The sequence below is a fragment of the Eutrigla gurnardus genome, assembly GCF_963514095.1.
Source record: "Eutrigla gurnardus genome assembly, chromosome: 8".
Lineage (NCBI taxonomy): Eukaryota > Metazoa > Chordata > Actinopteri > Perciformes > Triglidae > Eutrigla > Eutrigla gurnardus.
The window spans coordinates 10,864,998-11,009,176 of record NC_139922.1 but is presented as its reverse complement, the minus strand read 5'-3'; the positions used below and the strand labels follow the sequence as shown (position 1 = coordinate 11,009,176).

General features: G+C 42.1%; 1 protein-coding gene across 2 annotated transcripts; it reads right to left on the bottom strand.

Annotated features, from left to right (window-relative positions):
• Positions 1-65,992: 65,992 nt before the first annotated feature.
• On the bottom strand, positions 65,993-110,862 carry ntsr1 (neurotensin receptor 1 (high affinity)). 2 transcript variants are annotated; one of them, XM_084015283.1, is made up of 4 exons: positions 110,112-110,862; positions 85,373-85,574; positions 78,062-78,146; positions 65,994-70,009 (listed from the first exon to the last, which is right to left on the bottom strand). In XM_084015283.1, the coding sequence occupies exons 1-4, from the start codon at positions 110,772-110,774 to the stop codon at positions 69,754-69,756; spliced, it is 1,206 nt and encodes a 401-aa protein (XP_083871409.1). In that variant the 5' UTR covers positions 110,775-110,862; the 3' UTR covers positions 65,994-69,753. The 2 variants fall into 2 exon arrangements, with proteins under 2 accessions (XP_083871410.1, XP_083871409.1); XM_084015284.1 differs by lacking the exon at positions 78,062-78,146 and having other exon boundaries at positions 65,993-70,009.
• Between the last annotated feature and the right edge of the window lie 33,317 nt (positions 110,863-144,179).

The window sequence follows — 144,179 nt, the reverse complement described above, 5'->3', positions numbered from 1 at the left end:
TTTTGTGAGCCAAATCCATACGATACCCTAATATATGACACAAAAATCGTCCTAGAATACAGGGGGAAGTTGCTGTTTGTGGACCTGATATATGAAGAACAACTGTTACATAAGACCACCAGCCCCAGGTTAGGTTCTTCAAAAGGCAAACGCAAATAAATTCAAGAATACTTATTTTGTATTAACCATAGACTGTATAAGAAATGGACATAGTCATGCTGACGTCACCTATTGGTTTGTGGACTATGGTTTTGAAGCCTTGAGTTTTGGCCATCGCCATTTTTCATTTTTGCAACCGTTGAATAGAAGTGACCATATTTGGATTGCGGAGGAGCGACAGGTGGATCTGATGAACACAAGTAGCAGAGCGGCACCCAAAGCAAAAATGAAGCTGTTAACAAAGTAAGCGTCATAACTCAAGGTCAACTTTACGGCTCAGTGTTAAAGTAATCTGAGTAGCTAATTGTATTGGTAGTGTTTTAGTGTTGCAGACAACCTGTCAATCGCAAGGTAGCCCCGCCCTAAAGCATCCCCTGCTTTATGGTCGATTTGATTCTTAATGGACCATCATTTACTAAATGAACATCATGCTGTATTTAAGAGTACCTAAACTAGAGATTGAGACCATAAACTCAGGTTTACAATGTTTACTGAGATAATAAATCAAGTGAGTAGTAGGGTCATTTTCTCATAGACTCCCATGCAATCAGAATTATTTTTGCAACCAGAGGAGACTCCCCGATGGCAAGTAGAGAATATGCCAGTTTAAGACACTTTAGCATTGACTTCACATTTCAGAACTGGAGGTTTTCGCCTGGCATTAACCTATTTTATTCATCACTGCTCACGAATAATTAGAATTTCACATACAGTATCTGGGCATACAGGTGAGAAACATACAGGAAAGAGGCTGGCGTTCACATTACAGAGACATCCCCCCTCGTTCGCCCCGCTCCTTTGAACCACCATTGCATCTTGTCAAATTGCAATTTGGAAGGTCACAGCAAATAACTTCCCAAACAAAAAGAAAATAGTCTTTCCTTGAGATGGATTACTTAATTTTGTTTTCCATCATCTTGCTGGAGCTGGTTAACCACCTACAATTTGTTTTCACTCTGTTCCTGCCGTCGAGAGCTCCTTCGTTTCCTTCCACATTACACTGTGGGAGAAAGGCATCCACCAACAACATACTCAGCCAGTCAGTCGTATTTAGTATGCATGCGATCTGGTTTGAGTATACTCCATCACTTTTAACCAAAACATCGTAGTTGAATTTATGATTTTCTAAACACTGAAAAGCCTGTTCATGCATAATGATGTCTTATAAAACAACAATAACTTGTAACAGATCAATACATAAAAATGTCACATTAGCTCTGCTTCTGATGATTTGACTGAGTCAGTTTACCTGTCTGAAGTGGAGACAAGTACATAAGGTTCACATATGCCCTGAATTCCTGTCTCAAATTAATTAAAATGAATTAAAAATGTACAGCTCAAGTTATCACTCATGCAGGCTCCACGCTCTAGACTCTAGGTAAAACTCTCCTCCAATCACAAGCATACATATGCTCACTGAAAATTTGCCAATCAGTAGTACCACACAGATATGTACTGACCCCACAGTTTATAAGGCAGTCCATATATATATATATATATATATAATATATATATATATATATATACACACAGTATATACACACACACACACACACACACACACACACACACACACACACACACACACACACACACATAACTTCTCCATCACCTGCTGAGCTTCAAAACTAGCTAGTAAGAGTGATAGAGAGCACAGCGAAGAACATGATGACGAACATTGTGTATTAAAATTGTTAAAACCAATTTCCTTCCTGGGACAGACGATCGATCTAGAGGAAAAGCCATAAGTCTAGACCCAAATAATACAGAAATGGTCAAACGCTACACTGAGCCAAAGAGGAGCTGTATAATATCTGGTCATAACATTAGTTCAAACACAACATTATCAATATAAGACGTTATGTCAAAGACGTCTGTCGCAGAGATGTCTACTGAAATGTCAGTTGAAATGTGAATTTCTGTCACTTTGGATTTAATCAAATGACCAACAATGAGAGCGTCCACTGACTGATCCCCGGTTAGTGGCACAGAAAAGACAAAGATGGCTAAGTATAATATGAAGATTAGAAGAAAGAAGTGTTATTTTGCTCTCATAGTTTCAGAAATTTGGTCCAATATTATGTATGCGCATTGCTGGCTTTTTTTCCAACCAAAAATGTTGAAAACCAGATAAATACTTAATAATTCCTCTGCACCTCTGAGCATTCTGTTGGAGGAAGAGAAAATAGCAGGATTATCGTACATTTCCCTTGAGGGTTAGTGTTTTTGATGCATCCTTATCGCAGCCCTTCTCGTTTAATCATTTGGGGGTTTGATAAGTCCAGATTTCTGCATCAGTGTGGGGGTGTGTGCGTTCAAGCTGGAGCGTCTGACAACACCTGTTTTTTTTTCATTCCCGCGCACCGTTTAGATACATCCCACCATGTCCCATGGTAGGATTCAATTTCATGGCTGATGGCTGTTGGATATTAGTCCCAGGAACAATTCTGTGATCATACCTATGTGAATGTGGGTTAAAGGGGGCTATCAACAGCAAGGCCATTATATCAGATACACAGGTTCTCCTGCACAGAGAGGCTATTCCCTTCCTCATTCAGCTGCCCTGGGCTGTCTCTGAGAGGCCCTAAGGGGCCACCTAAGGGAATTGAACTGTGGCAGCATGGAAGTAACAAGGATTTCTAGTTTCACTTCTTTCAACACTCAATACCTGTATGATAATACTCACTGGCTTTATTGTTGCTGAAAAAGGCATCAGAATACTAAACTAATACCGCTATTTCGAAATAAATTCACAGAGATCTTATGTGGAGACACGGAAACAATAACACGTGAATTTGAGCAAAAACTGGCTTGAGTCCAGAGAATGCCTTGATAACAAAAATGTATGAACTCACGATATCAGATTTCACTACACAATTGTCGTGTCCAAAATAATTCATGATGACAATATTATTGAAGTAGGCCTATATATAGAAAATGTGAAAAAACAATAATAATAATAATGCTATTAGTCAAATTGATATTTAAATCTGTTTATACTGTATGTTTTGTCTTGTTTTTAGTAATTGTGTAGGGAGGTGATGGTATAGTCTAAAACACTAAAAGGTGTGTTCACACCAAAAGCAATGAAATTCACTGAGCACCCTTGGGTGATGTTATGAAATCAGACAGGATGGCGTTTGATTAGCCAGTGTACCTGGGACTTCACAAAGCAGCAATAAAATTGTGTATTAATAGCATGATGAGCAATTCAGAATTTAATTTTCAAATATCATGGTCATATCATACATTTAATTCAAAGTGATTGACTGCGACACATTCATCTAAGTGATTCATCAGCGTTTACACATGGGGGTATAAAAGCAATTCACCTTCCATCCATTCAAACTAATTAAGAAGTCTACTTGAATATTATGACTGTAATAATAATAGCAATTACAACTGATCAGAGGGATGCAGGTTAATAAAACAGAGGGTGCTTCCATGGGTTTAAGAGGAGGCAATAAGGTGCTAATTAAAGTGGAAGGATAAATATCAAACTTATGCCCACTTAACTTACGTTATTTACTTATTATTTTGAAAGACTGCAGAAAAGGGCTGTAGGAGCAGCTCAGTTGACTCACCTTTCAGCTTCAAAACAGACACAATCTCAGCTGTGTAATCTTGAGTAATCTGTAATCTGAGGTCAAACATTTTACAGAAACTGTCGCTCGTCGTGTTTGCAATGTCAACTTTCCACGTGGAAGTCCCAGCTGGCAGCGGGCTAAAATGTGTGGAAAAAAATGATCGACTGTAATACAAACAAGCACTAAGAAATGGTGTGAGTTCACTGTGCAAGTATCCAGGTGGCCCATGAGATGCCGCCGTTTAGTTCAAATACATATAGTTGGTATTGACTGACCCCATTATTATGTTTACGGAGTGAGAGAGAGAGAGAGAGAGAGAGAGAGAGAGAGAGAGAAGATGTGATGTAGTCGAGAATGAAAATAATCCTGTACATTGTCGGAACACATTACCTTTTAATTGGAAGGGTGTGAAACACTGTGGTGCACAAGTTCAATCACAAGGATGGTTTTTTTTACCATAAGAAAAATAAAATAAAATAAATAATCAAACAATATCCTACCAGATTTTTGCATCATTGAGTATTTAAAATTTGAACAATTTAGAACAAGAACAAAAATAATTAGATACAAGACTTATTCGCATATAAGAAGGGGGTGACATAGTCATGGTGACGTAGTCATGGTGAAGGAGTCATGGTGAAGGAGTCATGGTGACGTAGTCATGGTGATGTCACCCATCTGGTTTGTGGATTACAGGTTTTGATGACTTGAGTTCGGTATTTTGGTCATTGGCATCCTGAGCAGCAACCTTTCTGGATCTGGATCCATCTGGCAGCTGGTGTGTAGCTGTTAACAAAGTTAGCTAATTGTATTGGTAGCGTGGTAGCAACAGTACTGATGCCGTGGTAGTGACCTGTCAATCACAAGGTAGCCCTGCCCTAAAGCATCCCCTGCTTTTTGGTCTATTTGACTCTAAATGGACCATAATTTAAGAAATGAACATCATGCTGTATTGACTTGAAACTAAAGCTTGAGACCATAAACTCATGTTTATTTTTTTTACTGAGGCAATAAATCAAGTGAGAAGTCTATTTTCTCATAGACTTCCATGCAACCAAACTTATTTCTGCAACCAGAGGACTCAGATCCGGAGGTTGCCACCTGCTTATTCCACAGCATGTATGAGATAAGGAATTCCACTGAAGATCATATTCAAAGAAATTTTCACATCACATCCAGTTCCTTAATCTCTGGTGTTGGGGTGTTTGAGATATCCATAGGGTCCGAGGGGACGTGGGGGGAAACTGGTGAGGAAAACCTTTGGTGGCTCTATCTCATCAGCCTGGCCAGATGTTTTCTCTTTTTGCTGTCTTCATTATCAGTAAGGTTGGTGTTACAGAATGTGCCTGTCTAGGGTGGAGGCAGACTATAAGGAGGGGGGTTTAAGATGCCTGCTTCCTCAGTGAAGTCATCAATATAGCTGATCCCTTTCAGAACACAGTTTTGCAGAGGCATGTATTCAGTGATGTTGGCAGTAGTCCACTAATAAAAAAATATTCAGTAAATATTCAATAATAGTTCAGTGAAATCCTGCTTTAGCACTTGATAAGGAGTTCTCTCTGCAAATATCATTGGTCTCCGCTTAATATGATTCATTTTGTGTTGTTTATTTATCAGTTTTAGTATCTGGAATTTAGAATGTATTAATTGCCTTACCTACAGCATTGCATTATGGTATTTCATTAAAACGTAATGTAGCCTGCATTCTATGGACACTACAGTTATTATGCCTTTGTGAAGTTTTGACTAACTAGTGCACAAATTGTACACTTAAAATTCTAATCCCATCTGCTACAAATTACATGTATAAACAACTCATTTGTTTCACTAATTGCATTGAAGGGAAACACTGCCTGGCTAATGGTCACTGAGACATTATTGAAGGAAGTGCTGCATTCCTTCTATAAGCTACAAGCACTTTGAAACAAGAGACTAGTCTAACATCCTAAGTTCTGCCTGTGGTGAGGTTTAGTCAACAGAAGGACATGTTGAGGGAAAGATCATGGTTTGGTTTTCATGTTAATAAGTACATACTTTCTTGTACCAACACGTTATGATCCCCAACTCGTCAAAAACAGCAGCTTTGTCACTGGCCCCAAGATTCAAAGTATTGTTGTTTGAGACCATGACATCACCCATGGGTTTGTAGACTACTCATAATTATAATAAAGTAGGGTCATTTTCTCATAGACATCCATACTATCAGACTTCTTTTTTCAAGCAGAGGAGTCTCAGTAGTGAGAATGCCTTTATCAGCATTGGCTTCACTTTTCATAAACGGAGGTTGCTGTCGGTTGAAACTGAAATAGCTCATCAATTATTACAATAAATAAAATATTGTCTGGTCATAACATTTTGCATAGTTATTCACGGTCCCAAGAGAGTCCTGTTGACTATGGTGTTATCTGACATTTCCTTTTCTGCAAACAGTTGTGTGAGTTTGACATCTTTGTACTGTTGAATGGATTGTCAGCATAGTTGGTAAAGACATTCATAGTTCCCATGAGGATGAACCATGGACATATGGATGACTTTGGTTATCCCCTGAATTGTCTGTCTAGCGTCACCATGAGATCACTTGCTTCCTGTCCAATCAGGGAAACATTGTCCATCAACTTTGATGTTTAAGCAACAATCATTATTGATGTAAACACAGAGGGCCCTAGTTTCGTAGACCAGGCGCAGTCAGCTCTCAGTGCACCTGCGCCACGCCGACGGGGTGTGTCCGCCTGGACTTTGCAAGTTTCGTGGACCGCGCAGGCTCGCGCAGGCACGCCTCCCGTCTCGCCCACCCGCACAAGTAGGAAAGAGGGAGGAGAAGAAGGCGTGAGTGGGAGACGAGGCGTGGACTGGGATTAACACAGCCGATTCAGATCTTCACCAATCAAATGAGATCCTCTCCTCACCTGCGTTAAGGTGCGTGTCCACAGGCAGCGGTGTTTCCCCGCGTCCCATTCATTGTCTATGTGAAAAGCCGTGCAATGCATTCTGGTAGCGTCGCGGCGAATGTCGAGACGGTACGTGTCCACAGGGGCGATTTTAAACGCGAGTGGACGCGCCGCTTCCCAGTATTGCACGCTTGGCAGGCTGCCACGAGAGGATGATTGACAGGTGCTCTCCTTCAAACAACCACGCGCCCAGTTCATGGCTGCACCTGATTGGATGAACGCTTTCACAGCTGTCTTGTCTGCTCCGGAGTTCACGCAGACCAACATGGCGGCTCGTTTGGAAACTTTCTCTTCTACGAAAATAGTTCACCGAAAGGTGTTTCTGAAAACATTTTAAGCGAGAAATAAGCTATGCAGTTGCTGAATCTGTCTTTGTTTTAGATCGACAACATTCAGTTTAGAAGATTTTCGCGAGCGTTCCCGAGGCGGCGATTTGAGCCCGGCGCCTCTGATTAGCATAAAGTAGATTCGACTTCAACTTTATGCAAATGAGGAGCGGCCAACTCGCGTGGTGTCTCTCGACATTCGCCGCGACGCTACCAGAACGCATTGCACGGCTTTTCACATAGACAATGAATGGGACGCGGGGAAACACCGCTGCCTGTGGACACGCACCTAGAGACGCCGCGCGAGTTGGCCGCTCCTCATTTGCATAAAGTTGAAGTCGAATCTACTTTATGCTAATCAGAGGCGCCGGGCTCGAATCGCCGCCTCAGGAACGCTCGCGAAAATCTTCTAAACTGAATGCTGTCGATCTAAAATAAAGACAGATTCAGCAACTGCATAGCTTATTTCTCGCTTAAAATGTTTTCAGAAACACCTTTCGGTGAACTATTTTCGTAAAATAAGAGAAAGTTTCCAAACGAGCCGCCATGTTGGTCTGCGTGAACTCCGGAGCAGACAGGACAGCTGTGAAAGCGATCGTCCAATCAGGTGCAGCCATGAACTGTGCGCATGGTTGTTTGAAGGAGAGCGCAGGCAATCATCCTCTAGTGGCAGCCTGCCAAGCGTGCAATACTGGGAAGCGGCGCGTCCACTCGCGTTTAAAATCGCCCCTGTGGACACGTACCTTCAGGGGAGGTTCAGTGCAAGATCCGTCACCTGACAACCCGATGACAGAAGCACACGCATCACGCGCTGTGCGCGCGTATCATAATAATAACAATGCCGATATTATAAAAAACAGGAGAGAGAGAGGGAGATGTTTTGGTCCGAGAGGCTGAGTATCCGTTACGCGTGCCATCCGCCTTTGATCTGACGTCAGATGTGACGGGACAATCTATATAGATATAAATTCACGTGTTGATTCAATTAGTTGCATTAAATAGTGTTTGTTGTGATTATTTATTGCATTTAAATGTGCCTGGAACTGTGGAAACATTTACATTTACATTTAGGTCATTTAGCAGACGCTTTTGTCCAAAGCGACTTACAATAAGTACATTTGTCAAAAGAAGGAAACAAGGAAACCACAACGAATCATTGCCGATAAAGTCAGAGCTAAAAGTAGAACAAGTGTTAGGTCCTCATCTGAGTAAACTGGTAGTTCAAGAGCAACAGTGCTACGATCAGAGTGCTATAGGCAAGGGTGTTTTTTTTTTTTTTCTTTTTTTGGGGGGGGGGCTGGGGTCATGCAGGAAACCTGCCTGTGAGGTCTCGGTGACGTGTGCGCACTGCGCGTCGTCAGCCAAACTTCCACTCCGCCAGCTGTGATTCGCATTGAATGAACGGACTTTATTTACGCCTTGTGCCTTGCGCTGAGAGTAGACCAGGTTGGAGCTGGCGGGCTTTCAGCGAAGTCTCGGCGAGGCTTTTTGCCACGAAACTTCCGCTACGCCAAACTGAATCTGTGACGCCTCCCACTGCTGCGCCGCCACACCCATCTTGGCGCAGGCGATCCACCAAACTGCCAAACAAGGCTGCGCGGGTCGAAACTTGCATTACGCCGGCTCCGCCACCCTGCGCCGCCCTGCGCTGCGCCACGAAACTAGGGCCCATAGTCTGCCTCATCTGGTCCCACCACAGTCATATGTGGTAAAGATGGTAAATAATGGAAAACATTATTACTGTTTAACATCACCAATCGGCCGCCAGGATGGTGCAGACTTTCCCTCCTGTTATTTTTAGTCATTGGTGACATTTTCCATATTAAATTACATGTTGAGCTTGACCGGCTACCTGCTGCTGCTGGTGATTGGATGCTGCAGAGAGTGCATTAGAGGAAACACAATTGCTTGTTACTTAATAGATACATTTAAAGTATCTTTCTAATGAGAATGGTCAGAATCTGAATACAGAGAGAGCTGAAGTGAAAAATAAACAGCTCATCGCACAGTCCAATATTGTACCAAACATGAACATTGCAGGCAGGAAAAACAAACGGGTATAATCTCAGATTTTAGATGCAAATCTTTTCAGTCCATGAAGCAAAGTGCTGAGAAAAATCCAGAGACTTTGGAACAACACAAGCTAATCCCCCTGAGCATCCCGGGAAACTTTTAACCTGATCTTTAGTCAGGCCCGAGGTCGGGCCGTTTCGCACTAGTTTCGCATTCATTCCGTTTAATCGCATATTATTTTAAATGTGTCTGCGTCATATTACACATCATTTGAAAGCTACGAGTCTCGCGAATCGAACAAAGTAAGCCGTTTTAGGCTCACGGAAAACACATCAAAAGCAAACACAGCATGTGTGCAAGGAGTGCACAGAAAAATAACAACAACAAGCCAAACGTTCCCTACCTTTCGAGCTGTCTGGAAGTCCAAAAACAAAATGTAGCATGCTAATCCTTATATCCAGAGAAAGGTAAAAGTCCAACGAACAAAAGTAGCCACTTTGTTTAGTCCCACGAGCACGCTAACTCCGGTAGTCATCCATAACACGCCATGTGTTGACGTTGTGAGTTTCTGAACAAAAGATTGTTTATAGCTAGTTATCGCTCTTCGATGACGGTTGAACAACAAAGCTTTGCTATTTCCGTGTATGGCGGCTTCTTGGCGACAAAACAAGCCCCCTTCCACGATTCTGCGATCTGAATTGGCTGAACAATCTGTCCATCAAGAGAGCCAGTGCTTCACTGGCTCTCGGCTGACCAACCACGAGAATCCCCAGGCAGAGAGCCAATAGGCAGAGGAGTACATTTTTGACTGACAGGTCTTATAGCCAATGAGCTTACGATTCCAGCGGTATGTTACATGGGGGGAGGGGGCTTGAGGGTGAGAGTGCAGCAGCTCAGAAAGGTCAGACTGTGACCTGCAGATATGATAGTTATGCAGAGTCTCATTACAGAAGGCTGTTATGTAAAAACATTAAACAAATGTTGGTTTTATTAGTAGTAGCTGTAGAACAAAAAAAAGTAGAATTATATACCTAAAAATACCCATAATCTCATCTGGAACACTTGTTCCAGATGCAGCTCCGTCTGACATTGCCCTACAACACTGCACTTGCAAAGCTCATTTTTGGGTGTCTTTTCATCTACTTTCTACCAGTTGTTGGTCAGGCTTGTGGCTGTGGCTTCATTCAACTTTTAGGCCTAAATATAAGAGCCACAGCTAACTTGTTTCATTCAAAAAGAAAAATAATTTAGGCGAGGCAAAAAATTGCAATTTCCACTATGTTTGAGCTGCAGTAACTCCGTGTCAGTAACACTTAGAGTAAATCTGACACTTGCTGAAGAAAATTCAAAGGGTTATCTTTCAGGAATGCTCAGCTTTGTGCCTGTAGTCATAGGGGTTCAAAAACAGTAACCATTTTACTTTGGGTATGTCGTTTTCAGCCTTTTCTTCAAAAATAGGACGGCCATAATTGAATAGAAATGCAAAAGGTTGTGATATAATCATGTGCCATAAAGTGATAAAATATGGAAATTAAGCAAACCCGTCCAGGTGATGGGATATTTTCAGCATTCTGGTAAGTTGAAGACATACACCTCTAAATATTCTAAAAGCATGGATCACTCCGTCATCGCAGGATTATAAACACCTCATATTGCCCTTTTGTTTAAATATGCAATGTACAAGTTGTGATGTGTTTTTCTGTCTTAATATACTTTAAAATCCACTTCAAAAGTAAGAAAACGTATTCGTATTGCTACGTATAAGTACAGCATAACCTCGACAGGCTTATTATAACATTCCTGATGAATGAGCGATGCCCCGCTCCTAAGCAAAACCAAGGACACCAATACAAAGCAAAAGGAACAAAATAGGTACTGGAAATGCAATAGAAATGAAGAATAAAATATTATGGGATGCTGCAACCATGCTAACCTTCAAAATGATTATGATCAATGTGTCTCAACCTTCATTTTCAATGTGTTCATTTTGATCCATGGGTCTGGGGGACTTTATCAGTTTCTATGGCAACGCCTTAAACAGTTTGATTTCCACTCCTGAACATGCCTAGGATTGCTGAAGCGACGTGAAAACGGAGCCTTATGGCGAACAGGTGGGCGTATTAATCTGCCTGTATATCCTTAAACAGAGGTGTCATGTGAGCATAAAGGCTTCATTCAGGAGAGCAGGGTTCTGTTTAAAGTCCCAGCAAAGTGATAATCACCCTCCGTTGTTTCTCTCCACGCTCAACTCTTTTCTCCACCTCTCAATTGGTTTGGAGGCACAGAAGTTCATTCGTCTCAGGTTTTCCGGTGTGTGTGTGTGTGTGTGTGTGTGGATGTGTGTGTGTGTCTGCCTCTTCTTTTTTCTTTTTTTGTCATCCGATCAAGATGTGATAGCTGTTTTAACGCACTGCTGAGTATACTTTAGTCTCGTGTAAAACGTGGTACATGACGCATGCGTCTTTTTTCTACAGTAATCATGTTGATGTGATGTAGTGTGCGTGCGTTGGTGTGCAGGCACATTTGACATCACCAGCCTGGACGTTGTTGGCTTGTTCACGTCACCTGGACGGACTGAGAACAGGATTTTCTCGCACTTCCATTTGCCACCTCTGTGACAGGAAAACAAAAACACAAAGAGTAATATTTCTGCTGTGTCGGTCTGAAACTCTCAGATTGAACTTGAAATTGAATCCTTGACTCTTGAATTGAATCAAAAATGAAACGTTAAATAAATGGAAGTTCACAAAATACATTCCACAGTGATCACACATTTACATACAGACTGGACTGGCGATGATTTCACATTCTAGACGAGAACCTGAAGGAGCTCTGTTGGGTCGAGGCTGCAATAATGCCGCATACAGAATCAAATCACCTACAAATGAATCAATATAACATTTCATATAGCAGCAGAGCAGGTAGGTGCAGCCACATTAAATACACCAAATCTGGCCAACAAATGGTCCTGTCTGATAGGCTCAACCGTTTTCAATATGGAGACCCGACGACTCTCATCATCCAAAACTCTCATTTAACAGCGAAGATATGTTTTTGAAAACATTTGAGAGGAGAAATTGGCAATGCAGAATATTGATTCAGATTTCATCAGAATGGCATGACTTGAGTCGCGATGATGCAAATCCAGATATGACAAGTGGTCAGTCAACTCCGAGCTGCAGCTATAGTGCAAGATTACATACTGAGCCAACATGTGTGTCTGCCCTGCATGTAATAGTCAATTAAAATGCTTTTAGTCCTTCATCCCCTTTTATAACTACTAGTTGTATGAAATGTAACACAATTAACCAAAGGCTTACAAGTGTATGTGTTAAAGTGCACATTATTACTGTTAATATTCCATACCTACCCCCATATATATCAATGCACGTTTCTGCTTCTTTGCACTCTGGTTAGAGGCAACATTTTATTGTAATGATGATAAAGTTGAATCTCATCTCATTTCCAGTATTAGTGTTTTATCCCAAACACCATGCATCTGTTAGCTCTGTAGTCTGTTTTCATCTTTTTTCTTGTACTTCTTTCCTTTTTTAGTATTATTCAAATTTAAAACCCATTGGTCACATATACTGCTCCTCTCTCTTCACATGCACTTTCAAATATGTTAACAATTCTGCAATTCCTGGTCGACCTGCAGACCCCCCCCTCTTACGTATGTGATGAGAGTACAATAAATTAAATACAGATGACACAGACTGGGTTAGAATAAAATTCTTGGCGAGTAGTGATGCCATGATGGCAGCCTTACAATCATAAGGTATCCCCGCCCTAAATCATCCCCTGCTTTATGGTCTATTTGACTCTAAATGGACCATAATTTACTAAATGGACATGCCGTATTGAAGAAGACTTGAAACTAGAGATTGAGACCATAAACTCGTATTTAGAGGAGAGCAACAATATAAAACACAAAAAGACTGAATGGGAATGACATGACCTAGCTCAGCGGTGTGTGTCAAGTGGTACTGTAAAAGGTCACTGAAGTGGCAGTTCAAATGTGTTATTGCATTGAAACAAGAAAAGGTGCCAGTTGGTGTCCATTCAAGTGTGAGCTACCTTCTGTGTTGTTTTACATCCTTATTTGCAGTTTGATATAGTAGATATGTAGATCCGATTCAAGCACAAACACACACACATGAAATATGGACATACAGTGGGTCTAGATATAATGTCCACCAACTCAGAAGGTCAGACAATGGAACATTCTTCAATGGATGTGTCAGTGGTGCAGTCTGGTAGCAATGATCTATGAGCTGTCGCCTCCCTGCGTTTCAGCATCTGGCCCTTTGCTTGGAGATTGTTGGAAATCCAAGAAATCTTCAGGTGCTCCTTGCTCCTCTGTGGTTCATTCCTCATCCAAACAGACGACAGGAAGCGTCAGAGTGGAGGAAATGTAAAGCTCATTCCTATTGCCATCTTGCTGCTGTCTAATCCATGAAGCAAATCAGTAATTTAAGTGTTTCCTCATCATCTTTAGTTTCACTTCTGTATCTTCTGTCTCTCAGCTTGGCCACTCGCAATTCTCCACCTGATCTCATTCCCCCTGTTGCATTATTCCAGGCTGCAGCTCTCTTTTAACATGGTATCAATCATGGTTTCCAGGGGTAAAATGGGAATATGAATCGCCCTGGGACTTTTGACTCAGACTGGCTGACCGAAACCCACCTGGAGTTACAGCACCAACCATACTGTCCATGTCACACCAAATTAAGTAGTAAACGGAGATTACTATGTTAAATAAATCATATTACTGTTAGCATTGGATCAAATGAGGTCCTATATGTAGGCACAGGAGTGGATAAATGAACCTGTAAATCAGTGGTGGGCCCATTGATCCAGAAACTGTTGTACAGCCAAAGCCGCATCTTGTTTTGAGTTTTGAGAGCATATTTGTACAAAAACAAAAAAATCACATTACTCACATGCACTGGAGGCTACTTCACTGCTGATACATACTGCAATGTATGTAAGGGGCCATTTGTTTAAGCATTTACAGAAAACCAAACTGAGAGAAGTAGAAGCTGCAACACAAATGCAGGGACGAGGAGGAGGAGGAGGCAGAGGAAGAGGAGGTGGAGGAGGGGAGGCAAAATTCCCCAGTAGCCGAAACTGTCTCTGTTGTCAAATCCATGTGATTAAGTGATATAATTAATAAGTTATTTGGCAAATAATTTGCTAGTGCTGAATATGTGTTCAGAGCAATTATGCATACTTCTCAAATCATGACACATGGCTCTCTCTCTTATTAATTCAAAAATATTGGGAATCCTGGCTCTGGTATGACTTGATAACGGATCAAAAGCAAATTCTGTGCAATCAGCTCACAGCAAAACTGGGTACCTTGTTCAATCACACCATACCATATGGTATGATTGAACTATATAGACAGCAGGACATTTGTGTGATTGAAACTGTTGGCTGTGACAGTCTGGTCACCTAAAAATTCCCTTTGAATGAAACTACATTGTCAGTCATGTTTTGATGGAAATGTATTTTCTGTCGGATTACATTTGTTTTTGACACAAAATATGTCTGCATAATTAAGAGGTAGGGGTGGATGGATGTGTCAAAAACATGAATATGTATTGAAAGTGGGTCATGTAGTTGAAATGTAAAATAAATTTAAACTTGACATTGTCCAAAGTGACTTACAATAAGTAAATTTTTCAAAACCACAACATATCATTGCTGATAAAGTAAAAGTGAAAAAATAGAAACAATTGGTAGGTCCTCATCTGGTTAAAGTAGAAGCTGTTCAGCAAACATACCTTAAGAACAACAGTGCTATGAACAAAGTGCTATAGGTAAGAACATAGAAGTGCAGGGGGGAGTGCAGTCTAGGTGAAGTCTGAACAGGTGAGTTTTGAGCCTTTTTCGGAAGATGGCAAGTAACTCTGCTGTCCTGACATCGGTTGGGAGTTTGTTCCACCACTGAGGCGCCAGAACAGAGAAGAGACGGGAGATGTGAGAATTTGGGTAGATTGAAGACAAGGCGTGCTGCAGCGTTCTGGATACGCTGCAATGGTTGCCAAGGCTGGGAGGCTATACATTCTTTTGACAAATGTACTTATTGTAAGTCGCTTTGGACAAAAGCGTCTGCTAAATGACCTAAATGTAAATGTAAATCTCAGACAATTTTATATAAGTGATGCTAAATCAGCAGGGAACTGATTTTTTTCCACTTGGTTTATTAACCTGATATTGTGACACGGTACAAAACAGACAGGACCACAGCTTAATCACAGTGCAGAGGGTGCAAGGGCAGAGCCCAAAAGACTCCATCTATAATGGATTTATGATAAATGTCAGTCAGGCAGTTTAATATCACCAGTTACATCTCATAAATTCAACGATGTTACAATCAAATTCTCTCCACCCACCTGAGTGGTTTCCAAATGTCTGTCTGAGTGTCTGGAGAAATAACCATGCATGACAAGCAGTGTTTTCTGCTTCATAAACTATCAACATGATAGCTTTCTCAAACAAACTTTCAAACAGATGGAAATAAAAGGCTCCCTATGTGTATGTGGGGGTGTTTGTTTTTTTGTTATGGGGAAATCTTGCTCGTGTGGATACTACTGCTCTACTTGATCAATACAAATAGCCTAGTACCACTGAAGTGTCCTGCATTATGTCCTGAAGGTCATCAAGATATGTAGGGCTCCATGAAGCAAACATGCAATGAATCCATTAAGATGTGATACATCAGCTTGAAGCTCTGTCAAGCACATAATAGCTTTCTACTGTTTAATCTCTGTTTATGTGGACAGAAGCTAAGGGAGGTATGCAAAAATATCAGTCAGTCAGTCTCAAATTCTATGGAAAGCATGGATTCCCATGTGTATCTATACCAGACTGTTACTGTCTTCTTTTTTCTGTCTTTTCTTTTTTAAACTCTGATCCAACTTAAAACTCAATCACTATGGTCACATGTGGAAAAGGCCCAGTTTCTACCAGCCTGTCAGGCTAGGCAAGAAAGAAAGATTGGGCAATTGAGATTCCATTTACATGTACTATTAGATTCCTTCTCAGCAAGAAGCCCCCCTTACAAAAGGAAACTCATTATGTGGCCTAGTCGTAGTTGAGCTAATCACAGGGAAAATGGAATGAATCAGATATTTCAATCTAAATGGTTATGTTAAATTACTCTCTATAGGTTTCCAACAAGTAGCAGGATCAGAATTAAGCAAGTCTGATAATAATCTCAAAAGATATTACCAAAAGTAACCTTTAACTGAAAGTCAACCCTCATATTTGTGGCATCAGAGAGTCAGTTGTTTTCCACCCCAAATATATAGTTAAAAAACCAAAGAGTAAATGTTATCCCAGTAATCAGTTGGATGTGATATAGGGAAGCTAGAGATGACACAATGTATCCGTGGTATTATGTCCACTGGAACAATTGACGCACAAGCTTGTAGTGATTTTGGGATGGAGATCTGATTAAATTCTTTCATAGATGCTTTATAATTTTTTGTTAAACATTTTAACTAATGAACTAAAACATTTTACCCCCAAGGAGTTTAACTGTTTGACAGTTGGAATATGTTGGACTGATGTCCAATTCTGAGTTTAATGGAAATAAACTGATTTGGGCCAGTTCATTTTCAAACAGGACATGAGGTACTGAGGTGACAGCATTGTTTAAGTACAGCAAAATGCCAGCATACAAAGCTATGGCATGAGTGGTGTTATTAAAAAAAAGGTGGGGGTTACAGAACGGTGTTTTCTGAGCATGGGGCTCCAGTGATAAGGCAAATAGGAAGGAGCTTAAAATTGGAACTGGAATGACTTTGGACTCTATAATAAATAAGATTGTCCGACATTTATTGTGCATACCTTACCTCATGCAAATTGGGGTGGCCAGACTTTTGTCTCTGTGCCATGCAGAAAAATAAATAAAGGGTTCTCTACCACCCTAATGTGAGCAATGACCTCAGCCTGATCACCCCTAAAAACTGTTTTGGCTCCGCCACTGTAAACAGGTTGTCAGAACGTGTTGATCCAACTAGACATTTCTGTAACTACTGAGGTTTCGGTTTAATGAGCCGTCAGAATAATGGCATGGCTGCAACGGAGGAACTTTTTTTTTTACATGGGGTGCCACAGGGTTCAATTCTGGGCCCCTAATTATTTTTGATTTATATTCCTGTATTATTTGCTGATGATACAAATTTGATGGTAACTCATAGTGATTTCAATTATTAGATGGACTGTCTGAATGGTGAATTCATTTCTATTTCTAAATGGTTTCAACTTAATCAAAATTAATTAACACTAAGGGCCCTAGTTTCGTGGTGCAGCGCAGGGCGGCGCAGGGTGGCGGAGCCGGCGCAATGCAAGTTTCGACCCGCGCAGCCTTGCGCACGGGCAGTTTGGCAGTTTGGTGGATCGCCTGCGCCAAGATGGGTGTGGCGGCGCAGCAGGGGGAGGCGTCACAGATTCAGCTTGGCGTAGTGGAAGTTTCGTGGCAAAAAGCCTCGCCGAGACTGCGCTGAAAGCTCGCCAGCTCCAACCTGGTCTACTCTTGGCGCAAGGCGTTAATAAAGTCCATTCATTCAATGCGAATCACAGCTGGCGGAGTGGAAGTTTGGCTGACGGCGCGCAGTGCGCACACGTCACCGAGACCTCACAGGCAGGTTTCCACAGTTCCAGGCACATTTAAATGCAATAAACAATCACAACAAACACTATTAATGCAACTAATTGAATCAACACGTGAATTTATATCTATATAGATTGTCCCGTCACATCTGACGTCAGATCAAAGGGCGGATGGCACGCGTAACGGAAACTCAGCCTCTCGGACCAAAACATCTCCCTCTCTCTCTCCTGTTTTTTATAATATGGGCATTGTTATTATTATGATACGCACGCACAGCACGTGATGCGCGTGGTGGGAGCGGCGGCGCTGCTTCTGTCATCAGGTTGTCAAGTGACGGAACTTGCACTGAACCTCCCCTAACGCATTAAAGGTGAGGAGAGGAGCTCATTTGATTGGTGAAGATCTGAATCGGCTGTATTAATCCCAGTCCACGCCTTGTCTCCTCCTCGTCTCCCACTCACGCCTTCTTCTCCTCCCTCTTTCCCACTTGCGCGGGTGGGCGAGACGGGAGGCGTGCCTGCGCGAGCCTGCGCAGTGCATGAAACTTGCAAAGTCCAGGCGGACACACCCCGTCGGCGTGGCGCAGGTGCGCTGAGAGCTGACTGCGCCTGGTCTACGAAACTAGGGCCCGTTATGTTACAAAATGTGATCTTTTGCAGAATAAATAAGTCCTGCCCCAAAGATCTACCCAAAATATTAATTCATGGATCAGAAATTATGCAAGTAATAGCTACTTAATGGACAAACCACATAGACCTCTTCTGCAAAAAGTCCATAAAGACGATGGGCATATTAAGAAAAGTGTGGCCTCTAATTCATCCTTCTGCTCATTTAACCCTTTACTGCAGCTTTTTGTTTCCTTTTCTGAACTACTGTAATATGGTCTGGGCAGCTTCATATCCTAACCATCTCAAGACATTATGCATTATTCAAAAGAGGTTCTTAAAGGTCCCATATTATACTGTTTTTCATCAATTTAACACAGCTGTCAGAGGTCAAACAACACTGTATTTGATATGCATTGCCCCAAACCCATCCATGGTCCTGAATTTCAGATGTCTAAAAGTTGCTCAAATGTTTCTGTGCCTGCACGTTTAAATGCTAATTAGCTCCGTCTGTCATCGCCTACTTAGAGAGCGACAGATACGATGCTGCTTACGCTAGCGGTAACATGTGTTACACCCCTGCAAAGCGGGAAGAAATAATCACGAGAGTGATATGGTTTTGTTTCCTCAGCAAGGTCTTTACTAGATTAAGGAAAATGCCGTGAATTCCCCTGGTATGTGGGCGGAGGCAAAAGCAATCAATCTCAGATTCTCCCACTGAGACTACCTTAGAGATCACAGAGAAACCATTTTTACATCTTAGATCACATCTTATTCAACAATAGAACCCAAAAAGATACGTTTTTATGGATTGTCACATTTCAACTTGTCACACATGTGCGAATGTTTACGTGCAGTGTGCGAACTATACCGCGGCTTTCGGGGGGGCTCACTTATGTTGGCGGGGGGGGCTTGCGCGTGCCTCAGAGCGAGGACTTACTCAAAACACATCCATTATTACAAGCCTGTATGCCAGCACATAAGCACATATCACATCCAACCTCCACACGCATCAAAATCAAAACATGCCAGTCTGGTTACAAGGAATCAAGTCCGCATTAAGACGTTTAAGACATAGCGCCCCCACGCTTCAATGGTGAGGACAAGAATTGCATGCAGGCCGGTATCTTTATTAAAGTGAAATAGTGATCAATCACCCTCATGCGCAAATCATACATTAAAAATAGCCCAATTTTACACATGATCCATGATTATGACAAAAAAACAAAACAAAAAGGAAATGCATTGGAAAAAACAGCATTTTGCCAATATTTTAGAGACCCCCCCAAAATTTCACTAATCATGTTTTCAGGGGAGCTCATGTCTCATTAAGGGGGGCTGAGACCCCCCTGGCTCCCCCGTAGTTCGCACCCTGTTTACGTGGATGTATCGCTATGGCTCACCTATGTGGCTCAGGTGAAGTTGCTGGGTCCCGTATGGTTGGGACAGATCCTTTTATGAGGGTCAGTGTCGAGGCAAAGCCAGCTTTGTCCTGACCCTTGTTACTGAAGCAGTCCGATGTGAAGTGATTAGCACACACATACAAGCTAACACGAACCATAGCCGGCACATTATCATTAAAAATGAAACGCAACCACCGTCTCTTCTGTTCTTCTGTAGCTGGGACAGAATATAAGCACATGTTGAATTGTACAACCAACAACAGAGCAATTTGCGTGTCTAGCTGTGAGCAACAACATTGTGAAACACCGCTATCTCACAGTCTCACTGCAGGACACACCAAACTTCACCTCGTGATGATGCCTCCTCTCGGATATCTCCTGTCATCGCACAGAGGAGGTCGGCCCATGCAAATGAATCGCTTCATTACATAACGACGAGAGCTGCATCTGAACAGCCCGTAGGAGCGCTGTTGTACCAGTGGGGTGGTTGCAGAGACCATGCAGGAGTCGCTTGTTTTCCTCATTCTGGGTGTTGGCAGGATGAGGGAGGACCAGTTTATAGGTGTAGAGACCAGAGAAAACGTGTTTTTCATAATATGGGACCTTTAAGGTTCATCTCACATTCAAACAGATATGCTCCATCAGCACCACTTTTGATTAATTTTTCTATTTCACAAATTGAATATCTATCAGATATGTTTGTTCATTCATAACTTCATTTACAGAAACCAAGATCATCCGGAATGTTTTCAATCTTTCTTTACTCTGTCATTAGACATACATTCAAATCATACTAGTATAATATAATAATCTATTTGTACCCTTTACCCGCTCATCTCATCATCAATTTAACACGCCTTACAGAGGCCCCATGCTATGGAATGGAATACCTTCCCTATTAAAATCCATAGCTTCCCACTCACTCTTTAAAAAAACAGCTCCCAAAACATCTTCTCCTGTCATCTAGTTAATTCCTGCCCTCTCCATTTCCTCTCATCACTATTTTATCTGTCACATCTATCTATCAACCATCTATCACATCTTCATCCATCCATCTTTGACTACTTTTGTATTTTGCCTCCTGATTTTTTTTTCATTTCCTAATTACCATAGATTATTTCTGTACTTTATCTCCTTTTTTTGTCAAAGTTTATTTGTCAGCGTTTAACATTTAACTGTGGTTATTGAAAGGGGTGGAACTCTTGTACAAGCCCATTGGGCTTCGTTCCCTCTTTGCACCATTTGATGTTAATGTGTGCTAAAATAAACTAAACTAAACTGATCCGTGGGAACATAGACAAACTCCAATTTTGCAATGTGACAGTCACAGATTTTGGATATGAATGCGATTGTTTGAAGTATTACAATTAATCGAGGTTATTGGTTGCTGTAAACATTTCACATTTGCTTTGAAAATCCCTAATTTGTTGTCAACAGAGATATTTTAATTGAATATGTTTTTGCCTGGCTCTGAGGGGGAACTACATGTTTCATGGTGAAATGCTGCCTAAATTTGACTAATTACTGTTTTCACAGTTGTCAGTTCAGCTTAACGGGCTGGAGACCTTGTTGTTGATCTTCAATGAGAAATTGACTGCAGTAAGTAGTTTCAGCATCTAATAAACAGAACATAATTTGTATGAGGTATGAAACAGCTATATAGTGAAAGCACACATATGCAGCATATGGGTTTACTTATGTGCATGCAGATTTCTCCCTGTCAAACCAGTGTACATAATCTGTCAGATGAAACAAGAAGTGTAGTACAGAGAGTTTCTAAGAACAAAGATGTTGCTCAATTATGTCTTCTCAAAGAAGATCCAGATTAGGTAACAGATGAGTGAGCTATTCATGGTCTATTCTTGTGAATCCATTTAAAACCAGGAAATAGAAAATGGACATAATAAATTGAACAAAACATTCATTAGAGAGGCAATTCTGAATAAACTAAACTAGATAATTCACATACAATCGATCAGGTATTCACAGAGAGTGATGCAACCTTTTTTAGGATTTACATTCATTGTAATAATTATATTTACATTTACGTTTACATTTAGGTCATTTAGCAGACGCTTTTGTCCAAAGCGACTTACAATAAGTACATTTGTCAAAAGAAGGAAACAAAGAAACCACAACGTATCATTGCCGATAAAGTAAGAGTTAAAAATAGAACAAGTGTTAGGTCCTCATCTGAGTAAAGTAGTACCTTAAGAGCAACAGTGCTATGATCAGAGGGGGGGGGGGGGGGGTCCTGACATTGGTCGGGAGTTCGTTCCACCACTGAGGCGCCAGAACAGAGAAGAGTCTGGACTTTTCTGAGCAACATTTGTTTGATTTCAGCAATGGTGGTACCAGCCGGCCAGCTGAAGTAGAGGAGTGAAGTGCTCGCTTCGGGGTGTGTGGTTTGACCAGTGTTTGAAGGTGGATGGGTGCTGTTCCATTGATGGCCCTGAAGGCCAGTGTCATCGTCTTGAATTGGATGCGTGCTGCAACAGGGAGCCAGTGGAGGTCACGGAGGAGGGGGGTCACATGGGAGTATTTGGGTAGATTGAAGATAAGGCATGCTGCAGCGTTCTGGATACGCAATGGTTTAGTCGCAGAGGCCGGGAGTCCGGCCAGGAGAGAGTTGCAGTAGTCAACGCGGGAGATGACCAGTGCTTGGACCAGGAGTTGCATTGCATCCTTTGGGAGGAAGGTCCAAATCCTGCGGATATTGTAGAGGGCAAATCTGCAGGATCGGGCCACAGCAGTGATGTTGGGGGTGCAGGATAGTTGGTCATCGAGAATTACACCCAGGTTCCTCGCAGTTGAGGAAGGTAATACTGTGATGCCCTCGACAGTGACCGACAGGTCCATGCGAGGGCAGTCTTTCCCTGGGATGAAGAGGAGTTCGGTTTTATTCAGGTTAAGCTTGAGGTGATGTGCAGTTGTCCAGACAGAGATGTCAGCCAGACAGTCCGAGATGCGAGTTGCAATGTGAGTGTCAGAGGACGGGGGAAAAGAGAGGAACAGCTGGGTGTCATCTGCATAGCAATGGTAGGAGAATCCATGCGATGTGATAACAGAACCTAGTGATCTGGTGTATAGTGAGAACAGAAGCGGTCCTAATACTGAGCCTTGAGGGACACCCGTGTCCAGAGAACAGGGTTGGGACATAGAGCCATTCCATGTGACCTGAAAGGTGCGATTTGTCAGGTATGATGTAAACCAGGTGAGAGCAGAGTCGGTTATGCCAAGTTCAGACAGGGTGGAGATTTGGTGGTTGACTGTGTCGAATGCAGCAGATAGGTCGAGGAGAATGAGAACGGAGGAGTGGGATGAGGCTCTGGCGTCTCGCAGGGACTCGGTCACTGTGAGGAGCGCCGTCTCAGTGGAGTGAGCAGTCCTGCATCCTGATTGATTAGGGTCAAGGAGGTTGTAATGCGAGAGATAGGATGACAGTTGGTTGTAGGCGGCACGTTCCAAGGTTTTAGAGAGGAATGAAAGAAGAGATACAGGTCTGTAGCTTTGGATGTCAGCAGCGTCTAGGGTGGGTTTTTTAAGGAGGGGCTTCACTGTAGCATATATAAAATTAAAATTATATATTCCAGTAAAGTTTAAAAGTAAGTGGGTTTGCAATCATCAGGAATACAATTGCAGCTTTTGAACTGCTGAAATCTACTCTTATTTTTGACATTTACAGTTATAATGCTACTTCATTGTCTATTTCAAATGTCTTCTAAGAGAAGAGTTGGATTCACTACATTACTTAGTAATAAAATCATCTCAAATTAAAGAAAAAATAATATAAGCAAAAGTATGACCACTGTTCCTGATTAGCAAATAAGCAAACAGCAAAACTATGTTTTTTTCAATGTCTTTAGCCAAACAGACTGTGAAACAACACCTTTTGAACAGTGTAATCTTTTATTAAATCTGCCTCTGTTGTGTTTTGTTGTGGACCCGGATTCAGAAACCAGAGACTGGCAGGGAAAAGAGTTTATTTGAACAGATATAATTCTGAGTGATGGTGCGGGCGAGGAGGCCAGACGGGCAGGTTGGCTGTGAGGCAGGTAAGGAGACGAGAAGGCAGGCTGGCAGGCAGAAATCCGAGCAGAGGCGCGCTGGAGGTTTCCGTAGGGATGGAACAATCTGGCCCCGAAGTGGTGGAGAGACCAGGGCTGCGTTTCAATAACAGTTTGAGTCGCCCTCGCTCACTTGCCCTCAGCCCTTGCTATGACGTCACACGGAGGCCACTTGGAGGGCGGAGGGAAAGAGGGCGGAGGGGGAGTGAAAGAGGTAAATGGAACACACCTGCCCTCGTTCACTAACAGCCCAGACAATCATGGATCAACCACACGTTGTTGGAGTAGCGCTATACTGCCTATTCCAAATTACACAAAATATGCGGAGACTCATTTCATTGAGACGAAGACGTATTCTACGCTTGATGGCAATACGTCGGCTTACTTACACTTGTAAACGGTGGGCTCTGCCATAACTCTGCAACAGACAGTCTAATTGCACAATTTAAGAAAATGAATTAAATTTAATTAATTTTCTACTTTCTTCTTTCTTCTTCTTCCTTGGTGGTGAATAGACAGCAGACACTGGTGTTTGAGGTTCATTATCGCCACCGCATGGACATATTTTTCGTGCACCACTGCAATGCATTGTGGGTGATATACAGCTCTGAAGTGGCCATCGTTGTTCACTCGATCACTCAGCCCTCAAGGGTCGATCTCACGGAGTTCACTTCAGCTGTTCAGGGAAATGGAACAGCCCTTAAGATGGCGGCGGGGATTCCCCCGAGGGCAAGTGCTTAGGGCAAGTGAGCGAGGGCGACTCAAACTGTTATTGAAACGCAGCTCAGGTTTATGTAGGCTTGAAGTTGATGAGCTGATGAGGAGCAGGTGCGCCACTCTGCTGCAGCCGCCGACACGCCCACCGGACACACCCTGAGGAGGAGTTGGTGAGGAGCCGGTGAGGGAGAGGAAGGAGGGGGAAAAACAGACAGGGAAAACACAACACACCACAAAACAACCAGGCTGTCACGGCCGAACCGTGACAGCTTCATTGAACAACTCCTCAAGGGGCTAATGGCAGTAACTTTCAATATGTGACATATCAAATTTAAAATGGCATTTGAGTCCAGAGAGGCACAGAGATGACAACATAAAGACAACAAATGAGGTTCATCTTTTGATGATTGAGTTTTAATGTGTATGGCTCATTGGCCCAGTGTGAAAATGCAGTCTTGAGAGCAGTGGAGCTCAGCACTTTTGAAAGGAATTGATGGCTAAAGAATGAACTTTATCTACAGGGAGTAAAGTAGATGGCGAATGATAACATCTTTGATTCGACAACAGGATAAAATCTTAATCCCTTTCTCCCTCTGAGAGTTATGAGATTTGAGAGGGTAAGATGCAGCATGGTGTGACTGGCAGAATTCCTAGCAGATATTTTAGCATTTACTCACCATGTGGCCTTCAAAACCTTTTCATTTTCATCCGTTGCTCATTATATCTCCCATTTTCAACCAAATGCTTCCCCTCCTGTCACTTGTGATTTTCATTGTGGAGGACTTTAAATTGAGTGAGTGAACCCAATTTTCCTGTTTAGCCCATAGGACATTATGGTTCAGCCTATTCCCTGCTGTAGCTACTTATTTTTGCTATGTTTATGCATTTGAAAGAAGGAACCTTGATCCTTCCGAATCTGGTTAACCTATTAAGATTAAATAGGGTGATAAAGAGCCAATTGTACTCTATTCAGTAATTTTCTCTCAGGGCCCTTCATACAATTAAGTATAGGCTACATAATGTGTCCTTGATTTTACATAGAAGTGAAAGCTGTTGCTGGCAGACTGTATCAGTTTTACCAAGCTATCTAATTACACGGTACCTCAGAGCGTTGGTCGTAAACTGTGCTGACTCCATGATATACATGATTAAACACATCCTCTTACCGAAATGGCAAAATGAATAGGTTACCTGCCAGTAACACCTACAACAACATGACCATTCCATTGAACACAGGAAAATGGTTGCACGGTGGCAGTCTGAAACACATGGCGGTTCCCGTTTGTGCTACTCTCTGAAGCAGTTCCTCTGCAGCTGCAGACACAGGCCCACATTAAACTCCTCACATTGCCAGGGAGTGCTCCTTTTGCAAATTGTGCACTGTCATCGCCCCATGCTGTTCTCTCCATGATTAGTCCTCTTTAAGGGGACAGGAAAGTGGTCATAACGGGTGATCTCCGTGGACCTTCCATTAGCTCAAAGTCCTAGGACTTTGATTAGCTGTTCCTGGAAATCCACAAGACTTGTTCTACTTCTGGCTGGAACATAAAAATGTTTTTCAAAGTCATTTTCCAGAAAATGATAAAAAAAGACATACAATTTTTTTGTTTTGTGATGCACTTGAATGGGTGCCCAGCATTTGATCTGATGTGTCCACTTCTCCCAGGTGTTTGTCATTTAATGAATGCTGTGGGTCTAGGGATGGGGATACTTTGATAATGCCCATCATCGGTCTGCCAGAGCATCCCTGTCTCCCCACTTTACACAGGGTGGATGTTGGTCTAAATAGAGACCTCTCTGGTGACCATACACACACATAAAATGGCACTGTCCCAAATCTAGTGAATCTAGCCTCTTTGTGACTTCTTATCCAATGAAATTTACTGTGGGGATGAAAGACCATCTCTTCTGCATTCAATTCCCACAAATCCCAAATCCTTGCTGTCTCAAGTGTCATAGGAGGAGGTGACTTGTGCAGAAGTTGTCACAGTAGCCCATGTAGCCAGACCCCAGGAAGACCAGCAGTGCCACCACATCATGGGAGAGCCCCTTCCCTGATTGGAACTTGACTGCCCTGTGTGTAGCTTTAACCCTTCATGTAGCCTACTACTTGGCTGCGGTCGAATGGTCTATTTTGCTGAGGAAGGTTCCTAACTGAAAAAGTAACCCGGAAGTAAACAAGTGGCCGCCATGATAAGAGCCGTTCTAATTCTCTAAATGCAAAGGAAAGGAGCTCCAATGCTTCCTTTCAGAGCTCCTTTAGCATAGGATGCAACGGACCAGTGTTTCCCCCAGAAAATGTGTTAGTTAAGGTGGTGTCTGTCAGGGGGGGGGGGGGATGATGAGCATCACATTAATAGCTACAGATACTGTAAAACACTACAACGACATATGAGTGCACGTCTTATTTTATGAAGTAAAATATAAGTTATGGGTTTACTCAACAGCTTAATAGTTCATAGAAATTCAGGTAGAAATAGGTTAACTCAGAGTTCCACAGCTTATCAAAAACAATCCTCCCCCCACAGGGGGTGTCTCCCCCCCATGTAAATGATTATTGATTTATGAATGAATTGATAGGTGGCTTATTTTTGGCATATATTAATTTCTTTTTGGCCTGGAGGCAAGGGCGTAACTTTGAGTTGAACATTGGGGGGGTTGAGATTTCCGCCTGTGAAGCAGGTGTATATATATATATCTTTGGAGACTATGGTGGGGGGATTGCGATCCTGTAGGGGGGTCCGGGGGCATGCCCCCCCGGGAGAAAATTTTAAATAATTTCATTTTAATGCATCAATTTGGTGAATTCTGAGAAACAAAATATGACATATCAATTACTGACCAATTTCTTACAAACTGCTGGTACTGATACAAATGTTGACATACTAAATGGGGTTGATGAGTTTAAGCATTCAAGAAAAGATGAAAACAAAAATGACTAAAACACAATTTGTTTATTATTATTATAATAATAATAATAATAATAATAATAATAATAATAATAATAATAATATAAGTGGGTGACTATTCCTCAGCCTTCCTTGGTGTTTTGGTTTTGACTGAAGCCTCGTTCACATACGTCGCCACTCGCCCATCTCTGAGAGACAGCTGTCAATTAATGTGAATGTGTTCTAGTGGAATGTGGTCAGGACAGGCGATGCGATGTGGTCGATCGGAGATCAAATTATTTTAACTTTCTGCGATGTGAGTGAAGCGAGTACCAATCACAATGTAGAATAGAGATGATCGACAGTTGACGTCAACAGAGAGTTCCACAGATAGTTGCCGTTTGAAGTCGCCGGCGGCAGTGAATTTTTTTTTGCCAGCGAGTAGAATTCAGCGAGAAAGCGAGTGGCGAGTAGTGGCGTATGTGAACGGGGCTATACGCACACGCACTGTCGAACTCGCCGGCTGGGGGGGGGGGGGGGGACAAACTAACTTTTGTTCAGTAACATGATTTGACTCGTGAGAGGTGGCACTGGAGCCCTAGCAGTAGCTACCTCCTGTTGGGAAGATACTTTTATTCTTTTGCTTTTTTTCGCGTGCTTTCTTCATACCACCGCTGATGCGGGGAGAGACCGGAGAGACAGTAGAGAAGCGCAGGTCCGGCAAGGTGGGCGAAACCAAATCTCAGAGCGGGAGGGGGCACAGACAAACGTCACTATTTTTTACTGGTAAATTGAGAAAATCTACCACACTGTTGTGATTATAATGCTTAACATTCAATATCAATAATTATGGTATCAAATTGGGTGGGTTGTGGTGGCTGGTTTGGATTATTGGGTGGGTTGCAACCCACCCATCCCCCCCATAAATTACGCCTATGCCTGGAGGCCCTGCCCGGCCTGTACAATGGTAGGGGAAACACTGCGGCGAATAATGCTAGTATATGGATTTTTTTTTTTTCTTTTTTTTTTAAGACGTTAGTTTAGGCGGCAGCCCTTTGTTGTTAAGGCGGCCGCCTTAACAGGAAAGCGCTGCGGGAAACCCTGCGGACCTTCCTTTACGAAAGGAAAGGAGATCACGCCGCCCCACAATTCTTTGCGAGAGCAACATTTTAAGTGCCGCACACCTCAGCCGTTCATGAACGACGATATGTGCATTTGCATATTTAACAATTGCTTTCATGCAGACATTTAGTAATTGGAATTGTGTTGATTAATGCGAGTGGACAGTGATAATGGTATTATTTATTTATTTCAATCATGTTACAAACTTGACAAAAACGAAACTAAAACCACAAATGAAATACAGCAAACGGTCAAACAGGAAGGAGGAGCTGCTGGACCTGAAGCTGGTCAGTGAACCAGCTGTTTATAAAACCAACAACATGGAGAGAAGTGGACAACACGCTTTTTGTAGTCCATTATTGTAGTTTCTCCAGGGGAGACGCACGTCAATCATCAGCGGCCGCGTTATAATGACGTAGCTTAGTGAAAGTCCGGTCGGATTCTCTGAGCACCGCAGTCGACTTTTCCTGAATCCTTTTGAGTTCTCCTATCGCCTTTCCTTAACCCTGTGATGTTTTCTCCAAAGGTCAAGGAATAGCAGTTAGGAATAGGAGTTAGGACCTTATTTTTTGACTATTCGACTGCACCCTTTGATTGCCAAGCCTTGATAGCAACCCTCCTCATCAACTTGCAACATGCTTCTTGGAATGGTAGATGGTCATGCAGTGGTTTTATATAATGTCTAAGATGGGCTTCCCAAAGGTAAAAGGTAAAACCACTTCTAGATTACCCCTAAGGGGCTAAAACCCTACTGATAATTAGAGAAAAACAGTCATAGTAGAATAAAGTGGGTTGCTTTCAAAGCATAACATTGAAGGGGGGAAGGGGCTAGAGGCTGTTGTTGCTGAGGCCAGGTGCAGATGGGAATAAACTATTCTTGTGGCATGAGGTTTTGGTCTCGATAGACCTCAACCTCTTACCAGGGGGTGAAGATTCAGTGTTCCCTTAATGTTTTTGAGCAATGTATAACAAATCAAAGGAGAAGGCCAAAGCAAAGTGCGGAAGGTGGCTGCAGTGAGCATTACCTTGGACATCTTCAACATTAATGCCAACTGGGCAGTAACCAGTCAATTTGTGGACCCCTTTCGGATTAAAATTTTATTCAGAATACTACAATTTCCCTGCTTTAGGAAGTGTGAAAGACTTTCTTATAAATGAATGGTGTGGCATAGACCGTTGCCACCCTGGGTTCGTACAGCTCAAGAGAGACGCAGGATACTGCTTGACCTTTCATTAGTTTGTTTTTATTTTCAGAGCTACACAGACATGCAGACAACCATGCAACACTCGGGCCTCTCCTGGGGCCTTTACTACAAAGCGAGTTTAACATACCCAGAGTATATTTCAGTTATCCAGCTTAAGTAACCCTAACAAAGGCAATCAGAGATAAGCAGTCACATAAAGTTAACCCAAGGTTTCCCTGTCGAGCTATGAGCGCGTGCACATGAAAGAGGTGGCATTTGCAGCATTTGACCAATCACAAACATGGATCAGTTTACGGGCAGCGGAGCTGCATATTTCACGTACGAGGATCGAATTATAATCTTACGGAAAACTTACAGAAATACGAAGAAGTTAATATAATACAGGCAAAAAGCAACAGTTTCATCTGCCAAATGCAGGAAGGACAGCTGGCAAAAACTCAACAACTGTGTGAATGCATAAGTCGTATCAATACTATTAGTAGTCATATAATATTACTGCCCTATCATGAGGGCACTAGTAGATCTGATTGATTAAAATAATGCATTAACTGTGCTGATAGCTCAGTGGTAGAGTTACAGCCCCATGTACCGAGGCTCCCTGCAGCGGTCCCAAGTTCAAATCTGCCCTGTGGCCCTCTTTTAAAGTGTCACTCTCTCTCGCCCCTTTATCACTCATGCTGTACTCACAATACAAAGCTGAAAAAATAACTTTAAACAAATGAATATGTTGCTGAGTTGTATTTTTATGGCGTGGTGTATGACAATATCAGCCTCATTCTTTCAGCTGCAATCCCGGTAAAACGGACTTGGGAGCAAATCAAATAAATATAAAAACATAATTCAAAGTGGTAAGTTGGCTGTACGCTGACAGAGATAAGTCATGCCCTCTGATGATAAGCATCCCCGGCCCGGGGCTTGCTTGAGGTCTTATTGCATGCACAGACAGAGCATGCTGCGACGAAACCCCGGGTGTCCTTGTTCATTGTCGGCCACCAGAACCTGTGCTGCAGGAAGGCTAGGGTACAGCGATCTCGGTGGCAGGTGAGCCGGGACGAGTGCCCAAACTCTAGTACCTCAGAGCGGACTGCGTCCGGAACGAACAGTGGACCTGGGGGGCTGGTAACTGGATCAGCCTGGTGGGCTTGGGCCTGGGTCACCAGGGACTCGATCTCCCACATCATAGCAGCCACGAAGCAGGAGGATGGCAGAATGGGTTCAGGTTACAAACTCCCCTCCTCCACCGAGTGCAAACGCGACAAGGCATCGGGTTTGGTGTTACGGGATCCTGGGCAATAAGACAAAGAAAAATTAAATCGACCAAAGAAAAGCGCCCACCTGGCCTGCACGGAATTGAGGCGTTTGGCTGACTGTATATGGCTCAGGTTTTTAAAGTCTGTCCAAACCAGAAAAGGCAGCTCCGCGCCCTCCAGCCAATGGCGCCATTCCTCCAGTGCCAGCTTGACGGCAAGTTCCCGGTTGCCCACATCGTAGTTCCGCTCTGGAGGAGCGAGCCTGCGAGAGAGGAAGGCACAGGGATGGAGCTTACGATCTGTAGCAGAGCGCTGAGACAGAACCCCTCCCACTCCGGTGTCCGAGGCATCCACCTCCACCACGAAGTAGAGCTTGCCGTCCGGCTGGGTGAGGACGGGAGCTGAGGTGAAGTGACGGTTCGGAGTCCAGCAGAAAGACACAGCCGTGGAGGTGAGAGCAGTGAGGGGAGCTGCAATGTGACTGTAGTTCCGGATGAACTGGTGATAGAATTTAGCGAACCCGAGGAAGCGCTGGAGCTGCTTACGGTTGGTAGGGATGGGCCACTCTTCCACCACGGTCACTTTCCCCGGTTCCATCTCCAACTTCCCTTCGCCAATGATGTATCCCAGGAAGGTCGTAGAGGGCACGTGGAATGCGCAACACTAAGGACCTATTATCAACAACACCACAATAAATTAAGCCCTTTGGAAAGCATGTAACTACAAAGCTTCATTACGCTTCATCTGGTCATCACTCCTGCCAGGGGCAGGTGCAGGAAGCAGGAAAGAAAAAAGAAAAAAAAGTTTGTGAGGTGGGCTTGAATGTGCTTTAGTGTGTTTCAGATCTAAAGAAAAAACGACATCAAAGCCTCACATTTTTACCAGAGAAGGCCAGCACAGGAATTTTGATCTAGTTGGGACTTAAAAGGATTTAAAAAAGAAGAAGATGTTCGGGAAATATATTAGGATTCAACCCGGGGACAAAGCCTGTCTTGCCTGTGAGACCAATCTGGTCAAAATGTCTTTTGTGGAACCATTTTCCTTTTGGACTTGGTTGGACTAACAATGTTGGTGGCAAAAGTCTGTATATATTACTTGTGTCTGGTTTGGGTTTATGGGATGAACATTTTCGGCTATTGAATTTTTCCACAATACAAGTGGTTTAGTGATATTTGTCTGGCTGATTGTGTGTGTGTGTGTGTGTGTGTGTGTGTGTGTGTGGGCTTGTATGGTTGGCTTATTCAACTCTTACATTATTCATATGTATGTTTCTTGAACAAAATAGCACAGCATCCAGCTGATAAGAGGGTCAGAGGGAAATTACGCATGTTAAGTGGCCTTTTGTGTTATTTTCTTCACTCTTCCTTTTTTGTTTTTCTGCAGCTGCCTCGACATTCTATTTACTTCTGTGTTCCAAATAATGCTAAGGATAATGTTAATGTACACAGTTTAAGAATGTCACAATGATAATCATATTTATAAATTACAATTAATTATCATATTTTAATGCTTCCCTGACTATAAAGAAGGAAAAGTACCAGATTGTGAAAAGGCAAGAGACACCCATCTCTAAATAATCTATATAACCATAGTACAGCGCATGTGATTAAAAAAAATGAATTACATTTGTAACAAAATAGCCAGAAATCAAGCGTAGCGTTAGTTCTGGCAGGCCACAACGTCAAGCTCCAAATCAGCAACAACAGCGTAGCTGTCAAAACTGAGGAGATCAGCTGATGGCTCAGCTGACTCCCCGTGCCCGCTTCCTATTGGGAAATTGCATTCAGAGCACGCTATTTAAACTGCTCTAGCCTGACCTACCTCGCTACTTCCTCTGCTGGCTTTGCAACCCACCTCCACCCCAGCTCCTCCCGTCATCTGTTATGTACCTTACCATTGTTCTTGTTGGTTGCTCTGCTCTGTCTGGGTTTTTCTTTGCTGCTGCGCTCCCTGCTTATGCCGTGATGGCTCATGAAGGGCAGGAAGGTGTGCTCTTCCTGCCTCAGGCTTTCCACGCAAGCGCGTGGAAGAGCAGGGAGTCCCAGAACAGTACCATACCGCCAAATGAAACTTGTGCAAGTAAATAAAGATTCTTTTTGACAAAGTGGTCCTGACTGAACCATCAGTTTGTACGGTCAGGTCAGGTTCTATATTAATTTTAGAAAATGCATTACAATTATTAAAAAGGAGCTGAAACCATGACAGTGTTTTAGTTTTCTGTCAACCAATTGTTTTGTATTAAGAGTTTGGTACAGTTGTTTTAATGATAGCAATGGAAGATATTTTATAAGCCTTTCATAGGTTTTGTTCATAATTCTTTCTTGAAATGTTTTGTTACTAGTAATAGAAGTGTTGTAAAGTACAATATCTGCCCCCAAAATGTGGTGGAAAAGTTCCTCAAATTTGTTCTTAAGTAGTAGGCTAGTAATGGAACGTAAGTAAATGTCCATTAATGCCATGGGAGGTTTAGCATTGCTGCAACCTGCCTCGACATTCTATTTACTTCTGTGTTCCAAATAATGCTAAGGATAATGTTAATGTACACAGTTTAAGAATGTCACAATGATAATCATATTTATAAATTACAATTAATTATCATATTTTAATGCTTCCCTGACTATAAAGAAGGAAAAGTACCAGATTGTGAAAAGGCAAGAGACACCCATCTCTAAATAATCTATATAACCATAGTACAGCGCATGTGATGCCATGGGAGGTTTAGCATTGCTGCAACCTCTGGTTCTGAAAAGTGAAGCCAAGCAGAAGTGCCTTAAACTTGCATTCTCTCTAGTTACCATTAGGTGGCAATTCCTCTGGTTGCAAAAAGGATTCTGATGGTTAAAGAAGTCTATGAGAAAATTACCCAGTAGCGTAGTGGTATAAGTAGGTATACGGGTTATACACACCTCTTTTTTGTCTGGCAGTCATTAGCTACTAAGATGATTTTAAAACAGCAGTAAAGTTGACCTTGAATTATGAAGCTAACTGTGTTAACCTTTCAGACCAGAAGCCAGATGCGGTCAGATCCAGTAAGGTTGATGCTCAGGGTGCCGGTCTGCCGGTTTTGTTCATCAGATCCACTGTTACTCCTCCACAGTCCAAATAGGGTCACTTCCGTTTACTGGTTTAAAAAATTCCAAGTTGGGGACGTTCAAAATTCCAAACTCTAGGCTTCAAATCTAGAGTCCATAAACCAACGGTTGACGTCACAATAACTATGTTTACTTTCTGCGTCGCATACAGTCACTAAAGCAGACCTCCGTATTGATCTGCTATGCCGAGGGGCACTGACCGAGCAATGGTATTTGACGAATGGAACAAACCAAAAACTGTTCCAATGTGGAGATGGGGGCTTTTTGTGAGTATTGCATCAAGAAAATGCCAAATTTGATATTCTGTGTGACTCGCTCTCTTTTTACATTCCGTTCTCTGTTGATGACAACAAAGACTTAAGTCTACAATTGCTTGGAAAAGCAGTGTCTCCTGCTGCAGACCAGGCTGACCAGCTTTATAAATATATATTCTCAGCTGAGTTAGCCTGTGGGGACACCAGACAAATAACCAAGAGTGAGTGCAAAGCATACTCATGATTTCTCCGTAAATGAGAAAAACACATGTATTCATCAAAAACCTGAAAGCATGCTTTTCTCAAGTTGCTTTTAAGATGCTACATTAGCTACACTTAATGAACTGTCATGTAAATCTCTATGGTATATTTTACACTTGAATGAAAGAGATAATGATACCAGATAAATAAAAAGGAAATATAATTAATTAAAAGAAAAGGTGGTAATCATCGCCAATATTTTTATTTCCTCCTTAGAACCACCTTCTGAGCTCATAGCATGTTCTGCATATTTCCAAATGTCCTTAAGGGAATACATTGAGAGCCTGTATTGTTATTGAAATCTGCCTCTGATAAGTGTAGCATCTCATCAGGATCCCTTGTTCTCCACCTACACCCCTTTTTCCACCCTTTTTCATTCAGTTCTCTCAAATGCAATTTAAATGGAGTGTAATTCTAATAAGCTATGCATGTCAATGCCAGATAATTCATTAATAATTCAAGTGTGTGCAATCTAAAAGATGTCCATCCTGCCACTTGTGACGTAATTTCTGTGTGTGAGAGTGGAACACTCAGATATAACAATCGATATATCGGCTGAGCTACTAGGAGAGTGATACATTAACACACACACACACACACACACACACACACACACACACACACACACACACACACACACAGTAGCAGCCGAGCAGTGCTGTCAAAGGACAAACTAAAGCAAATGAAAAACACAATTCTTAGTTTCAGGAGATTATACACTAATGAAAACATAGTTATCAATATTACAGTTCTGCGAATAAACCCCCTAAATCATACACACTGGACCTTCAAAGTCAATCTGAAATGAAAAGACGAACACATGTCAAGCTACGGAAGTACTGTTTCAGCTCATCTTTAAAAGTATAAATTACTAGTACACTTACTCTGGTGGGTGTACTTGGTAAAATGCTCAAGTGTGCTCGAAAAGTAAATAGTGATGAATAATTAGTCCACTTTGTCAATAATATGTTAAATAAAATCCTGACGTCTAGCCGAGTCTTTGAACGATTGGAGCTAGGGTTTGCTGATAAAGATAATTAAATTGTCTGCATGATTGACGCCTCATGGGAGACCACTTGAACAGAACCTAACAGCGTGACAGAGTGTGTGTGTGTGTGTGTGTGTGTGTGTGTGTGTGTGTGTGTGTGTGTGTGTATGTGTGCATAAATGTATTATTTCATATTGTGGGTGAACAGCTGTGTGGTTTAAAACTTCATTGATGCTGTTGGATTGCTAAAATATATTATCTGTTGAAAGCAGGAACGGAGAGAACAGTGAGGCAAATTGTATGAGATATGGGAATTTGCACGTTTGTCTGGGCTGAGAGCCAAGAACAGGATTTTATTTTGCTAGTTCAATGAATTTTAAGAGGAAGACAAAAACACCAAAGACACATTAACTGGAGGCAGAGCCTCACTGCTCTGGGTGCGATTGTTTTTTCTCATTTCCTCCTATTCTTCCCCACAATCACGGCCGTATTATGTTACTTGAGGGAAAGGAAGGCAGGGTAAAGGAATGAGATTAGGTAATTAGGTAATTAGCCCCAGTTAAATTATCCCCAAAGCCAAAAAGAATGTCTTCTTAACACCAATCAATCAAATCACAAGTCAATTATCATGTTGTATTTAAGATTTATATGAAATTATAAAAATGTTTAATAGAACATCACAGCTATAAACACATTGTAGGACCAACAGCTCCATGATTCTCAGATTTAATTTGATTAATGAACAACAGATGAACTATTCACTCCTGGACAAAATAGTGAGGACACAGACGAGAGTCTCCTCACTCCAGATGAGAAAACACTCACGTCCAGATCACTGGACTGACCTGGATGGAATGTGAGTTAGAGGATTTATGAACCCCTAAATCAGAGCATCAACAACATTTCCACGCATCTTTGAATGTGTGGAGGACACAGACCTTCAGAGACACCAGACTTTGAGGAACCACAAACGACTAGAGACTGATTAACACCTTTGTTTTACAGAGAACCCTGATCGGATTAAGAGATTACGACCTCCTTCTTCCCATCAGGACTCTTCCCAAGGATATGAAGTTTGTTAGATGCTATGGGGGGTGTCTGCTCTGTATCAAATACCCCCCCTCCCCCCCTCAAGTGGCCCGAGGTAAAACGAATCATCTCCCAGTCACCTCGAGATATCATAAGAGTAACCAATAGATATTGATTCAGACATATACATAGCGATATACAAAGACGTGTGTATTAGCCAATTTACGTAAGACTAGCTTGATTGAGTGTTATGTTTCAACAAACTTCCTTTCAAATCTATCTCGAGTGGTTCATTTAAAGTGGTTATACAAAGTATGTGCTAACTAATGTTTTATTTCCTTTGACATGATTCTGTTGTTATTTGCAATGTGATCCAAGGAACGAGCTTTGACCATAATGGCGAGATTATGTGTTCAAATGTATAGATATAGTATTGCATTTATAACAGTTTAAGATTTCGGACTGTAACTCGAACGGGTCCGTCCCGGACACGCCCCTTCGGTCAGCATAAAAGTTGTGTGTTACAGTCACACGTTGCGCTGGCCACCCGGCTCTTGCCACCCGGCCTTTGCCATTCCCTCTCTTGCCCTTTAAATTTTCTTCCTTTTTCTAGTTCCAAACTTTTACTACTTTTTATTAGACTAGTTCCGTTCGTCGTTAGAGTCTTAATTTTTGCATTTTTAGTCTTTTACAGGCAAGAATGTTTGTTAAACGCTAAATCAACCGACGGCCGCAAGATTGAATATATTGACTGATGCTTCTAACTAGTCACCCACGGCTGAGCTCAAGGAGAAGACAGCTCATTAACTAAGACGAATTTCGGTGAAAACGACACCCGTTACGAAGCTAACACAGATTGGGGCTAATGGTTCAAACCAACCCTCGGGCCCCGGCACGGAGAATCCCTTCGTGTCCACATCACTGACGGAAGAGTGACCGCTTGGAGTTTCAGTAAGCTGAGAAGAATCGTCACAAATTAAAACCGAATCCGCATTCAACACTAATGACCGAGTTGCAGGGTGAAACTAAGTATTAGCGTCTGTTAATACCTAATATCTGTGAGGCCCTTTTATTTCATTAGTCATCATTCTATCTTACTAAGAAGTCCAAATTCTTAGGAAGAACACACTCGCCTTTATCACCAAACATGCTAGATGTGCTGGTAATCATTTTCCCAGTTATATTTCTTGTGTTGTATTGGTGCTTTTGTTACATTTGTTTTTATTATTAATTTATTCACTTTGTTTAATCCTTAGTTAATCAATAAATTCCCCTAAAGTCGTTGTCCGTGGATATTTCTCCTGAGCAGAATACAAAGATCCCTATTTCAAGAGCTTAAGATCTGAGAAAATGAGACTGATTTATTAAATGATATTGATTAATTGTTAATTAATTAATAAGTGGTCATTAAAGTGAGCACTATAACGTTCTGTCTGACCAACAGATGGTGCCCCTTTTTACAAGAGCAGGTATTAAAATTGTATATTAATACAAATTGATGTACATATTTTAATATCGTTACATAGTTTCCTTAGTTACATAGTCTTCTACAACATTTGCTCATGAAGTTAATCAAATTTACTGAGATGAAATGTTGCTTTAAAGTAATTTTCAGTGCACGGCTCATTGTAGGTAAAAAAATAAAATTTATAAATAATACCAGCGAAGGGGGGTAAATCAATGAGACGGAACTCAGACATTGTCTGAGATGAAAATGGCAAGATTGTAAAAGGCACACATTTATGATAAAAAGGGAATTAGTTATTTAAAAAAAAGCATTAACATTTCTCAAGTTTGTGAGTTTCTCTTAAATTTGCCACATCATTTTTTTTGTTCATTTTATGATCTTGCAAAGTTGTGTTTCTCTCATGAATGATCACCATGTTTTTTCTCATAAATGTCTTACTTTATAATCTCGCAAATTCCCAATTTATCTCTTGTAAGTTTGACACTTTATTCTCAAAGAATATCATTTTTATGTTTCATAAATGTACCTCTTAATCTTGGGAGTTTTTACTTTGAACATTCCCACCTCCCCAGGCTCTTTAATTGTTAATATTCATCCCCCCTTTTTCTAATATTCTGTTGTAGGTGTACCTCTTTATATAGGTTTATTTTGTAAACTACCAAACATGTTTGCACTATTCAAGGGGTACTTGGCTGAAAAAAAAAAGAATTCTAAGGGGGCATATGATTGAAAGAAATTTGAGAAACACTGCCCCCAAAGCATGCGATGCTTCATCATCGATTTTGAACTTGACTAGAACTGGACTTCAATCTCGTGATTGAGACTCATGTTTACTGGAATAATAAATCAAGTGAGAAGTAGGATCATTTTCTCTTAGACGTATATGCAATCTGACTTATTTTTGTAACCAGAGGAGTCACCCCCTGATGGACAGCAGAGAGAATGCAACTTTGAGGCAATTTGGCAGCTTTGGATTCACTTTTCATAACTGGAGGTTGCTAGTCTGGTTTTCACCATACTAAGGTCAATCTTTTAAGATTGAACATTAGTCTGGGGAAGCTGCGCTTTGTTTCTACTGCTCAAGAGGCGGGATCAATGGGCATCGTTCAAATGAACGATGCCCATTGTGTTTCGTCATCGTCACGTCACCGGCCAATAGCGTGCCAGGAGAGAATGGCCGTTTCTGATTGGAGCCAAAGATTCTGGCAATGTAACAGCGAAAGTAAGCCTGAGGGTGTCCAGCCTAAACTGCCGAGCGAAATCCAAATTTCCCGGAAGTTCAGGCAGGGTTCACCCAGCCTAGGAGGTTGCCCCATGATCCCAACTCAACCCTGTGTGAGATTTCGGGATTTTCCCAAAATGGAAAGAATCAGAATCTTCCTGTAGTCTACAGTTTGAAAAGTCATCAAGTCCTTGTGTCCCTCATTTGTTCATGAGCCTGAACTAACTTTGTCACCAGCTGGTGCAGAACTGCAGCAAGTCTTTTCAGACAAACCAAGCACATAGTTGTTGTGACCTCCCTTAGAGTGGGATCCACTTACCATTCTACGTCCATGTCTATGTCAGTAAAAAATTCATATCACACAGCGCTGCTTGTGGATGGCCTCCTTCAATCAAGGATATGCTTTAATAAGCAGAGAAAAACAATGCTTAAATTCTAATGATAATGATTTCTGCTTTCATTAAAACTAAATTAAAAACATTTTTATTCTGAAGGCATGTGACCATTTTAGGACTGATAACTTTAATGACTTTCCCCCCAGTGGAGCGTCTTCCCCGCTCAGCAGTCTAATGTAGTCAACAGATTTACTTTGTTTGTCTGTCATTAACCTGAAGGAATGTGACACTGCACCTTCGGGATTTCAACATGAGTCCCATTATCAACTCTCCACTGCCGCTTATGTACACATCTATCATGCAAACAGGATTTTCTTTATTCATTAGTTTGATTCATAATGCATACTGTTTATCTTTCTCAATCCTCTCATTTGTGAATCTGCTTTTTTTTTTTCTTACTGCATGTTCTTTTGCTCAGCAGGACATTTTTCTTTATATATTTTAATATTTGTCAATCATATAGCATGGTTTGTGAACACAATGCCAAGCCAAACAATTCATCACACCCAGTCGCTGTCTCATTAGTGCCATATGAATGTGAGATAGACTGCCGTAGTGAAGGTCAACCAGGCATTTCATATCCAAGGATTATACAAGACTTGGCATGAATGGGCCTCCATAATTGATTGATGGATCATCGCTTCATCCGTCTTCTTCCATCTGTTTCTCTGTCTATACAACCTTTGCATTGTTTTCCGACACAGTCGGCATGCCTGTTGTTGTTGTTCAGATCAACTGCACTTGATTGTGATTTATTTCATACTCGTTGCCTTCATACCCATCTGTTCATTTCTATACATTTTCTCGTTTCCTCTTTCTGCAGCTAAAGCACTTAGGGTGTTTAGAGCAACAAAATTCCTGTGTTAACTTTAACCTGACACCCAGGACAATAAGTTGTTTTGACCCAGCCTTTTATATTAATGCTGGCTTGTCTTCCTCCAAGCAGCCTTTTTTTTTAAATCAGATTTCTACATTGGATTTGTGGCCACAAGGGCCACTGAATACTGTTATACATCTGATTAAGGAGGACAAGAGGGTTGTGATCTGTAAAAAACTATCACCGGCTGCAGAGTAGCTTGGAAGCTTTCCTTCCCAAACCAAACTGTTAGTGGAGCTGTGGAGGTCTGTCTTTGACGGACACAAAACATAAGGCACAAACTTCAGTAGTCAAGAGCTAAACAGAGGAAATGGCATAGCTCTTGCTAGTAGGAACATGGAATTTATTGATGGCGATCACCTGAACATCTGCTGAACGCACCTGGCCCTGACTGTCTGCTTGCCAAGATAGATGACTGTTGCCTTCGCAAACTGTCATGCATTGCTCTGAAGGAAAAATGACAGATGGATGAGAGTAGAGAGAGCAACGCTGGGACTTGTGTGGTGCGAAAATACTATAACTGATGTGACCAGTGCATCACAACACAAAGAGCTACAAAGTATTTATTTAATAATTTGTGAAAAAAAGCTTGCGTTGCCATTGCTATATAAGGAGGAAACAAGTTGGCAGTCAGATAAACTCTTTCTCCAAATCAAGACTCTGAAGATGACATTCCTTGGTCCACAGATTTATACAGATGTACAGAAAGGTGAAACTAAACATACAAGAAAATATGGCTGTGTATTAATAGCAACATAAATACACAGTGAGCCATGGAAATATACTGGCTACTCATACGTTTTCACAGTGTTCCTATTTTAACACATTTATAACATTTTAACCTCAAATAAGCTGCATCAATTACATTCAAATATCTCATGAATTATTTAAATTTCACTTGTATTTAAACTTATATGTATCATGCATAGTCTGACACAGTCCCCAAACAGTTTAAATTAACAACACAAAATATCTAGCGTGAAACTCCATAAACACAAGAATCACACCCAAATAAACAACAGAGAATACAGAGTGCATGAAACCAAATCGTACATACCAAAGATGCAACCAAAAGATGTTTGCAGATGGAGCTGGATTCATTCAGCAGTCTGAAACACTTTCTAATTACCGTGGGTGCAGTCGAATAGTCAAAAAATAAGGTCCTAACTCCTATTCCTAACTCCTATTCCTTGACCTCTGGGGAAAACGTCACAGGGTTAAGGAAAGGCGATAGGAGAACTCAAAAGGACTTAGGAAAAGTCGACCGCGGTGCTCAGAGAATCCGACCGGACTTTCACTAAGCTACGTCATTATAACGCCGCTGATGATTGACAGCTGATGATCGGCACCGGCGATTGACGTGCGTCTGCGCTGGAGAAACTATAATAATGGACTACAAAAAGCGCATTGTCCACTTCTCCACATGTTGTTGATTTTATAAACAGCTGGTTCACTGACCGGCTTCAGGTCCAGCAGCTCCTCCTTCCTGTTTGACCGTTTGCTGTATTTACATTTCATTTGTGGTTTTAGTTTAGCTTTTGTCAAACATTTGTGACATGATTGAAATAATTAAAAATACCATTCAATTATTATCACTGTCCACACACATTTATCAACAAAATTCATATTACTATATGTCTGCATGAAAGTTAATGTTAAATATGCAAATGCACATATCGTTTGTTTTCATGAATGGCCGACGTGTGTGGCACTTTAAATGTTGCTCTCGCAAAGAATTGTGGGTCGGCGTAATCTCCTTTCCTTTCGCATAGGAAGGTCCGTTGCATCCTATGCTTAAGGAGCTCTGAAAGGAAGCATTGGAGCTCCTTTCCTTTGCATTTAGAGAATCCGAACGGCTCTTATCATGGCGGCCACTTGTTTACTTCCGGCTCACTTCTTCAGTTAGGAACCTTCCTAAGCAAAAAAGACTATTCGACTGCACTCCGTCACTCCCTGATGCAGACACTTCCTGGATCTCCTGAAGGGGCCGCAGTGCAAATACAGAGACGTAGAAAATTACCTTGACAAAACATACACTTCTTAACTGTAACAAAACAACGCTCATTGCCTCCACATTAAAGGAGAAATCCGTTTAATGTGGAAATGTTGTAACATAGTCAGACATATGGACGTAACAGCTTCATGGATTTAGTACGGACAGGACGACTGCACTGCTCGATCGTTTCTTTATGGATACAAAATCAAAACTACATGGAAAACGTTTTCGTTTCTGCGGTGAGTGGGATGGACGAGCGCCCGGCACGTTACTAGCTGAAGCTATAGTTGCTATGTGTAACATAGTCATACATATGGACATAACAGCTTCATGGATTACGGACATGACGACTGCTCAGCTCGTTCGTTTCTTTATGGATACAAAATCAAAACTACGAGGAAAACGTTTTCGTTTCTGCGGTGACTGGGAGGGACGACAGGCGCTCGGCTATCTACTGCTAATGTCTACGGGTGATTTGAGGTGAGTAACTCCATGCAAAAACACACATTTATGTCGTTTTGCCACACTATTTGAGCTAAACGAGCGCCGTGGTGTCTCGTACGGACCCAACCTGTGTTGCATAGGTCTTGGAATTGTTTTCTGAGGCCCAGGAAAGCAGATAAAACGTGCCCCAATGGGTTAGCATTGGAGCGAGTCTGGAAGGCTGCCAGGCAGGTACAGATCTCGGGCTAGGCAACGTCAATTTTTGTCAGGTTTTTTGCTTCTAATAAGTCGGGATGACCCTGAGGACAACGGAAATGGGGTCAAAAATGACCAGATTTCTCCTTTAACAACGGCAGCATATACGCTCCTTTTATTCTTTTTTGTTTCACAATAAATTCATAGACATATACACCACATCACTGCTTACCAGGGGAATTTCAGTGACAACAAAATTGCTTGTAATATATAACAAAAAAAAAGTATTTTTGTTATGGATGGTCTAACATTGATCTGGCACGTTTAAATTGTATGACAGCAGTGAAAATGACGAGAGTAGTATCCAAAAGTGCTTTTTCATATTGCAGATGAGCTTTGGATTTGGACTTTCCTCATAAAGGATGCTACCCAACTCCTGGTCCAAGCACTGATCATCTCCCGCCTTGACTACTGCAACTCTCTCCTGGCTGGACTCCTGGCCTCGACGACCATTGCAGTGTATCCAGAACGCTGCAGCACGCCTTGTCTTTAGTCTACCCAAATTCTCCCATATGACCCCTCTCCTCCATGACCTCCACTGGCTCCCTGTTGCAGCACGCATCCAATTCAAGATGATGGCACTGGCCTTCAAGGCCATCAATGGAACCGCACCCATCTACCTTCAAACACTGGTCAAACCACATGCCCCGACGCGAGCACTTTGCTCCTCTACTTCAGCTGGCTAGCTGGTACCACCATTGCTGTAATCAAACAAATATCGCTCAGCAACGTCCAGACTCTTCTCTGTTCTCTTGTTCTTAAGGTATCCTTGCTGAACAGCTACTACTTTATTCAGACAAGGAACTAACATTTGTTTCCATTTTTTACTACTTTATCGGCAATGCTATGTTGCAGCAGTGACGACGGGGGGGGGGGGCAAGCAGGGTCAAGACCCTCCTGTCAAAGGCTGCGCCCCCCCTTTTGCCCCCCCTCCCCTTGAAATATTTATGGATTACAAACTATAACAAATATAGAACAAATTAAGACACTGAGACATTAACAATCAATCATCTGAAGAAATATTGTTTATAACGTTCCTATGGTGATAGAGGAGAGGAAGAGGAGGAAGACAGGAGTGGAGAGTGAAGGAGAGGAGAACAGAAGGGGAGAGAAAACATATTTAGTGAGTTAAGAGACAGTTGTAAGAGTATACTGTATACAACTATACACTGTGCTACAATTCTCAGTTACACTCATGTTAATCCACAGATGTTCTCTGTGGTGGATTTGTATTGTTTTTTGTGCTTGTTGTTTGGCACTTCATTTCATTAAAAGTAGTTAAATATGCTTGTGTTTGTTTTATGATAAATGTTTAGTAACATGCATTCGACAATATGTAGTGTATCAGCAAGGCCACGGGAACAGTACATCTATATCTATTATAGTATTATTTGTTGGTGTCAGAATTCACTAGCACCTCCTATAAACAATCGGACCCCCTCATTGCCCCCCCCAATAATAATTTTCTGGTGCCGCCGCTGTGTTGCGGTTTCTTTCTTTTGACAAATGTACTTATTGTAAGTCGCTTTGGACAAAAGCGTCTGCTAAATGCCCTAAATGTAAATGTAAAATAACTCTTCCAGTCTCTGTGTATCTCTTGCAACCTGCTGATGACACTCTTTGACTCTCTAAGCTCAGTGGCCACTTCCCTCTGACAGCATCCTGTTTGAAGCAATGGCGAGGTGCTGTTGATCACTTGTTAGGTGTTGTCTTGGTTTCATGATGTCAAAATGTGAACAGCATGATGAAGAGGGCTACCATTTCTAATTGAACCAGGACATTGATTGGTTGATTCAAAGATGCAACACATGTTGTGAAATTTGCCGTTCAGCTCCGTGTTAGAGAACAGCAAGTTGTGCAAAAAGTACTGAAACATTGAACAGTTGGACATGTGCATTCAAAAGTATGGAAGAAGAACAATAAAGTTGGTAACCACCATGGTGGTACTTGTTAACTCTGATTAGGTCTTAGGTTTTTTCAAGCCAATTAAGGCCAGTCTATGATCTGGTCTAGAAAGCTATGTCAAGACTGCTCTGTAGTGCATCCCAGTCAGTTTTTGTGGGCAGAGATTGTGTTGGATGTTGCAGACTAGAGTGCTGCACATTGCTATGGATGGATAAGATAGCAACCTTAACTTTCTTTGTATACACAGAAACTCCACCGAGCACCATTAATGTTTCAGGGGCCCTGTGGTGGATGTCAAGCTGGACCGGGGTCAAAGATTCCTCACTGTCTTCGAGTGTTTCCACAGCATATACAACTCACATAGTAGACTGTCATGGTCTAATCTAATAAAAACAACACACCAAGGTCGAACACAAATAAAGAAAGACACAGCCTGCATGACACACACCTGGACACAATTTAAAAAGAACAACAACTCAATAAAGAAGCCTGCAAAAAGAAAAAGAAAGAAAAAAGTGTTGAAATCATCAACATGTTTCTTTCTCCATGCCCTTCAGGTTCACGTCTGCCTAACAATCGAGTGAGGGTTGAACATCTCCCAAGCCAAATGTGGGAACAGCCAGCGTACTAATGCCTTGCACCGTCTTTCATCATAACACAAGTGACTGAACTTGCCCTGACTCTTGACTGTAGCGGTTGAATAAAGGTTAACTCAGGCAAATGTTTCACTTTACATACATTTGAAATGCCCACGAGAACAGCAGGGTCACCTGAGGTGAAAACAAGGATTTCCTTGAACAATTTAGAATTGAATGAAGTGCAAAAGTCAAATCAATAGAGAATTAACCGAGCCAGGCTGTGGCTTATCATCGGTAGTTGGTGTTTGTACAGGAAAAGCTGGAGGACAGCTCTCATTGGTGCTTTTAATATTCATGAATTATGTTTAAATATTATTAATTACTGTATAGCTTTGGTCAGCTGTAGGTGTTTACAGAAATAATTGCTAAGACCAGAGTTTAGGTTCTAGTTCATGACCAGGTATTTCCAGGACTTGAGGTGTTGTGTTTTTACAAATGCTAACTCAGACACAGAGGCGGGAGTAAAAGGTCAATAATGATTTAATGAAAGGTAACTATGCAACAGGAGCATCCAGATGATCCAACAAAATGCTAATAAACGGGCTGAGAGCAGACAGGCAGGTAGGAATTTGGATCCAGATAAACAAACTCACTCACAACTGGAGCAAACGGACAGTATGAACCTGAGGCAGGCGAGAAAAAACAGGAGACAGGGTTTCTTGTAATCTGACAAAAATAGAAAGGACACTGGCTAGAAACGTGTTGAGTTTGAACTGCCAGCTTATTTATATAGTAAATTAGTGGGTAGTGCACATGTGCATAAGTCAATAGCAGATTGCAAATTCTGTAAAAAGTAAATGTGCATTGAAATCACCCAAAATCTCACTTTGGTTTGACTGAAACATATTGGGCCCTAGTTTCGTAGACCAGGCGCAGTCAGCTTTTAGCGCACCTGCGCCACGCCGACGGGGTGTGTCCGCCTGGACTTTGCAAGTTTCGTGCACCGCGCAGGCTCGCGCAGGCACACCTCCCGTCTCGCCCACCGGCGCAAGTGGGAAAGAGGGAGGAGAAGAAGGCGTGAGTGGGAGACGAGGAGGAGACGAGGCCTGGACTGGGATTAATACAGCCGATTCAGATCTTCACCAATCAAATGAGCTCCTCTCCTCTCCTTTAATGCGTTAGGGGAGGTTCAGTGCAAGTTCCGTCACTTGACAACCCGATGACAGAAGCAGCGCCGCCGCTCCCACCACGCGCATCACGCGCGCGTATCATAATAATAACAATGCCCATATTATAAAAAACAGGAGAGAGAGAGGGAGATGTTTTGGTCCGAGAGGCTGAGTTTCCGTTACGCGTGCCATCCGCCTTTGATCTGACGTCAGATGTGACGGGACAATCTATATAGATATAAATTCACGTGTTGATTCAATTAGTTGCATTAAATAGTGTTTGTTGTGATTATTTATTGCATTTAAATGTGCCTGGAACTGTGGAAACCTGCCTGTGAGGTCTCGGTGACGTGTGCACACTGCGCGCAGTCAGCCAAACTTCCACTCCGCCAGCTGTGATTCGCATTGAATGAATGGACTTTATTTACGCCTTGCGCCGAAAGTAGACCAGGTTGGAGCTGGCGAGCTTTCAGCGCAGTCTCGGCGAGGCTTTTTGCCACGAAACTTCCGCTACGCCGAGCTGAATCTGTGACGCATCCCCCTGCTGCGCCACCACACCCATCTTGGCGCAGGCGATCCACCAAACTGCCAAACTGACTGCCAAAACTTGCATTGCGCCGGCTCCGCCACCCTGCGCCGCCCTGCGCTGCGCCACGAAACTAGGGCCCATTGGGTTTAAGAGAACTGTTTCTCCTTTATTTTTGTTATTTATATATTTTCTATTGATAATATTGAAGTATGGCCAATAAGCAACTGCTAAATGTTTCTAATTTAAAAAATAAATGGACAAAAAGTTACTTTTTTTTGTTTGTTTTCCATGTTGTTCCAAACCATGACCCAACAACAAAGTACAGAACCATGAATTTGTGTACTGTTACTCCCCTACAATCTATGATTTCATGCATAATTACCTTTCAAAAATAAGTGTTCCAAGGAAATGTACAGTTTCAGCCTGTTTCATAGTCTTTTTTTAAAAATGAACTACTAAGTAGGCTTACTCGACAGTTTTAACTCTACAAATAAATGGTTAGGATTGTGGTTAAAGTAAATAACTATGTGTAACCAACATTACTTATGTTACATAACACAACTATGGTAAAATAAGTCAATTTTGACTCATGAAATCCAACGTAGATAGTCTGTGGCTGTATATAATGATGCGGTTTACGTTAGAGCTAGTTAAAAGCCAAAGAATGCATCAGTGTGTCGGTGAGGGCCGCTGGCCAAGCGTTGATGAGTTAGGATGGGTTGCCATATCCAAGATCAGTACCAAGGTAAGGATCAGAAAAAAGGAGGAAAATTGGCAAGATGATGCAACACTCAGTAACATCTACTTGTGAGGCAGGTCGAGGAATCAAACTACTGTTTCCCACTTTTTCAAAGAACCACCCCCGAAACTACAAAGCTGCTTGTTAAGTGTATTATTGACTAAATGATTTGGGCAGAAAAAGGCAGGCGAAAGTAATCCTGCAAGAACACACAAGGACAGAAAGTGAGAAAGGAAACACAGACAAACACGAACAGACAGGTAATGCAGGGCTCCAGAGTGCGACCATTTTGGTCGCATATGCGACCAAAATTTTTATGAGTGCGACTGAAAAAAATTGTAGGTCGGAAAACGGTTCCTCTGGGTGCTGATGGTGCTGCAGTTAACCTAGGCCATAAGGGGGTGTCATTATGTAAAAGGAGAGCGATAAAAAGGTGACTTTTTGGCGCGATGAAAAATGTGGGTGCACCTAAATTTTGTGCTGGTGCACCTAAAAAAAAAAGTTAGGCGCACCAGTGAAACCAATGCAAAAAGTTAGTCTGGAGCCCCGTAATGGAAGCTGTTATTGACTTTGTCTCAGGTTATAAAGACCTGTGGTGACAGTTCTCATTCCTGCCATGTCAACAACACAAAACATGTCAACATTTGCAGAGATCGATTGACAGATCAGTTATGTTGCAAACATTACCCCTAATTGTGGCCTTTAATATTAGATAGATATACGATTAATAACATTAACAAGTGTGCTAACCACAGAGCTGGTCTCTTAATCTTTCCTCTTTCTGTTATTATTAAACTTGATTTGAATTCAGAGGAAACATTTTCAGACATTCTGTTTGGTAATTTGGTAAATTACACAAATGTCCTGTGGCTCCTGTTCTGCTGCTATAATTATTTCTTATCAACTATATAATCATATTTTACAACCCACACTCTCTATCCATCTCTCGATTGCTTTCTCTTTATTTATTCAGTTGTCTTTTATGAGGTGACTTCATGGTGCTGAAATAAATTTGAGTCAAATGTGGTGCAGAGTATTATTTGGTTGAATTAGAGCTTTAACACATTGTATGGCTTTAAAAAAACATAAACATTACAAATGATCAGCATTCATGATTTTCCTTCTGTCATAACCAGGCAGGAATCCCAAATCTGAAGATTCTCCTGTATGGCCTTTGAGTGTTGGGACAAGTTGCATATAACAGTGACTTCGGATTTTGCCAGTGAAAATACTTTTTCTATGGAAAAGGAAACATTTGCAAGTTGTAATTACACCTAAAATCCCAACAGATTTTCACGTGTTTTTCAATCTCAGTCTCTTTTTCACACACACACACATCAAAAAATTATGTGAAATAAATGTCAAATGATGGAGATTTACGTATTATATACATATATTACGTAAGTGTGTTACATGTTGTGTGTGTTAACTTTATTCATAATAAAATCCAACATAATGCTGAACAAATTGATTTATAGTGATATTTGATAAATTCTATGCTATTTGGTTATTCTGCATAGCCTAATTACCCTCCAAAGTTTTAGTTTTAGAAACCCTGTAGGCCAACACAAAGTGAATTGAAATAAAAACAGAAATAAATAAGAGGAAGGAATGTTAGCGAGTGTTTGGTCCTCGGTGAGAGGCCATCTGCCTCGTCCGATCTGCCTGGGTTTAGAGAGAGAGCTATTATAATATTATAGGACTTATGATTATAGTAGCTGTGGATATAGAATGATGATGATATTACCATGACTACACACAAGTCAAATGAAGATGCTTGGAGATAAACATCTCACTTATATGTCACAAAAGAGGTGATCTTACTTGAGGTCAGTTGGTAGTGCTAAGCCTCACTGATTGGGGTTCACGTAGGGTGTGAATGTTTTCATTTGTGATGTGTTGCACATTCTAAATATGTTTTGCATTTTGAATAGAAGTGTTTTCAAAAATGATTGCAAGTGATTTCATTCTTCAACGTTTAGGTCTAATATAAGAAACATGTTTTTAATGTTACAGGTGACAGAAGGCAGCCATGAAAGTGTCTTTTATGTGGCAGATGAAGCACATGTCCTAATTTAAAAAAATAACTATGGTGCTGCTGGATGCCAGGGCAATGCCACCTAGAGTAACTTCATCATTATATGATTTGTTTCAGAGGTGTTCTGGGCCAAGTACAATGACTTCAGTTTTTTCATCATCACATCAGGAAATTAAAAGCTATCCAAGTTGTTATGTACTTAAGGCATGCTTGGAGCTTAGATAAATTGCTGCTTTGGACAATTTGGTTATTGCATGTGTAGAAGAAAATGTGTTACCTTACATTTCTTATTTGTATCCCATATAATGTTCCTTTCTCTCGGGAACATCAAATGTCCTGCTGAGCTGCATTCATTGTAAGTAACCCTTGCCATGTTGATGAAAAGACCCTTTGATCTGTCCCCCTTCCTGGACCGTCTCCGAAACACCTTCATCTCACATACTTGATCAAGGCCTTCATGAATGGCCCCTGTTGTGACACTATGTAGAAAGAACCCAGCTGTTCCGAGGGAAGTCACACCTTTATGTTGTCTCAGGACATCTCTTCCTCTTGGGAGAGACGCGTATTGAATCTATGTAAATCCACTGGTTAGACCTGCCCCTTTGGTTCTGTGTATAAAGTAATCCCTCACCTCACATAATTTAGAATGGACTGTGTGGCAACGCGACATTGTCCTTTCTCCACTGTCAGTGATTGAACCTCATTTGAACCAGCCACAGAATTGGACCTGAAGAGTTTTCTTCTACACATGACAACAAAAGTTGGTCCAAGCAATACACATTGCAGAACTGTGTTACTGTCACGACACATCAAAGTGGTTGAAACAGTTCTTAGGCTTTATTGAGCAAACTTAAACAGCACACAAGTCCAACGTCGAGATAATGCAACTGAGGTAGTCATAAAACGTCTTAACTGAGGAATCCGTAGGACATGGGCAGGGGAAATCCATAGAGTGCATAGCACGAGTTCTTAGTGTCATTTGCTGACGAGATCAGACACGGAATGCTGGGGAAGTGAGGTGAAGTAAGTCCGTAGGAAACGACTGACCTCCTGAATCTTACGTTCCGCCTGTCCATTGGTTTCAGGGTGATAGCCAGATGTTAAGCTAACTGTTACCCCCATCAGACGCAGAAAGGCCCGCCAGAAACGTGAGATGAACTGTGGTCCTCTATCCGACACAATGTCCTCAGGAATTCCAAAGTTACAGAAGATGTGTGTGAAGAGGGCATCAGCAGTCTGGGAAGTGGTTGGGAGACCCCTCAGAGGTATTAATTTGCAGGCCTTGGAGAATCGGTCCACAATGACGAGAATGCACGTGTTACCCTCGGAAGGAGGAAGGTCAGTGATGTAGTCAACTCCCCGGTGTGACCACAGTCTTCTGGGCACAGGTAGGGGCATCAATTTTCCCGCTGGGAGGTGGCGAGGGGTCTTAGCTATAGCACAATCAGGGCAACCGGCCACGTACCTTCGGACCTCTCCAGCCATGCCTGGCCACCAGAAACAATCCTGGAGAAGAGATAGAGTTGTTTGTGTTCCTGGATGCCCAGTTCCCAGAGAGGTGTGTGCTGTGGTGAGGAGCTGGGTTCGCAGGCTTCGTGGAACATAGGTGCGACTTGCGGGAGTATTCGGTGGTGCTGGATCGGTTGTGGTGGCATGGGCCAGTTGTTCCTCCAGATTCCACTGGATGGGGCTCACGATCACCCTTGCCGGTAGGATCCGCTCCTGAGGCTCGGTTGTGCCGCTGGGAAGGTGGACACGAGAGAGGGCATCAGCTCGACAGTTCTGAGATCCTGGTCTATAACTGATCTTAAAATCAAAGCGAGTGAAAAAGAGTGCCCACCTTGCTTGACGTGGGCTGAGACGCTTGGCGTCATGGAGGTACTGGAGGTTCTTGTGATCGGTGAGTACCACAAAGGGGTGCTTGGCTCCCTCTAGCCAGTGACGCCACTCCTCCAGCGCAAGCTTGATGGCCAACAACTCCCGGTTGCCAATGTCGTAATTGCACTCGGCCGGGCTCAGCTTCCTAGAAAAGTAGGCGCATGGATGGAGACGTGGTGGCTGTCCATGGTACTGCGACAAGACTGCACCAACTCCTGTGGTGGATGCATCCACCTCCACCACAAACTCGTGGTCAGGATTTGGATGGCGGAGTACTGATGCTGAGGTGAAGGCGTCCTTAAGGCTCCTGAAGGCTTGGGACGCCTCTGGATTCCACTTCAGGGTCTTGGCTTTCCCTTGGAGAAGAGAGGTGAGTGGAGCAGACATCTGGCTGTAGTTGTTAATGAAGCGTCTGTAAAAGTTTGCGAAACCTAGAAAGTGTTGTAACTCCTTGAGGGAGTGAGGAACAGCCCACGACAGGACAGCATCTACCTTCCCATCTTCCATACTGACCCCCTGGGCGCTGATGTTGTAGCCCAGGAACTGAACTGATGTCTGGTGGAAGGTGCACTTCTCAGCCTTTACGAAGAGCTGGAATTCTCGTAACTTAGCCAGGACCTGGGTGACATGCTGGACATGATCTGAGAGGTTAGTCGAATAAATTAAAAAGTCATCAATGTAGACAATGACAGATTTATGTAAGTACTCACGGAATACTTCATTCATGAATCATTGGAATACTGGGGGGGCATTTGCTAAGCCATATGGCATCACCAGATATTCATAGTGTCCTGTTGGTGTTATGAATGCTGTCTTCCACTCGTCGCCATGGCGTATGCGAACCAGGTTATAGGCACTTCTGAGGTCGAGCTTGGAGAAGACGGTGGCCCCACGTAGTTGCTCCAGCGCAGCAGGGACGAGTGGCAGGGGGTACCGAAACTTTACTGTGACATTATTTAGGGCACGGTAGTCAATACATGGCCTCAGACCACCGTCTTTCTTGGACACAAAAAAGAATGGGGATGCTACAGGGGACTTTGAGGGCCGTATATAGCTTAGTTTGAGGGCCTCTGCAATGTAGTCCTTCATGACATCCTCATAGGCTGAGTAGGCAGGAGGGATTGCGACGGAGCACTGGACTGGACTTTCAATAGTAGTGGCATTGAGGTCTAGGTTGGGGTTGAGGGTACGGCGTAGAGGAAGCTGTGGGAAACAGCGATTGTGACAATTCTCCCCCCATTGCAATATCTCACCCCTCGACCAATCAATAGCCGGTTGATGTTGAATTAACCATGGTCTGCCTAGGATTACATCAGCAGTAGAATGGTCAAGCACAAAGAAGGAAATCTGTTCCACATGAAGACTTCCTACTTGCATGTCAAGACTTTGTTTGATACTGAACCCGCTTGCGGCCTATAGGCTTACCCACTATGGAGTGGACGTGGAAGGCGTTGGCGCAGCGGGTCCTCGGGAGCTGGAGACGGTGGCAGAGAGGGGCCGAGATGAAGTTCCCTGCTGATCCAGAATCAAGGAGGGCAAAAACTGGGTTGTAGGCCTCGACATTGAGAAAAACCACAGGCATGACCAGGGGTGTTAAATGAATACCAGGGGCACTGGTTACCCTCACCAGAGGACGAGGTGGACGGGTCGGACATTGGGTGATGAGGTGCCTGGAGCTGCCACAATAGAGACACAAGCCCTGTGTCATTCTTCGACTTCGTTCCGCTGGTGTAAGCCGCATCACATCCACCTGCATTGGTTCACCGGTGCTCTCCGCCCAGGCTCCTTCTCGGCGTGCTACTGGTGTGTGCGATGCGGGGGAGCGCAGCTCCTGGAGGCAGTCCTCCCTTCGATTTGCTACTCGAATAGCCATTGGGATGAATCTCTCCAGACCCATTGTGTCGTCATAGGTGGACAGCTGGAGCCGAAGTGTGGGTTCTAGCCCCTGGCGGAAGGAGGTGAGGAGGGTGGCTTCGTTCCATCCACTGGCTGAGGCTAGCACGCGGAACTGAAGAGTATACTCAGCAAGAGGCTTGTTGCCCTGTCTCAGTGCATGCAGCTTGGCCTGGGCAGAGTTATCTCCCTCCGGAAGGCCAAACACCTCCTTAAAATGGGTGACAAAGTTGTCCACTGTCTGTGTCGCAGGGCCGTCGAGTGTCCAGAGGCTTTCGGCCCATTGCAAGGCACGTCCAGTGAGTAGTGATATTATATATGCAATGCGTGAGCGCTCGGTGGGGAATCTGTGAGCTTGCATCTCTAGAGCCAAGGAACATTGCAACAGGAATCCCTTACATGCCTCAGGTGAGCCGGAGTACGGTGTGGGGTTTACCAGTGGGCTTGCAGGCATGGATTGCATTGGTATTGCAGCTCTGAGAGCATGGCGCAGCTCATCCACCATCTCCTGGAAGTGGTCTCTTTGTTGCAACATTGTTGGTCTGGTCTTCTGTCACGACACATCAAAGTGGTTGAAACAGTTCTTAGGCTTTATTGAGCAAACTTAAACAGCACACAAGTCCAACGTCGAGATAATGCAACTGAGGTAGTCATAAAACGTCTTAACTGAGGAATCCGTAGGACATGGGCAGGGGAAATCCATAGAGTGCATAGCACGAGTTCTTAGTGTCATTTGCTGACGAGACCAGACACGGAATGCTGGGGAAGTGAGGTGAAGTAGGGCTGGAGTCCAGTGAAACACAGGTGTAGGGGATTCAGTAATCAGGGGAGAGTGAACGGGAGATCTGAGCTGTGGGAGACTGATTGCAGGGTGTGGCTGAGGAGGAGTGAGTGGGTGTGGCTTCTGGGGAACATGGCCTGGCTGTGACAGTTACTAAGAGGTGCAAGGAGGATCCATATTTTACATGTAAACAGGGATCGAGCAGTGCAGGGGTCTCAAACTTGCGGCCCGCGGGCCAATTGCGGCCCCTGGAATGATATTTTGCGGCCCCCTACCTGAAATCAAAGCTTGGTGTTAGTGCAGCCCGCACATTTTTTTCTTCACTTTATCTGCATGAGTCGTTGCCCTGTGCATTTTGTATTTTTTAACACTTGTGAGCTACCATAGCTCAGGCTCATGACAACAACACAAATTAGCAACGTTGGTCGCTTGTACCATAATTTTCCGGACTATTGAGCACACCTGAATATAAGCCGTAGCCACTAACATTGGTCCCCCTTTTTTGTGGAATACTTGATGTGGCCCAGCCTCACCCAGACTCTTCCTTTAGCGGCCCACAGGTTAGTTGAGTTTGAGACCCCTGCTTTAATGCCAATAAATTGTTCATTATTCTGTAATAGACCAGAGTGCTGAAAAAGAAACCTTGGGTGTTTCATTTTTATTCTTTTAATGATGAGTGAGTTCAGGCCCTGAGTTTAGAGCTCTCTCCTCTAAGCTTTTTTTGAAGCTGTGCAGTGTGAATGTAATGATTTGAAAGATTTGAAAGTATAACCAACTCGTGGAGTTGGCTCCTTCTCCCTGGTGTGGGGGCCACATATGCTGGTCTCCAGATGAGGAGCACCTCACCGGGCCACAAGTGGATTTCATTGAAACTTCGTTATTATAACTGATGCAGAATGATTTGAAGGATTTACATTGTGTGTTAAGATGTTGATGATTTAAAGACCGGATCCAATTTCTTCTGATTGCGTTGCTCAGTGATGCATTTACCATAACTGCTGATGCTCACGTCCGTGCTTGTATTGCCGTCGCTTGTGGAAGATCGGCAGCTTCCATTTGAGAATTAACAATCTGCATGTGTTTGTCTGAAAGTGTGTGTGTTTGTGCATTTGTCTCTGCAAGCTGCTAAATGTGTGCATCAATAAAATATTTTCAGCAGCACTATCAAGCTAAAAGACATGCATTAGTCCTGATAGATGAGCTCCCTAGACCTTGTATTGTTGCCAGTGTTGGGCAAGTTATTTCAAAAGCGTAATGCATTATTTATTACTTGTTACTGTCATTTCAAAGTAATTAGTTACATTACAATATTACTGTCTTTGATTTGTAAGGCATTACTCTACTTTTACATTACTTTTGCATTACTTTTCGCCAAAATAAAAGGAAATATGGACTTTTTGTTCTCAATAGATCTTCTTGTGTTCAATGCAGCTCATTACACAGCAGGATGTGATGTTTTTCGCTTCAAAATAAAAGAACGAAAAATGGAAAATGACTCGTATCCTGTTAGCCTATTCGTTTTAAAAACGGAAAACGACCCGTTAACTGATATTGTGTTCATGAATGGGATTCGGGGATGAAATAACATTGCCATTTTTCATTCCAGATTTGCCGTACGTCTTTTTTAATGACCTGGAAGGCGCTGTGTTATGCTGCGAAATTACCTGAAAGCCTACCCGAGACATTTAGGGGGAGCTCTAAATAAACGCTCCGACAGCGTCTGACGCTCGTGTTTTGAAGTAAACCTACTGTTTTAAACTCGCACCAAAAGCGTTATGACGCGGACTTAAAAGCGGTCCAAAACCGCCGCCCCTCGGTGTGCCGGGGTCGGCTGCGCTCTGACCGACCGGGAGCCGCTCCGTGAGTCGGTGTCCAGCTCATGGAGCCTGCTAACAACAGCGCTTAATTAACATAGTGTAGAGTTACACGGACCGGCTTTCACACTTTTCCAAAAGTGGAGCGTATGCCCATCTCGCGATCGCGAATGTAGAGTCAATTGATTTCGGGTTTAAAATGCATTGTAACGCGCGTTACTGAGATTTGTACCGAGTAAAATATTACCAGTTTTTTTTTTGTAATGCCTTACATTACCGCGTTACAGCAAAACGTAATGCATTACAGTAATGCATTACTTTTGTAACACGTTACTCCCAACACTGATTGTTGCTAACACTTCCTGAAATATCTTGATGGAACACTGATAAACACGGCATCTCTCTGAGATTCAGTCTCCCGAGTGACGTTTATTACAGGGTTTATGCTGCAGGAGAAAACAGAAAACAATCTCTTACAATGTTTTTTTGTGTTTGCAGTGACATTGGTTTTATGTTGACACTGTGCCATTATAGCCACAGATATATAGAACATGTGACCATGAACAAGTGAGTGTCTCACCCTTGGGACTGGAAGAATGTTTAGTACTTGGGAGAGGTGAGGCTTTAATTCTCTCAATATGCTGCCAAATCGATGACCACCGATACACTCCCTTATCTGTCAGCTCTTGAGAAATGGAAACCTCTCCATAATTTTCACAAGCAGTTTATGTGTCAGTGGCACTGAGGACAGTCCACTGAGGATGACAGTCGCCCTGGGAGTGGGTGAGCACTAGTCCAACGCCTCGAGAAGAGGCAGAGTCCGGGCCTCTACACACAAGCCAGATTAGACACAACACTTGGATGTAAACATCTCACTTCTATGTCAAAATGAAATTCTGAGATCAAAACCCCACAAAGAAGAGTTTCGTAGCACCCCAGGCCGGGACCTCGCCACTTTCCAGGGCGTCGGAGAAGCGCCACTCACTGCGCCCCCTCTCACTGCGCCCCCTCTCACTGCGGGGATGTACGGGGGCTCCCGGCATCGACTGCAACACTGAGACATTAACTGGTTCTGAAGAGTTATGTGGCAGTTTTCCATTTGTCATGAGCTCACAGATAAGGGACTTTATCAGTGCTCAGAGTAGGCAGCATGTCGATAGCAGAGAGCTGAAGCCTGAGATCCTCCAAAAACATCAGCATATTCTAAACATCTTAGACGTTTCCAAGCCGGCTTACTAGAGCTGGTTGCTGTGTGGGAGAGGGAAATGTGCCCAACGGGGGCCAGCCAGCACCAGGGAGAGGATCCTCCCACCGAGCACCGTCTCAGACTTGCCAAGTTAAATACCCCCTGCAGAATGCACAAATGGCCACCTGTTGGGAAGTATGAACATATATATGGTTCATTATGAAATTGTAGCTGGTCTAACCTATAAATAATTAATGGGAATGAGATCTGTGGTCTGAGTATTCCTCAATTATCAAGCGGCAAAAAAGTTGTTGCATGGATGAAATATCTGTCATGGGAAACTTCATATTATCCATAATGTTGCCTTGCATATTTGTGTCCCTGTGATTTCACTGAAAGAATGAAAAAGGCATTTTAAGTACAAACCAGTTGGGTATAAAAATGCAATCCATCCAACAATCAATTTCAGTTACTTTACAGCTCCAGGCTATATATGGCATGCTGTAGCACTCCTGCTTCTTCGAGGGCTGCCATTAAACCTGTGAATAACCCCATCACACAGGGTAACAGGTGTAAAATACCACTCAATCAGGAGACTTTATGGGATGTTAAAAGTGGCCACGTGTATTCCATAATTCAAACTCCTGCACACATTATTCAAGCTGTGCAGGACAGCGAATTGTAGTAGGAGCTTGTGTGTGGGAGTTTCACCTGTGTCTGTGTGTGTGTGTGTGTGTGAGAGAGAGAGAGAGAGAGAGTGTGCAAGGGTTTCTGGGTAAACGTGAATTTATTATTGTAAAAACAAATGGTTTTTCACAGACAGGAATGTTACCACAGTATTCTGACCATTGAACTGATAACAGAGGTCTGTACTGTTTACACACCTGATAATTGTACTTATGAAGCTCAGTGAGGGAGACGATCCCGTTGCACACTTAGGCCAGCTGTGACTTCTCACACTCCTTGTCATTCACTCCTCTCATGCATGCTCACTCATCCTTGCTGTCGTAGGTTGGGTGTGTCAATCATGGTCTCAGCTGTCTGTCTCTTCTATCCAATAGCACCATAACACGCCTTCAGTGCTTCAGAGCTTGTTGCCACCTCTTCTTAAATTTGATCTTGGTCTGCCTTTAGTAGGTCCATGCTGCTGCTCCATGTACCCCTCCACCTCCCCATCATAACTCCCCATCATTTACAGTTTGACAGCCGAACCAACATCCACCACCACCACAGTTCAGGGTTTATCTTGCTGCTACTCAGACGCCCCTCCACTATCTCCCTGTAGAGTCGTAATGCCAAAGACTTTATCATCACACATTATCTGTTTATGATAAGAAATATAGTTTTTTCTTGAATCTCCCATTGGACTAAATTTCCCATATTTGTTTTATTATACAGATTTACTTAATTGATTGTATTCATGCACAATACTTTCTTTTATTTAAATATTTACCGACAATAAACCACTATCCAAATGGGGAAGCAGCTGTGTGTTTCAGAGCTTACAATGGGAAGAATTATGTGTCAGCACATGAATGGCTGCATTAGCTGGTATCATCAAATGATATACTATTACATTTTGAATTTATCCTTATGACCAATGGTTACAACATGGTCATTCAATGCATTATAATATAATTTATATTTAAATCTTTAAACATCTCCTTGTCCCGAGACAATCTGGCAGAGAAGTGATGTTAGCAGTGTGTGTGTGTGTGTGTGTGTGTGTGTGTGTGTACTGGGTGACTGATTGGTGATGTGCTGCAGATATGGTGAGTGCAGTGGCAGAACCCTGAACAATGGGAGGAAGTGAAGCTGGAGTCAATAAACAGAGTAGGTGAAAATCAAAATAAAGCTAAAGTTCAGTCTGGATGGGTCGTTAGAGCTTTATTAAAGTGATGGTTCGGAGTGAAATGGACAGTGTTGGGAACGTTACTTTAAAAAAGTAATTAGTTATAGTTACTCACTACTTGTTCCAAAAAGTAACTGAGTTAGTAACTGAATTACTTTATAATAAAAGTAACTAGTTACCAGGGAAAGTAACTATTTGCGTTACTATAAAAAAAAAAAAGTTGCTTTATGTCAAAGAATTTGGATTTTTCTTGTAATGAGATGGCAAACTGTAGTCTTGTAGTCTACTCCTATAGTCGCGTAGCGTGTAGTCTTGTGTATAATAATTCTCCGCAACTCGCATGCGGGAATAATTAAAACTTGAGGAGAAATTATACAGTGGGAGACGCTGTGTCTGTCATATATCACAAAACAGGGTCAGAGCGCACAGCAGTAGACATAATGACGGCGAGACCCCGGTGCCTCGAGCCGCCGGGCCGTTCATCATCATCATCATCACCACCGTCTTCACCATCCGCGCTCCACAGCTGCACCGGATTCCCGTCCAACACCAGAACGGCGGGACACCGGGGCCCGCGTGGCCCTCGCGCGCTGCTCAGACCAGCAGCAGCCCCAACTCCGGCTCCCGCTCGCGGCAAGTTTGCACGTTTCTCCACGGACAACAGGCTGCCGAGACCAGGCACGAGCGGCGCGCAAGCAGAACACGATCCTGACTTTTTTTTTTTAACCGACAACCGACAAATTAAATTCATAGTAACGAACTGCGTTTAACGTTCAGTAACGATAAAGGCGTTGTAACGACGGAAACATGAATTAGTTAGATTACCCCGTTACTGAAAAAATAACGGCGTTACCTAACGCCGTTCTTTTAAACGGTGTTATTCCAAACACTGGAAATGGACCCTAGGTAATTTCCACCAAGACATCCAGCCAAACACCCCCTCGGAAGCATTTTTAGCGATGGTCAGCAGTGGTCAAGATAGGGCGATCAGCCGAACGGCGTATACCCAGCTGTTTCCGTGAACGTATCCGTATACGCCGACTGACATTAAACACCAACGAAGAAGAAGCTGTGTAAACACCGACGTGCCGTCTACGCAGACAGCGTAGCTTTAGCAGTAGAAGCTATCAGGCAAGTGTTCTTTTAAATAAACTCCTGGTGTACTTACAAACTTTAAAATGCCTCGTTTTGTGAGTACAGACCCTATGTGTACTACTGCAGAAGTTTGGTAACATTCCATGCATTATGAGTGGGGAAATTTATGACATATACTGTAAGTACCATCGCGCTATTACGAAGCCGTTCGGCTGATTGCCCTATCTTGACCAATGCTGACCATCGCTAAAAATGCTTCCGAGGGGGTTGTTTGGCTGGATGTCTTGGTGGAAATTACCTAGGGTCCATTTCACTCCGAACCATCTCTTTAAGTCACTAACAATCCAACCAAACAATTCCCACATTAAAAGACAATAAATAACTACAATAATATAAATCATAATTAAATTGGATATGAACACTCACCATGTCCAACCACCACTTTGTGACTTTCTCTCTCCCCATGAACTCAACCACGTCCCTCCCCTCTACGCCTCGAACTGTCACCAGCCGCCGCAACCTGAAAACCCTGTAGGCCAACACAAAGTGAATTGAAATAAAAACAGAGAGAAAGAAGAGGAAGGAATGTTAGTGAATGTTTGGTCCGTGACCCAGCCATTCTATCTGACTGCCTTCCCTCTTCTGTCTGACTGTGGCTAATGAGAGCGACGGCTCCCCCATGACAACCTGTGGGAAAGCCATCTCTAAGCTCCTGTATTGGCTCTAAAAACAATTTGTTGTGCAAATTCCCAGAGATTGGATTTGGATACCTCCTGTGTTGGTTTACCAACCTCCAGTGGCTGGGCAGTAATGTGCTCTTCATACGCTTGACCTGATCTCTCTCTCTCTCTCTCTCTCTCTCTCTCTCTCTCTCTCTCTCTCTCTCTCTCTCTCTCTCTCTCTCTCTCTCTCTCTCTCTCTCTTTGTCTGGTTTACTCTCTCTGTCTACCTTCCCCCATTTCTCTCTCTCCAACCCATTGCCTCTTGTTGTTTCCCTGACTCCTTCCTCACACACTTTTCTCAGTTTTTCTGCAGCAGTTCATCTTTTTCTTTGGGCGTTTAAAGGCAGTTTTCTGCTGGGCTGTCATTTTCGTCACTGTAAATAACTCTTCCCGGGGAGATGAAGAGGCGAAGTAGCCCAGTCATGGCGAATTCACACAGCTTGTGAGGCAAATAAAAAGGAAATTAAGAAATGTGGCATGCAGTTGACACTCCTCAACCAGAATATAATTTATGGCAAACTATTCATTTTAGTTGGACTGGATCCAGAGTTATGACGGTAAAATCAAACTTTCACACCGCATATAAAATCAGGCTGACATCTTGACAGGAAGAACTAACCCATGGAGAACCTTTCAGATGAAAACTTTGGGGAAACTTTGGTATTCTGGCTGCAAAGCTGGCTGCAATGTAATCCGTCAGGTAATTCTGTCAACGTGATTCACTCAAGCAGATGTTCGGAAATCTTCCGAGATGACTTGTAGCCCTAAAATAACAAAGTTTTATAACTCGGTTAGGGAACAAAGAACAAACCTCAAACGCATTCCATTTCTGCACAAACATATTTGAGCACACCTGATCTGTTCACTTCCCCTTGACTCATCTCCCCCCCCCCCCCCCCCAGGACCACTTGTGGCTAATGAGAGACTGTGTTGATGATATAAGTCAGATGTCATCCTCCTCCCTCCACCTGCCCATGGCCTGATTCCTTCCCTCATCCCTATTCCCTTTATCCCTCCATCCTTCTACCCAACCCCTTCCTCATGCTTCATTCCTTGACCCCTATCTCTACATCCATCCTCATCCTTCTGGACCGTTAATCCATCAATCCAATATCATGATGTTGAAGAGTGGAGTGCTGGGAAGAGTTTATTTTGTTTGATTACAAAAAAGTGCCAGCACCAACCTCTGGTTCTGAAAAGCGAAGGCAAGGCAAAAGTTACTTTAACTTGCATTCCCTCTGCTGGCCATCGGAGGGCGACTCCTGCAAAAAGAAGTGCATGGAAGTCTATGAGAAGTTTTCTCATTTGATTTATTATCTCAGGAAACATTGTAAACATGAGTTTATGGTCGCAATCTCCAAGTCTTCTTCAATACAACATGATGTTCATTTAGTAAATGATGGTGGATTTAGAGTCAAATAGACCATAAAGCAGGGGATGCTTTGGGGCATGGTTGACTGGCCACTATCAAGGCGTCAATATAGCAGTCTTTTACTTTAAATGATTTTGACATGTCTCTCTTGCAAGACTTCAGAGTGAAACTTCTTCTGGAGCTTGGTTAGATGCAATTACAAACAGGCAGATCAGGTGTAAAAACATTTCATAATGTGCTCAGACTGAATGTGAGCCTGTTAGTGGCAAAAAAAAGAAAAACAGTTTTAGTGAAACAACATTGACAGTGCAGAATTACCAGATAATATTAGACTGCTGGTTTTGTGGGTGCTGTGTTCTCGCTCAATACTGGACCTGAAATGGTTGTCTCCCTTAGACACAACAAATGGGAGAAAGTGAGTTAACTGCATTAACACAAAGGGAGACTTAACATTCAGCAAAACTAATGAAAGGTTTGGATGATATTTTAGAAATCAATGCCCAGTCAGTTTGAATAGATCTTATGCAGAGCTGAAGCATAGAAGTGGGAGGAATGTGTTGGATGGGTAATGTACAAAGTGAAGATAATATTTAGTTTTTAGTTTCTATTTTTCAATGTTCAGTTAACCTAACAACTGCTTTTACCAATCAGATGCCAACTGATGCTTGAACTGATTTGTATTTGTCAACTGACCTTCCACCTATACCGTTTTACATTTGAGCTGATATTTTAACTGCCGCCAATCAAATGGCACATTTACAGTTGACAACTTTTTCCAAAGCTTCAACATCAATTGAAATTATAACAGCTTTTATGGATTACATTTCAATTGCTTTCAGCTTCTTTAACGACTACAATTTAATTGATAATTGAACACCTTAAATCTTCAACTGACACACATAAAATTACATTTTAACTGCTTTAATGCTGCATTACTTTCTCTAAGAGGCTGTAGTGGGCTTAATCCTAAAGCTGGAGGGAAGCTACTGGTGTCATATGAAATCAGGTGACCTCATGGATCCATGTCATGCTAGCATGTCCAAAAGGGGGCTGAACTTCTCCCCTTCACAGACATGCCCACTTTATGCTTATCCCCACCTGGGGTCCCAAAACAGTCCAGGAGTTACATATGCCTGGAAAGCTGAGGCACTGTGTGATTACGTCAGTCCCCATAGTGGCCATTTAACTTAGTGACACAAGGATGTTTGGCTCTCCGATTAAGCCCTGCAAAGATTTCACCATTAAAATCTATTTCGAAAATGTAGAATTCATTTTTGCAAATAAAATACATTTCTATATTTAGAAATATACATGATGATCCACAGCGGGAGATTCATTAAATGGAAAATAAAAGCGTGTGCTACTTTTTATTTAATGTGACTTACCTGTGATACATTGTTGGATAAGTATGTCTGTGCGACAACACAGGCTACAGTGAATCATCCTGAGCATCTCACCTCAGTGTCAGCAAGCTACAGTCATTACTCACATGCTGTGCAGCTGCTTAATAAACTGTCATGCCGAAATACCTAACAGCAGAATGTGTGAAAGGTGTTCCCCAGGGCTGGGTGAGCAGGACCAGCCATGTGAGTGACATACTAAGAATGAAGGGATTATGGTTCCTCCTATCTAACTAAAGAGCAGACTCTGCCCAGCAGGCCAACTTTGATCCACGTTTCCTTATTTGTGGAATCCTCCCCCATTGATGATAAAATGCCAGATGGAATTCATACTGAAGGTCAGATATGAGGAAAGCTAGTTAATATGGGAAGCAGTAGGCTATCCTCTTGCAAAACAAGCAACCAAAATGGAAAGAAATTCACGTCAGCCATTGCTTTGGAGAAATGTATAGATTATATGTTTTTGCAGTAACATATTTTCTCATATCTTATACTGGCATAACCTTGAGGATGCACACTCAAACATGGTGACATGATATTCTTTAACCAACCAAACTATTTGTTTGAACTGAAAAATCTGTTTGAATCCATGGGCCATCCATTGACAACCAGGCTTCACTCTTCAGAACTGGAGGTTGCCACCTGTTTGAGACCAGAAGGCAAATAAATAAATAAATTAAATAATATTAAAAGCAAAAGCATACAGAGCAAGAAGCTGCTTTTAGTTGGACCAATGGTTTTGTTTAGTGTCCCTGTTACCAGAGATGTAATAGAAAACTAACACTTTCTTATTATAGACAGTATTCTCCCACTCAGAAGTGATATATGGCCTAGTTAGTTGTGTTCCGTCATGTGCTTGAATTTCCATTTGGCAGAATGCAATGGAGTGGACCGGAAGGGACAAGGGAGAAAATTGTCATTTCATAGCTGCTCATGGCTCAGGAGGAAAACATAACTCCCTATCAAACTGGATGGAGTAATGCTCTATAACAAGGAGGAAATAATCAAGGTAAAATGATTACAATTAAAAATATAATAAATATAATTATTGAAATTTTGCAAGATTTCAAAACAATGCTGATTCAAGCAATATATTGCTATTTTAGTTCAGTTAACTCATGTGAAAAGATAAACGACCTAGATGATAAATGTTAATATATAATGTATATCAACATCAGGGATCTGCGACTGCTCCCTGCAAAAGAAGCAGCCAACATATTCCACATGTGGATGTTGGTCCAAGCATGGCAGAAAATCTGACCTGAAAATAAGTATGAAGAAAAGCGTCTTTAAATTATATTTACAGTTACAGGAACTATTTGTCTCTCTTGTTCAGATTCAGGTCTAAACAATATAATCCATGACTTAATATAGGACTCCACATGATCAAAATGTGATGCAGGGCAATCTGGGTTGTCCTTCCAGTGGAGAAAACTGGAATTGGAACTGAAATTGTAAGGAAAAGCTCAGATAGTTTGTAAGCTAAGCAGCCATACAATGTTACCATAAAATGAAATAACAGTCTGATATTAGTTTTTTTCCTCATTGTACTAATTACACTAAGACAAACTAGCTTAACACTTATAAGCACAATTCAGAACAATGCTGGGACTTTATTGTTATACCATTGAAATGGTTAATTTACCAGTTGACTTCTCTCATGTTATGCTGACAAATATTATATTGTTTTGATGTCTTTATTTACATTTCCGTAAAATTCCAGTTAATATTCTTTAGATGACGTGAGAACAATTGAACCACAATAACAACTAGGCTTTTCTTCATTATTTAAATCTGTGGTTTTGTTGGCCAGGCCACCTGCTGTAAATCTGACCAAAATACAGCCACAGAGATGGGTACTTACTCTGTAATGGGGTTTGATTGTCTGCTTCACAGAGGAGACCTTGGTAATGTCCCACGTTATTCCTCACTTAACATCTTCAAGTTTATGGCTCTGTTTTTTCATAGGGCAACAGTCTTCTGCTTTGTGTAGCGTGTCTCGGACCATTACATTTGTGAGTGACATTTCGACAAAAGTAATGGTGCTTTTGCATCCATTGTGAACCCATAAGACAGGAGAGACACATTATATAATGTGATTCCTTTAATATTTCTTTTTGATATGAAATGAAGTAACATTCTGTCCGTGAAATGTGTCATATACAGTTAAACATGGCTGATTGGAATAATCAGTTAAAATAAGCAATCTATTTCATGGATGTAAATACAATGAGCACTAGACTGAGACGCATTTTGGTTATAATATCCACATCTGTGCAGAAGAGTGCAGAAAACATCATTTGGATGGTTTGAAAAATTAAATGGATATACAGTGTTTTTTCCATATATTTCATTCAGCATGTCTGGTGGATCTTAGGGAATCTGATGATTGGCTGAATTTTGATTTTTAATGGACAATAAAGTGGCTAAAGCCTCCACAGATTCAACAAGAACACAGATACTGCACAGTAACACAGAGTAAGATCAGCCAATACAAAGCACAGCTAATACTGTAAGTGCCACCAATAATAAGAAAGTACATTATTTAAAACAACCAGTCATGGTGTACTAAAAATAAAACACAAAAGTTCAGTTTTTTTTTCTTTTGTTAATTTGCTGCTGGGATATGCATGGAGAAGTTGGAGAAGCAGTGCCAGAGCATATTGTAGATTTACTGGGCAAAAACGTAAGCACCTGATCATTTTATTTAAAGTTTGCATCTATTTATTTGTGTTGCTCAGCAAACACCAATGAATGCTAATGTTCACTTAACACAGTGGACGCTACCTAATAATAGTTAAGTTAAAACTATTGAAAATAACTTACCCAAAATCTCGAATACTGCATTAATTTGCCTCCTGCTGTTTTCTGGTAACTACAGCTGGTAAAGTCATATAGCTCTGGGTATCCAGAAAACATGAAGGTGTCAGGTGCTTTCCCACTTTACATAGATTTTTTTCTTCAACTTGAGGCGTTCAGGGTGCTCCTGCAAAAACGTGACATGCATTAAACACAAAGAGAGGAAAAAGTGAGGTGCTGAGCAGGCCAAAGCTCTTTTACAAAAAGCCGCCCCAGGCTGCTAAAACATGCTCCGTCTGACTTGGACCTAGAGCATCAAGAGGGTTAATACTGAATATACAGAAGAAGAGAGATTCCTGTAGTATTTTAATGCAGGTATCCTTTTTTTTTTGCATTTTCAGTCATGCTAACATGGCAATGTCGTTATGTCCAGACTGATGTACCGCAACAGCAATTGGAAGAATTGCTTTGTATAGACATTCTTGCTTTCCAGAAGATCCGAAGTAACTTTGGTGATTTCCATTAGCACGGTTATCTTGTCAAAATTTCAACTTGTCCAATTCTTTGGTTTATGACTACATACTTGGCGAAAATCTTCCTGATATTTCCATCAGCCTCAGTTGTACTTTGAAATTAAAATGCAAAGTGTGGTAGCATGCTAACATCGGGAAATCGTTAGTATTGTCACTGTGAGCATGTTAGCATGCTGATGTTAGCATTCAGAGCTTAAAGCAGATCTGAGCCCAAGTACAGCCTCACACAGCCGCTAACATGGCTGTTTCTCTGACAATGGTGAATACATTGTCAAGTGCTGGTGATTCAGTCATGGTATTTGTATTTAAAAGCAAAAACAAAAAACAAAAAAACAAAACAGACATAGAATCTGTGATTTGTTCAGAAGCACATTCACAAGTACCATAAAGTGTAAATTACATGCACTCTATGGGGGTAAATACAAGTGCAAGCACAAAGACGCATTAAACTCACACTCTACATACTATATGCCTTAGAACACTGACAACACAAGCCACTGGTAGTCTATTCATTTTCTACATGGGAAAAATCTACTAATGTGAATCTCAATGACTCTGACTCATGGTCCCGAATATTTTTTTATTGAACGGGATAAGAAGTCAATACTTAGCTTTCTTGTTCTCATTAGTTAGTGTGTATAGTCAAAATATCGCCAGGCAAGAAAATCTATATATAATGCTTATGTTAAAGTATTTTTTGGTTACCGCAAATTAACTCTATTAAAGGTATGGTTAATGTTGAGGCAACATTATGCTTCTGAACTAAAGTGATAGTTGAAAAATGTATAAAACCACCCCCTACACCCCTCTGTAACTTTTTGGACATATATAACTGCTGCAGCTTTCTGAAACCAACAACCAAAATTGTGCCCCCTTCATGGCGCCATTGGTCAGGTTAGAGCTAAGAACATAGGATGGTTTGAACTATCTATCATATCTGTCCCTTTTAGCACATATAAACAATTCTCCTGTTTTTATACCTGCAGGTTTCAAGTGTACTCCAGCCTTACGGCAACTAAAACACTTTAGGTAAGGGAATTGTGAAGGTTGGGGAAAGGTGGTGGTTATGGTAAATACACTGTTAAATTGTGGTTAGGGTTAGACAACCTTTAACATCACATGGTTACGGTCATGGCAATATCATGGTAGTAAATAACTAGACCCTCACTTTCCACCTAACCCTAACCCTAACCACATAAAGTTCAAAACATGCTTTGTACTGGCACTGAAAGTCTCCACTGGACATAAATCATGAGGCGCGCAATATCAACATTATTCCTTAATATATATTGGGCTGGTGAACTGGGTGAATAATAACTCTTCTGGTTAAGATTGGATTCAGAATAATGCAATCAAAGCATGTTGCGCTCCCCAACATCATTGAGACGAGTGGCCCAGCACACAAGCTCCATTTTCTTGGCCTTTTAAAATGCTGTTGTTGAATCATGGCTAAATGATGGCAGTGGCATTTCTCTAATCCTCCGTAGCACCTTTTGAGTGCCTTAACTGAAAGATGATCCAGATTGTCCCACATCTCGGCATTTCTCCTAAAGGAGTCCCCAGCTCTCTCCCTCCCTGATTGCTCCAGCAGCAGCTGGTGGAGAGGCCTTCGAGTAGCTTCTCTGTGATTGCTGAAGTGCTCCTTTCTCTGCAGCCCAATCAGGTATGTTGGAATCAGCTGGAGGAGAGCTAGTTACTGTTAGCGTTTTTTTTTACCATTTTTTTTATGTGTTAGAGCTCACTCTGTCTACACACTTGACGTTTTTAAGTGAATGCAGAAAACTATTACCAGAAAAATTAAGAAATGCAGTCTGCACTATCTATAGACATTCATATTTCAGAGTCTAAGGACCCACGATTTTACTTGAGACAAAGCCAGAAAGGCAGGAGAAGTTAAGTGATGCTTTCCAGATTTCACTGCAATTTGGATTCAAGACAGAAAAATACCAACAAAAAAAACCCCAAACTGAAACAATAGTCATGTACACTGTACAGCACCAAGCATGTGTGAATGATTTGTCCATTAAAAACATGTAGTTACTGTATAAAACATTCATATTTGTTTATGGAGGTCCTTCCTTCCCTTTTTTTATACTTCCATCATCATAATTACTTGGTGTTTTTTATTTACCATTCTCATGTTGAATGAATAAAGCCTCTGCTAACTGTCCCAAAACCAGTTCCAGAATCTCCTTGATGAAGTAAGACCAGTATTCACAAGGTGGCAGTGGATGGGTTTACAGTATGCAAGAGTATATTCCATTGCAGCCCAATCAGTACGCCGTCTCTTTGATGATGTTGGTGGAGAGGGTGTGGTTGCTGGAAATACTGATGGAGTGGCGGGTTAGTGGGTGGGGGTGCCTCCTGGGTGTTTGGCGACAGGGCATGCAGATGTAGCGCAGCGTTGAGAAGAAGATCTGGCGGTAGGTTGTTGACACCAGGTTGTAGAGGATGGGGTTGATGGCCGAGCTGACGTAAAACAGGACATTGGTGAGCATGTAGAAATAGTGGTAGAAGTCAAACAGGTCCCTGTGAGGAAACAGAACACAGGCCACCATTGTTATGTGTGTTAAAGATACACATATGACATATTAAATATAATTGTCAAATACACACTTCTAATTTGAGCTGTAATAATCTGGGCCACCAAGAGGTACATGTAAAATATAACCATGGGGTCCAAAAAGGCATCTTCTTATTTAATTTACTTCACCTGGGAGCAGCGTTTTGGCTTTGAAGCAATTTGAAATAGCAGCCACAAACCATGGGATTATCACATGATGCCATTGGGCCCAAAAACACATTTCCCCATAGAGTTATACTGGATAAACTTAACTAGCCCTTATTTAAATCATTATGTCCTAAAAGGCACTAAAAGCTGACTCCAGAGTTATTTTTCTCAGCATAAGGAACACGCATAACCCCACTGGACTGAATGTGCTGCCCTGCACATATCTGCTGGCTTCATGCGAGCTGTATAAGGATATAGCGACTATAATTCATCACTTTTATTATCTTATATATTACCATGGATTGTATGCTGCAAAGCCTGTACCATGGATTCAGGGGCAGAGCTAGACATTGTAAAACACTCAGGGTTCAGCCCAAACCTAAGGATGGAAGGGCATTCTTTTCCATTTATGGTAGCTATCCACTATGTTCAGCCTTTTCATCTGCAGTTTAAATAATGCAAAACACACACTATACACTTTACATTATCTAATCAATTCTTAGTAAAACAAATTATTATTTTAATTTGACTTCAAGTCTTGAATTGGTGGAGCCAAAAAGCTCTCATACTGTTATGGTTAATATGCCACCAAGCTGTCTCTCAAGAACCACACTGTATTGTATTTCTTTATGTGTGCATTCAAAGCAAGGGTGAATGGATATAAAATGAGGGTATGTAAACTAAGAAACAAGAGCCTATGACAACCTAAATCATGCAAAGAACGAACATGAAACAGAAACATTATAACATCCTTGCAACTTAAGAAGGAGATTGATGCATGTGTCCAGTTCAATAAGTCCACTGATCCCGTGGATATGGCACAGTTGTGTGTGTGTGTGTTTTTTTTTTTTATCAGAATGTTTTTTTGGAGGAGTGTAAAAGAAGAGCTTTTCACCATGTTTCAATTGAAAGGAAACACTAGAGGCTAGGATAGAAGATATTTTCTGTGCTTTCATGGAATTAGTTAACAAAAGCCAATTGCCCCCCTTCAATCTCATCTCCATCACAACGGATGGTTCTCCAGCGATGGTAGAGCGCACAAGGTTCATTGCATTGTGCACAAAAAAGTGAATCTTTCCCGGTCTTCCTTAATTATCATTGTATAATTGTCCAGCAAGCACTGTGTGGGAAGATTCTGAACATGAATGATGTGATGGATTGTGTGCTCTGGAGTCTACAGAGGAGCTTATTTTGTGCTCAGTTGGAGGAGACTGGCCCAGAACACACAGACCTGCTGCTGCATGTTAGATGGCTAAGCAGAGGTACATTTTTGGCAAGATTCACAAAGTTGTTTCCTGAAATCAAATATTTCCTCACTGACCTGCTCAATGAATTTAATTTGGAGCTGCAGGGTAAGGATCAACATGTAATCAACATGATCAGTTGAGTGATCACATTCAAAAGCTACAACTTTCCCCACTTGCAGTCAGAACTTCAACGTCAAAGTACAAATCCACAAAGACAAATGACCATCTGGTGCCCAGCCTAAAGGCTTGCAACCAGCCCCTACTGCCTTGACCAGGACAAACTAGCTGCCTTCTCCCAGTGCCAGCGATCCCACTAAGGTAGAGAAATACATTTATTTATTTATTTTTTCCCAACTTAGAGCATTAAATTATATCTGTTTTCTGTTTGTTGTGTTTATTAAATGGTTTATTGTAGATCTCGGCAGACTGGCACCTTTAAAAGTTGATCTTGGTTCAAAAAGGTTGGGCACCCCTCGTGTAGATATTCCTTAGCATCATCTCAGTTGGAATCTGGTGTTATTGATCTGTTCTGCTCTTGCAGTGGACAAGGGTCACTGAAGTGTGCAGAAAGTCAATGATGTGCATGTCTGTCTGCATACAGGGACACCATTAAAGATGAATGAGAGGAGGACTGAAAGGGCCAATGGAGATAGTTGACCTTTTCAATATAGAGTATATACACAATTAACTCAGGACTGATTTCCCTGCCATGAATTTATCAGGGAGGATTACCGGGAAATATTTGTACTGGTCCTGACTGCTACCAGTACCTACAGCACCAATTGATCCCTGCAAATCCCAATCCACATCCAAGTCTGTCAAAGTGGAAATGATATTCACATTAGTAACAATTCCATCCATCGTCTACCGCTTATCCTGTATTCAGGATCGTAGGGTATATCTGAAAAGAATATGGTTGTTTGTGCAACATATACAAAATGCAAATTGTTAATATTTGAAATGGGAAATTAAATTTACACTTCACAATCCTTGTGGTATCATGTAGGATTCAGCTGAGGATATCTGCAATGGTTATTCTTAAAAGTTAAAAAAGAATGATGGATATCACTAATTGGATAAAAGTTAAATCAGTTTTTACCATATAGTTACTATGGAAAATTTAAATCTAGATTTGAAAGTATTTTTGTAACATGTCAAAATAGTTCTATTTCATTTCTACTGACCGCCAGAGGCAGTATTTCAGCACCTGGATGTCCATCACATGCATGGCAGGTCGAGTGTGTATATCATGTCACTTGTGACAGGGGTGACGTATTCCCCCGCCCCGGTACTTAAGGTCACCCCGGAAGCAGGTTTGCTACGTGACTTTCTATTATGTGGAGTCGTTTGGGGGATTTCGCCTTCTAGCGATCCAATGTATAGCACGCTTCCTTCAAGACAGTTTCATTGAAAGGCCTTTGCGGTCTCGCAGGCTTAATGAGTTTAAGGATTGATCGTGTGTTTTCCACAACATCCCCCCCCCCCCACACACACACACACACACCTCCCCTCTGTGCTCCTCCGAGCTTGTATGGTTCTCCCCTCGCAGCCTCCCACCTCCCTCTTATTTTACAAAAATAGTTCACCGAAATGTATTTCTGAAAACATTTGAGGCAAGAAATAAGCTATGCAGTTGCTGAATCTGTCTTTATTTTAGATTGACAACGGTCAGTTTAAAATATTTCCGAGAGCTTGCGGCTGCGGCGCCGTCTCTCGAAAGTCTGACGCGACAGCATTGCACGGCTTCATACATAGACAATGAATGGGAACATTCCCTCGGCTTATGAACTCAGGCAGGACACCATTTAATTTCCCAGGACTTCCACAACATGTACAAAGCAGTAATAGTGTTTATTACGGCCATGAATGATGAAACATTATCGGTGTAAATGCAGCGGGTGCCGGTCGGATTTCTCTCTCACCCCGACTGCAGAACTTCCCCGATCCCAAACTGCTCGGTGATCGCTCACCACAATCCCCTTTTAGCCAATAGTAGCCATGCGGACTGCATGGCTACTATTGTCTTTTCCAACTGACTTTGACATCGTCACCTTATTTTGTTTGCCCTTTTACCAGACATCACACGAGCTGTGATGCCAAATAGGGCCGGGTGTGTGTGGGGGTGGGGGGCAGTCATTGCAGCTGGTAATAACAGCCTTTTACATCAGAAATGTAGCTAAACTGAAGAAGGCTGTCATTTTACAGGTCAGAGGTGTTGATTCATGCTGTTTTCTTGATGGCCGTGCTGATGCTGTACTCTGCTGTGTAGGATGCCTGAATAATAACAGTACTTGCTTCTCAATAATGCCTCAGATCAGGAGCATAGCCATCATTTAAGAAGTGAGGGGGACAGATTGTTCAGGAGTAAGCGGACATCTATTGATTGATTTATCATCCTTGTAATTGCGGTGCTCCTTAGCAGCTGAAGATCCTTTGCCACAGTATGTGCAAAGACATTTCAGAGTAGAAATAAGAAGAGAGTAATTGTGAAATAGCTGTGAAAATTATTTTCAGAGTCACTCTTATCCTATAGAGAGTTCCTTGGCCAGATATAAATCTCTCCTCACCTGTGAAGCCTTGGACTGATGGTCAGTGATGCTGCCTGGTCCCTGTGTGCTGCTCTCTCTATTGCAATTATACGTATTAAAAATATATTTACAAAGCATTTTTTTGTATATGATTGAGAATAATAGTTTCTCAGGTAATTATTATCTCGCTTAACCTGTGAAGCCCCTACATGACTGTCAGTGCCTTCTTATCCACCTTCTCCTTCCTGCTTTCTATTGTAGCAATATAGATCACAAAAATATATGTGCAAAGCAATAGTGAGTCTATTCCTAGCATTAAGTAATGCTGATTCTTGCTGATTCTAGTTTTAATGGTGCTATACTGGCATCTAATTAATTTGACATAATTAAGCATGGGTGCAGATCCCCCCCAATTTCTGAAAAACATGTATTGACGGATGGTGACTTGGCTTTGTTGCTGCTGGACTTGTAAATAATACCAGTAATAATTTTTTTTCCAACAGTGAGCATCTGTGTACAATACATTGTCGATTATTTTATTGGCTAATCTTAGCTAAGGCGTTAGCTACTCTACCTTGTCACTGGACATCGTTCAAATCGTTCATCGTTTCCAGAGCCGGTTCTGCATACAAACAAATAACGTGCGTGCGATGGTAGGCTGCAGTAGGCTAAATTATTTACGACAGCAGTAATGGACAATTCCCTTCCAACCTGTCGGGGGACCGAAGAGGAAAAGTTCTTAAGTGTTGCTTTAACAAATGTATTTTCAGACTTCACATTCTTCACATTTTAGATTCACATCTAAAAAGAAATGATTGAAATGTTGGGTTGAAAGGAGGCGAAAGATAAGAACATGAGTAGACATACACGAGACCCTTAAAATTATGATTTACTAATATAACAATTAAGTAAGCAGTGATATGCACTGTTGGCTGTTCCGGAGAAACACCCACGCGACACAGTAGAACTTACTGTGCCGCCCTATCTTTTTTTTTTTATAATATAATATTAATTTGGGGCCAAATTGTTTTGTTGTGGGAGGAAACCGGAACTCCCAGGAAACCCACGCGACACAGTAGAACTTACTGTGCCACCCTATCTTTTTTTTTTTATAATATAATATTAATTTGGGGCCAAATTGTTTTGTTGTGGGAGGAAACCGGAACTCCCAGGAAACCCACGCGACACAGTAGAACCCACGCGACACAGTAGAACTTACTGTGCCCTTTTCCTCCTCTCAGGGGGACACAGCACCGGTACGCTTCTTGCGCAGACCGATACTGTGTCTGAATCTCTTGAAGAGAAATTTCTTCTTCTTGGGGAGCTGCTCCTTTTTGTACCTCCTCTGGCAGCTCCACACAAGGAAGACTTTGCTCCAGGCTTTTGACCAGGAGCTCCTCTGTGACTGGGATGAGCTCTGGTTTGAGGCTTTGATTGTCTTCCTCAACAGCCTGGAGCTCAGTCACCAGCTGGTCTGATGGGACCTGGTTCAGCTCGGTCACCAGCTAGTCAGCAGAGACCTGGTTCAGCTCCTCAACTTCTTGCTGAGGAGCTTCACCATTGTCTCTCTGGACCTTGTTGTCTGCTGGTGACTCCTGGTTGGCAGTGACCTGTTCTTCAAGGACCTCCTTCTCCTGCTCCTGGGCCAGGGTCTTCTTCTGGAGCTCTTCTTTGTGCTGAGTTAACTCAGCTCGGAGGCCCTGATTGTCTTCAATGGCAGTCTGGAGGTTAGACACCAGCTCCTGGTTGGATGAGACCTGTTTGTCTTTTAGGTCCGTGTTTTTGAGGAGTGCAGTTTTCAGCACCAGCTGTTTTTCCAGAGCCTCCTTCTGCTGCTCCTGCTCCAGGGTCTTGCACTGGTACTGTTTTTTGAGCTGAGCTAATTGGGCTCGGAGGCCTTGAGTAACCTGCTTCTCAGCATGGAAGCTAATGTAGTTCTTCCAGCAGGCTGCGCACTGTAAGTTCAGGCTCTCAATCATGTCATTTAGGCCTCCTCTTTCTCAGAGAGGTCTTCTTTCAGGGTCTGGATCTCCACCTGCAGCTGGTGGATAAGATCGGCCTTCTCATCAACCAGCTGCTTCGTGGCGTCCAGGTCCTCTGACAACCTCTTTTCTGAGTCCTTGAGCTCATCGTGTTTGCTCAGTTTGGCCTCATATTTGGCCTTCAGTTTCTCCAGCTGCTCATCGCGGGCCTCCTTCCCCTGCTCCTGGGTCTTCTGCTGGAGCTCTTCTTTGAGTTGAGCTAACTCAGCTCGGAGGCCTTGGGTGACCTCCATCTCAGCCTGAAGGTTCATGAAGAACTCCAGGCTCGTTGAGGACTTCAGGTTCTCCAATTCACCCTTTTTCTGGAAGTTCTCCTGCCTGGGGGTCTGGATCGCCTCCTCCAGCTGTTGGAACTTTGGCAGGAGGATGATGTGAGAGACCTTAAGGTCCTCATGGTCCTTCTGGAGCACCCTCTTCTGTTTGGTCTTGATGGTGCTCCAAGCTTCGGTGGATTGGTGATCAGGGTCTCGGGGTCACTTGCCCTCTTGAGCATCCAGTTCCTCGCGGATGGCCTTCGCCCGATTGATAAACATTTCTTTCAGGGTCTTCTGCCATTTCAGCTCATGTGGGAGCTTCACCCTCTTGCTGTGCTCGTCAGCGCTTATTTGCTGCTGCTGATGCAATAACATGCTCAGCTCACTGATGGTCTCCTAGGGCCAGTTTGGACTGGATGCCAACTGTTATTGTTTCCCCGCTGCATCTTGACTGCTGGGGTGATGGTTTACACAAATGAAAAATGTAAACTGGCTGTCGCTAATGAACAGATGGACGAGAAGAGCAGACTGGTGGAGATCAGCCTGCTCCAGATGAAAAAGTTCTGTCTCTATCTGTTTGAACGTAGATTAAATTTCGTTCTTCTCACAAAGTTGTCTCACAAAGTTGTTAAAAGTTGAAAAATTCACGATCAGTCTCAGTATCAATCGAAACTCCAATATCTCCACACCGCAGTCTGTTCGCCATCTGTACTTATAGACCCGGGTCTAGGTTTCCATGGTAACCGCTGCTCTTTTCAAATTTTTTAATTTACTTTGCATCGAATTCAGGACTGCACAAGTTCGCCATACTTTAACTTCAAAACGTGATTAAAAGTTTAAAAAGTTCACAAAACTGTGGACTTTATTGGGTCAAACCGTTCATGTGGATGGTGTGTAGAGTTTTACAGATATTGCAGTTTAAGTTTGGTGAAGTTTCTGATGTTATAATGGGTGTGTTTAGCACGGAATATTCAGAGCTAGAGTCGATATTAGTGGTTGACCGATTAATGACATTTTGAGATGATCGGCATTGGCCAATGCCTGCGCTCAAAAAATGTCTGCAGACACATCTGTAGGCAGCCTTGCGGAGCTGTAGCACAACACTCCGCTCGCCGCCGGCCCCATGAGCTGCCTGCCCCTCGTAAATGGAGAGTCCGCTCGGTGCCGGCCCCGCAGCGAGTGCAGGGGCAGCTCTCGTGGGGCCGGCACTGAGCGCGGGGCGATGAGCACAGGGACGCCGAGCGCAGGGGCAACTTAATGTAAATAATCAACCTGGGAAGTTTAATGGTGATGATTTTTTTTTTTACTCTATTCAGCTGGGGTGCTCAGAGGAAAACCTAGAATTGAGAGACATGCCGTTTGTCCATCCTTCATATAAATTAGAAATATAGGCTATTCCTAGCACTAACACTCATTTACTGATTTACTGAAATGGTGTCTGTTCCATTTAATTAGGGAAACACTAGTTTGTTTGGAGTAATCATTAGAGAGAACAAGAGAGACTGAGAATGCTAAATGAAGGCAATCTAATCAGGAAGATGTATCTGTTCTGCTCCTCTTCATCAGACGCTCTTAACTGATGACCCTCTAATTGATGGCTGCAGCCAATACTTGTGGCTGTGTTTGTGCGCATGTGTTAGGGTTTGTGCATGTGTGTGAGTGATGTGCATATGTGTGTGGGTGTGACTGCAGCATTGGTGTGTTTCTCCAGAAATCAAGTGAGCAAACAAACTACTGGAGGTTCCCTCGCGTGAAAAGCTGAGAAGAATCGTTACTCACTCAGACCACTTAGAGACGTAGCAAAACATCAGGCGGCGAGCGTGATAGGGCAGCCAGCAGACCACAAAGGCTACGACCACCACTCCTGGACACAAGGGAGAGAGACACACAATATAATACTACAGATATACACACAAAAACATGAAAACTGAAAAGGCTTATTAGCATTTGTGCACTTTGTTCAGAAGGTTTATTTCGGTTTAAGGACCAGGCTCAAAGACGGCAACAGCAATCAGGCACCATTAAAAATATGCAAAATTAACAATAACCACTTCCGGTTTATAATGCACCATCAATAAACAGACATCCAACTATCAACAGGACGCTAAATATAAAACGTTCTCTATCGTCTCTGCATGTTCAGATTTGACAGTTATGACTCTAATAAGAAGGCGTGTGATTTCTGACACAAATTGCAGCAACTGGACACTTAATATTATATCAGCTGTGTGCTATTAGACCTGTGTAATGTTAATGGTCCAGCTGAAAGTTAATCGTGGAAATAGAATGGGAGCTCTTAACAGAAGGAAAATGCATGATTTCTTGTTCAAAGGTATAATATGGAAATCAGAGCATATCTATGATGATTGTTGTTTGCTGCTACATTAATGCTCTGCATATCATATAGAGAATCTTTAAAATCTGTGCGTTGTGTTTATAATGAGGATGAAGTTCAGATGAAAAAAAAGGCGGCTTTAGTCAAGCTGAAACGTCATTTCAAGAGTATCTAGCTTTTTTACCGTGATATATTATTCCGTAGAGAAGATTAAAAAGGCATTTTTCTCTCTAGCTCGAAAAAGCTGTTTATTTGTATTTGTTCATTTACATTTTGAGTTAGTCCCTAACTTCAGTCACTTTTTGTCTACTGGCCATGATGACAACATATAAAGAAGAAAAAAAATATTAATAGCAGATGCAGAAATATATTCTCCTTCACTGCTCAACAAATCTGATAAAAAACGATGAAAGGTTATTGAGGATGAATCTCACATGAGTGTCTGACCTTAAATGAAATCATCTCAAGCTGATTATCATGACACATGATCTGAAGTTGTACGACTGACCCTGGGATCTCTGAAGTGGTGCATAAATCAGCTCACAAAATAAATTCAATCCAATGTATCTGTTGCTATCTGAATAACCTAGTATTTCTTTACATCCCAAGTAGGTGCCCACATGCATGACAGCATTTCTCATTCAAACTGAAGTTAATTAACACAAAAATACACAACGCATAAAAAATAGCACACGAGCACCAGAGAGGAAATTAACCTGTTTTAAAAGGTTTGTAATTAACGGTTTGAGTTGAAACAGATGAATGACTCATTCAAACAACTGTGTTGTGCTTCTTTGAGAAGATTCATTCAGGCATTCTGGGTGCTTGTCTTTTATCTCTATTCCTCTCCTGATTGGCTGACGGGGCGGCACATTGTGTCAGACGACAGCTTTTTCAACTGGAGCTCAGCCTTCTCCTTCTTCATCTTCTGTTTATACAACTCAATCAATACAATTTTTACAGCTGTCAACACATAATTTACTTCAATATATACATCAATATATTTTGCTTTGCAGAATGGGATTCGTATTGACACTGGAAGAATAGGCTCGGAAACCCCTTAACGCAGGTTGAAAGAGCTAATTAACTCCTGTTTGTGGTGTGCGGCAATCCACTATCTTGAAACCTGTAGCGATAAGCTGATTGTTCAACTACCAACAACAGCTGTGATTGTAATCTACCAAAACACCAAACCTGTAACTTCTACGGTGTTTCCAAAGTGAGTTATGTTGGCTGCAGAACAGCATTCTCTGAGTATGTGCCTCTTTGAATTGTGTGCCTTATACACACAAAGCACATAAAAGCATACAGAGATGTATCAACTTGTTCTCTGCTGCTTGGATAAGCTCAAGTGCGTCACATACCTTGTGCTTTGGTACACCCTCACATGGTCTCTTTGCTGATGCCCAGAATATTATATCTTTAATACTTATAATAATATGTAGCCAAACCTCCTCTCTTATCTCATCCTTCATGTCTTTTGTCTTACCGCTTCAGCCGCAAAACTGTGACAGGTGAATTGGTATCGCTGAGTCTAATCAGAAAGATCACTAGGCTGAGATGACTGACTGGTAATAAAAAATGAATGAAAAGAAATTGTTTTTTTCCCCTCTTTGTTTGTCCATCTTGCTCCAGCACACAGGCCGCACGCCTCGCACCAATCAACTTGAATAATGTGTGCTCTAGTCCTGCTCTGTGATAAGAGTGCTGAGATAACTTGTGTTATGATATGACAGTATAAATCAAATTAATTGTATTAGAAGTGCGTGGTGGTAAAGGCTGCTACTGTAATTTGTGGTTGCTGGTTTCCCAGCAGCTCCTTTAAAGAACCCTGCTGTTATCCCCAGAATTCAAAGCAACAAAGTCCATGTAACACTAAGAAACGGCAATGCCATTTGGCTATTCTGAGAAACTACTGTAAGAACATCATCTGTGTTTACATGGATGTTGCTATTTCGGGGCCAGGTCCAATCTTAGATGTTGCTGGAAACTCATCCGGTTCAACTTTGGAAGGGGCGCTTATCACTGCATGATAAGCCGGCTTCACAACACAGACGATCGAACAGAGATTTGGGTGCCAATTTGTATGCCTGTCAGGAGAGATTACGTCATAGTCTAGTGTGCATTTCCTCTTCGTTTCTCTAAAGGCTCTGTGGTGAGATCCAGATGGTATTCTTCAGGTGACACTTTGGGATGCAGTAGGAAAACATTCGTAGAGCCAGCGCTGCCATGCTTTGCACTCATTATTTTCTATTCTGTGGTGGATGAAGGAATGTGGATTACTACATCTTAAAAGGTTATCTTGAGCTATTAAATAACATCAACATACCAGTACAGTAAAGGAATGCTTAAACATATAAGACACACTCAAGAAGTGAAAACAGTGGGAGAGGATGGAGCCAGCATGGGTTCCATTAGTGTGTGTGTGTGTGTGTGTGTGTGTGTGTGTGTGTGTGTGTGTGTGCGCTGCACCCACTCAGTCCATCAATAAGTCTGTGGTGGACAGGGATCTCATTTGACCAGAGTCTATTCCAGCATGGCAGCTCATATCTGTCATTGTCAGACGGTCATCACACACACATACTAGTGTTCCAGAATTACCGTTTCTGATAAATGGCTGTGTGAGTCGGGCTTCTTACATCTTAACCATAGATCCATGCACATCTATCCATGACTGCAATCTGACATCACTCCAACTTCAACTTAACATGTTCCAACAAGCCTGGAATCTGAAAAGTCCATTTAAGGATTTGAGTTCAGCCAACTAGTTTGACTTCTGTCCATTTTAAAACTGACTAACATCCTACATGTTGGTTAGGGGAGTTGGATTTATTGTGATTGAACAATTTTCTAGATCCAGATTCTAGATTCCCTTTTTCTGGCTCTTCATTTCATTACAGTGTACATTTCAACTGAGCCGTTTTACTTGAAGCCTTATTCCTTTATGTTGAAGCATGATCTACAGTGGACATGTCATTTGGTCCACTAGGTATACAGGTGCACACACACACACATGCACACACACACACACACACTTGCACACACACACACACACAGAGAGAGAGAAAGAGAGAGAGAGAGAGAGAGAGAGTAATTCATTCGAGAAAGGACAGAAAGAAGGGGGAATTTATCTATGCTGTTCTGGTCAATGTCTCAGTCAGGCTTCATAATTGATAAGTACAGAACGTGAGTCATATTACAGTGAAGATTAGTCACTCTATATTATCTGCAAGATAAAGATGGTAATCAGTGAGAGTATGAATCCTCTTTCCATAATCACAATTGTATGGCTTTATTAATGTAGTTACATTATTGATAAGGTCCAACTCTTGTAGGCATCAGGACAGATTTCAGCAACATCTGAAATGTGTGAACTGTACAAAAGTGGACCCATCTGGCCAATACGTTAATAATTTTGTTGAAAATTAGTGAACAAACAGTGCCAGGAGATAAAACACAATCAACATTGTTAGATTTAATAGCTGGACGTGGATCATCGTCAAGTGCATGGAGCTGGTTTGGCCAGCCAACCAGCTACGGTACCGGCAAAACAAAAACACACTCAGCAAACTTTGGCAGTGTCACTCAGCAAAAGAGTACCTTACAAAAAGACGGGCAAGAAGGTTTCACATTTAGCCACTTTTGTGGTTGAGCAGAAGATCCGAGCCATACCTCTCATTGACAGTACATTTCATGGGCCCTAGTTTCGTGGCGCAGCGCAGGTGCGCTGAAAGCTGACTGCGCCTGGTCTACAAAACTAGGGCCCCATGTGTTTAAAATGCTCTCATAATAGTTTTTGTTGGTCTTTGTGCAATATTTTACAAAGTAAATCCACTATGAAATTGTTTACTCATACTTTATTACGATGCTAACAACCAGCATCTATGCTAGCTTAACACAATTTTGGGGGATGAAAAATATCATCAATTATCTTTATCTGCAAAACCCCCCAAAATATCGAGATATTATTTTTTTGGCAATATCACACACCCCTACCTACACTGCTAATGAATTTGATTATTTTGCAACTTCCTGTTCGACTGGAGTTCAAAAGTGTCAGAAACAAGTCAAGCTGCGTCTCAAATCCATTCTACATACTAATTGTCATGATATATTGCATATGTAACCGGATGGTTTATAGTGTCTGTTTATTTTGGTTCTCTGGTGTCCCTTTTAGTCTGTTCGGTTGTTTTGCGACAGGTATGGCGATCGCAGCAGGTGTGTGACACGCCCCTTGCCGGCACCTGTAGTGCTGCTGCCATCTTGGCCGCTAATGCGGGGTGGTTCAAATACCCCCTCCGGTTGTTTAGTCTCTCTCACTCTCTCCTCTGCCGAAGCAAGTGCTGCGGGTTTGCAGCTCCGCCGAGCCATCGTGTCCCGGCGTCTGTGCCGTGTGTTCTGCAGGTATGTAGCGCAGTCTCATGACGTGAAGAGGTACGATGCTGTGCTGACAATCCTCTGTTGTAGGGTTAGGGTTGCTGCTGCCGTAGCTGCTAACAGCTATAGGCACTGATGCGTGCACGACGCAGGTAACCCGTGCTATGAGCTAAATGCTATTTTTGTCTGCTAGTGTGTTTAGGTGTTGTCACTAACAGTTGCTTTTGTGTTTTTGAAGCTTGTCTGGCGTTGGGCTGCTGTTTGCCCTGCCTTGCCTCCAAACTCTTGCCTCCAAGCTCTTGCCTCTTTCTTTTAGCCTTGCTCTGTTTAGTTAGCCTCGCTCTGTTTACTTAGCCTCGCTCTGTTTAGTTAGCCTCGCTCTGTTTACTTAGCCTCGCTCTGTTCAGTTAGCTGTACCAGTTGCTTTGTTCTGCGTACTTAGCATAACCAGTCGCGCTGCTCTCGTCGTATAGACGCTATTTGAAGTTACTGGTTTTCTATCGTTGCCGTAATCACACCGTGAGTTGTCAGTGAAAGGTAAAGGGAAAGTTTGGCAGTAGTGACAGTAGAGGACCTGTTCAATTTATACATGTTGCATGATTTTTAAATGTTTTTTTTTCTTTCTTTGGTTTGAGTTTATTTTGAGCAGTGGCCTCTGCTAGAGCTAGCTGTTAGTCTGCCCCCTTTCTCTTAGCTGAACCACTACGGATTGGTGAAAGTGGAACACCGTATGTGTCCGACATTACAGAAAATAACTATATACATGTTTTAGAGATATAACTTAATAAATGAAATTGTTTAATTGTGAGTAATAAAGATTGTTAACTTATAAATACTACGTGCCTGTATTCATTTGTGTGTGGACCTGTGTACGGGTTGTTTTTGGGAAACCCTCTCAGAGAAATTAAAGTTAAAGGAGTATACTCTTTAGGTGCAAGTCTTAAGGTGGCGTTGTCGGTGTTAGATAAATTCTCTAGATCTGCCACTTGCAGTTAAACTGGCCAAGTGCACGCCACGGCGGCGACACATAGTAGTTAGTATAGAAACAAAATCAAGATAATTAACCTCTTTATATTAACAGGAAATGGTACAATATGTGAACTTTAGTTTAGTTAGACGTCTTATGAAATTGTGATTTTAGATTCTATACTTATTCATCACCCACAGTTTATTTTACCTTGGTGGATTGCATTGTGGGAGAATGGTATCCATCATTAAACAAGCAAGTGTATCCATGTTGCATTTTGTGTGGTTGGAAGGAGCAAGCAGCCAACTCAACAACGCTGCAAGCAGTACATGTGGAGGCCAAGCCATTCCCATACCCTGTAATTACAATGTGAGAAACTCAAACCCGTTCAAAAACGGGTCAGCATGTTTTTGGTATATTCCACCATAGTGCCTCCCATGCTTTCAGTAACTGTACCACCAATAATGTTTATGCCATGTTCATCCTCTTAGTGTATCATGTCACCATGCTAACATTAGCTTTTTACATCTACACACAAAGCACAGTTGAGAGTGATGGCAAATTTGACCCACTGTTACTATGAGGTGTCACTTGGCAACCGTTCTGCTCAATGGTGCTGAAAAGCTATGCTGCTGGACAGAGTGATTATTATTTCTTATTAATAAATTACTGCCATAAATACATACATACATATACCTGGCAATATTTTGCATGTATGCATATGATATAAGTCAATCTGGACCCAGCACACACCTCACATTAGGAATGCAATAATACAATGTAATGAAGTGTATGCTTCCTACTACGAAAAAAAAGTTTTATACTCAATAAAATGCTAGTTTTGAAGAACAGTCCATTTGAAAATCATTACAGTGGCAGTTCCAGGGTCGTTTAACGGGCACCCGTTCAAAGTTAACAGGCATTCTGTCCTGCGGGCAGGAGAAAGTGAGACTTTGGCATCTTCTGTCAGTGTAGGCTAATATTACTTCGCCAAAACGGTGAGTTAATGACTAAATTATAGATTATTACACATTTTATCGCGCTTGCGACTTTTGACTTAAGTCAAACATGACTGTAAATCCTCTCCAAAATAACTGCAGGCATTAGCTTATGGACTGTTAGGAACTCCTTACAGGTACGTGCAATCCAATCAACATGTAAGCATAACATACAACACAAAAACAATCTATTCTATGATTACTATTTTCTTAAAATATCACAACTTCTCTCTCTAATACTATGACTTGAATTCCCCAAATCAAAGATTTTCCTTCTCTCCGAACAGTAGCCCTTATATGCCATCATAGATTGTGGATGTGCGTGTGTGTTTGTGTGTGTGTGTATGTGTGTGTGTGTGTGTGTGTGCGTGTGCGTGTGTGTGTGTGTGTAAAGTGATAGGATGTTCACTTACGGAGAACAAGAACTCCATGGCGAAGCGACTGAGCCCGGTTGGGCTCCACCGTGACATTCAGCGTGGTGGGATTTCCCCCAACAATGCAGACGCGGTTTTCTTGGTCCGCCTCGCGGAACATTCGCAGCAGCTGATTGGCTATGACTCCATTCAGTACAGATATGGCCACCATCGGTATCACAAAGGACAGAAAGGCATTTACCTGTTTAGGGAGGAAAAGCAGAAGTTTTTACAAATATGCTTCTATATTAACTGGTGATTCAAATAGTTGCAGATACATTTCCTCTCAAATCGTTAATCAATTATTTAGTCAATCATATCAGGTGAAGTCACATGTGTGCATAACTTCATTTTAACAGTACTCCCGTCTGTTTCTCCAAACTGGGGTTGTACCGACCATCATCTAGTAATACACACACTATGGAGTACTCCATCAAAAAATATATTTTCAGAACACCCAAACTATCCCTTTAAGAAATTTAAGACTGTTTTAATGATGCATTTTTATGCAAATATTGCAGATTATTAACTGAAAGCCACCAATGTGTGGAATCATGGATAATCTAGTAGAATAGACTAATGAGAGATTTAGCCAACATGTGAATACATCAATAGCTTCCCTGCTTTGCTGTCTGTGGTTAAGATGAACAATGAAAACATATTGACTTCCCACTCATTATTTTGCAGTTCAAATGTTCCATCAAGAAACACTCAAATTAAATTAGACTGCATTCTCTGGGTGCCGGCTTTGATCAAAGTCAGAATTGGAAAGGTTTTGTGCAAACCATTTTTGTCACAGTCTGATGCCTCGCTGCTGGTAGAACATAAGAGAGGGAATAAATTGAACAGTGAAGATTAATGAGAGAGAAGAATGGAACGAGAGGTGGAAGGGGGAGAGAGAGATAGAGGGTGCTGCGAGACATCCGTTATAACAGCTGAAGCCTGACTAGAGCCGGTATGAGAGCTTGTTGAAGAGAGGAAACGTGAATGGATGTGTGGGGTGTTAATCTACAGGTATTTCCTTAATCAATGTAACAGACAGCTTTGACATCAGTTTCCCTACAGCATCCCTCCACTTGCTACACACACACACACACACACACACACACACACACACACTGCTGCTGTTGTTTTTCCAAGGGATAATCACGGATGAAAAATGTTAATGGCTTTAACGAACAGGCGGGCTGACTTCTGAGGGTCCCCTGCCTCCGAGACATTGTTGACTAATTAAAGCTGAAACGGAGAGTAGAACAAATGCAGCAAAGCGTCGGAGGGAGACAGAACCTGTGCTTGGGTGGATATAAAAATATGAAAAGCAGCCAAAAAGCTGTCAGAGCTAATGTGGATAATTGGGTCTGACGATGCAAGGAAACTGAGATATTAGACAAGAATGATTTGAGGCGAAAGGGTGACACACAGGGAAAACATTAACTCTGGTGGAGCTACAAGTTGACATTTTGATGCATACAGAGTGAAAATACAGACGGATAAGGTTACAAAATGTTCAAATTAATGTTGTAGGTCTAGAAGACTAAAGGACTTTGCCAACTGCTGCCAGTGCTTCAGCTGCACAATATATAACTCTTATTGGACGTTGAGAACCCATTTTTCTAATTCACCTCCCTGTCACCAGAGATTTACAACTAACAGATGTAGCACCCTGATAAGACCATCAATATATTTTTTAATGAAATGCTTTTTTTCTTATGAAGCTTGAGCTTCAAAAAGGTAAAAAACAACAACAACAAAAACATCATATGTTTGTGGGAGCTAAGCATCACTTGCTTGGAACAAGGTTTGTACAGGTAAACATGTGTGCCAGAGGTGTGCAGAGGCATTTGGTGACCAGTTTTTATTTCCCGTCTAGATTATTATTATTGGGTGTCAGGGATATAACACAAAGAAGACTCAATGCTGTCATAGAAGGAACGCACAATGCAAGCTAGAAACGGAGATAAGATGTGACAAAATCTCTGTCATACATTATTACAATATGGAGTCATGATAGCTGAATATTTAACATTGATACCATACCAGTGAAATTCCATGATTCTCACTTCCCAATTTGATATCAAAAAGAGAAGCAAATCCCATACTTCACATAGACGCCTCTATTACCGTTGTATCCCTGATGATCTGTCTGATTTCTCACCAAAATACATTTTTCAAATTTAAATTTGAACACCTCATGATAACATTTACTTTACCTTGCCCAAAACTAATATTTACTGAATAGAGCCAAGTCAATTCTGAAGTAATATAAGGACTGGATATGGTGCTGCTGTTCAGCTTTGGTTCCTGAATTATTTTTCAGTGGCCACTCGTGGTATTGCAGCAAAAATCCTTCCGAATTCTCCCCATTAACCATCATTATAAAGGAGACATCTGAAAGACAGGACACCGCAAACTGAAAACAAGTCAAATTAGGACTATATTTTTGTTCATCCATAGAGATTTTATAAAAAAATAATAATAATCTGTGACATCATGTCAATGGAACTAGTTTAGGCTGAGTGGAAATTCGCAGGTGGGGCAAGCAGGAGAAACAAGCCGCCTACTCAGTGGGCTATTATGTAGCTAAACAATTAGACATTTTTTAAGCACCAGGAGAGCAATTCTTATTGGCATGAATAGGAATGAATCAACATCTTGAGTTATGGTATGTTAGCTGCATTATTTTGCCAAGCAGGATTGTCCCACCCCCCGATGCTAACAGCTAACATTGCTAGCTCTCCTCCTAATGAAACACACATTTTGTTGTACTTTGTGCTAAATGCTAAAATTAGCATGCTACCTTATTTACACAAAGTACAGTTGAGACTCATCTGGGAACCATTTCTGTTGGCCTACCGCATGTAATGGCAACCAAAAATGGCAAATCCAATATATATTTTGAATGATAAAATAATCCCTAAAAAAAAACAAATATCTAATGTCAACCTCTTGGCTGCACAAGGCCCTCTATGTTTATGTGAAATGGTTGCACAGTATTTCATTAGAGATGTTCAGTCGACCTAATTTACTGACTGACTGACATCACGGCCCCTACAGTGCATTACTAAAAATAAAAACTGATCATGAGAATATTATCAAGTTGTTATCATATCCCCCTTCGAGACATACTACATATAAGATGAAAAAAGGAAAATTAGCTTTAGCTACCACCTTAGAGTTTTATGTACCTTGTTTACTCAGGAATGATTCAAGTAGTGATATGGACTTTGGGGCAGTTCTCACAAGAACTTGAATAGATTGTTTTTTAAACATACAGACCTGAGAAAAAGAAACATTCACAAGAACCCAATCAGCAATAAATAGACAACACAACTACACACTAATTCAAAACAATTACTAGAATCATGAAAAAATGTCAGATAATAAAGCTTTAAAATCCCCAGGGGAAATGCAAGGTTGCTATTAATATGTGAATCAGCCGATAAGAAGTAAACATGTACCCACACAATTCCATTGAAATGCACTTAAACTGAGTACATGGTGAAAAGAGGTATATTCAGATAGTATGATATATATATATATATATATATATATATATATATATATATCATACTGGTGCAGATGTTTCTTTGTTGCCAAAAGGTTAACCAGTCCTCAGGGGTGCCGTTGGATGAAGCGTTGGTCCAGGCTTTTCTATGTTGTGGATGCCATTAGAGATTTACTATGGAGAACGGAGGACTGTAACCATATTTTTATAAGTGGCGTCACTGTCAGTAATAACATTTAAAGAATATTCCCAGTGCAACTGCAGGAATCACAAATAGAGAAAATATCATTTCTGGATATAATTATGATAATCATAATTGGCAGATCATCTGAAAAATCCTGGAGGTTAAAATCCATTTAATTTTTAGTAGTGATGATTTGAGATTCACGGATGTCAGTGTCCGCCGAGGACGAAGGGACAGTGATCATTAATGTCTAAGACAAAAACTCCAGAGGCTGGGTATTTATGTGGTCTGGTAGTAAAGATTAATGTGGAGTTGAAGGCTGTCTGGTCTCGTGTGTAAATCTCAATGACAATAATATTTTAGTCCACCTTGAAAGAATCCAGTCATAGGAACGCTCTCTTGACAATAAAGCTTTGCTCTTGAATCCATTGTCACATCTAAGCTGTCATTAAAAAAGGAGCAACGATTTGAGTCAATGCATTTGATATATTAAACTTTCAGGTGCTTTGTATAGTATGCATAATGTATTTACAATATGGCTGTATATTACAATGCATAACGTGTATTCTAATGTGTTATCTGTGCAACAGAAACTATTATACACTCTGCTCACATTGTAATGTGTGGGTGTAAACCCTGAGAGTCTGCAACTGGCAACGTGATTTGACTGCTGAACGGGGGTGTGAGGGAGCCGCGCTCCTAACAAACAAGAGCCCTAATGCTTTTGTATCTCACATGTTGAGCAGATTACATTATCGGCAAAAATTATCACCCGGATTATCCATTGAAGCAGGTAACTGGAGATAAAAAAGAGCATCTAGTTTTCCAGGAAAATGTAACGTGTGGCACAAATTGAAACACCGAAAGCAATAAAATCAGGACAACCCAGCATTCAATGCTAGTATGCACATGTATAGAAACCAGCCTGATCTCCTAAAAAGGACGTTCCCACACAACATTGTGAATTACATTTTGAGGGAAAGAAATTTTGTTGTGTGAATTACAGCTGCTCTTGATGCAAGAAAAACATGTCAGAGTGGTGGAGAACACTGCTGTCCGTGTCCTGTTGGAACCATGTAGTTTTCTTTTCTTTCAATTTCGTATAATCTAAACTTTGTGTAGTTTTGATTTGTTTTGTTCGTTAAACGCAATCATTCAAACTGTGACCGTTGGGTCTGGGTAAGAAAAAAACAACTTTCCCTGAAAACATAATTGAGAGTGCAGTGTAGATGTATGGGAATGGTATTTTGTAGGAGACATTTTTGCATAGACGTACATACTGTTAATTCAGTTATGAATATTGAATGATACACACAGTGGGAGCAAAGCAAGCCACTTCTTCTGATGAGATGTCACGTAACGATGCAGCGCTAGACCAAACAATTACTGGTGATGAGGGCAAACACCTCTACATGTTTGTAACCAATTCATACCTCGGTCTTCATGCACCGCTGCTTTTTTAATCATTGTTAAACTTTTTGTTGGGAACTGTTTCAGTCTTCTTAGTTTGTCGGAGGAAGATGGACGACCCCGCTGCTTGTTTGTGACTCTTTGTGGGTGCCTCATATATATATATATATATATATATATATATATATATATGCATTATATGAAAAAAGACACACATAGACATGACTGCCTCATGCATACTTACTACATACAAAGAAGATATAAGGCCAGAGGTCCATCTGCCCCTCGTGCGGCTTGTTTTGATCACTGTGCTTCACACCTTTGCCCGTTTTCCCTGCACAGCTCAGTTTTCACCTCCGATCAGTCTGAAAACTCTCACGGGAGCGGGTGGATGTTTGGTCTGTGTTAACAGCCTTGCTTCCATGCCTGTGAGCTGTCGGTGTGGATAAGGCAGCGTTATTAGACCTATTGTTACCCTGAATCTCTAAATCAAAGGGTTTAAAGCAGCCCTCACATTTAAAGTAGTAAAGATTAGCTGTTTAGTCACGGAACTGGTTTCTAATCTAAGCAGACAGCTAAAGCCTTTCTCACTGCATTTTTCACTTAACCTTTTAGTGAGATGATCATAACAGCTCCCTTCTAAAATAGTAAAAGTAGAGTAAAGGAACAAAACAAACAAAAAACTAATCAACAGAATCCCTTTCAGGGGACTGATCACAAGGAGGATTATCCCCAGCAGTCGCCGAGCTCCCATTTCAGCTCCATCCACGGAGCGGGGGTTTGGTTGCTGAAGAAATCTGCACTTGTTCTTTGCTTGGAACAATGCTGTCCAATCTTCAATCACAGTTCAGAGCCACATAGTGTCTCCCAGCACTTGAGGAAGTCTTTGATTCTTCTCTACAATCTGGGGTTTTTATACCACCCCTATTAGCTCAACAGTAAGCACGAGGTAGACCAGGTGACGTCATCACGAACCAGTTTTTCGCTTCTACTTCTCCTGGGTTTGTGTTTTTTCTGGGCTATTGTTAGGCCTTCCACTCTTATAGGGGCTGTGAGGCCTCCTGCATGTAGCATGATGTCTCTTTGTCTGGGATCTTTGACACTAAGCTGGAGTTTGTCTTGAATGATGTATTAATAATTTTTCCAGGTACTAGACCAGGGCTTGTGTGGAAAGTGGGGAAGCTACCTCTATGTTACTGACGTCCTCATGTGAATCAGAAACAGAGGAAAAGAATATTGTAAGCAGAAAAAGAAGCATTTTAAAAAGGTGTTTTCTTGTCGTCTTGGAAACAGACTAAACAAAGCAAAACTTCATACTTTTTACAAATCGTAATCGTTACATAGTTATTTCGGCATCTTGTTTATTGGAAAAATAGTATAACAATAAAATAACAGTATGTAACACAGGCCGCTAGTGTTTATCATGAATACTGGAGTTGCCCTTTCCCTCCTCCCTAGATTCAAAGGTTGAGGACACTGATCCGATACAAGTGCTAGACTTAAGTTAATTAACTTACACTCATTAAATGATTTAGTCACAAAATTGAATAAAACATGTTGGATTGTATTAGATGCTTTAAATTTATTTTTCCCATCCTGGCTGTGCTGCATCAGCTCTCCTGTCCCTCCCTCCCAAAAAGCCCAGTCTGCTCTAATTGATCAGATAGCCCACTCTGCTGTGATTGGTCATCTATTTAGTGTGTTTATCATAAATGGATTGTATTAGGCTAGATGAATAGCTCGGATGGGCATGAGTATTCAATGTGGACCTCTGTATTCTTTCAGTGGAATCATATTTGTAAATTGAGTTGATCTAGAGTCAGACCTGGCAACACATTCTCATGCCCAACTCATTAAACATGGACACTTGGCCCTAAGCTTCACATTTTCACATTCTGGGTTCCTCGCTAGCATCAGTCTTGGACAAGGCAGTTCAATTTGTAATCAACTAAAGTATTAAAAAAACATGATATACAGGAATTTTCTTTAAAACATTTTTTATAAAAGTAATCCCTCTGATTATTTATGATGATTGTGATTTATGATTTATGATGTGATCTGAATATACAGAGACCCTGCCCTCTCTTTTGTAATTATTTTGCTGTGTTCTTCTGATAACAACATTTAGCTCATGTAGCCTGCGAACACCCAGCTGTTGCATCTTAACTCAACTCAATTCCGGAAACAATTAGAGAGAAAAACATCTTCCAGGAACATGTAGGCAGGCGTGATCGAGCAGATAACTGTGTTGTTGACCTCCCGACAAAGTGTGAAAATGTTCTAATTATATTCAATGTGAGTGTGAGTCAATTCCTTATTGTGTTCCTGACTTTAATTTATTGGCACAGCAGTGTGGTTCATCTTGTTCGTACAATGTAGCCAACACACAGACACACAGACATACACACACATACACAGTCAATTTTTAAGAAATGTTTAGCATAGAAAAACAGCATGTCAAAAAAGATTCTGTCCAAAAATATAATTAAGCTTTCTACCTCTACTTTCATATTCAATTCAATTATCTTGTAAATGACAGATTTACCAGAACCTCATGCTGTGTGTCATTTCGTCCATAACCGCACATTTTGTCATTCTGCCTGATGGTTTCGGGACTCGATGCCGTTGCACAGTAATACAATTTCAGTGATGCCGGTCAGAAGGACACACTGTGCATTCCTCAGATATGTTTTATTCCCTTGCTTACATCATCCGACCTTATCACTTTGATGGAATATCCCCATGATTATACAACATCGAGCATTTACCTTTTTTTGTGCTATCCTTCCCTTTCTCTTTGTCTTCCTTGGAGGCTACATGTTCCATGAAACCACTCTCTCCTTTTAATCAAATAGTAAGGGAGGAAGGAGAACACAAAGCCAATTTAGCCCCAAATGGCCAAGGAACAACTAATTAAGGCCTATCAAAAAATGTAGTGACTTTTTTCACAAATATAATTCATATTCTTCGTTTTAGTGTCTTTATGTTCCTGATTGTTGACTGTGAATAAATATTTGCGTGTGTGTGTGTTTACAATGAGGTACTTTATACCAAACACTGCAGTTTTAAGTTATTTCAATATTACTGTAATAAAATACATTTTGAGCATTAGCACCAGTGGTACAGGTGTCTGTTGTAAATGTTAATCTTTACAACTTTAATATCATTGATCATAATAATATCATCGATATGAATCAAAATTGGTATTGTGAAATATCTGTCCCTTTCAACGAGAAGCTTACTGAGCCTCTCTGTACGGGGATGTTGGGGATGACACTAGAGCAGAGCCAGATGTGATGGTTTCTGCGCGCGATTATAAAACACCATGTGACACGTGGCATGCAGCCTGTGCCGAGACCTTTGTCTAAACAATGTCACCATGATGCAAATATTTGGATTAGTCCCTGCTGAAAGTGGGATAGATGTTTATTTAGATGTGAACACAGCATGCATGGCAATTATGAGAGCAGTGTGCCTGGAGGAAAAAGATAAATAGTCTTTCTGCCGCAAACGCGGATGAAACGGAAGTTAGTTATTCAAGGAGGTAATAAATATTTAATGAAGGAACCGGAGAATTTTTTTCCATTTCATCAGGAAAAGGATACAAACAAGGGCAATTCATTGCTTTAATTGTCTTGTAAACTTTGGGGAATTAAATTATGTCTGGGCAATAATAAACAAGCCAGATTGTTATTAGTGTCATAAGAATATTTCAGTTCAAGCCTTGAAACATAGTCAACTTATAGTCATTGACTCAGTCTTTGGATACATAGTTAATATATATAATACCCTTCAAGAGGACCTATTCTGCTCAAGTTCTGGTCCATACTTGAATTTCAGGCTCCTAGTAAAACATCTTCACATGCTTTAATTATTTTTTTTCTATCCTAGCTATGCTGCAGCAGCTCTCCTGCCCCTCCGTCCCAAAAAGCCCAGTATGCTCCCATTGGTCATCCACTTAGTGTGTTTGTCATAAATGTCGCACCCCTTACCATAACCATAACAGGGGCTGAACTGCTGGGAAATAGTGACAAAACTAAATTTTAGCCACTTTTCTTCTTCAACTCCTCTTCCTTTAGAAGTCCATACAAAAGACATTTCTGTTTTGGGGGCATTTCAAGCAGTTCAGGAGCAGAGTTTCTGTGGGGGGAGAATACCTTTGACTTTGGTACCTTTTACCTGCACAAAAAAAAAATATATAAACACATTGAACAAATGAGAAAAGGCAGTTTCTAGAAGGGATATTGATTTTGCAATCCTAAAAACAGTCCATTCATTGTCTACTGCTAATGCTGTATTTAGGATCTTGGGGGGGCTGGAGCCGATCCCAGCTGTCATTGGGCGAAGGCAGGGTACACCCTGGACAGGTCGCCAGTCCATCACAGGGCCGACTTGTAGAGACAGACAGGTAACCAGTCTATCACAGGGCTGACATGTAGAGACAGACAACCATTCACGCTCACTGGAAGTTGGGCTGCTGAGGAGGACGCTGGCGTTATCTGTTTCTCTGCTTCTCTAGTCGAGCCAAAACAACGCAGAGTTTTTAAATAAAAGTTGTTTCTTTTAACCTTTCACTATCTGCATCTTTTCTTTTTTTGGATAGTTAGGTAGATGCTAGAGTCTAGCGGTTGCCTACCTGTTGCTGCTAGCACAACACCGCTCGGAGACTCCCTGGATCTGCATTATCGCTACCAAGGAATATAAAAAAAACAAAAAACATCCTGAGTCCACGGTGAAAACAACCTGCAGTGCACGTTCTCCCACTTCGCGGCCGGCACCACTATGCTGAGTTACTCCATCAACCAGCTGATCAATCTCAAAAGTCCTTTCACCCCACCGTGCATTACAGTGATTAAACAATTAGACTTCTCCGCCATGGGCGGTATATCCACAGAAGCTCCTGAAGAAAGTTCCTCTACCCACGGACAAGTCCTGCCATCCCGGCACTTTGGTCAGTCATGCGAGCTGTCGCCCCTCAATCATGTCATCAGAGCGGTGTCTCCTACTGGACAAGTAGTTTAGGTAATCTCCATGGCAACACCTCTCAGTGAGCTGGATGGAAAACGTGGAGTGGACTACAATCTGCTACTGCCACTGCAAAGATATGTTGCTTCTTTTCTCATCCGCCGACGAAGCAGTGGACTACTAAAACAGCCATCTGAGTAGCCTCCTGGATCACCATGCAACTGTTAAAACCAGAGCAGTCACCTTCACCCGCTCATCACCCTGGTTCATGGATGGGCTTCGGAAGATGAAGGCAGCAGGGCGGGTCCTTGAGCGGCGCTACAAGGCCTCTGGCCTCACTGTCCACAAGCAAATCTACTGGGAGCACCAACAACAATACTCAAAGTCCCTCAAAGAGGCAAAGTAACTGTTTTACTCTGATGTGATCAGGAACAATCCAAGAAATTACAAACAGCTCTTCTCCAATGTCAACCATCTTCTCAATCCCCCCCCCCCCCCCCCCCCAGCACATATTCACTCTGCCCTTTCCGGTTCTCCCACCCAAACCGTTCCCTCATTATGTCATCTCTCAACCCCTGCACTGCTTTCCTGTGGTTTCATCAGAAGAGGTGCAGAACATCATCAGGAAGATGAAACCCTCCACCTATGCCCTGGACCCTCTCCCAACCTCCCTGGTAAAAACCCATATCACTGCCTTAAAGCTGGGGTATGTAATGCTGGAAATCTAGCAAGAGAACTAGCAAGATTTGAAAATAGCACCTCCTCCTGCCTCCTCTAAGTTCCCCCCCCCCTGTCAGTGAGTCCGTCCAAGCTGATTCTTCCGGCATCAGCGAGACGTGAAGGCTGTGCACTCGCGCTTAGGCGGGGAGGGCGGGTGCAGAACTAGACATGAAGGCATCTGATTGTTTTTTGTCTGCGAGGGGCGCAGATTGGTTGTTTGTTTTCTCGGTCCCACGGCGGCCACAGAGCTCTGTTTAATTCCATTCCTTTTCCTGATGACATAATGTACTTATCCCTCTGAAATTAGATGGGCCATTTCACCCAGTATAACAAAAAGTGCTTCTGAACAGGATTACATACCCCATCTTTAAGTCCCCTGATCACCTCTGTTATAAATCACTCTCTCCAAACTGGTCACGTCCCCCCGTCATAAAGAAAGCCATAATCAGATCACTGCTCAAAAAACACACCCTTGACCCAGAAGTCCTATCAAACTACAGGCCCATCTCCAATCTCCTTTATATCTAAAGCACTTGAGAAAGCAGTTGCCACCCACCTTCAAAACCACCTCAAACCGAACAACCTCTATAAAAAATTCCAGTCCGGTTTCCGCTCCGCCCACAGCACAGAAACTGCACTCGTAAGAGTTACAAACGACCTCCTGATGTCATCCGACGCTGGCTCTCCCTCCCTCCTCATCCTTCTGGACCTATCCACTGCATTCGATACAGTCGACCATGGCATTCTTCTAAACCAGCTCCACCTCACCACTGGACTCACTGACACTGCCCTCTGTTGGTTCCAGTCATACCTCACAAACCGGACAGAATACATCTCCCTGGGCCCCAGGGGTCAGACCTTGGCCCCATCCTCTTCATCTTCTACCTCATCCCCCTTGGTCAGGTCATCAGCCGCCAGGGATTTCCATTCCACTGCTATGCTGACGATACACAGCTCTATGTCAATGCCACAGCCGCCACCCCACCTTCATCATCACCGTCATTCCCGTCAATTCTCACCACCTGTCTGGAGGAGGTAAAGGTATTGATGGAGCACAACTTCCTCCAACTCAACAGCTCCAAAACCGAAGCCATCCTCTCTCATCAACAGTCACAAATCTTGGTTTAAAAATGGACCCCCAACTCACTTTTGAATCCCACATCAACCACCTCTGCAACACCTCCTATCACCTCCGCAACATTTCCAAACTCTGCCCCACTCTCTCCCTCTCAGATGCCCAAAAAACTGGTCCATGCGTTTATCTCTTCCAGACTGGACTACTGTAACACACTTCTCACCGAGATCCCTAGCAAGAGCCTGCAGATGTCCAACATCTCTTGGTATGCTGAAGCATTCAGAGTTCATTTCACTGGAACTAAGGGGCCAAGCCCAGCTCCTGAAAAAAAACCCCACACCATAATCCCCCCTTCACCAAACTTTACACGTGGCACAATGCAGTCAGACAAGTACCGTTCTCCTGGCAACCACCAAACCCAAACTCGTCCAGATTGCGATATGGAGAAGCGTGATACGTCCCTCCAGAGATCACGTCTCCACTGCTCTAGAGTCCAGTGGTGGCGTGCTTTACACCACTGCATCCAACGCTTTGCATTGCACTTGCTGACGTATGGCTTGGATGCAGCTGCTCGGCCACGGAAACCATTCTATGAAGCTCTCCATGCAATGTTCTTGAGGTAATCTGAAGGCCACATGACGCTCCGTCATTTTACGTGGTCTACCACTTCTTGGCTGAGTTGCTGTCGTTCCCAATCGCTTTGCACGCCTAGGAGCTTGCTTTTATACACCTGGCCAGGGAAGTGATTGGAACACCTGATTTCAATTATTTGGATGGCTGAGTGAATACTTTTGGCAATAAAGTGTATATCACGATATGAATCACTTTTTTTCTTTAAATGTTCTTAATACATTTCTGTCAAGGCTCCCTTTTACTCCTAAGTGAGATGTGAAGATATGACAAGGTTAGTTTTGGTTTAAATAGTATTTATTTTCTCTCTGAAGTTGAACATTTTCAGTGTTACAGAACACAAACAAAATGGACAACAAAATTTTAGGTACATAATAAAAACTAACTCACGGTAATTGTTCCTTTGTATAGATTCCAACCGTTTTAATTTAAAAAAGAGTTATTTTTACCATAAGGAACGGCTTCTTGTCGGACTTTAAATATCCAAAATATCTTATATAAAACTAGTAGGGATCGACCGATTTATCGGCCGGACGATTCTATCGGACGATTTTTACGTTTTTTGAACGTATCGGCCGATGCGGACTGCTGTCTTGGCCAATCGTTTTTCCCGGCATTTACAGTCAGGCGCCCGCAGGCAGCTGCGTGTTGCTTGATGATGCTGACGCCAGCCCGGACATTCCCCTCCCCCACAGTAGTGCTGCAAGGCTGCAGAGAAATGAGTGTGGTCTGCACTGTTTTGGTGAGCATGGGGGCTGAAAAAGCAAAGACAAAAAAACACATCAAACATGTGGAGCCATCTGAAGCGTCACCACCTTGAGGCCTATGCTGAAGCACAAAAACAAAAGGATGATAGTGCAGCAGCCTCTACTTCTGCAGCAAGTTCAACACAGCCTAACCTTGTGCAGATGTTCGATGCCCAAAGGAAATGGGGTAATTCTGACACCAGGTCCAAAAAAGCTGATCTTGCCATAATTGAGATGATTGCCCACTCACACACTTCAGCTTGTGTTAAATGATGGGATAAACAGCCAGCGAGCAGTGATGGACATTGTTGCAAAATTGAAGTCTTCTGCTACCCATTTTAACCATTCCATACAGGCCAAACAGCGTCTGAAGGCCATTCCAAAAGATCTTGACCCCCCCCCCAGCACAGCATAATCCAGTCGGTGCCGACACGCTGGAACTCCACTCTCCACATGTTGGAGAGCATGCTAGAGCAGAAGCGGGCACTTACTGTATATGCAGGGGAACATGGAAAAATCCCAATCTTGACAGCGGATCAGTGGACTCTAGTGGCCAATTTGATTGACACACTGAGCCCGCTTGAACAGGTAACACTGGAAATGAGCAGATCAGACTCCTCAATATCCTGCATAATACCCAGCGTCACTGTCCTAAAGATGATACTCGAAGTCGAGGGTGCAAAAGCAAGGGGCATCAAAACACTCCGTGACACTATGCTGGACAGCTTTAAAAAAAAGGGTTTAAAACAGCAGACCAGACCAAATGCTTGGTCCTTGCAACACTCCTAGATCCTCGTTACAAGGGTCATGCCTTATCACCAGAGGCACTGAGCAATGCAAAAGAGTGGATGAAAGAATAGCATACCACTCTGTCTGAGAAAAGGAAGAGGCCTTCAGCAAATGAAGGCCTGGATCCGAAAAGGACAAGGGTGGAGGAAGAAGAGGAGGAAGACGCAGGTCCATCAGATATGCTCGAGCAGATGTATGCAAACCTCCTGGGGGCACATGGACCATCTACTGAGGAGACTGAAGATGAGGAGGAGGAGCAGTTGTTTACCCAGCAGTTGGACCAGTACCTGTGGGAGCCACTGATTGACCGACAGAAGGGCCAACCACTAGACTGGTGGAAGCAGAATGCAGCCCGCTTGCACCTTCTGGCACCACTCGCCAGGAAGTTTCTTACTCCACCCCCCTCCTCTGTTCCCAGCGAGAGGGTGTTCAGTGAGGTCAGCCAGATCTACGATAAAAGGAGGAACAGGCTGACTGGTGAAAATGCAGAACGTCTTTGTTTCCTGCATTACAATCTGCAGCTTCTTAACTGGGAGTACGCACTTTAAGTGTTGGGTAAAGAGAGTTTTGGAGATTGGGCAATGCCCATATATGCACAAGTATTTTATGTTGTTTACAGTTCCCTCATTTTAGATATTCTAAGCATTTAAACACTTTTCGGTGTGGAGTAAAGAAATATTTTTGGAAATTGGGCAATGCCCATATATGCACAAGTATTTTGTTGTATTGTTTACATTTTCCTGATTTTAGATATTCTTATTTCTACAGTGTGCATGTGCAATGTCATTTTATTTATGCTTGATATTATGCTTATATTTATTTGAATATTTATTTTCAGTTAAGTTAAGTGATGATGTTTATTATTTTCAACACATTTTCAGCACTTTACTTTACCTCACCTGTTAATGTTTGTTAAATATTGTTTATCGACTACCTCTTGTTCTACCTCACCTTTTCTAAGTGCAATAAACGTTTAATTGAGACTCGTAACATTTGTTATCAGTGTGATTTTTAACATGTAAATTGAGGATGCAAAACTAGTATCGGCTCCAAATATCGGCTCAAGAAAATTGGCAGGCCATATCGGTCATCGGCCAAGGCAGATGACCAGAAAATCGGTATCGGCATCGGCCCTAAAAAATCCATATCGGTCGATCCCTAAAAACTAGCCAATTCCTCAGACCCATCTTTTCAACGGTGTCCTCATCTATTGAGCTTTGCGCTGTGTTCGTTGGACACTCTGTGACCACATAGGCCACAGAGTGTGGCATTTTAATGGTACCATTTTTTAATGGTAATTTTTAAATAGTAATTTTACCATGGTGATTGTAACTTCATTCAAACTAAAAAGACACAAAATAAACTCATCAAATCCATCTTAGTTAGTTTTCCACTTTCATCATCAACTCTGGTTTGGTCAAAATTAAACCTTAATTCACTGAAACATGCTGCTCTAAGACTGCTGCTTGCACTTGTTTGCTTTTCTACCCTTCTCACAAAGCACTACACAATGGTTCTTATATTAGACACATTCAAGAGTTAAATACCTTTTTTATTGAATACTGTCGTGTTTTTCTACTTTTAGATGTCCTTTTTGTTGTTGTTGGAAAAACTAATGGCAAAATAAATGTTTTAAGTGTTGTCTGAAGCCTTTTTTGTGTTAATGGAAATATGAGCAGATGTACTGGATCGTTCACAGAATTAACACATTACAAATACAGTATTGTGTACAAAGTACTAAAGACAGCAGTGTATTGCTTAAATTACATGAATATGTTCTTCCTTTGAAAGATTCATTTAAATGGTTCAAATGTATCACTTTGTTGAAAACTTCCATTTTGAAGAAGGATTGTTAGGTTTAGATTTCAGACTTTCATTTTGACAGAAGTGAGAGGTTAATTTCTGAGATCAGTGTCTTATTTGTGTGTAGAAATTTGACTTAATGAGGTAAATTCCACAAGTGTGAAGGCAATCGCAAAATAACCCAACTGTAAACCAATTACTGTAGGTCACCTCTTCGTGGCTTAAAGGGAGGCGGGAGGACTTAAAGAGCGGTTTAAAAAAACAACTGAGCTAAAATAAATAATTATTATATTTATCATCACATAAAAGGGGTTTCAAGGAAGCACATTATGCAAGTGATTGCTCTGGCAGAGATTTTGTCATTGAGGCCAAAGCTCCATTTGTCACTTCTGAGTTGAGCTACTGCGACTGTGAGGATGTACACCCACAGAGGCTTCTTTATTCTGCCTGTGGTCCAGTCACGTCTGGGCTGGTTTCTTTAGAAGAGGAAAAGAAAACAGAAGATGACCAGATGTGCTGTAGCCAGGAAGGATGTCTAAAAGATCAGCCAGTATGAGAGAACACTGAGTTTTAGCAGAAGTCCAGGAGTTGTTTTAAGTTTTCAAGTTATTTATTTACTCATAAGGCAGTTATACAAGTCTGTGATGAATAAGCGTCATCTGCTTTGGATTGATGAATAATCAATCAGAGTAAAAATACGACACAAGGCACATTAGAGCTTCTCAACCACCAGTTTCCATATGCTCATAACACCTCTACATATTGTCACAAAGCAGGTGCTACATGACACAAGTCATGCATTTATTAAACTCAATGCCATGTTCCTTTCATGAGGATTCTGCAGCTGTGTAATTACTGTAAGTAACATCAGCTACCTGTGCTGTCCCTTCTGTGCCATCAGAAGGGACAAATGACAAATACTTCATGACAAAAAGGAGACTGGTCACAAACAATTGTGCTTTTCTTCCAGTTCAATTTGAAGTTGAAAAGCTCTCAGGCTCTTTCCGGTAATGGCAGGTGATGAAATGAATCATCAGCTCTAGCACGTTCTCAGACGCAATGGGGGTGGTTGCTTTAATCTGGACAATTCCACCTGTGTGAGAATGACTCATCAGTCAATGGTACATTTTTACTGGTAGATAAACAACTGATAACATATTACACATTTAAATCTGACCTTTGGATTTATGAGAATGTGGACTAAATGACAAGTTTATCCCAAAAAAATAAGAACATTTGAACCAAAATGCCAGATGAAAATGATGAGGGGGACTGATCTAGCCATCACTTCCTCTAAATGCCAATTTAATCAACATGAAAAACTCCATCTTCCATTTGCAGGCCAACTTTCTATAAAATGCATCTAAATGAGCATCAAGAGGGAGGCAATCATCTGCAAGGTGTGTTGGTTGTTATTGTTACACATACAGTGCAGCCTTCTGCTAAAACTACAGGCATTTCCTTCGACCTCATGGCTTGTTTTTTTGCTCTGATGTGCATTGTTTGCTGGGAGGCCTGTTAGACAGAGGCTAGGCCTTTTAATCATGTCTAATCAATTGGATTTACCACAGGTGGACTCCAGTCAAGGTGTGGAAACGGCTGCGGTCCAATAGTCTATTTTGCTTACGAAGGTTCCTAACTGAAGAGGTGACCCGGAAGTAAACAAGTGGCCGCCATGATAAGAGCCATTTAATTCTCTTAATGCAAAGGAAAGGAGCTCCAATGCTTCCTGTCAGAGCTCCTTTAGCATAGGATGCAACGGACCTTCCTACATGAAAGGAAAGGAGATCACGCCGACCCACAATTCTTTGCGAGACCAACATTGCCGCACACCTCGGCCGTTCATGAAAACAAATGATGTGCATTTGCATATTTAACAATTACTTTCATGCAAACATATAGTAATTGAAATTGTGTTGATAAATGTGTGTGGACAGTGATAATACTTTAATTATAATTTTATTTATTTCAATCATGTTACAATGTTTGACAAAAAACGAAACTAAAACCACAAATGAAATGTAATACAGCCAACGGTCAAACAGGAAGGAGGAGCTGCTGTACCTGAAGCCGGTCAGTGAACGAGCTGTTTATGAAACCAACAACATGGGGAGAAGTGGACGACGTGCTTTTTGTAGTCAATTATTGTAGTTTCTCCAGCGGAGACGCACGACAATGGCGATCATCAGCTGTCAATCATCAGCGGGAGCATTATAATTACGCAGCTTAGTGAAAGTCTGGTCGGATTCTCTGAGCACCGCGATAAACTTTCCTGTATATATGTATGTATATGTATATATATATATATATGCAATATATATGCTCTTTTAGCTTTGATTTATGAAGTATTGAGTGTAGATCGTGTAGTTAGTACATAAAGTAGCATAAAGCTGCAACAAAAGTCTGGATACTTTCTGAATGCATCGTATCTGATGTTAATGCAGCACAATGGTGTCAGTATGTACCATCACGCAGGCCGGTACAAAGGCCAGTAGGCCATATGCACACAAATAGCAACGCTAGTGTGCTCAGTGTCAACAATATTAAAGTTGGCAGGCATTTTGCTAATCCTAATACAAATAACACACCAAAGAGGTTTGCATAACAACTCCAGTATTCTGGCTCCAAATTGTTTGCAGCATGATGACAGCATCATAACAATAGCTCTTTTCATCACTATGGACATTTTTGATTTTTCATGGTTAATTTTTTTTATATAAATCTGTCTGTAACCAAGACTCTCAGCTCCTTATGAAACTACAATTTTAAACCCACATTCATTACAATAAAAATGAATCATACATTCTATCACATTAGATTCATTTCATCTATGGAGGTGACCTGATGCAGCGTCTGGCTGCAGGAGAGAGAGAGGTGTGTGGAGCAGTGTCAGCTGATTGACGCGGCAGCTGCAGGTGATCTGGGTAATTGACTCTCTTTTTTATGATCCATAGTAGGCGGCCGAGGAGAAGCTCGGCTTCAAAATCTCAGTTTTTACTATTTTCCTCCAGATTGAGCCCTCTTCTTAGATTTGCTGTATGGGGTAAATATATGCTATTTTCCTGGTTTCTTCTCATTACACCTTCACAAGGCTTATTCCTTACAAATGTTGATGGCATTATAATTTAGTTAGTTGAGGACCAAAGTGACAAGTATAAAGGCTATAAATAATAATAATAATAATAATAATAATAATAATAATAATAATAATAGGAAACATTACCGAGAGAGCTACATGTTCAAGCTTCGAGCTACAAGCTTCTGTTGTACTTAGCTCCACCCTCTGATGTCACTTCTGGTTTCAATAAACCAAGATGGCGACGGCCAAATGCCAAACTCAAGGCTTCAAAACTGTAGTCCACAAATCAATGGCTGGTATCATGATTACTACATCCACTACAGTTTATGGTCAGGGCCCCTAAGGACAGGAGTGTCCAATCTTATCCAAAAGGGCCGGTGTGGGTGCAGGTTTTTGTTTTAGCCCAGCACTACCTCATCTCATCCAACTCATCAAGGTCTTGATTGAAGACCATGGTTAGTTAATTAGTTGAATCAGGTGTCTGAGTGCTGGGCTAAAACAAAAATCTGGACCCCAATCGGCCCTTCTTGGATAAGATTGGACACCCCTGCCTTAAGACTTAGGTTTAGGCAACACAATGACCATGACTTTAGGTTAGGTTTAGTAAAAACCTTGGTTTGGGTTAAAATATCTCAATGACATTCTCTGCTCAGGTACCTACCCGTTATCTTTACAAAGCACAGTTATTTGCTTCCATATTAATACTTAGAATGCCCGTATGAACCTTGAAAATATAATCATTCTTAAAGTTTTCTTTGGATGAATCAGTCAGTTCTCCAGCTCAAACTTCTCCTGCAGCACAAACACCATGACCCTGTACAACCCAAGCAGAGACTACTGAACAGCAGGACACCACTCAGTGCAACCACAGCAAATAAACTCACAGGTACACTGGCCAAGTGCAAACACCAGCATCAGGCTAAACGCACGACATATATGCACTGGCAATATCTGAGCCTCCGGTCAAACTACATTTAACTTCAAGTTTGCTACCAACCTTCTGCATACACTCCTCCTGTGTCTCAGATAGTTAGTTAGATAGTTCACACACATGTGCATGTTTATGTTTATCTTGTTCATAATTTGAATTTTCTAAAATTCAGTGTGACTATTACAAAAATGTCAGAGTTCCAGATTCATGGGTATAAACCCACTTCCACAAACCACAGCTGAGTCAGCTTGGTAGATTAGCAATTTACGCCTTTTGTTCTCGTGATTGTGACCTCAGACTTTATATAAGAAGTGGGCGTAGTCATTGTGACGTCACCCATTGGTCAGTGGACTATGATTTTGAAGCCTTGAGTTTTGTGTTTTGGCCGCCGTCATCTTGGATTTTTGCAACAACAGTGAACGAGGTGACCATATTTGGGCTGTGGAGGAGCGACGTGTGGATCTGACGAACACCAACTTCACTAAATTGCCTTTGTGTGGAAAAAAAGTCAATGCAGGTTGTATTTAGATAGAATGACAGTGAAATGTAAGTGAACATACATGAGTTCTATAGTTTGTTACTGAGAGATTGCAGATGGTACATAGTAACCAAATGGGCCAAGATTCCGCCTAAACACGCCTCTTGCTACATGGTTATGTTCAAATTTTGTGCTGTGATTTCTTTCAGCATCAGCTGTATCATTCCAAAGGGACATTCAACCTAAAAAAAAGTACAGTTCTGTTAGGCAGACTTCAAATCTAATGTATTTAGTGATATTTAAACGTGTTTTAAATTCATGCTAAATCCTCTGCAGAACTCTCCCAATTGTTACCTTTTATTGATATTAAGTTTATTCAATTAGACCTTGTACTTGCAGGGACATACTTTTCATTCTGAAAATTACATTTTCCGAAAAGGGCCCCCGGGTTATAAGGGTTAAAACTTTGAATGGAAAAACTTGTAAATGGCAACATTTTTGACACTCATGTCGTTTAAGGTTTTCAAGATGCTCAAATAGTTTCCCGATGTGCTGCATTATTTATCTTTGACATTGACAATACAGTTTTTCTCCCAGCACTGCAGTTCAATAAGCCTGCTGGCTCAACTGTAAGGGGAATTGAACTCCTAACCCAGCAGTGCATCCTGCTCCAGTCAATCCACACAGGATCAGGCCCCCTCCTTCCTCCCACTTGTTCTCTCTCTCACTCTCTCTCTCTCACTCACACACACACACACACACACACACACACAGACACACACACACACACACACACACACACACACACACACACACACAGTGTCTCTCACTGTTGTCAAAACAGGTAGAGTGTTTGGGGACCCACTATAGCTGCAGGACGCCTACCAAACCAGCTTATCCTCCGACATTCATATACAATAATTCACAAACAAACAAACACATTTCAAAAATGTTATTGGAGCAATTTGATCGTTCACTCCGTGGCAGTGTGCGTCACATGATGTCCCCAGACACAACTCCCCCGACATATTTATTGTTCTGTTTTGTAGCATGAAGTGGAAAAAATAACACAAAGTCTTAAGCGATTTCTATAGGTTAAGACCTCGTATGGGAAAATGTTTCTCCCCTAGCTCAGAATATTCGCTGGAGAGGGGGCTCTTAAATGCCAATAACTTCAATGAAAGCGTCGGAAGATAACAAGCGTTTGCCTTGGCACCGCTTCAGTTAGTTGCTGTCGTACAGGAGTAATGAATAGAGGAGGCACACAGGAAAAAAAAAACACGGACAAAAGATGAGACACGGAAGGACAAACAGATGGGAAAATATCAGCGTGGCATCCTGAGTAAATCCAGACAGAGCAGACACTCTAGCGGATGATAGCGATGATGGTGATTGTAATGATGACACAAAAGCTAAAGGCAAACATTTGATACACAGCAGCTGATGTCTCATTTCCTTTTGCATTTGTCCCACGCCAAAAGCAGCGACGGAGCATCCAAGCAAACACTTCACCTAATCGTTTCCAATTCTCTCGCAACCCAAATCACAACACTGGGGACTTCTGGGTCAATGCCAAGTATGTGCATTGCAAACAAAGCCGGGCAGATTGGCCTAATCATTTATGGGACCTACGACCCGCAGAGCAACACCATTCATCTGGGGGAGCAGTGGGGACAGACTTGAGAAATAGCCTCTTTTCTTTTTTTTTCAAGAGCAGGCTGCTGTGCTCAGAATGTGGAAAGAGTGTGTGCACGTCTCGTTCCCTCTCTCTCTTACTGATGGCTCACAAGCTCTTTACATTAAAAGCACGAGTGGGAAACAATGTAAAGACTCATACAGAAATAATCCCTCTCAATCATTGCTTATGAGCCACTACAAGTGTGCGGCTATGTGTGAGGCCCTCGGGCCCCTGGCATAGGAAGGGTGGGAAAACAACTGTAGCCGGGGTAAAAAAACATATAGACTATATTTTAACATATTTTTTGATTACCGTCTAATATGAAGCCCTGCAGGGTGATCCTCTCTCGGCTGCATCCTCACTGTCCTGCATTATTATAATAACCTGATTATAACCAACAACTTTTAACCTTAATGTTTATGAACGTACGTTGAGAGCATCTGGACCAGTGCTGTAATTTATTGATACATATCTCAAATCCTGCAAAGGCTGCACATAATATGGCCGATGACGGGTAATCAGTTACTTGTCATTCTTTTAGAGCGCTGCTTCAGAACCGGTGAGTTACGAATGCCCGATGATAAGCTAGTCTACTGTACACACACTGCCTTCATCGTCATCTGTTTATTGTCCCCTTAAGCAGTGGAAAATCCAACAATAACAGGTCAATCAGTGTTTCGAACACAGCTGCCAGAGCCCTTACTGTTGGATCAGGGCTTGAGTATCCAGGGGTGGAAGATGGGCAGGTAGGGGGTCTGGAGGTCTGGAGCTGTGATCAGGGTCTAGGCTGTTCTCATCATTATTACCAGATGCTGGTGTTGTTTTCACCTTGTGAGTCTGAGTCACCAGGTGTCTATATGTTTCTATCTATAGATCACCGCAATTGCATTGCAAGTGTGACAGATGCACTGAATCTTTACATGTGTGTAGTTTAGATCAAAGTAAGATGAAGATATGTGCAAAAAAACTATCAAATATAAATTCTGGCCATTCTAATTAGTGAAAAAATGGATGTCATGCACCTTTTAGTATGACGTGATAGACTGACTTTCTTTCAGCACCCCCAGCGTCCCGGCCCTCTGCTTGTATTTTCTTGTATTGTTCCAGACGTTTCTGGTTTCTTTACGTCGACCTCTAACAAAACCGTAGCTACCAGGGACCAAATCATCCAGCGTGCATCCCAGAGATAGCTACGAAAATGGCGGACATAGTGCTGGAAAAAAACACGCAAATATAGCGAAGCAAAATGCCAAGCAGACAAAACGTATTACAAAACGAGAGTGAATCGGGAGTTTGCTGCCACCTGCTGGCGAGCACCACTGAGCCAGGTAGGAGGGGCCACGTTGTGCACATTGGGTGGCCAATGATTATTTTTTTCATTCCTCTTCATTTTGTCTGTAAGATGTCAGGACATTTTAAATAACAGTCCATCTCAATTCCCGAGAGTCCAAGTAGCACCAGTGTTTGCCTCTCATGTGTTTTTATTCAAGTCACAGAGATTCAAGCATACCGTATAATAACATTTGTTTCCAACTGCTTTGAAAAACACATTTTCACAACAGCTGTTCTGAAGGAATTTCCAAAATCTTCAAGAGCTCCTCAGCTGAAGAAAAATAGTTGTGACACAATGAAAGTGCTTTTATTGCACTGTTGTGTTTTTAAGCAACATTATGTGCTTTAACAGACCCAGTATCAGTTAAATGCAATGAATTTATAAATATAATGAAATAATATAATGTAATAATATTGTCAGGAGACATCATACTTGTAAATCAAAAAGGTGTGGGTTCAGCTTGACAGACAATCAGAAAGTGATGTCGATACAAACCAATATATTGCTGTTAATAAAATTTCGAATTTTTGTTCACATTCTACAACTTAAGTGAGGAGGTATGCATTTTCTAACTTTGTTTGGATTAGGAAACAGTTGCAGAGGTGCAACCAAAGTGTGTTAACTCTATTTTTACTGTCCATAATAGAATATTCTGGGAATCTTAGCTTGCATTGAATGACTTCAATGGTTCAAAATGTATCAATCAAAAATAAACATCGACTCATGCATCAATCACCAATGGTTTCAGCTCTAAACACACAGCTTGGACACCCATCCACATGGATACACACCTGTAGCACCCTGCGTGCGCTCTAAGTTTGCTCATGTTTTTTTGTTTTTTGTTTGTTTTGTTTTGTTTTTGCAGGTATTTGCTTCCCAACAAACCTTTTTCCCAGATATTAAAACGATAAAATGTCCTCAGTATGCAGAAGAACGCGTAGTGTTGTTCATGTTGGCGGAGGTGCGAGTTTCCTGGCAGTGAGGTGGAATCACAGACAAACGTCATAATTTATGACATAAGGATTAAAGCCTAACCATCTTATTACATTAGCATTAACCCCCTTTCTGCTTTGATTTAGTTTACTTTTACAGTTTCCAGTGAAAATCAACAGGGTGCGTGCACACTGGGATTTAGGAGACACATTTGCGCGGAAAGACGCGCGGTTTATCAAGCGCTTTGGCACACGTGCATTATGTAACGTTACACTGTAAATGAACCAACTACACCACATGCCCTACTTGTGGCTTGGGCTAAAGACAGGTGTGAACATTGTCGTCCAGGTGTGTGTGTGTGTGTGTGTGTGTGTGTGTGTGTGTGTGTGTGTGTGTGTGTGTGTGTGTGTGTGTGTGTGTGTGTGTGTGGACACACATGCGCGCAAAGCCAACACACAAAGCAGCGACAAAGACACTCACCTGCAGCACGGTCTTAATGGTGACATCGGAGACGATGGGGGTGCAGACATGCTCGCCTTTACGCAGCTTCTGGCCCATGGTGAAGAGCATCGGCAAGGCGAGGGCGAAGGACGCCAGCCACATGGCGCTGATGAGCTTCTTGGTGCGGCTTCGGGACATGATGCTCTTGGCTTTGAAGGGGTGGCAGATGGCCATGTAGCGCTCCACGCTCAGGCTGGCGATGTTGAGCGCGGTAGCGTAAGAGCAGCTGTCCCGGAGGAAGTAGTAACCCCGGCACACCGCGTCGCCGAACATCCACGGGTGGTGGAACCAGATGAAGTTGTAGAGCTCGATGGGCATGGAGAGGACGAGGATGAGCAGGTCGGAGACCGCGAGGCTGGCCAGGTGGTAGTGCACCGTGCTCTGCAGGTTCTGCAGGGTCTTTTTGGTCAGCAGGGTGTACAGGGTGATGGAGTTCCCCAGGGAGCCTACGGCGAACAGAGCCGCGTAGATGATGGTGACTATCACCCGGGAGTAAATGTCCGTGTTCACCTCCAGATCCTCATCCTCCGCGTTGAAAGTGTTGTTTTCAAGTGGAAGGAGCGAGTTATTCCCAAAGAGTTTCTGCGCCAGCGCGCCCAAGGCGGACAGGTCGCGTCCGGGCAGCGTGAAGTTTAAATCCATTCCGCCTCTATGTGTGGAAGCATGGAAACGGAAAAGTATGATTGAATAAACCGAGAGGAAAGTTGTTCACTTTCAATGTCAGTCAGAATAAAATGGGTTCAGTCTCTTGAAATTCGGAGGAGAGCGGCTTTTATATTCCGCACGACAGGAGGCGTGTACGCTATTGGATCCGCTGCGATGACGCACATCCATTCAATGACTGCAGCCCTTGATATTTTGTCCGTTCATGTTTCACCTCGGAGTCTAAAAATAACGCAAAATATCATCAAATTGGATATTTTTTTTGTTAGCATTTATTGTGGAGTGAACTTTCTTTTTATGAGCCCTGAAAACCCAGAACACACACGCAGACACACAGATCTCTCTCTCTCTCTCTCTCTCTCTCTCTCTCTCTCTCTCTCTCTCTCTATATATATATATATATATATATATATATCTTTCACACTCTCTCTCTCCCACTAAGACACAGAAGTGCAAAGAACTAATGTTCGGCAACAGCTGGAGACCCCGCAGCAGTGCATCAGTGTTATTGCGTTGGAGGCTGCAGTTGAGATCTTATCTTCTTCACTGACAATGATCCGTCTCAGTGTGGAGAAAACGTCACTGGACGGTGAAGAGAGGAAATGGTGCTTTAATGGTTACATCACAGCTGCCACTGCTGGGACCATGCAGCAAAGCGCCTCTTACTTTCTCGTTGTCACACACACACACACACACACACACACACACACACACACACACACACACACACACACACACACACACATAAGAAGTGGACAAAGACATCCCATTTCAGCATTTTGACTCTCACCATCTTGGAACTTTTACAACCAGTGAACAGAATCGACCATATTTGGAAAGCGGAGGATCAACGGGTGGATCTGACCAACATAAGCAGCAACAGAGTGGCACCCCGAGCTACCTGCTACTCTGACTCCATCTGGCTTCTGGTGTGAAGCTGTGAACAGAATGCAAGTTTGAGGCACTTATGCATTGGCTTCACTTCTTGGAACGGGAGGTAGTCGCCTGTTTCTGTAGTCCCTTACCCATTTTCTCCTCTGCTTAACAAACTGTAAAGCCTCTTAAAAGTCCTCCTTCTTACTACTAAAGGTGCGTTCACACCAAATGTGAAGCAAAGCTTTGCCTGGCGTGCCAGAGAGGAGGTGGACATTTAAAAATCGACAATATTTCATCAGTCATGGCTGAAATAACCATTATTGCTGTTCCCAGATACGCCGGGTCATCAAACAGCGGTATGCACTGAAAACAAAACATTTTGCTGTGATTTAATTGCAATAACTGGAGAAAAAGGATGCCGCAGTAACTAAGTATAAATAAAACAATTTGTAAAACAAATTCTGAAGTCATGGTTTGTTTGAAATAAAAAAATGCTTTGGGTTTGGTAACAGTTTTTCTGCTTAGGAGCTCTCTTAAGCGCTAAGATGCCTTGTGAATACATTTTTATTTTAAAAAGGATTTTTTTTTCTGTCACAAGGAGCAACCCTTTGCATTAGGAAGCTTTATGAATATGGCCCCAGATATAGATATATTACTGTCAATTTTTCTTTCTAATGACAAGTAGGTTTGGTCTGTTTTTGGTTGTGAAATTGTTTTGAGCAGATTTTCCAACCTGTCTTCGTTCCCAGCTCACAGGTGCTTGGTCCGGACCATGTGGCAACCTGCATGATAGAAACATTAAGATTAAGAGTAACTAAAGGCTGAATTATGCTTCCGCGTCGACACAACGCAAGGGGGCTTGCGGACCCCTTACGTCCTTGCGGACCCCCTTACGTCCAACGCAAGGGCCTGACGTGTGCCTCCCAAAAATCCTAGACGCGCGTCGAGGCGACGCAACGCCAACGCAGCGGCTTTGGCTGTGATTGGTCCGCTAACTACATCCGCTGGAGACCGCTATCCGGTTTCCACTCATAAACACCGCCATTTAAACTTTTAAAAGGCTACTTTTATTGTTTGCACCTTCTCGCTTTTGCACAAAGAAATAAAACACCAAGTTCTGAAAAAATGTGGACGTTTAAAGCCGGAAAGTAAACAAATACGCTATAACGAGGCTAACAAGGATATACGTCAAGAGTCTCGGTCGGTCGGTCAGTCTTTACAAAAAACATAGCGCCCTTTCCCGGTGTGGCATTGAATTGCATTTCGACACGTAAACCCAACGCAGAACCATCACGGTCTCCAAGCAACTGCGTGGCCGTTGCGTTGCCGTTGCGTTATCACTACGCGGAAGCATAATCAGGGCTTAAGAGTTAAGGCTAAAGAGGAAAAAAACTGCAGTTCCTAAAATGGCCACATGAGGCTGGTTCCAAAAACTGAGAATAAATCTCTGAAGATCCCTAATGTTAACATGCTTTACAGCAGAATAAATATGTTTACAGCCGGGTACATGAAGTTTTTGGTCTCTGTTTTTGTAATGACACTTATTGACAAAATGCATTCGCTAGCCCCTTACCCTTACCTCAACCATAACAACTAAATGCCTGAATGACAACATAACCTAAACCTGATTCCAACCTGAACCTTGAAGTGTTCTTTTATCATTTGGACTCTTCAAGTGGGGACGTCTGTGCCTTGGAGCTCGTTATCAGTCATGTGTTGCGTGCACACACCTACTGTCACACATTAATGCATGGTTGTGTTTATGTGCTTCAGTATAATATGGGATCAACAACCTGCTGGTGATATTCTTCATACTGTGAGGAAATACCCTTTTTGATAAATAGGAAATCTCTTCATGTTTCAGGCCTTGGGGTCGATTTCCGAGCTCAATGTGTTTAGCTGACAGCTGTCACAGAGGAATACAACATACAGCATTACTTGTGATAACTGTCAGCCGGTCACTGTTTGGCCTGTTTCCAGTTGCAGTTAAGAATAAGTGGATGTATACATACAGTATATTTGCAGTACCATAAATATGATGCCTTAAACTTACATTCTCTCTACTGGCCAACAAAAAGATGTCCAATTGCACAGAAGTCTATGAGAAAATTATTCTTGATTTATTATCTCAGTAAATCTTGTAAACGTGTCTCAATCGTTAGTTTTAATGTATTTTTTTATTCATCATGATGTTCATTTTGTAGATTATGGTCCATTTAGAGTCAAAAAGATCATTAAGCAGATTTAGCGCAGGCTACCTTGTGATTGACAGGCGCCTACCACAGCCTCACAACAGCGCTCAAATTACTAAGATTACTTTAACAATTAGCTGTATAGTTCCATCCATCCATTGTCTACCGCTTATCCTGTATTCAGGGTCGCGGGGGGGCTGGAGCCGATCCCAGCTGTCATTGGGCGAAGGCAGAGTTCACCCTGGACAGGACGCCAGTCTATCACAGGGCCGACATGTAGAGACAAACAACCATTCACACTCACATTCACACCTACGGGACATTTAGAGTCATCAATGAACCTATCCCCATCCTGCATGTCTTTGGACTGTGGGAGGAAGCTGGAGAACCCGGAGAGAACCCACGCTTACATGGGGAGAACTCCACACAGAAGGGACCCGGGCCCGACCCGGGAATCGAACCCGCGACCCTCTCGCTACCCACTACACCACCGTGCAGCCCCTAGCTGTATAGTTGACCTTGAATAATGAAACCAACTTTGTTAACAGGTTCATACCAGAAGCCAGATGCAGTCAGATGTTCATCAGATTCACCCATCACTCTTCAGCAGTCCATTTGGTAAATGTGTCCATTTATTCGTTGCAAATATTTTGGGGGCTCCTGAGCTTCAGTAGTAATTTAGAGGGAATATTTCAAAAGGTTTGTTTTGTAGTAGGCGTGCTGCATTCCTTGAAAGAGGTGTGATTGATTGATCCAAAAAAAGGGAAAAAAGCAATCTTAGTGATGATGGCCACAGAATGAACGATAAAATAAATAGGCCTGATCATAGAATTGAGTGTCTATTCATACAATGTGTAATTATGAATAAGTATTTTATGTAATGAACACCTCTAACACAATGATTCAATTGTTACCTACAGGCCAATAAAAAATTTTTTTCATCCGTAGCGATTCATTTAATCATTCAGTGTTTGGAGAATATTTTTCCAACCCCTTTGTCTGTCCACCGTTTTCTTCTCTGTTTAAGAAATTGTTAAGCCTCTTAAAATACCTCCTCCCCTACTCCCCAGTTTTCCCACCTTGGCTGCTCTCTTAAGCGTTAATATATTTTCTGAATAACTTTTCATGTATTCATGTCAAACGAGTCCACAGAACTCATTGGGTGGTGCACGGCTCAAAGAAAGCACCCCGGACACTGCTATTTGTGTCCTGTTCAAACTAAGTACATGTTTCTGTGATTTTCTGGATTTTCTTCAGTTGCCTGCCTTTAGACTGGGTCTTTATATTTGTTGCAGTCACCTTCTTGCCTGCATTTGCATTTGGGTCTAAATCTGTGTGCAAAAATGTAATTGTCTGCATGTTTGTGTAATACAGAGGCTGCATTTTAGTAGCGTTACATAATGAATTGCCCCAAATTTGTATGCTCTTGAAGAATGTGGATTTTCCACCTGGTGCCTCTTACTCTGTCAGAGTGACTTACAGCCTTGAAAAATAACCGGCAAAGAAAACATTTATGTGCCTAGCAATCCACATATAACTGTACCGTGTGACAAACAATGAAAGTTCCTTGACTTTGTTTTCACCTGACAGCAGCAGCAATGTAAGATAAATGGTTCTCTGGTCAAATGACTGAAGAAATGCTATCTAATCTGAATTCCTCATTTACAGTCATTTCCTTTGCAGTTTAAAACAAACATGCCATGTAGTACATATAAAGACATCTGAGGGGAAAGTTCAGAATGAAAGTCTAAGTTAATGAGCCAAAAGCCAAATTACTAACTGAAATTAAACAAAAGTATTTTTGTTGTTAGCAAAACTCTTTTCTGTTTTAATGCTCCCCGTGGACTGAATGGATTCAAAACAAAACACTTTCCACAATGCAAAGTGATAGCTCCTGCCAGACTTTCCCAGCACACTTCTTTTAAACCCCCATCCTCACTCCTGTAATGCTTAGAGCTTCATTACTATAGTAATCATCCATCATTTAACCTCATCCCCATTCTCATTCATACTTTTATTTCATGACATAGATTAGTCCCAAAAAGTCAACTCTATCACAGAATTGGCTTTGCAAGATAAAAGAGTTTTGAGCCATTTCCAGCCCTGATAAATTTGGCAAGAAATATGAATGTTAATACCAGCATGATGTGTTTCACCAGATTATAGTCATATTTAGTATACAGTTTAAAGCCATCTCTAAGTGTGAAAGTAGTCTTGAACATGGTAAGATTAAAAGATTAGCAATGCCAAATGCACCACTGAGGTCAAACAGAAGAAAGATTGATGAATCACCAAAAAAGGCAACTAAAATCAGTCCTGGGGAGTTGCCTGACAGAGTTCAAAATATTTACCGTCATTAAGGCTTTGTCCAAGAAAGAATGGACTGAGGCAAAGAAGGACGGAACCACAGCCACCTGTTCCTAATGGGCTTTAATGATTTGTAACATGAATGGACATTGTACAGCCTCTCCTCCTTTCTCAAAAGACTGCCCAGTAAAAATCCTACAAATGTAAATTCCAGTGCACTAACTTGCATAAAAGTGGGTTCACTTAGGAATATATTTTTCAGTATATACAGCCGGGTGTATGCTATTCATACTCAAGAGCTTTGATTTGAGATTTGGTCCACAGAGAGAAAGAATTATTTCAGCTGCAAAGTTCATCACAGTTTCATCCTTCAGTTTTTCATGCCAAATTATTTTGTCACTGAAGATGATATCTGAGTGTTGTTATTTATTATGCATGCAACAATTGCACAAAAGCCAGGTGAGTGAAAGCTGCAAAAGTCGAATCATTGAGCTTCCAGTCTGAGAGGCTGCTGACCTCCAGGCCTCATATAAATGCCAGGAAAACAAGCCCAATAATAACACATTCATCCAAGTGCTACCGTCCATGAGGAGGCCGTGACACTGAAACACTGCTGCATGCCCACGGTCTGCCATGGGTCATCAGTGTTGACGATGCATAACATCAGAGCTATAACACTGGGGCTGTATATCATTTTTGATTGTTTTATTTTATACATTGTAAAAAACAAACAGATAGGATGTATGTGCATTAAAAGGGTAAATGTTTCTGATTTCAATGTTCATGCACCTTGTGGGAGCAGGCAGAATTAAAAAAAAAAAAAAAAAAAGATTGTGCGTTGGGCTCTGCCACAACATGGGTGACCTACACTCAATACTGTATACTGAACGCATTCTGGTTGGAGATCGATGGAGGACTGAAGCTGCTTTTGCTGCATTGTGTGTCGATGTATGGATCAATCCACCACTTTGGTCCAGACTGAAATATCTATAAACATATTTTCTACCTGGACTCTATTTCCCCTTGCTTTAGTGACTAATGGGGACAAACATTTTTGAAATTGGTACAGTATTGTGAGCGTCCACTAAAAGTGCTTGTTTTTGCTACTGACAGGCTTAGATAGTGACTATTAGTGGGGAACAGAAACTTTTAAGCTTAGTACTATGTAAAAGATTGTCAATGTCAGCTGAATATTTAGTTGATTTCTACAATGTGGATGAGATTTCAGAAAGAGACTTTGAGTGGGATTTGGTTAGATACAATAACAAACTGACTAAGCGTAAGGTAATAAAACCATTTTATTCCTCTGCCCGGTCGTTCTTAGCATGTCTGTGGTAAAAACAAGCACTTATAGAGGCCGAACATAGCAGCCAAATTCTGGGGCCAATACTGGACCAATTACAAAAATGTAATTGTCGCATGGCCCGTGCAGAAAGTCAACCCTGAAGTTAACCTCCATGCACTTTAAACTGAGTCCGTTGCTCTGAGCATAATGCTGTGAGTGGGGAGTTATTAACAAATATGCTTACTATGTTGGGACTCTGAAATTAATTGAATTCAAACCATGACCGTGTTCTAGTCCTGCTCGATGTGAAAGGTCTCCTGAGATAAACTTTTGTTTTTGAATTAACCATCATATCTCTGATATTAGGATTGCGTGATTCAAGGAATTATATAATCGCATAGAAATCAGAAATTTGGTAATAGTATGAAAACCAAAGTTTTTGGAAAATATACTCTGGAAATTATGTTTATATTATGTATACAAGAGAGGTCCAGACACCAAAAACTGGCCCACAGAGGTCATGAGGATGCAAGATGCCCAATTTCGAAAAGTGTGTTACCATTGTTTCCAGATTAATGATAGATTAATCAGAACATAGGTGGTGAATCCACCAGAAGTAAAATGGAAAGCTTGGGCTTTTGTGACTGGAGCACAATGCTCTGTTTTCAATTCTGTTGCGGAGCCAGTTTGGGTTTAAACTCTTTGAGAATAAACTCTATTGCCTTCAACACTAACCATCTCCAGTGAAGCCTTTGGAAGTTTTTGTACATGAAGCTATTCATTTTTCTTCAAGGTTAGGTGTTGGTGAAGTAGTCCAGACTCACACATCTGTCTCTGATCTGGACTTCTGAATACAACATTGACTCATCACATGCTCTAAAGCAAGGTTAATCTCAGAAAAGTCAAGTACGCCCGACCCTTTTAATGTGAAATGGTGGGATGGCTGCTAATATTCCTTCAACAAGTGCATCATTAACATACACTTGAAATTTCAGAAGTCTGAAATGTTCCACTGCTATGTGAATGCTTAATCAAGGACTGTATGGTGGATAGATTTGAAAAGATCTACACAGTACAGCTGAGAGAGCCTCAAGTGAGACAGTTTGGACCATTAGTAAAGCTGTGCGTGTGGTCTGAATGTGGTGTTTCATATTTGCTTTGTACAGTGAACACCCCGAGGTTGTAGGCTATTGATTCAAGGATGCTGTGACATTAGAAGCGGCAGACCGGTTGTTAGGAATTAGAGAAATGTCAAAGTTGGAGCTGACGTATGTGGGAAGGTCAGAGTCACGGGTGATTTGTTTACATACTTCAGTACAGCTGATGCTTTAGCAGTAGAGTCCTGAATTCATTTCTGTGAAAAACAAACAGGCAGCTAATTTGATGGGGCAGATTCTGGGAGGTACAGGAAATTAGAAAAGTTGCGAGGGTAATGTTAGGGCAGGGAAAATCCCTCGGTCTGTTCTAGTTCCTTTCGTCCTTTACTTTCTATTTGATTGTCATGAACTTAAATCTGCTGTGGCCACACAGGGAAAATGGTTGAATCAGACTTGTTGTTATTTCCCTATATGATCATGTCTGTGGAGGTGGGCGTGGGGCAGCAGGAGAGAGAGAGTGGTGTGTGGAAGCGGCTCACAGGCATGCAGGCAATGCAGTCCCCTCTTGCTGCTTGTGAGCAATGTCAGAGGGACGTGTAGCTGGCAAGTCATTCATATACAATGAGAAAAGCAGTAGTCCCAATTAGACCCTTGTGGGGCACCAGTTGATAGATGGAGAGCAGCTGTTTGATTATCCTGAATACGGATATAATGTGATCAATTTGATTTTGATTGTTTCAGGGAAACAAGCTGGTATTAAGATGACTGGTGATTTGTTCAACTCATTTCTCCTCAACCTTTAATACAATAGATCTGATTGGTCTGTAATTGCTTGTAGAATGGGGAACTCCACTTTTAAATATTGGGGACAGTCGACTTCCAAACACTTGGAAACATTCCCTGGCAGATTGTGAGATTAATAATATAGTTATTGGATTAGTAAGTGTTGCACTGAGCTCATTGAGCATAACTGCATCCATGCTAAAAAATATCATTAGCTCTAGATGGTCTAAAACAGGTGTGTCAAACTGATCCAGTAAAGGGCCGCTGTGGCTGCAGGTTTTCATTCCAACCAAGCAAGAACACACCTGACTCGACTTATTCACCTACCTGATTTGCCTTCACACCTTGATTGGTTGGATCAGGTGTGTTCTTGCTTGGTTGGAATGGAAACCTGCAGCCACAGCGGCCCTTTACTGGATCAGTTTGACACACCTGGTCTAAAAGATCCAATTGTTCTCATAACCTCTGATTCAGTGACATTCCTGAAGTTGAAAGCCGGCTCCATTGTGTTTATAGCACATATCTCTGATACAGATGCAAAACATTAAGCAATGGCAGTCATTGCAAGCTTCCATCACTCCAGTTATATTCTTTGTAAGCTTCCCATTTAAATTCAGTTGGAGTGGTATCCGTTCTTTATTGATAGGTCCTGTTGATTTTTTTAACTGCTTCCAAATGGTTTTAGAATTATCGCTTGCCTTTTCAATTATGGTCACAAAAAAATGTCTTTACCACCTTGTTCCTCAAAATGGAGAAGTTGTTCCTCATGGCTGGACTTGGTTAAAGTTGCAATTTTTAGGACAAAATTGCACTCTTTCATCAGCTTTAAGATGTTCGCATTAGTCCAAGGGACAGTGTTTGTGTATTCCATTCAATTTGTTCAAAGTCACTGAAATTACTTTGTTTATTTTTGGGAATTCCAAAGGATTCATATGCCCTGCCAGAATGCCTCTCTTATTGGTTAATTTTCTGGCCACCAATGTCAGATTGCGGTCAGAGAGACCAGTTAGCATGTTAAACGATTTTACAATTCTCTGAGGTAAATCATATATATTCAAATCATAATATTAAATCAATTTAGCTGGAGTTAGTTATTCTTGTGGGCCCACTAATCAGCTGCATGAGGTCAAGCTTATCAGTTCTCTGTTTGAGATTGTTGATGACGTGTCCTCCAAGTTGATATTAAAATCTCCCATAATAATCTTTGCTAAAATGACATTCCTTTAATATGTTCTCAAATTTCTCACATAAATTACTGTTACTATTACTGTGAAGAGGGAGGGTGGTAAATTACAATAATAACAAAGGACATCTGTGGTGATAAAACCCTTTTCAAACAAATACCTTGCAATACAACGCAGCTGGACGATCGAATTTCATAACACTGAATAGTCTTTCACATAAATCATAAATCCATCTCCTTTTGCCCTTTCTATCACTCCAGTAAAATTTTAAACCAGGGATGTTTAATGCTGCTGTTGGGGAATTTTTGTGAAGCCAGGTTTCGGATAAGTCTAAATTAGAATCCAGTAAAAGATGATGAATTTGGTAACTTTTCGATTTAATGCTTTTTATATTGAAAAACCCTCCCAAAAGGCCCTTTGGCTTCGTTTTTGGATCTTAGACTGCTCTTGAATGATTGACAGTTCAAAAGACATCCCACTTCATGTTCTTGTGGATAGCAGGATTTATGTGTTTCCTGTTGACATTGGATTTGCAACTTCATGTGAATTATATGAAGCGACATTAACGCCAATCGGAGCATTCGTTGAATTGTTTGTAGCTTATCAGTCCCCGATACAGACAACAAACCCGCCGACAGCCCTGCGATGCTCCCAGGCACAGCGTTGGTATCCAGGCTTGGTGGCGACAGAAAAAATAAAAGTCTTCCTGACTGAACATGGCCTACGTTTCACTGAAAGTACTTAGGATAGGAAAGGGAGCTTATAATTGAATGGTGTAATGCATTTTAATGTATTTTTGTTCTGCTGTAATACTGCAGGAAATAATATTTCAATCGAATTTTCACATGAAAAAAGTACCACACAAGGATTATGCAATCATAAGCACACGCACGCAAACTCAAAATGCCAATGTGTTGTGATGTTGACTCGTGAAGAATAATAAAACTGGAACAAATATTAAGAAATGGTTCTAGGTACCATAGCTATCACGCTACCAATGTAATTAGCTAACTTTGTTGACAGCTTCTCACCAGAAGTAAGATGGATCCAGATCCAGTAAGGTTGCTACTCAGGGTGCCACTCTGCTGCTTGTGTTCATCAGATCCACCCGTCACTCCTCCGCAGTACAAATATGGTCTGTTCACGTGTTGCAAAAATTCCAAGATGGCGATGACAAAAATGCCAAACTCTAGGCTTCAAATCCATAGCCCACAAACCAATGGTTGACATCAGAATGACAATGTGTACTTGGATGAAAGTTTACCTCTGTGTTCAGGTGAAACATGAAGGTCTGTACCAAAACGTGTGCCAAAACATCTTGATGATGATGAATAAGGATGAAGGATAAGTCAAAACTGGTACCTGCTGGTGGCGCTAGATGAAATGCCTGAAGATCACCAATGTTTTTGAGGATTTACCTCACACCATGAGCATCTGTACAAATGTCATCACAGTCCATCTAATACTGGGTGTAATAATTTTGATCCCCCAAACCGAGACATTCGTAACACCATCACTAACGTTGAGTATATTTTACTTTATATAATATACCCGATAAAAAATACTTCTCATCGAGGTACAACAATACATGTCACATTTAAGTACTCTTCTTTTATAATATATATATATATATATATAATATATGATATAATATAATATAATAAAAAAGGGTATCATGGGGGGAGGGGGGAATCTATAAAAAGCCCAAATTTGTGAACATTTAGGAAATCGTTCACGAATAATAAAAATAAAAATAAAAAACAATAATGGAGCTGGGAACTTGTTTGGTCAACCCATTTCTGGGAGATGTGAGCCTTGTCCGGTGAAGGCACAGTTACCTGCAAGGTAAAATCCACCCAAAAAAGATTTTACTCTCCATCACTAACGTTGGGTGAAAAACACGTGCCTGTTGAAAAACCTGGCATGGGAGCAGGGAAACATGCCTACCTTCAATGTCATCAGTGAGCAGCCTGAGCTACCCAAGGACTCACGCAACTCAGACAGCAGCAACATAATGAAAATCACATGACCACAATCTTTAAATAAAAGATTGCATTGGTATACCTTTTTAAAACTCATCACAAGGTTTTTGTCATTGTCAGTGTCGAGTGCAGGCTGCTGGCCAAACGGCTGGCTGATACATTCTCTCACAGCTTTAGTATTACTATCTGGCTGTCTTAATGTGATATCTTTAGATGTTAGATGTTCAGAGGGAACCGCTTTCGTCATAGCAGCGGCCTTGACAGGAACACAGTGATTGATTGACACCTATACAGGAAAATCTGTGTTGAATGCAGATATGTGGTGCAATGTTTATGTTTTTATCTTGGGTTAGGTGATACATTGTGGGACAGAACATCAACATCTACAGTACGTAAGCGCTGAAAACTATTCTTATTATTGACTTGTTTGGTTTGCCACTGAAAGCATTTGACAGTGTTGAACAGATAAACATGTATTGAGCAATTAACACCACCATGATTTTTATGCTCCTGGTGTCTCTCAGCTGGGCAGGAGGCGATGTGAATAAATCTCCAGCTGATCACTTTTATATCAACATCATCAGTATGTGTTAATGAGGTTATTGTCTCAGTTGTTGGCCCATTGCACAAATTTGTGACACTTTGCCCCTGAGAGGAGAGTAATTACTTTGTATGTACCCTGTGCGTAATTAGATAGACCTCTCAGGTTGCTTTGGTCTGTGCGTTGCAGAAGATTTTGATGATTATATATATCAACAATCTCTGTTAATTGCCACCTGTGTGTGTTCTTGTATCTGACACTGATAAAGTCTGTAGGGGCTTGGCTGGGGAATTGGACTTGTGAGTGTGGACTTGTAGCTGCACGTGCCAGTTATTGGACCTGAGGCACCAAACCCCCAACATCTTGACGTGCCGACTATGTGGCCCGTTCTCACACCAATTTGTCAAATGGTTGTTTAGCCAGTGTTGCTTGACAATTCACATGGTGATGTCCAAAATGTGTGTGAAGTGTTGTTTGAAGTGTTGTTTGAATAATCATTCAAATCAGAACACACTTAAAGTTGTCACTCAAGTGATTCATGTTTTGATTGTGTGATGACAAAATGTGTATTCATCAGTATTCTGAAATGGTACCTCAGTGGATTGTTGCATGTTTAACAAAAATCTGTTTCATGTTTGTTTTTTGAAGTCGAGCTGAAACGGCATTTCAAGAGTATCCGTATCGTGACGTTATTCTGTGTTAAACCAGATAGACAGGCAGGACATGGAGGAATGCTTGGAGGAATTTGATTTGATAATTTAAAAGATGATCTCATTAGCTTCTCTCGCTCTGTGCAGAGCTGAATTTGCAGATTGATAATTGATATTATTGGTTAAAATTGGTCAATACTAGCTGATGTAAGTATATATATCAAATTTTGTTTTTCATTACAAAAAACAAATCTGATTTTGATAAAGAAATATGAAGAAATTGGCATTTTGTATTTTCTTCTACATATATTGTATAAGCTTTTATTGTGAAAGGTTAGAACAAAAGTAATTGGTCGAGTCAAAATTGATCGGAGTAATGTAAGTTAGTACCATCTTGGTTTAGACTACTGCTACTACTGCTATGGTTTATGGCGATGTTGTGTGACCCGGAGAAGGCCGTTCTTAAATGATGAAAAGATGCCCAAAGATTGAAAACAATTTGGTCCACAGGCTCTCCAATGCTTTTGCAATAATAAAAAACAATTTATCAGCTGTTCCTCTTCTTTTAAAGCAGCCTGCGACCTTCGGTGTCCCAACAGATCCAGCATCCTTTTAAGACGCCGGTGGGTGTACGAGTGTCACCAATTGAAGGACACTGTCTGGTGAGTCTGAGGGTTGGGGAGTGGTGCCATTACCCAGCAGGCATCCTCCATCTCCTAATAAAACAAGTGATTATATGAAAGGAAAACTTTCAACGTTTGACAATGGCACTACAGACAGATCCACTTCTTCCATTTTTACCTTTCACATTAAAAGCCTGAGACATACAGTATTTGCGTGTTGTTTATTCGTCAAGCTGCCAAGGTTGTAAAGGCCTTACTGATTAGTCATGCCCTTTCCTGTGTTCCCCATGGGACTGCATTTTGGGGAAAAAATGAGAGGCAAATCATTTTTGCATCCTGTTTGAATTGGACAATGAATTACACATTTGATGTTTGTCAAGGGCTACACGGTGGTGTAGTGGGTAGCACTCTCGCCTCACAGCAAGAGGGTCCTGGGTTTGATTCCCTGGTCGGCCCAGGTTCCTTCTGTGCGGAGTTTGCATGTTCTCCCCGTGTAAGCGTGGGTTCTCTCCGGGTTCTCTGGCTTCCTCCCACAGTCCAAACACATGCAGGATGGGGATAGGTTGATTGAAAACTCTAAATTGCCCGTAGGTGTGAATGTGAGTGTGAATGGTTGTCTGTCTCTACATGTCGGCCCTGTGATAGACTGGCGACCTGTCCAGGGTGTACCCTGCCTTCGCCCAATGACAGCTGGGATCGGCTCCAGTGACCCTGAATACAGGATAAGCGGTAGACAATGGATGGATGGATGGATGGATGGATGTTTGTCAATTTAAAAGATACTTTTGCAAGTCAAGAAACTCACACTATGTCATAGTGCCATTTTGTGTGAAAATGTACTTCTGCTCCAGTGCCTTTACCATGCACTTATGTAACATACAGGATCAAACAATACATTGGCTCTTACATATGGACTATACAGTGGCTCTGAGTGGTCAAACAACTCTCCAATCGCTCTTTGACAGATGCGAAAAACGCAGAAAATTGAACCTGTTGGGAAAACTTTTATGATGGGCGATAGTTTAGCGGTCTCATTTGTTTTTTAACGTTCGACAATTTAGGACTAAAAAAATCAGACTCAGTGTAAATGACCTTTAATATTTCAGAGCATATTCCCATAAAGTGTTGTTTCGATAGGTATTCATTGTGCAAACATCTTTAGATGCTAAAATGTTATATCTTTTCTGTATGGTACATAGGCTAGTGTTTGATTTTCCCCATTGCTGTGAGATCACATACCTGATACACCTGAACATGTCAGATGTTATGTGTTCTACTCAGGGATAGTTAGTTAGTTAGTTAGTTAGTTAGTTAGTTAGTTAGTTAGTTAGTTAGTTAGTTAGTTTCATTTATTGTCCACGGTGTGGAAATTTGTTTTTGGTCTCATAACAACAACAAGCAGGACAACAACAACAACAACAACAACAACAACAACAACACTTACACACAGACATCTTCAGGGCAAAAAGCAGGACAGCAGTGGCAGTTACATTACAACACATCAACGGGGCATGGTGTTCAGTGCCTCAATTGCATTAGGAATAAAGGAATTTTTAAAAATGTTACGATTTGCCCTTGGCACTTTGTAACGTCTACCAGAGGGAAGAAGTTCAAACTCCCTATTGAGTGGATGAGAGGGATCGTTTGCTATTTTGACAGCTTTTTTCCTAAGCACTTCCTCATACATACAACTTAATTGTTTCTGTCTTGTCCCTATGATTTTTGAGGCAAGGTTTACTATTCTCTGCAGCTTGCTTCTTCCTTTAATGTTTAGATTACCATACCACATTGCCATGTTAAAAGTTAGAATGCCCTCTATCAGGTTCTTATAAACGGTTTCCATAATGTGCTTACTCACTCTAAAGGAGTTGAGCTTGCGCAATAGATGTAGACGTTGGTTACAGGTTTTAAAAATATAGTGTGTGTTTTCACTGAAATTTAGGTTACAATCAATATATGTACCTAGATATTTGAACTTGTCTACTACCTCTACAATTTGTCCCCTAATTATAAGGGGCTGCACAGGATCCTTTTCATGAAAAACAAGTTCCTGTGTTTTTGTTACATTGATCTCTAAGGAATTTTCGTCGCACCACTTCTGGAGAGATGACACATGTGCTCTATATACTTCCTCTCTGACTATGTCCCCCTTCTTTAATAAGGCAACCAGGGCCATATCATCCACATACTTAAACAGATGGTCTAGAGAGAGAGATAGATGGCACACTAAGGAGACGTTTTTCTTCCCAGCTTACTGATGTCTCCCTGATAAGCACAGAACAGCTTGTTGTAGTTGTATATTAACCAGCTCTCTACCATCAGTGTGTCTGTCACATAACTGAAAATGACACTTGCGCAACAACTGCCAGAGCTACACACGGCCTGCTTGACTGTAAGAAAGGCCTGGATAAATGAACCAATCATAGTGCAGCTGTAACAAAATGTGGATGTTTCATTTTAGCCCCAAAAAAGCAGCAATAGACAACAAGAACTCTGAAAGAAATCTTTATTTTTTTTACTTTCAGTTTGCTGGGTGAATACAAACTAGTCTGTGGTGTTGTTTCCTGAAGCATGCTGTGTGTGCTGTCCTTCCATCCACCATTAGTCTGTGTGTAGTTGGGCAAAGTCTGTGCATCAGCTAGGTCACACATTTGGAGAGGAGCTTTTACAGCATATTTCTTTTTCACTTCTAAAGTTCTGATGTGTATTATTTAAATGTTATAATCATTTTTAAACACAACCATGTATGTAAACATGCATACTGTACAACGGCGTATTAGGGCCAAGTATGAAAAAAAAAAAAATTACGGACCCGGGGGAGCAGGGTAATATTTCGAGATTTGCAGATTTATGAGATTAAAAAGTGGCAAATTTACAAGAAAAAACTTGCAGATTTACGAGTTTAAAAAGTGGCAAATTTACGCGAAAAATTGTGTTTAGTTTTTTTCAAGCAACCTCAACACAACCACAGACGCTGATGCTAACAACCGGCATTTATGCTAGCTAACTTCCCATGAATGTCGCTTTTATTTTTTGATCACCCGATCAACAAACACCCATAAGATGACAATTTGGCCCATGTAAAATTAACCAACAACAGCCATCACCCTAAGGACCTTAGCAAAGTGTTGTAACACGTTGGGATGGATTAATTAGAAAGATAAAAGCGACATTCATGGGAAGTTAGCTAGCATAAATGCCGGTTGTGTTGAGGTTGCTTGAAAAAAACAAAACACTATTTTTCCGACTTTTTTCTCATAAATTTGCCACTTTTTAAACTCGTAAATCTGCAAGTTTTTTTCTCGTAAATTTGCCACTTTTTAAACTCGTAAATCTGCAAGTTTTTTCTCGTAATTTGCCACTTTAATTTCATAAATCTGCGTCATTTTTCTTGAAATATTACCCCGCTCCCCCGGGTCCGTAAATTTTTTTTTCATACTTGGCCCTAATACGCTGTCGTAGTACTGTGTTGGGTGATGCACATGTTATTGTCCCAGACAATTTCTAAGACTAGGGCCCTCTTTGTCGAAACTCTACACATACAAAACTAAAATATATGCATATCGTAAAATATTGCCTTTGAACACGTCTTAATACACAGTTTCTTTTCATCCTACCCTTCCTCATTCTCATATTATTTATGTTTATTTCTTCCTCTTTGTTTTCCTTGCTCCTCCATTTGTTAGTTTTGTACAGTGTTGTACAGCCTCACCAAATGACAATCTTTCTCCCTACACACACACACACACATACACGCGCACACACACACACACACACACACACTATACAGTATGGTTTTGAATTGTTTATATTATATTCATTTCAGCGTTCCTAAAGGTTAACATATATTGTAGTACATCTCTACATTTTGACAAATTCGGCAACAAGAGTACTTGGTTAGGAAAGTGTTGATGTTTGGGTTAAAATGAGTATGTGTGTTATGAAAAAAGTAAGTACTTATGTAATCTACATAGTGGCATTACTAAAATACGTAAGTAATTAGAAAGGTACGATGAAATAAGTACAATTTGACATGAACAGCTGGGTGAAAATCTGTTTGTTTGACCACCGTTTATTTTATATACTGTATGTTGCTTTGCCGTCTAAAAATGGTTCAGATGGGTTTACATTGGCATTAGTTGGAAGCATTGACAGATGCTAAAGTGTGCGTATCAGGTATCAGACGCCAATGGGATTGTCTTAATATCAACATTTAACGAGTTAGGAGTGAGAACGGATTGATGTAGTGGAAGTATTGGCACTGAAATAAAGAATATAATAAGAAAGCCCAGAGCAACCACATGTACTGGGCTACCACCAGGCTGTCAACATTGATTGACTTCTTCCTTCTCCTGTGGGATCCCCGTTAGTCATCCCATCTAATTCCAAGTTGATGCCTCAATGCTGAACCTTTGCTTGGAAATAATGGTGATATCTGGTTGGTAAAAGCCTGAAAAGCATTGCTGGCACATATATCACAGCGGGAGTGCAGAATGTATTTAACTGATAAACAAATAAAATGTCATGCCACAAGGAACCTAACCTGTATGTGATCATCCAATTTCATGGCTAAAAAACGTGTTTGTATTGATGTGTGGCATCAACAATCAATACCAAGAAGTGGTAAAGACCCGGTGATTACCCTCAAGGCAGATGTGCTAGTTTCATTGATTTACAAAGGGAGAGAAAACAAAGAGGAACGGAAGAAGGTGGTGAAAATTAAGAGAAATTAGGTGGTGTGGATGGTAATTTGTGGTCTATTACCCTTAAGTGACACATCCACTTGAAATGTGTGTGAATGGACTGAATCTTAAGAAGTGTAAAAGTGTGTGAGCTGATTTATTTTTTTCATATCAACATACCCTATCTCAACATGTATGCTTGAACACTGATGTCATATTACTCTCTTTCATCAATTCAAGTGGGCTTTTCCAGGAACCATCACCTTACCGTGGTGGAGAGGTTTGAGTGTCCCTATGAGCCTGAGGGCTGTGTTTTGCCGGAGCTTTGTGCTCCTGGTAGGGTCTCCCATGACAAATTGGTCTCAGGCGAGGGGACCAGACTAAGAATGATTCACAAAGACCCTATGAAAAAGCAAGGGATAAGCGGAGTGACCCAGACCCGGGGCCCCCGTTTGGAGCTAGGCCTAGAGAGAAGGCCTGTCAGCAAGTCTCCTGTGCCCCGGCTTGCCATGGAGCCCGGCCAGGCACGGCCCTAAGAAGCTATGTGGTTTTCTCAGCTATTCTGTGGGCTCACTACCAGCGGGAGGAACAGCTGGGTTCAGGTGCACTGCCATACGAGTGGCAGTGAAGGCCAGGGACCTTGACGGACCAGACCCGGGCAGCAGAGGTTGGCTCTGGGGAAGTGGAACGTCACCTCTCTGTGGGGGAAGGAGCCAGAGCTTGTGCAGGAGGTGGAGCGCTACCAATTAGATCTGGTGGTTCTTACCTCTATACACTGCCTCGGTTCTGAAACCGTACTTCTGGATAGGGGTTGGACTCTAATCTTCTCTGGAGTTGACCAAGGTGTGAGGCGCCGGGCGGGTGAGGGGATACTCAAAAATCCCTGGCTGAGTGCTGCTGTGTTGGAGTTTACCCCGGGGGACGAGAGGGTTGGACTGTTGTTTTGGTGCATAGCACCAAACAGCAGTTCGGAGTATTCGGCCTTCTTGAAGACCCTGAATGGAGTCCTGCATGGGGCTCCAGTGGGGGACTCCATAGTTCTGCTGGGAGACTTCAACGCGCACGTGGGCAACAATAGAGATACCTGGAGCAGCGTGATTGAGAGAAACGGCCTCCCTGATGTAAATCCAAGTGGTCGTTTGTTATTGGAATTCTGTGTTAGTCATGGACTATAAGGAACACCATGATCGAACATAAGGATGCTCAGATGTGTTCGTGGTACCAGAGTACCCTAGGCCGAAGGTCGATGATCGATTTTGTGATCAGTGGTTCGTCTGATCAGAGGCCGCATGTTTTGGACACTCTGGTGAAGAGAGGGGTGGAGCTGTCAAGTGATCACCATCTGGTGGTGATGGTAGTAGTGAGGCACCCCTGTGGAGGTTGGGGGCATCGAAACTGAGTGGGCGATATCCATTGCCGAAGCTGCAGCAGTGAGCTGTGGTCTAAAGGTCTTAGGTGCCTCAAGGGGCGGTAACCCTCGAACACCGTGGTGGACACTGGTGGTCAGGGAAGCCGTCCAACTGAAGAAGGAGTTATTTTGTGATGTTATCTTGGAAGACTCCGGAGGCGGTTGCAAGGTACTGACAGGCCCGAAGGGCTGCAGCCTCTGCTGCGAGGGAGGCAAAACAGTGGGTGTGGGAGGAGTTCGGAGTAGCCATGGAGAAGGATTTTCGGTCGGCACCAAGGTGCTTCTGGATAACCGTCCGGCACCTCAGAAGGGGGAAACGGGGAATCATACAAGCTGTATACACGTAATCGGGCAGTGGAAGGAGTACTTTAAGGAACTCCTGAATCCGACTGACACGCCCTCTATTGTAGAGGCAGAGTTGGAAGCTGATGGAGGATCATCATCAATTTCCCTGGTGGAAGTCACTGAGGTAGTCAAACAACACCTCAGTGGCAAGGCCCTGGGGATTGATGATATCTGTACAGAAATGCTGAAGGCTTTGGTGGTGGAAGGGCTGTCTTAGATGACACGTCTCTTCAACATTGCGTGGAAGTCAGGGACAGTGCCTAAGGAGTGGCAGACCGGGGTGGTGGTCCCCCTGTCCAAAAAGGGGGACCAGAGAGTGTGTACCAACTACAGCAATATCATACTACTCAGCCTCCCTGGTAAAGTCTACTCCAAGGTGCTGGATGATGTGTTCCTGCTGGAATCATCGGTCTGTGACCTCCAGCACCCACTGGAAGATTCACAGCCGAATGTGAAACGGCTGGGATGAGAATCAGCACCTCTAGATCTGAGGCCATGGTGCTCAGCAGGAAACCTGTGGATGCCTGCTCCGGGTCCTTACCCCAAGTGAAGGAGTTCAAGTACCTCGGGGTCTTGTTCGCGAGTGAGGGGACATTGGAATGTGAGATTGGCCAGAGAATCGGAGCAGCGGGGGCGGTATTGCATTCGCTGTACTGCACCATTGTGATGAAAAGAGACCTGAGCCGGAAGGCCCTCACCTATGGTCATGAGGGATGGGTCATGACCGAAAGAACTAGATCGCGAGTACAAGCGGCCGAAATGAGTTTCCTCAGGAGGGTGGCTGGCGTCTCCCTTAGAGATAAGGTGAGAAGCTCAGTCATCCATGAGGGACTCGGAGTAGAGCCGCTGCTCCTTTGCGTCGAAAGCAGACAGCTGAGGTGGTTCGGGCATCTGGTAAGGATGCCCCCTGGGCGCCTCCCCAGGGAGGTGTTTCAGGCGTGTCCAGTTGGGAGGAGGCCATGGGGAAGACCCAGGACTAGGTGGAGAGATTATATCTCCACACTGGCCTGGGAACGCCTTGGGATCCCCCAGTCAGAGTTGGCTGATGTGGCCCAGGAAAGGAGCAGTTGAAAATGAGATGAGAACAATTCAACGGAAGCAACAATGGATTGTTATCTTTGATCTAGCAGTTCCCAGCACTCACACTATGCCATCCGTTCCGTGCCCAGGCACGAAAGGCACAGGCTTGGATTGTTTGACTAGTGTGAGTGCTCTGTTACGTACTTAAGAACAGTAATACCAGTAGTACCATAATGATAGAGAGCTTCGTCATCACTTGAGGCCAAATATCCGTGAAACCAATGAGCTTGTGGTGGACAACCAGAGGTACAAGAAGAACTATGTCCTGGTTAACATCCCGGGATACAAAGTGGTTGAACTCACAGAACTTGCTCGAGGCCCAAATCATTAAACTGCTCTTATAACACAACCACCCTCTTCAGAAAGAGACAGAGGGCCCTAGTTTCGTGGCGCAGCGCAGGGCGGCGCAGGGTGGCGGAGCCGGCGCAATGCAAGTTTCGACCCGCGCAGCCTTGCGCACCATCAGTTTGGCAGTTTGGTGGATCGCCTGCGCCAAGATGGGTGTGGCGGCACAGCAGGGGGAGGCGTCACAGATTCAGCTTGGCGTAGCGGAAGTTTCGTGGCAAAAAGCCTCGCCGAGACTGCGCTGAAAGCTCGCCAGCTCCAACCTGGTCTACTTTCGGCGCAAGGCGCAAGGCGTAAATAAAGTCCATTCACTCAATGCGAATCACAGCTGGCGGAGTGGAAGTTTGGCTGACGACGCGCAGTGCGCACACGTCACCGAGACCTCACAGGCAGGTTTCCACAGTTCCAGGCACATTTAAATGCAATACATAATCACAACAAACACTATTTAATGCAACTAATTGAATCAACACGTGAATTTATATCTATATAGATTGTCCCGTCACATCTGACGTCAGATCAAAGGCGGATGGCACGCGTAACGGAAACTCAGCCTCTCGGACCAAAACATCTCCCTCTCTCTCTCCTGTTTTTTATAATATGGGCATTGTTATTATTATGATACGCGCGCACAGCGCGCGATGAGCGTGGTGGGAGCGGCGGCGCTGCTTCTGTCATCGGGTTGTCAAGTGACGGATCTTGCACTGAACCTCCCCTAATGCATTAAAGGTGAGGAGAGGAGCTCATTTGATTGGTGAAGATCTGAATCGGTTGTATTAATCCCAGTCCACGCCTTGTCTCCTCCTCGTCTCCCACTCACGCCTTCTTCTCCTCCCTCTGTCCCACTTGCGCCGGTGTGCGAGACGGGAGGTGTGTCTGCGCGGTGCACGAAACTTGCAAAGTCCAGGCGGACACACCCCGTCGGCGCGGCGCAGGTGCGCTGAAAGCTGACTGCGCCTGGTCTACGAAACTAGGGCCCAGAGTGTTCTTCCTGAGGAGACTCAGATGCTTCACAATATGATGTTAACAATAGGCTCCTCCTGACCAACGGCAAAGGGCCACTGTAGGTAAAAAAAACGTTTTTTGAAGATAGCTGGGAGGATAGGCAATATTCCGAGATACATGTTGCAAATTTAATGCAAAAAGAACTACACCTTCTGATAATGATGGTATAAGAATGATATATTATTGCACATTATGACAATAATGATGATGATATGACAATAATAGTGCAAAACTAAGCTGTGCACATTATGATAATAATGACACAAGAATGATATTAGGGCAAAAATAAGCGATACACATTAGGGTAATAATATGAGACTGATAATAGTAGGACAATAACATGAGGATAATAATGAAAAATTAATCTGTGCACATTATGACAATAATGATACAAGAATATTAAAAAAAAGTGATACACATGAGGATAATAATACAATGGCATATTAGGGCTAAAAAAAGGAGCCAAGAGAGATGGGCAATATTCCTGAGAAAAAAAATCAATTTGCCACTTTATAAAGTTGCAGATTTGCTACTTTATTATGATGCAAACAACCAGCATCTATAGCTTACTTCCCATGAGTGTCACATTTATTTTTCTAATTAATACACATTGTTAAGGTCCTTGCGGTGATGGCTGTTGATGGTTATTGTTGGTTAATTTTATATGGGCCAAATTGTCATCTTATGGGTGTTTTTGATTGATCAAATTGATTGGGTGGTTGGGCTAAAATGCTAGCAGTAGCTTTTACTTGTTGTCCTAGCAACGGTAAACATCCAGTCAAGCAACGTGTTTACTTCCTCTATAAATTAGCAACAAATTTGCTAGTTTTAGAGTAGCAAATTTGCTAGTTTTTAAAGTAGTACATTTGTGACTTTTGTTTATATAATAAAGAATCACTTTTGGCATTTACTCATGTGTAGCCTACATAAAGCCAATATAAACAAGTTGCTTGGATCCGCTAACACCAGATGATTACTGTTGCTATGACAACAACTGAAAGCTACCGCTAGCATTTACCCCAACTGCCCTATCAATAAACACCTAGAGCCATCACCGTAAGGACCTTAGCAAGGCGTTGTCACATGTTGTGATGTATTCATTAGAAAAATATATGTGACATTCATGGGATTTTAGCTGACATAGATGCCGGTTGTTGTTGTAATAAAGTAGCAAATTTGCTCCTTTTTTTCTTGGAATATTGCCCACCTCTCTCGGCTCCGTCTTTGTTTCTTTTTTTCCTACAGAGGCCTTAATACGCTGTTGTATGATAATATGACACTGATAATAATAATTTAAAAAAAAAAGACAATCTCTGACTGAGACTGCAGCAGTTAGTTTCTTCTGCTTGTTGGAGAAGGCTACTGCCGATCACATTCTTACCCCAAACTCGTTCCTGAGAAATGGTGTTCCAAGAACAGGACGGATGTGAGGTCACAGTGAACTTGATCTAAGACCACCATACTCTAATCACTTCATCCTTGAGTACACGTGGACATTTGTGTCAAGTTTGAGAAGATTTCCCTCCAGGCCTTCCTAGGATATCGTGTTCACGAGAATGGACCTAAGATATGAACAACCCAAAAACAGTGCGGCCACGGCTGCACTAACAAAATGTTTCTGTGTGTAGTTTGCTACCTACCTCTCGCTGCACTTTTTGTTCCTTTCCGATAACCACATTTTTCTTTTAACCCTTCATCTCCAACCTTATCTCATCCTCTCCACCTCTACCTGTCCCCCTGCTCTTCTTACCCTCACTTCCTTTTCTTACTTCCTCCACTATGATGTTCAATTGACCTTGGACCTGCAATAGGATGGCACAGCCAAACAATGTTTACGTTGTGAGAGAACATAGCAGGGGGTGAGTCGTTTCAATCAGTGCTTGAAGTGGAACAAGAAAATGTGTACTCCCCTGATCTACATGTTGGACCCAAACATGTTTTGTTTGGGGTTCCTTCCAAGAATATTTGAAAGGTTTTTAACTTCAAACTCTACATTTTCACATAATTTTGGACCATTAATAGATAACACACAAAAAGCTAAAAGACAAAATACTTGCTATAGGAGAATACTTTTGAATAATTAATTGTTCTGGAAATGTTTATCCTGAAGCAACAAAGTCAAAATCAATCAAAAGAGCAGTTTTAGAAAAAAAAAATGTTTCAATAATGTTTCATTGATCATATTTATTCACAAATTGTAAAAAGGTGTGACAAAAAGTACTAATCATTTTATAATAAAGGAACGTGAACATTGCATCGATAAATTACACACCCTCATTCAGGGAAAACCTTGCCATTATGAAGACACAAAACAATCAAAGGAGAACCTCTGCTTGATATTTGATTAATTATTTTTGATAAATAGGATGTAAATACATAGGATGTCTAAGCAAGTCAGACATTACCAATAATAAGTTAACAAACCTCATTCATAAATGCATAGTTGTCTCTGCTGTTATGAATTGACAAAAAAAAAGAGAACCTGATATGTAGAGGGCAAAAAAGTAGCGATGGCTTGTGGGAAAGACAAAATCATGGTACATTGATGAGTAATATGTAAAACTGCTGGTAAAAGGAAGTACAAGCTCACTTCAAGCACTGGTTTAATTGAGAAGATTGATTAATTGACATTTAAGCCTAGGTTGAGTTTTTTTTTAATAAGTTGACAGAATATAAAGGCCCTGATGATTTTGTTGATCAGTACAAGAGGCCAACAAATAATTCTGCTCAAGAAAACATCTTATTTGAGAAAAAGTATACAAGCATTTGTACATGTGTAGCATTTTGAATTTGCTACTGCTCAACTTCATGCCTTTGACTGGCTTCTTCTCAACAGACAAGTGGCCAAGGCCATATAGTGATTTAAATTATGACATTTCACAAATACATTAAAAACTAAAAAATGCATCCAAAAAACCCAAAGTCAACAATGACTTATCGTAATTTTTAGTAATTTAAATAATGTAACAAATGCAGATATTTTAAACCAAAGCATTATCTGTTACTTAACATAATTGTCACAATTCATCCAGGCTTCAGTTTTTATATTGTCGGTTGCCTGTTTTGCCATGTCATTTCAGACTCTGCCCCTCACTCACCTGCTCCTCATCAACTAATCAGCCCCTCAGTATATGTATCGGCCCATTCCCTCAGCACCTTGCTAGCGTATCTAGTGAGTTTACCTCCAGTGGGCTGTAGTTTGATTCTACATGTAACCTGGAAAGAGGACAGGCTGAAATAATACACTGAGACTGAGATCATCTAGCCATCCAAATAATAAAAGAATGAAAATGATCGTTAGGAAAAAGGATGAGTTTTTAGTTTGAATTTAAAGGCCTCCACAGAATTGAGTTATTCAAAGGGACTGCTGACTTCTTTCTAACAGACTGGAGCACTGTGTTCTGAGACAGAGGAGTTGAAGTAGTTTAAAGGGATTAGACATAGTATTACACTATTAGAAGTGACCGGAAGCTACTTAAAAGGCTGATCTCACATGGATAATGAAGGGACATTAAAACTGGTGAAATTGTTTAGTTTAAATTATGATTCTCGCTGTGGTGTTTTAATTTAATTCTACTTCTAGAACAAGGCAAGCCTTACGAGATAAAATAAATAAATAAATAAATAATCATGTATGATGTTTTACTGCACTTGTTAACCCCTAAGAAACACTTTATTTTTGTGGACAAAGTTTTGTGGCTGAGTAGTTGTTCCTAAGGGAGCTCAGTGACGTACAGTTCAGAGATAATTTTAAAAGGTCACAAGCTGCTGTGTCCACTGGATCCTCAGAATATAAAAATCCATGCTTCTGCACTCTTGGTGATTTGTTCGATGGACTGTAAACTCGAACCTGAATGGCCGGTCACTATGGTCCAGCACAGACCGAGAGTTTCCACCATGTTGGTAGCCCTTGTTTCTAGACACAAATAATGAAGCAGGACTTTATCCATAGTAGATGAGATATTTTGGTCTGTCTCGTCTTCAGTGTCAAAACAATCAAGCGCATAATGTAACCATCTAACCAAGGTCACAGTACATTACAAAGACTGCCTATGTTTTTATTATACAACATCAGGATGTAAGGATTAAAAAGAGTACCTTTAGCATTGCACTTCTCTGAAGCTGTTGTTTTTTCATATAAGCAGAAGTACTGCCCAAGATCTGTATGTGCAAAATCAGGCCTGTTTATCTTCAGGTGCAGGATATCCAGAATAATTATTGATGGAGAATGCATATGATTCCTTAACATTGAGATAAACTAAAAAAAAAAAAGCCCTCTTTTTGTGAACAACCGTGATTGTTTTGTTCAGATTTTTCAAATATATTCCAAAAAATTCTGCATTTGTCATCTTTCCAAAAATATTTTAAAACAAAATGATGCACGGTTCACTTATAGTACCGACCAATGATGAGACATCCATCTGCAGCTTTTAGCAACAATATTCTAAGCCCATCCACTTTTCAGCAGACCAATCAAATGTGAAAGATTTGATTTTGTTTTTTGTGTTGGACCCAAAATGCCTTGACAGACGGATGTCACCAAAAAACAGTTTATTTTCAATTAAAACACCAAGTGAACCAACAAAAAGAATTGTATCCTCCAGGCAGGCCAAGTGTCAGCCAGGTCTCAAACCCAGCTCCCCTGAATCAAAGTCCAGGGCTTTACCCCACAGCCACCATATGACACCATATCCATCTGGACTAGACAATAGTTACAATAGGTAATAGTTCAAGATTAACTGCACGTTGCCTGGAAAGTAGACTAGAGCAGGCGGCAGCAGCAAGAGGTGGAGCCTAAAAGCTGTGATCTAGTTGGACAGCAGCCTTCAAAGAATTTACAGGAAGTCAAAGAAATAATTACTTCCTGTTAGATGCGCTCTGTAGATGATAGTTTTCAGAACACGCTCGAGTGGCCATGGCTGAAAAAATTGCCTATGTGTTCCTCATCACGGATGAAATAGCAGTAGAAGTGATTCCCCCTACTTATTCATTAAGATTAACTTGGAGGTGGGAGTGATGTGTTTTATGTCAATATTAAAATAATCTAGAGCATATGGCTACTTATTTTTCATTAAGCCTCTTGCTTTGCCTTTTGTTCTAATAATTCTCAAGTTACCAATTGAAAATATATTTTTTAATTCTTCTACATCATAGGAAAATTGAAATATTTGAAAACAATGAATCTAGGCTCTAGGTGTTTTTCGTTAGTCAGGAATGATTTTCCAATAGCTGGTTGCATCAAGCCCAATGAGATATTTAGAATTCTGTATAGAATCAGCTTTGTTATTCTACTATTCTACTGGGTTGGTTCCAAAAATATCACATTATGTTGAGGGGCTCGTCCCTTTGAACAATGTCTCTGACTCCAAAAGTAATTTCAGACTTTCAAGAGGTTGAGTAGAGGTAGGCGTATCTACAGCATTTCACAGCCAAAGAATTTTCACTGATATGCATGCATCATTGATTCTCTTCTATTCTAACTAGGACCTCATGACGACACTGGGGCCATTTTACATCAACAGACAAACTAAGTTGCTGGTGTCTAACAGTGTTCTTGCCTGTCTGTGGATGCTAGCTAACCAGGAGTCCTACAGGGGTGTGGCAGCCAGATTCAATATTTCCAAATCAATAGGAAATCAACCCATCTCCATTCCTTTTGTTCCCTGGTCAACACACATGTCAAATCCTATTTTGTGGCCTGCGGGGGAAGCACTTCAGGCATCGCAGTTGAAAAAACACAGAATGTGCTGTCGATGGATGTCACATTGCCATTGTTAAACCCCATTGCTATAATCTCATAGCCTACTACAATAGAAAGCAGTTCTATTCCATCATCTTCACCGGATTCTGTGATGGTGAACAACACTTCTGTCACATTTCTGTAGGACTTCCTGGTAGTTGGCATGATGCTAGAGCATTCAGATACACCAATGTGGGCGACAACTGGAAGTAGATCCCCAGGCCCTAGTCCCAGAGGGAATGCACATCTTTGAGGATTCTGCCTATGCTTTGTCCAGTCAACTCATGAAACCCTACTGGTTTAATGGGCACCTCACTGCAAGGCAAGGCGTTTAGAAAGCCCTCTGAGACCCATTGTAGCGTATACGCTACAAATGATCATGTTGTATTTAGAGCGTCATAACTCTGTAATGGTTTGCGCTAGAAACATGCAGTGTTTTTCCTCTTAAACTAGAGAAACAGGGCTAAACAACGGTACCCTGGTTGCCCATGTGAGCGATTTATTTCTGACAACACAAATGCGTAAAGTTGTAAAGATGTTACTAGATATGTCCTCGTTTCCGTGGCGCATTTCTCCGTTTTGTTTATGTATATCGATCATTATTTTCATCCACCATCTTGCTAGTGACGTATAGAGTCACGTTTCTGCATCGGACATTCGTATTGGCTCCCGTAGCGGCTTTTACAGCCAATCGGAAAGCCTGATTAACGCTTGGCCGTGAGTCGTTGTGTTTGCCCAAACGGGAGACACAGAGGAGGCCAAAGCAGAGAAAAGGACGGTCAAAAAGTTATTGTAGTGATAGAGAAAGTTAAATACATAAATGGCACAGAAGAAGTACACTATATACACACATATTTAGGGCAGGGAGAGGAAAGGACCATTCCTGGCAACAAAAACGCCCATGTACACTACCCAAAAGAATATCCATATTTCATAGACAAAAGCAGCTAGAAGCTTCAAATAACTTCTAGAACAATCCAAACAAGTGTGTTAAACTTTCTATGTTGAGCTTTTCTTTCGTTTTAATGGTTTGCAGTGTTTTTTTTATAAAGGGCCGTAGTTTCGTGGCGCAGCGCAGGTGGCGCAGGGCGGCAGAGCCGGCGTAATGCAAGTTTCGACCAGCCGCAGCCTTGCGCACGGTCATTTTGGCTGTTTGGTGGATCGCCTGCGCCAAGATGGGTGTGGCGGCGCAGCAGGGGGAGGCATCACAGATTCAGGATGGTGCAGCGGAAGTTTACTCTTTGCGCAAGGCTAATTACAGCTGGCGGAGTGGCAGTTTGGCTGACCTGCGGCAGTGCGCACACGTCACCAAGACCTCACAGGCAGGTTTCCACAGTTCCAGGCACATTTAAATGCAATAAATAATCACAACAAGCACTATTTAATGCAACTAATTGAATTAACACGTGCATTTATATCTATATAGATTGTCCCGTCACATCTGACGTCAGATCAAAGGCGGATTGCATGCGTAACGGAAACTCAGCCTGACTGAGTTAACACAGCTGAAACTGTGATGTGTCTTTAGGATGGAGGTGCTTCATGTAATGATCCAAACAAATGTTACAATTGTCTTGCTTAATGTGATCTACAAAGATTGAGTATATTATTGCGAGGAGGAGAGGATACGCATAGAGGGTGTACCGCCAAAGGTCATCCTATTTGGGCATGACACAAACAAATAATGACTGGAATACTGCCGTTCCCAATGCAATTCTTATGTCATTTGGTACTCTTTTTCATTACACAGGAACAAATTACATCTTACTCCTGAGGTGGTCCACGTGGTGACGCGCATGGTGGCCTCCGATGCGCACCCCGGAGGCCCCTGCGCTCTCCCAGTTGCTGTAAAGGTGACAGCGGCTCTGACCTTCTTCGCCACCGGGTCTTTCCAGCACACCGTGGCCTCGGTGGCGGGGATCACTCAGAGAGCTGTCAGTTCGGCTTTACATGCATTGTCTTCCAGTCTAGTCCGACATGCAAATGAGCACATCATTTTTCCATCAACCCCTGAGAGCCAGCTGGAAACGAAGCGAGGTTCCTTGTTGAAATGTGGATTCCCTGGTGTACTGGGAGCCATCGACTGCACACATGTGCAGTTGCGCTCCCCAAATACACAAGCCATCACATATGTGAAACGAAAGGGAATACACTCCGTTAATATCCAGGTGATTTGTGACTCGAATTGCCTGGTGACACATGTGTATGCTAACTTCCCTGGGTCTGCTCATGACTCATTCATCCTGGCGAATTCTGCATCCCTACAGTCTTTCAGGGGGACCCCCCACTGGATGGGTGGCTGCTAGGTGACAACGGCTTTCCACTGAAAAGGTGGTTGATAACGCCATACATTACACCTACAGCAAGAAGGCAACGTGATTTTAACCGTGTTGTTAGTAGTGCTAGATCAGTCATTGAACGTACTTTTGGACAACTGAAAATGCGTTTCAGACTGGACCGTTCGGGGGGTTCATTATCATACAGCCCCCAGAGTGTCAGTGCATTCTTCATGGTATGTTGCATTTTACACAACATAGCTACACGCCGTGGATGCCACTTTGACCTCACGGAGGAGACATTACAGGACTTAAGACGGAGAGAGGCCGAACTGCTTGTGCCGTATCAGCAGGAAGAGCAGCAGAGCGCACGGGAGAGGAGAGACCACCTGGCTGCACAGCTCTGAAAAGATATACAGGAAAATACTCGCATTTAGGGACAGACATTTTTGGTGTAAAATGAATCTTAAACTATACAAATCACCCAAAACAAATCACATCTTAACATTCATAATTGTTTATTCATGCAATTTAATCCCGCCTTCTTCCTCTTTCTCTTCCTCTTCCTGGCCTTGCTGAGGTGGTGGAGGAGAGCCCTCCCCTGGTTCGTGGCCTTAACGGCCACCTGGGAGTGGTGGAGGGTGCATCGGCCAGACGTCGTAGACTTGAGGCCACAGAGGCCAGCGGCCGCAGGCTGTCCTCCAGGCCCTGGAGCCGGCTGTTAACCTCTTGGAGCTTGGCCTCCAACCCCTGGACCCGGGAGGTTAGAGAACCCAACTCCCTCTCCATCATCCTGAACCCACCCCTCCTGAATGTCCAGGAACGGCCGGTCCCTCTCTGGAACCCGGTCACAGAACCGGGCCCGTCTCCTCATAGGCTTGGGGTGAGCTGCTGTCCCTGGCTCTGCCGCCGCCTTCTCCTCCTCCTCCTGCTGCTGCTGCAGCAGTGTGGTTGCCTGTGGAGCTGACAAGAGGATCCTCAGTTTAACGTTCTAAAAGTTTTTTTTGTTTTGGGAATAAATTAAATGAAGCCATTTGGAGATGTATTTTGTTCACTGCAGCTGGTTAGCCTTGTGTTTGTCCAAATAAAGTTTATCAAACGTTTTCACATCTTTCATTTTGTGAACACATGATGCACATTTACACGCAAAAATTACAACAATTCAATTGGGAAAGATAAGTTGATTTAGCAAGCAAACATTAGTGACAAGGGCCAGGCCACGGAGGTTGGCAATGCGCCTTTATGCACAACCTTAATCCTCGTTGCACGTGGTATTGCGCACAGGACTCATTTGTTTGTGTGGCGTTTTAACGTGTTACTAAATGTCTTTCTTTGTAGAAAAGATGTTTGCCTTACCTGTAATTCCAGCCTCGATTCCACCAAAGCCTTCAATGCTAATTTGCGCGAGAGTGGAGGAGGCTATGTCCTCTGCTGAGGTCAGCGGAGTGCTGGTGGACGGCCCCCCCCCCCCCCCCATGTGATCAGAGAGTATTGTTTGGCTCTTCTTCTGACATCATTGAACCGTTTTTTTACACTGGGCAACGGTTCTCAGTGTACCAGGGCAATGTTCATTGATTAATCCTGTTACCTCCTCCCAGGCTGCTTTTGCATCATCAGCCCGTGGAGGTCTGCTCGCAGTTGCAAATATTCGGACACTGCAAGCTTGGACCTCTCGGACCAAAACATCAGTTTCATCCTGGGAAAAGTTTGGCTGTCTGGCACTGCTGCTGCTGCTGCTATCCTCGGTTATTGTATCAAGTGACGAAACTTGCACTGCACCTCACCTGGTGCATTAAAGGTGAGGAGAGGAGCTCATTTGATTGGTGAAGATCTGAATCTGCTGTATTAATCCCACTCCACGCCTCGTCTCCTCCTTGTCTTCCACTCACGCCTTCTTCTCCTCCCTCTTTCCCACTTGCGCGGGTGGGAGTGACGGGAGGCGTGCCTGCGCTAGCCTGCACAGTGCACGAAACTGGCAAAATCCAGGTGGACACACCCCGTCGGCGTGGCGCAGGTGCGCTGTGCGCTGACTGCGCCTGGTCTATGAAACTAGGAAACCAAAATGTGTAAAAATTTAAGGTGCGTTTTTATTTATTTTTAATTTATGGGCTAAAATCCCCTATTATAGTGTATATAAGTATTTATTGAGTGATACACACAGTTAGCTGAGGTTGTGCTGATTCTGGGGATGTGTATAACTTGATACTCTAAATGACAATTTAGAACGGAAGACAAGACAGAAGACAAGACGGAAAGTTCTCTATGTGGGTCTCAGAGGGTTAATGCAGCTCATGTGGCCATTGAGCATGCATTTGACATCCTCAAATCAAAGTTCCGGAGGCTTAAGTGTCTTCACATGAAGAAAGTGTGCACATCTGTGCAACACATCAGTGCAAAAAGTCAAGGCATGTTGCATTCTGCACAACATGTGGTGAGAGTCAGGTGGCCAACTTGATGAAGATGAGCAAAGGCTTCTTCGTCAACACAGGACATTGATGATTCACACCCACCACAGCCCAACAACCAAGATGCACGTCATTATAGAGACATGATTTTTGTCCAGTGCTAAAGATAGCGTCACCTTCAGGTTTCAATTTTTCTACTTTAAGTCACGCATTTTTGTGAGCTGATGTGCAATATGCCATAGAGTGACGAGAGGCACTTCAGGTCAAATATCAAAGTGGAAGTAACCTTTGATAAGGCATTATCAAAGCTGTCTGAAGCGGATGTCCGTGGTGGTTGCAGCTTTGTCTCCGAAGTGGGGCACCAGGTCACTGTAGGTACTGGCTGGGTCAAGGCGGTGGAAACTGGGAGCTGGGGTTTAGAAGTGGGGCACTGGGTGAAATGAGTGGGGAAGAGAGGAGGTTGGGTGACAGCACAGCTTGCAGTCTGCATCTGCATGCGTCAAATGTTTGCTGAAGAGAAAGAAAGCCAGAACAGTGAAAATAATCTATTTAAATATTCAGGATTGTCAATATGAAAG

Excerpts from the sequence above, each read along its gene's own strand:
- ntsr1 (XM_084015283.1), bottom strand. The coding sequence starts at position 110,774 with ATGGATTTAAACTTCACGCTGCCCGGACGCGACCTGTCCGCCTTGGGC. Across the intron at positions 78,147-85,372 it reads CCATGGAGTTCTTGTTCTCC|GAGTGGTGGTCGTAGCCTTT; the intron begins GTAAGTGAACAT and ends CCTTGTGTCCAG. Across the intron at positions 70,010-78,061 it reads TACGTCTCTAAGTGGTCTGA|GGACCTGTTTGACTTCTACC; the intron begins GTGAGTAACGAT and ends GTTTCCTCACAG.